The 123,825-nt window shown below is 33.4% G+C and overlaps 5 protein-coding genes and 1 long non-coding RNA gene across 9 annotated transcripts; 4 read left to right on the plus strand and 2 right to left on the minus strand.

Annotated features, from left to right (window-relative positions):
• The first annotated feature begins 14,811 nt into the window (after window positions 1-14,811).
• Window positions 14,812-26,448, plus strand: LOC105321807 (chloride channel protein C). 3 transcript variants are annotated; one of them, XM_034483466.2, is made up of 19 exons: window positions 14,812-14,972; window positions 16,685-16,959; window positions 17,201-17,343; window positions 17,662-17,791; window positions 18,117-18,197; window positions 18,307-18,482; window positions 18,999-19,091; window positions 19,232-19,475; window positions 19,742-19,936; window positions 20,192-20,280; window positions 20,491-20,621; window positions 21,166-21,337; window positions 21,496-21,673; window positions 21,979-22,145; window positions 22,252-22,428; window positions 22,707-22,815; window positions 23,000-23,026; window positions 24,067-24,162; window positions 24,701-26,448. In XM_034483466.2, the coding sequence occupies exons 2-19, from the start codon at window positions 16,708-16,710 to the stop codon at window positions 24,959-24,961; spliced, it is 2,721 nt and encodes a 906-aa protein (XP_034339357.2). In that variant the 5' UTR covers window positions 14,812-14,972; window positions 16,685-16,707; the 3' UTR covers window positions 24,962-26,448. The 3 variants fall into 3 exon arrangements, with proteins under 3 accessions (XP_034339357.2, XP_034339360.2, XP_034339358.2); XM_034483467.2 differs by having other exon boundaries at window positions 14,837-14,972; window positions 16,631-16,959; XM_034483469.2 differs by lacking the exon at window positions 23,000-23,026.
• Window positions 26,449-30,615: 4,167 nt separating this feature from the next.
• LOC105321808 (b(0,+)-type amino acid transporter 1) lies at window positions 30,616-39,886 on the plus strand. The gene is made up of 14 exons (XM_011420261.4): window positions 30,616-30,770; window positions 32,433-32,627; window positions 33,802-33,903; window positions 35,558-35,800; window positions 35,889-36,014; window positions 36,235-36,334; window positions 36,461-36,505; window positions 37,051-37,174; window positions 37,340-37,443; window positions 37,586-37,682; window positions 37,873-38,022; window positions 38,266-38,437; window positions 38,633-38,681; window positions 38,781-39,886. The coding sequence occupies exons 1-14, from the start codon at window positions 30,755-30,757 to the stop codon at window positions 39,118-39,120; spliced, it is 1,863 nt and encodes a 620-aa protein (XP_011418563.1). The 5' UTR covers window positions 30,616-30,754; the 3' UTR covers window positions 39,121-39,886.
• A 769-nt stretch (window positions 39,887-40,655) lies between these two features.
• On the minus strand, window positions 40,656-47,836 carry LOC105321809 (b(0,+)-type amino acid transporter 1). Its single transcript, XM_034483470.2, has 13 exons — window positions 47,683-47,836; window positions 47,093-47,272; window positions 46,570-46,671; window positions 46,164-46,403; window positions 45,757-45,882; window positions 45,561-45,660; window positions 45,408-45,452; window positions 44,994-45,117; window positions 43,001-43,104; window positions 42,795-42,891; window positions 41,948-42,097; window positions 41,530-41,698; window positions 40,656-41,174 (listed from the first exon to the last, which is right to left on the minus strand). Exons 1-13 carry the CDS (start codon window positions 47,702-47,704, stop codon window positions 41,107-41,109), a joined length of 1,527 nt encoding a protein of 508 aa, XP_034339361.2. The 5' UTR covers window positions 47,705-47,836; the 3' UTR covers window positions 40,656-41,106.
• A 9,451-nt stretch (window positions 47,837-57,287) lies between these two features.
• LOC136273599 (sterile alpha motif domain-containing protein 9-like) lies at window positions 57,288-87,808 on the plus strand. Its single transcript, XM_066078384.1, has 6 exons — window positions 57,288-57,406; window positions 71,262-71,578; window positions 74,829-75,057; window positions 79,773-79,846; window positions 80,983-85,889; window positions 87,426-87,808. Exons 2-6 carry the CDS (start codon window positions 71,290-71,292, stop codon window positions 87,525-87,527), a joined length of 5,601 nt encoding a protein of 1,866 aa, XP_065934456.1. The 5' UTR covers window positions 57,288-57,406; window positions 71,262-71,289; the 3' UTR covers window positions 87,528-87,808.
• A 2,761-nt stretch (window positions 87,809-90,569) lies between these two features.
• LOC105334712 (uncharacterized) lies at window positions 90,570-95,168 on the minus strand. 2 transcript variants are annotated; one of them, XR_002200317.3, is made up of 4 exons: window positions 94,824-95,168; window positions 94,302-94,366; window positions 91,578-91,639; window positions 90,570-91,442 (listed from the first exon to the last, which is right to left on the minus strand). It is a non-coding gene; the product is annotated as an uncharacterized lncRNA (long non-coding RNA). The 2 variants fall into 2 exon arrangements; XR_010711770.1 differs by lacking the exon at window positions 94,824-95,168 and adding an exon at window positions 94,510-94,624.
• Window positions 95,169-107,063: 11,895 nt separating this feature from the next.
• Window positions 107,064-113,547, plus strand: LOC105334711 (cholecystokinin receptor type A). The gene is made up of 3 exons (XM_020069906.3): window positions 107,064-107,276; window positions 107,419-107,480; window positions 112,029-113,547. The coding sequence occupies exon 3, from the start codon at window positions 112,030-112,032 to the stop codon at window positions 113,335-113,337; it is 1,308 nt and encodes a 435-aa protein (XP_019925465.3). The 5' UTR covers window positions 107,064-107,276; window positions 107,419-107,480; window position 112,029; the 3' UTR covers window positions 113,338-113,547.
• The last annotated feature ends 10,278 nt before the right edge of the window (window positions 113,548-123,825 follow it).

Raw genomic sequence — 123,825 nt, forward strand, 5'->3', positions numbered from 1 at the left:
GACACTTGTGTGAAATATTCTGAATATTCTGAATTCTGGTCAGCAACTGTACGGTTTCTTGGTTCCTCAGTATGGTGGTGATGCATATATATGGATAGTTTGTTTCCATAGTTCTTGATTACAATTTCGAATAGTTTTTCAAGAATTAAGAAAGTTGAATGCTGTCGCTCTGTATAATGTGTTGTCATCTTGATTTGAAAATGAGTTTATACAGATTTGTTTTTATACAGATTTGTTTAGACAAGCTAGCGCCGGAATTGTGCACAATGATTTACATCAGGCACGAAAGTAATACTAAAGAAACGGAAGGGGTTAGGGAGAGATATATATATATATATATATATATATATATATATATATATATATATATATATATATATATATATATATATATATATATATATATATATAATCATACTGTAACTAAAAAAAACTCGGACCAAACGGTTTGAACCCCCCCCCCCCCCAAAGAAAACCCGAACCCAACACAAATACATGCTAATGCGTTAAGAGCTGAAGAATGGACCACCAAGAAAAGTACAATTTTACAAAATTCCAGGAACGCTTTGGAGTCGAACTTCCATGGAAACCGGTCTGAAGAATACCCAGGCGATTCGTGCGATGACTAACGTCACTACAGCAAAAGCTATAGTGTGACAAAATCCGTACATCAGAAAACACAATATCTCAACCAAAGACAGTGGTTTCTCCAACTGTCTTGTCTGTTGTTCTGTCTGCACGTGTGCTGATGTTCTAGCTTCAACTGTATTTGTAAGCTCCTGAATTTCTGCTCTGTCATTCGTCGGTTTGTTCTTGGAGCGGAGGTGATGCAATCTTAATCCGTCAAAAATCCACATAGTCATGAACGGGACATAGTAAAGAAAGCAGATGAAAATGACAAAAGCGAGGATATTGTTCACATACAACACACACAGAACAACAAATGTTACCAGGGTGAATGCAGCAACCACCACCATGATGATCAGCCACTGTAGTCTGGAAAAAGTCAGTTTGTCGGTGAACCGCAAAAATCCTGTGAAGGACTTTATCAGACCCAAATTCACGGAACTAAGGGAGAAAAACCAAAAGGCAACAAAACCTGGAATGGCTTCCTGTGCTTCGGTGGTGTTGTACACATTTTTAGTAGCTTGAACTGCTATGGATACAAGCATTAAACTCTCGGCCAGTCCTCTGGCCACTTCCAAAAAACTGTGATATTTCTTGATGTTTCCTGTAATTCCAATGGCACATAGCAAAGAAACGTTGACTAAAATCGTCAGGCAGATGATAGCAAAGGCCACTTTGAGTTCGATTCCCCAGTAGAGTTGAAAATAGCTGACAATCTCATCTGCGATGTATTTTGTTTTAGCCTCAGCGCTCATCTCTCGATATGTCTTGGGGACATTTGAAAACCGATCTAAACCCATACTGAATCTACAAAAAAGACATCATTTAAAACATACAGCTGTAAATATTATAGAATTCTTAATATCCAAATTGTATGCGATGGATGTAGTTGGATTTAGATTTAGTAAGATAACTCTGTGATACACTGTCCTATATCCAATCCTTGACTTATCATCAAGTAATACATGTACATCATTCCTATAATCTAGATTTTACAATAATTACACTGATACCGAGCCCTACATTTATTTGTGATTAGCCAAGTATAAGTGTAAGTTTTTCAGTATGTAATGCCATGCAGTGTACACCGACACTTATATTTACCATTGTCAAAATTCGATACGCATCAGAACGGCGACTCGTCAAAGGTATTTCGTAATCACTATATACAGACAAATCTACGTAGTTATCATACAATTTCGCAATCAACATTAAATATAGCATCTTATGTAATCAGTTTCTTCTTTTTTGGTTTTTGCTTGATAATCATCTGGCAGTCGACGTTTAATAATGTTATAAATGTTCAGAATAATATGTTTCAAATTTATATGAATTCATAGCATGCCTATCGTTCAATGTTAAAAAACATAATAAGGGAACAACACTGAGCGTAGTTTTCTTCACATGTGAAAAGGGTCACATTTGTACAATATCCATACAAAAGTGTATTTGAATAGAACACAAATGTTGAAAATGCAATGGATCACACAATTTAAAACACTGTCGTTTAATATAAACCATTTGTAAAGGAAGGGGTCCTCTTTTTTAATGTACATGTAATTTACAGTCGGCTAGGAAGAGTTCAATGAAAATACAGTATACAAATTGAGTACGTTTTATTGTTTGTTCAGATGAGTTGTTGGAATCAAAGTTTGTCTTTTGAAAACTAAAAAAAGAAAGATTGCATTTCAATCAAAGACGTTGTTATACCGGGGTATCATCATTTACGTAATTACATGTATTTTAAATATATAAATAACTAATGTGATTAGCATTCTTCTTTGGTCGTCACGATGAAAATATTTCATCATGTTTACATTTATTCATTAACATCTCTGTCCGACAAAATCCCGTATGTTTAAAAAGTTTTTATACATTGTTGCATGACAAAAATATGGTTCAACAATCGGAGTTGTTTGTATTTTAAAAATAATCTGATCATTTTAATTTCATTAGCAAATGTAGTAAAAGATAAAGAATTCAATATATAAATATTGTTGAATGATTGCAATATAAACTATCGCTGAAATGTTGATGAAGTCGGATATAAGCTTACCTCATATAATACTTGAGTCCTTATTCTCTCCAAAATCTCCACAAATTACTCTTATAAAGGGTTCCGAATCAACAAGAATTACGATACTGTGACGACTGATGTTCACTCAACTATGAGCCGCCAAATTAACATTTTATTTCAATTCATTAAAATTATTTGAACTTCTACGTATTTAATATACAAATGCAACATGCAAGATACGATTGCAGGCCTGGAAATAAATACACGTCAAAAATCATATACGCTCTGCTCTCTATGACATATGTATTATTATTTTTAATATATATGTCATAGAGAGCAGATCGGATAAGATGTCGCGTTGGATCAGACAATTTCAGACGAAATACAGCACAATTTTAAGAAGAAAGAAGATTCAGGAGTTAATTAATCATTATTAAACGAATTGAAAACACGTGCATTGGTATGCACATCAAATCATTACTTATCATGGCTTAACAAATTAATTGTTTTTCTTGGACGTTAGTATATATATATATATATATATATATATATATATATATATATATATATATATATATATATATATATATATATAATCAACTAGGGACACACGTGTATATACCCCCCCCCCCCAATACTACAATTACACAAACGAGGTTATAAAGGCAGAAAAATCACAACAGCACGATAAAATCAATAATATCCGGATAAAACTTAGACATTCATTAAGATACATCATGATAATCTAGAAATTGTACATGATGAAATGTTTCAATTCAGTCAATTCAATTTTGTTAGTGCATTTGATTATACAAACAGATGGTGAATTTGCTATCTTCATATTAAAACACAGAAAGTACAATTTATTCATGTTATATATTTGCACCTCTTTCTATTAATTTTCACCTTCATTCATACTCACAGACATACAAATATTGAAATGAAGTTTTCATGATCAGTCTATTTGAAAAGAAAAATATTTAAAATAAGTACGAATGTTTAATAATTCAGTATATTTGAGCAGTTTATATCTAGGAAATAAAAAAACGATTAGAGACTCTGGTATAAATGTAAATATAGTGGAAAGATTGCAATAAAAATGTAGGTAAAATCAAAACTACCATAGGAAAATAAAGCCAATTTTGTTGATTAGGCATGCAAGAAAAAAAATGCATGCATGTATTTGTTTCGGATGGAGACTCAAAGCATTAGCATCTACTCTCATCAATCAATATATCCTTATATAAGTGAGCTTTTGAATTTCAATAGCTTTGGGTACATCTACGTTTTGAAGTTTGAAAGTTAATGTATCCTTATTTTTTCCGTCAAGGTTATACCATGATTTGTAATAGGAAGTCAATAAAAAATGGAAAATCTAACATGTATTGTGAAGCTAAACCATTGCTTATCGAGTTTGTGCTTAAAAAATAAATGTTCTTATTTTATACAGTAAATACATTATACTGGGTGAAAACTAAGAAGTTTTGTTTACATTTTCCCCAGTAAAGTCAACATTAACAGTTTTTTCGCATTAAAAGCAACGGCCCATGCATAGTCTAGCTAGTTTTTAAAGTGTCAAGGTCATTAGTAGTTGCTACATTTTGTTGCAATACAACATCACCAATAAAGAAGTATTATTTGCAAATAATCTGATATTATTTGAAATATTATTAGTGGGGACACTGATATACAACAGAAATAGGAAGAGACCAAGTACCGGACCATGGGGTACCCCAGCATACTATATCTTGTTTGTAGATGAAAATCCTTTCAATGTTACTTTTCGTTGCATAGGCGTCGGAACCGGGGGGGCTAGGGGGGGGCCCCCCCCCACTTTTTTTGCAAAGTTATACCTAACCATTAGAAACATAGCATGATAGAGGGTTTAGCTCCCCCACTTTTTCTCGCAGGAAAGAATATTGTTCCTAAATTTACCTTGAAAGATTGAGAAGTTGGATTCAGAAGCATACTAGCCCCCCCCCCCCCACGGATTAGGAATTTCATGATTTTGGGAAAAAAAAATTTGGGTTAGTAAGTTTTTTTTTCTTTAGGAAGTATAGGTTTACCCCCCCCCCCCCACGGATTAGGATTTCCATGATTTTGGGAATTACTTTTTTCTCAATATTTCTGAGGATTATTGAGACATTAGAAGTCGCCAATTATTAATCTGCTTACTGACAAAAAGAGCGAAATGAACGAAAAAAATCGGGGGCGAATACCCCTTATATAGTATACACTGTATTTGTTACACTGACCACAATTGACCTTGATTTTGGCTGTAGCTGTTGTCATCTTCTTGGGCGGTATCTTCTCTTGCTTTTAAATATTTCTACAGAAGAGCATCGGAATCGGGCAGTTTATACCGGTGTCATATAATATTTTGAACAACGCGATATATTGAACCCGGGTTCAAAATATCCCTGCGATATTTTGAATCCCCCCCCCCCCATAAGATATTGAACCCAGGTTCAATATTTCATGGCTGCGATATTTTAAACCCCCAGCTATTTTTCATTGCTTTTGGAGAGGGGGTTCAAAATATTATGGCTGCGATATTTTGACCCCCCCCCCCCCCCGCTATTTTTCATTGCCTTTGGAGAGGTGGATAAAAATATTATGGCCGCGATATTTTGAACCCCCTCCCCCAGCTATTTTTCATTGCTTTTGGAGAGGGGGTTCAAAATATTATGGCTGCGATATATTGAACCCCCCTCTATTTCCAAATCCCTTTGGAGAGGGGGTTCAAAATATTATGGCTGCGATATATTGAACCCTCTACCTTTTTCAAATTCCCATTGGAGAGGGGGTTCAAAATATTATGGCCGTGATATTTTGAACCCCCCCCCCCTCTATTTTTCATTGCTTTTGGAGAGGGGGTTTAAATATTATGGCTGCGATATTTTGAACTCCCCCCCCCCCCCGCTATTTTTCATTGCCTTTGGAGAGGGGGTTCAAAATATCGCAGCCATAAATAGAATCCCCTACCTATTCCCGATTCCCATTGGAGAGGGGGTTCAAAATATTATGGCCGCGATATTTTAACCCCCCCTCTATTTTTCCTTGCTTTTGGAGAGGCGGTTCAAAATATTATGGCTGCGATATATTGAACCCCATTTCCAATTCCCATTGGAGAGAGGGTTCAAAATATTATGGCCGCAATATTTTGAACCCCCCTCTTTTTTTCATTGCTTTTGGAGAGGGGGTTCAAAATATTATGGCTGCGATATATTGACCCCCCCCCTGCTATTTTCATTGCCTTTGGAGAGGTGGTTAAAAATATAATGACTGCGATATTTTGAACCCCCCCCCCCCCAGCTATTTTTCATTGCTTTTGGAGAGGGGATTCAAAATATTATGGCTGCGATATATTGAACCCCTACCTATTTCCAATTCCCTTTGGAGAGGGGGTTCAAAATATTATGGCCGCGATATTTTGAACCCCTCTCTATTTTCTGTGCTATTGGAGAGGGGGTTCAAAATATCATGGCTGCGATATATTGAACCCCTTACCTATTTCCAATTCCCATTGGGGAGGGGGTTCAAAATATTACGATCGCGATATTTTGAACCCCCCTCTTTTTTTTGCTATTGGAGAGGGGGTTCAAAATATTGAAGTGGGCGGGGGGGGGGGGGGGGTCAATGACGAAACTAAAAAATAAGGGTTTTAAATATTTCACAAATAAAATATATATCTTAAAAACCCACTTAAAAGCAATAAAAATCAAGAAGGGGACCGGTGCATTATTATTTATAATTAAATTGCACAGCCATTAAATTTTGAAACCCCTCGATCTCCAATAGCTAGTGATAAGAAGGGTTTTCAATATTTTGCAGCCATAATATTTTGAACCCCCTCATTACTGGTATAACATAATAGGAATACCATAAAGGCTGAATGGAACTGAATGTTTCCCAACCCTTTGTATACACAACACACATGTGTTAGCCCCCTTTTCCACCTGGTGACTATCATTTAGAGTAACCAAGTATACATGAAGTTGCTAATAAGATTGTTGGGGAGGGGGTGCAGTATATTGCAGACATAATATTTAAACCACATTTTCAATATGCAATGTAATTTAGATGGAAGGGGGTGAAAGAGTTAAAGTTTTGAAACTGAAACTTTTAAGTACATACATGTACAGTTAAACCGTGAAGTGCAATTAAAACTTCTGTTCAAAGCCAGTTCAAAACTCTGAAGTCGGAGTCAATTTTTAACAGGGACAATTTTCAACGTGTCGATGTCATAAGAGGTTTGAAAAATATTTTTTAAGCTGTTGAAAAATGACCCCGGGTATAAATTTCACGACTTTTGGTCTCAATTTTCAACGTTGAAAAATGTCCCACGAGTCAAATTTCAAACCGGGTCAATATTTTTCGTTACACCGGCGAATGGGTCATAAATGTCCAATACTCTCTTAACACACGTACAAAAAGTGTCAGTTTAGTGTTTGTCTCTTGATTGAACACATTATTTTTTTCTGTTGAGTCATCAGTAGCAGAGATCAGTGGCTAATTATGCATCATTTAATATAGGTAATCTGGCAAGTTTAAAAAAAGTTATTGTTAAACTGAATTAATCAAATATTCACTGATCGCGACTTGTCTAATAAAAAAATGACAACTGTTCATTAATGTGCTGTCAGTTAATTATCATGACTTCTCAAAATAATTTAAAGTTGTAGCGATTTGCCGGAAATATTACATAAACGGCCGGTATTGGCTTGACCACCTTCGCAAACCATGGCCAACATGAACATGTTGGAGAGAGTTATTTATACGGACTCCGGACCGTGGCTTGAGACGATGCTGTTTGACATATATTCTTTTTAGCTGTATCTACAGAGTAGAATAACAGGATACAGAGTTCTTAGTATTAATAACAAACTGTTGTAATCGGTAAAATAAAAGAATAAAAAAAAAATCCAAATCGGCATGAATATCGGACAATATTAGGAATTAAAAAATGGAGTTGAAAATTTTAATCAGATACATGTTAATTGCGAAGAGCAATTGCAAGTTCCATTTCAAAGACAGTTCAAAAACCTGTAGTTGGTCAATTTTTAATATCTAACGTGTGAGGTCATCAGAGATTAGAAAAAACCCCACCTTTTTAAGCTTTTGAAAAATGACCCAGGGTATAAATGTCACGACTTTTGGTCTCAGTTTTCAACGTTAGAACCCCCCCCCCCCCCCCCCGAATCAATAATCAACGTTCAAAAATAAAACCTAGGTCAATATTCTTTGTTACACCGACATGATCACTATTGTTTAAATAGTTTTAATATATTATATTAAATCATTATAATATTTTATTATATCATATTAAATATTATATTATATCACATCATTTTATATTATATCATATCATATTATTTTATATCATTAAAGGTTGCAAATTCACCCACTAATGCAATTGAAAATGTGTTCAAATGTATATCATTAGTGGTCAAGGTAATACTTATTTCACATTTTTTCCCCATATCATTAGAGGTTAAGATTTTTGATCGCTAACATTATATCATTAGTGGACGGTGTATCATTAGAGGTTGCTACACAGCCTTAATAATTTAAACCCCCTCTCCAATAGCAATTAAAAAATAGAGGGGGGTTCAAAATATCGCGGCCGTAATATTTTGAACCCCCTCTTCAAAGGGAATTGGAAACAGTAGGGGGATTAATATATCGTGGCCATAATATTTTGAACCCCCTCTCCAATAGCAATAAAAAATAGAGGGGGGTTCAAAATATCGCAGCCATAATATATTTTGAACCCCCTCTCCAAAGAGAATTGGAAACAGTAGGGGGGGGGGGGTCAATATATCGCGGCCATAATATTTTGAACCCTCTCTCCAATAGCAATAAAAAAAGAGGGGGATTCAAAATATCGCAGCCATAACATTTTGAACCCCCTCTCCAAAGGGAATTAGAAACGGTAGGGGGTTCAATATATCGCGGCCATAATATTTTGAACCCCCTCTCCAATAGCAATAAAAAATTGAGGGGGGTTCAAAATATGGCGGCCATAATATTTTAAACCCCCTCTCCATAGGGAATTGGAAACAGTAGGGGGTTCAAAATATAGCGACCATAATATTTTGAACCCCCTCTCCTAGAGCAATGAAAATTCAAGGGGGTTTCAAAATATCGCAGCCATTATATTTTGGACCCGGGGTTCAATATTTTATTGGGGGAGGGGGGGGGGGTTCAATATATCGCAGCGATATTTTGAACCCGGGTTCATAATATCGCATAATATATTGAACCCGGGTTCAATATTTCGCGGTATCAAAATATTATATGACACCGGCATACCACCTCTGACTGGTACGATCATTGGTGCGATGAAACGCATGTTTGGACGAACACCGCTGATCTTATCGTATTGACGTACGTTCAATCGTCCGATCATCTGATCTTTCGTGCAATCTTATCGCATTATCTTACAACACCCGAGTTCACTGTACAACAGTCGCATACATAGAGGCAAGATATATCGCAAGTTTCAATACGTTAACATCGCACAACGGTCGCTTTGAATCGTGCGAGTTTTCTACGAGTACTTTTTCATATGCAGTTATTTTGGCAACAGTTTACGCGAACCATATTCAATTTTTTCGGTCGCACGAATATTTTATTGCTTCTGCTCGTGCGCCAATTGTGAAAGGGGCTTTACGTCACTACAGCAAAATCTACAGTGTGACAGAATCCCTACATCAGAAATTAACACAATACCTCAACCAACGACAAGGGTTTCACCGACTCTCTTGTCTGTTGGACTTTCTGGCTGCATGTGTGTTTATGTCTTATCGTCAGCTGCTTTTGCAAGCTCCTCCATTTTTGCTCTGTCATATTTTGGTTTCTCCGACTTTGTTGTCCGTTGTACTGTCTGCACGCGTGTTGTTGTATTGTGGTCAGCAGCCATTGAAATTTAAGCTCCTGAATTTCTAGTATGTCATTCTTGCATTTCTTTTTGTAGCAGAGTTAATGAAATCGTAATCCGTCAAAAATCCACATACCAATAAATGGGATGAAGTAAAGAAAGCAGATGAAAATGACAAAAGAGTGGATATTGGTAATGTACAACACACAAAGAACCACAAATGTAATCAATGTGAATGCGGCAAACATCACCATGATGATCAGCCATTGTCTGGAAAACGTTCGTTTATCAGAGAACCGCAAAAACCCTGTAAAAGACTTTATTAGACCTAAATTCACTGATCCAGCAAAGAAAACCAAAATGCGACGAAGCATTGAATGGGGTCTGTAGTGTTGTACATATTTTTGGAAGCTTCCACTGTTATGGATAGAATGCATTAAACCCTCGGCCAGTCCTCTAATCACTTCCAAGGAACTACAAAATTTCTCGACGTTTCCAGTAATCATAATGGCAAACAGCAAAGAAATGTTGACTAAGATCGTCAGGCAGATGATAGCAAAGGTCACTGGGATTTCGATATCCCAAGAGAGTAGAAAATAGTTGATTATCTCATCTGCGAATGTCTTGTTTATACTCTGTGAACATCCCTCCATACGTCTCGGGGACATTTGGCAACCAATCTAAACCCATACTTAATCTACAAAAAGACATCAATGAAATAATCGGCTATAAAAAGAGTAATTGACTTAATGTCTATAATATTCGCTATAGATGACATTGGATTTAAATTCAGCTAGTAAGAAAACTTCCCAAATAACTCGTTTTGCTTTGAACGAATTTTTGAACTTATCTAGCCCCTGGAAATGTACTAGTGGTACACTGCCTTTATCCTATTTTTCAGTTTTTGTAATTGGTATCAATAAATCGACAACATTTCTTTAAATCATGCTTTATTCCAATAATTCAATATATTTTTGTAGAAATTGCAAGCAACACATAAACAGACAGGTAGATGCCGGAGAACAGGCAATCAGAAAAGCTCTTTCAAATCCCACATTAATTAATTGTCAGCCAAAACTAGAAGTAAATATTTCAATATTATTTTTCATGCACTGTCTTCCAAACACAGACACTAATATTAACCCTTGTCAAAAGTCGTTGCGTACATTTACGTCATTTCATCAAAAGTATTTCGAAATTCGCTCATATAAAATGTAGACATATCTTTATGTTCCATAATTATTTCTGATTATCAACATCTCTGTCCGCTAAAATACCATATATCTATAAACATTTAAATATATTATTGATAGAAAAAAAATGAAAAAGAGGCGGCAAAGAGCGGATGGTTTGTAATAAACAACTTGTTATATATATTTAAATAACAAACATAGTGAAGGATAAATAAAACATATCAATGATGTTGAATGATTTAAATATTTCAATTTGCTGAATTTTTAAGATGTTGATCAAGTTAGACATCAGCTAAACCTTATACATACCCTCGCACGAGATGTCCAGGTTACAATTATATGTAATTGTTCAGAAACAACGAGAATTTTGAATAGCTCTGACCATACTGTGACGACTGTTGTTCACTCAACAATGAACCGCCAAATTAACACTCCAATCCAAAAAATGTTCTTCCTACACGAACCTTAATGTAAAATATATACAAATGCTATATACTATTTACAATGTACGATTACAGACCTAGAAATAAACATACGTCAAGAACGGGTATACAGTGTATTTTGGAGATCAGACATGTTCACGTGACATAATTATATAGTAACATCATTATGAAACTATAAGATTGCATCAATAAAACAAAGTCAGCAGTAAGTTATCGATTATTTAATGCGTGTATAAATTGGTATGCGTATCAATTCATTTGCTGCTCTTGATGCTTATCGTTGCTACATGTATCAATTTTTGAGCTGATATATCTCCATCTCCTAGGATTTGTGTAATGTACCCCAATTAACCCCATCGATAACCTCAATGAACTCCAATGATACCCCAGTTAGTTCTGACGTCCTTAAATTACCCTAAATGATACTCCACTGAACACCTATGATGACCTTATGTGGGGCCTATATAAGTAATGAACCCAATTAATACCCATTAAACCACAATGGTACACAACTAGCTCACGCCCTAAACCAAAATGATACCCAAGTGATTCTTTAAAAATACCAAAATTAACCTCAATGGCACTTAAGGTAGTCCATCCATAACTAAGGTGAATTTAACAATTTTTATTGATATATACTACATCAAATACACATTTTAAAGCTATTTTGAGGCTGACATAAACCAAACTTGGGTGTATGTATGTAGTCAATTAAATGAACCTTTAGCACTTAAAACTTTTTTAAGAGTTGTCTGCCCTTTAGGAAAATTAAAAAACTCATTTTCTGAAAATATGTATTGTAAACTATGAATTATTTTAGCATATTCGAAAACGGAGAAAGCTTTTACAACTTTTTACCAAGAGAAATGTGAGAAAATTACTTGTACTAAAGAAATATATTTAAAAATGCATTTTTCCCATAGACTTCAATGTTAACTTTAACATATGATAAATTTACTAAAACAAATTTTTTTTTAAAGATTTCAAAGGTGAAACTTTATTGTTTGATAAACCCCTTAAAATCACTCCAAGATTTTAGTGATCAAACTTGCAATCTACTAGATATGAAATATGATAGTTATGGATCGACTACCTTAAATGAACATTACTGTACCCAAAATAACCCCAGTAATACTCCGATAAACCCCTATGATGACATTGTCATATGCAATAAAACCCATAAATGTCTTTAAAAAAACAAGTGAAACCCCAAGCAACTCACCGAACCCAAATGATACCCAAGTGAAATTGAACCTCAACCATACCCTACTTTGATACCCAGTGAAGAAGTAATGTAGTGGACAATGCACTCGCTTCTCACCGCTGCAACCCGAGTTCGATCCCCGTGATCGACAGTGGTTGTATGTGATAGGGTATGGCGGTCGCCCGCTTGGACACGTGGGTTCTCTTCGGGTACTCCGGCTTCTTCCCACACCAATGACTCCCTCGCGCTAACATCCTTGCCAACGATAGATATTAATATAAATTGTAGAACTTTTTTATCAATCGTTGTAAAATAAATAAAGTTCAGTTTTCATACATTCATATAGTTGATCATAATAACAGAAAAAGAATGTAAAACAGCCTATAGGAATATATTGAGGATATAATCAGCCCTGATATAACGAACAACTCAAAAAGATTCCGGGGCTGCATAAAGAGATAACGATGTGAAACAACAGGAGTTGCACCACTCAGAGACACAGATGGCATAACATACTCAGACGGAGAGTCCAAAGCAAACATCTTTAACAGCGATGACGATGTGAGCACCATCCCAGATAAAGGCCCAAGTCCACACCCTGTCATAGATAACATCACAGTGATAGAAAACAAGTGTGTAAGCTGCTACGTAACTTGAACATCCATAAAGCAAATGGCCCAGATGAAATACCAACTCGATTTATTATGGAACAAGCAAACAACTTGGCTCCTATGTTTACAACATTCTTCCGGGCTTCCATTACGCAAGGAAAACTACTGTCAGACTGGAAAGAGTCAAACGTAGTTCCAATCTTCAAAAAAGGAGAAAAGTGTAAATCTGCCAGCTACAGGCCGATTTCTCTTACAGTAGTTACATGCAATATCCTACTGGCTAGAGCACAGAATATGCAGTAGCATCTCAAAACATCTGGAGAAGCATGGATTACTCACTGATGCTCAACATGGATTCCGGAAAAATAGATTACGCGAGTCCCAGTTGATCTTGACAGTCCAGGAACTAGCCAAGAGTATGGATCTCGGAAAACTTAAAACTCCCCAATGCACATCCTTGGAAGAACGCCGAGCCAGGCACTTACCTACAGGATAGTGTCTGGACAGGGAGCAGTAGACAGTACCTTCCTGGATGAATCAAGACAGGAGGTCCTGGCATGCAGTCTACTTTAGAGTATCACCATCTTTTATCCAGTTTGAACCTCACCTGCACTGAAAATACATGCACTTGTTGTCACACCGAGCACAAGCTGAAGTGCGATGATACTCTACAGAGTCCTGTAGTATCGGAAGAAGAAGTTCGATTAGAGAAGACTTGCCCCGATTTGTCACGATGGGGGGGGGGGGGGGGGGGGGGGGGGTTGGACTGGGACGATACAACTTCCACTACACTAGCCTATCGATTTGATGAACTCACAGGAACTGATATTTCTTGCATGTGCGGCATGGTTAATGAGTTATATGATATCGATGTGTTCGAATAGAGTATAAAGAGTTGAAATAATTTACAGTCTCCGGGTTGTGCACTTCCTCTCCTTTGTGATTGGTAGAAAATACATGATGTGAAAACTTACATTTATTTCATTGGTTGAAATAGTGTTCGGCACAAGGGAGGTAATTTTCTGATGATCTTTTTCACGTACGACTTAACAAATTTCGTAGATTTCGATTTCAAATCTTAAAAAGTGAGAAAACGAAAAAGCAATACAAATTGCTTTGAAAGAAATTCAGTCTTTGATTTTCAGGTCCATCTAGTTGAAAGCAATATTCTATAATATCTATTAAAACTGTTTGCTCTTCTTTTATTATTTTTATCTAAATACGAGAATGTAAAAAAAAGAAAGATGCGATATGGCTAATATCGGTAAAATTGTTTGCACCTTAGATATGTAAAACTACATGTAATATTTGTTAAACAAAATGCTGAATGCAGCGATATAACTTTGATTTTATCAAAATAATACGAGTCTACGACCCTTCTTAAGACCTCTTTTACCCTACTATAGTCGATATCAACTAAGAAGCTCGGGTACGCATTTCTCAGGCTTTAAAGACACATAATGGCATAAAATGTGCCACACGCCATGGTATGAAGAGGAAGGTGGCATTTATATAAAAAAGAATTAAATTGTCTTTGATAACTAATTGCTGTTTCGGGTTCGCTCTTAAGACGGCAAGCTTTTTTGTAAAAGCTAAACTTGTATTTATAAATAGTTGAGGTATGCGGTGGCGCGACACTTGATATGCTGTTTAGTATATACTACATAATCAGCGCTCCTGCATAAAAGTTGTTGTTAATTCATTTAGCACTTTATTGTTTCATATTCACAAACGAAGTGAGGGAGACTTTAACAATGTTCATATGAGATTGAATATCTTGCGAAAGCGACCAGCAAAGGTAAAATTATCCGAATAATCAGCGTACGAATTAATAAAAAGAAATTGTGAACTTTGACCTTCTCGTCTAGTTTCACTTTGATCAACGTCGATTTGATGGGAAGCCAAAATGTCAAATGAAGGGACATACGATATCTGCCTACTGTAAAAGATAAAATTGTTGCTTTTCAAAGCAAGGTCCACTTTCTCACTTTTTAGTAAGTCATTCACGCGCAGATTTTATGATTATCGCTATAAAACGAGTGAACGGGATTTGTTGAGTATGGGTGTTCGATTTTACTTCTGTTATTTGATCAAATGCATGTAGATGTAAGGAAGCAGGAAGAATAAAACGTATTCGGAGAAAACATTGGGTACTTGTTAATGTCCTTATATTTTCTCATTATTCCAATGTTTTATTATTGCATAACTTTATCAAAGGAATTGAAAAGGACATTTTGCTCCACCCCCTGCTGTAAGGAAATGTATTTATAATATGTAATTAACTTAGGCGTGACAGGTGTTTTTTTTGTTGTTGTTGTTTACTTTGGGGTAAAGGGGTTGAGATACCCAGTAAAGGAGAAAATCATATGAAAGAAATTATTGGTGACATGAAAAAGCATACCACTATGTAAAAAAGAATGAGTATTGTATCATGCCGTCATCTGTTTCCGATAGTCACGTGTTTCCGATAGTCTATTTTTGGTCACGTGCGATTACTTACAAAATAACCTAAACGTCATTTTTAATTAATTACAACACTGAAAATACGGAATCTTCTCCTTTCACACACACACACACATATATAATTACGTCATAGTTTTAACGACTGTAAAACGTCTGAAGATTTTAACAATGAAAACACTTATGTTTTGCAGTTAGTATTGCTTTTTTATTTTATTATATTTTTACCGAACACTGAGAAAATACTATTGTGATTTGGATATATATATATATATATATATATATATATATATATATATATATATATATATATATATATATATATATATATATATATATATATATATATATATCTCACACAAGTTATATGCTGTGTGCAAAGGTTTAAATCACACAATTACTCAAAAGACTAATAAAAAGCTATGTTTTACTATAATGCTTTTGTAATAGTAATAAAAATTGCCTAATATCTTTATTATGATGTCACAATGTCTAAATTTACTAATTGTCTTGTGAAATATACCTGTGATGATGTATTTTCATGCTAAAGTTATATCATGACTTTGTACCGTGTTTCTTCGTATTGATATCGAAGCCGAAGAGTGCTTTAAAATAAGGCTCTTCTAAAAAAAAACCAAAAACTAGTAATCATACAAATACATGTAATGGAATTGTATCATGTTTAAGTCATGAAATGTAGTTATGGGGTAAATTAAATAATTGAATCATTAAGGTTGAAATAAATGCTTTAAAGACATTTCAAAATATTAATAGATATATTCGTAAGGTTATGTATCTTTTGTATGAGTATTATTGAAGAAATTTGCTGATGAATCATACTATTGGAAACACATGACGCCCATTTTCATTGTTCAAATGCATGTTCAAACTGCATAATATGATGACGTTTTCTCTTTAATTTAGTATTGGCAGTTTTTGATGCTATGTCAGGGGTTTAAAATGATATAGTTTTGAAATTGTTGACTACAGAGACAAATAAGAGGCAATGTTTATTATTAGACTATCGGAAACCCATGATGTCAGGATACATTGTGCTAGCTATTATGTGAACTGCACTACCACATTGAATTTGATAATAGACAGGAAATGAAAAGGAAATAAAACTACATGTACAGAATACAATAGCTCTGAATATATATAATTTGTAACATTAAAAATACTTTCATTGCAGGAAAAGAACTAGTTAAGCTTTTTTTTGCAATTTATCACCAATACATCTATTTAGACTGCGACTTCAGAAAAGTCAAAATGAGTGCTTTTATTGGAGACATGACTCCTGAAGCTGGGAATGAGACTCAGACGGACGAATCAGGACCGGATCAGGAAAACATAATCACAGAAACCCAGGAGGATTCGGCATCATCCAGTCAACAAACAAATGAATCACTGCGGCCAAACTTAAGACACCGCATGTTACAGAAAACAGGCCTTTCAGAGCCGCAACCGAAGGATGACACCATAGAGTACCCAGCAGATGACGAGTATGGACTTTTTGAACAGGTTAGTAACATGCGATACTTACTGACATTTTGATCAGATTATATTTGTAGTCATGATTTACAGTTAATCTGTATTGTTTATCGATTATTTTCCTTACAATGTATATAAAACTGTTCCATAAAATCACATGGCCTGCTTATAATTCTTTTTTCTTTTATTGTTGTAAAACCCACAACTGTTTGTATCCTGCATGAACAAATGGAGGTTTTGTGGGTTGAATGTATTCTGTTGTTTGTGACAGGGTAGGGACTATGAGCCGGTGTATGTGACACACAAGTACACAAAGGAGGAGCAGAGAACTCTCAGTTCCTTTGAGAGTGTGGATTACCTCCCTCCACACAGTGAAATCTACAAACAATGGCTCAAAAATCAAGGCCCTCTAGGGTAAGAAGATGCACATCCAAAAATTCATACATGAATATTGTGCTATTCATTTAAATAAACAACTACTGGTTTGAGCTTTAAGGAATTTTTGCAAATACCAGTTAGTTTTAAATATCAACTTTTAAAACCTAATCTGTAGCTTTTGACAGTTAGTGATTGTTTGATCTTTGTTTTATAAATTCTCTTGAAGCAAGATTTAATATTTTGCATTAATTGGTTGTCAATCAGTAATTTGTAGACCTAGATCTTTTTAAAAATATTTTATTAACGTTATGTGTTATTATTCTGTGTCTGATGATCGATGCCTTTATTTTCCAGGTACAATCTGGGGCGATGGGTCATCATGGGACTGATTGGGTTCTTTGTGGGAATGATTGGGTTTTTGCTCCATGACCTGATAGAAGAAATAGCTCACTTGAAATGGCATTTAACACGACAATTCATAGATGTATGTATGGACTGGATATATAAACAATTAAATCACTTAAACACATTTTCTGATGTAACAATTTTTTTATATTAAGTCTATAAAAGATAGGGCATTTAACCTGTGAGATGTCTCTTACATTATTTTTCAACATGAAATGGATTTATGATATTTTTTTCTTAACTGAACAATTTTTGGATATTTAGTTTTCAAAAAAAAGGACATTTATATTACCATCTGTCTCTGACAAAAATATTATAAATGCATTTACATGTTAAAGAAATGTTATCAAAGAGACATCTTACAGGGTTTCAAGCTTTAATTGATGACATAATTTTTATTTTAGGACAATGATTTTGGACTGGCCTGTGTTGTGGCTATTGCATACAGTCTGGTTTTCATTATATTCAGTTCATTCATTGTTGTGGTGAGTTCAGCACTATATTAATAACAAATTTGAGTTCCATCATCATAAAATGATAATAGAATGAATAACAAAGCAATGAAATATTCATGATTTGTTTTTATTTGCACAGTTTTTGAGACCAAGTGCGGCTGGCTCAGGGATACCAGAAGTGACAGGGTTTCTTAATGGGACCATGGTCCGTCATATATTTAACGTAAAGACGCTGGCAGTGAAATTCTTCTCTTGTGTGGCAGCAGTGGGGTGTGGCTTACCTGTTGGCCCAGAGGGTCCAATGATTCACATGGGGTACATCATTGATACAGTACCCGCAACATTATTTTTACAATCCTGTCCTTTCATATTGTGTATCAATCCTATCGTATTGTGCATGTTTAGTGTTCTGTTGTGCATTAATCCTCTCAGGTTCATCGTTTATTTTGATAGTTTTTCCATTTAACCTTTTGTGTTAATCGTATCATGCCTTTTCATAAGCAAGTAATTTTATTTTGAAGTCGCAAGTCAATAAATGCGCTGATTACAATAATGTATCAAATCAATCCTATCCTATCCTATCATGCATGTATCCTGTTCTATCGTCTGTTAATCCTATCCATATGTGCTTGAATTCTATCCTATCACTTATCTTATAAAAAATAACATTGTAGGTACTGAACTTTACCACACTATATATTTTCTTATCTAATTATCAATTTCAATTGATTATTTCTTAAACCTGTAGCAATTAAGGAATGATTAGATTCTGTTATATATGATCACACACTTGATACTTTAGTATATTAAATTTCTGTGATTTTTTTCCAGTGCTCTTGTTGGAGCGGGGGTGAGTCAGTTTCAGTCAGAGACCCTCAGAATCAACCTCCCAATCTTTGAGAGGTTCAGAACTTCTGAGGACAGGTAAGCTATCTGTAAACGTAAATATTGTTTGTTCTTGAAAGATTTCAGGGGCAAGCAAAAATTAGTTTTGAAAAAATAACATTTCGAATGAAATGCCTGCATATTTTTTTTTTTAATTTTTGAGTGCGATAATTTTTCAGACGTAATTTTATATCTGCGGGGGCAGCTGCAGGAGTGGCTTCGGCCTTCGGTTCTCCAGTTGGGGGCCTCCTATTTTCAATGGAGGAGGTGTCCTCGTTTTGGACCACGACTTTATCATGGCAGATATTCTTCTGTTGCATGATCTCTACCTTCACCACCGATTTATTCAACTCAGCTTTTGCTGGATTCAAATTTACAGGCGCATTTGGTCAGTTCAAGACAACCAGATACATTCTCTTTAATGTAAGCATGTTTTTCCATTATACAATTAAACAACGTTACAGCAAAAAGTGTATATCATATTCGCTTTTACAGTGAATTCAGTTTCATTCCCTTTATCTTAAAATTGTATCATAAACTTATCATACGTTATGATTAACAATTATAATAAATCAAAACTGCTAGGATCTTTCGCTTTGCTGTTAAAGTGTTTTACTGTACATTTCAAACAAAAATATCCCTGTTATCTAAAGACTGAATTCTGAGAGTTTAGTTAAATATTCACACAGATTGAGAGGGGTATAGATGTTAACATCCTGATGTTTATCCCTACCATTATTATTGGACTCATCGGGGGACTGTTGGGCGCAGTGTTTACAATCCTCCATCTTAAGATGACACGAGGCAGGAAGAGGTTTCTGGCCAACATAAAGAGTGAATGGCTCCAGAAACTTCTCAGGATATTTGAACCTGCTGTTATAATTGTAAGAAGCTTCCACATTCAAACTTTTTAAGAAACCAGTTACTAATGCTTTGCAGATCAAAGGTATGTTAAGACTGCAAAGAGTGTTCAAGGAAGTAATTTTAAACAAGCTTTATTAAAAAATATATACTACATCTGGTATTTGAATTTGGGCAAGTAAGTAAATTTGTGATATATCATATCATACTGTATCATATAAAATTGATGTCTGAAAATCAATATGCATTAACTGTCCTTGTGTGTTCTGTGTTTATAGATTATTGTGACCATTCTATCAGTGTATCTCCCCCAAGCCTTTGGTTGTACTAAGTTTACCTGCATAGAAGGAGTTAGTGGGGATGTCAGGTCTGTATGTCTCCAGTTTAGTTTTTATTTCCTATTGAAGTATTGGGTAAATTGGTATTTTGATATCATTTACCTGTTCAGTTGCTACATGCACATAAAACTTTCAAATCCTTGACAAAAATAGTTTCATTGTTAGAGGAATACAGATATTTACATATTTTTTGTGTACATGTAGATATTTATTTTTAATGGTGAGGTATTTGTTTACAGTGTGAACTGTATGAATGACACCAGGAATCCACTACATGTGGAGTCTACTGTAGAGACCTACACCTGTAAGAAAGGGATAATCACTGGATCCACCAACACTACAATTTACACTAACAGTACCTATAATGAAAGTAAGAATGCTATGGTGTACACTAACAGTACCTATAATGAAAGTAAGAATGCTATGGTGTACACTAACAGTACCTATAATGAAAGTAAGAATGCTGTGGTGTACACTAACAGTACCTATAATGAAAGTAAGAATGCTGTGGTGTACACTAACAGTACCTATAATGAAAGTAAGAATGCTATGGTGTACACTAACAGTACCTATAATGAAAGTAAGAATGCTATGGTGTACACTAACAGTACCTATAATGAAAGTAAGAATGCTATGGTGTACACTAACAGTACCTATAATGAAAGTAAGAATGCTATGGTGTACACTAACAGTATACCTATAATGAAAGTAAGAATGCTATGGTGTACACTAACAGTACCTATAATGAAAGTAAAAATGCTATGGTGTACACTAACAGTATGATGTATTTATTTAAAAAACAAAAAAATGCCTTTTTTGGTAATTAATGCAGGATTTGAAGGTGGCTACATTGCAGAAAAAAGACATAACCCACAAGATACACATTAGGAACACAGATATTTTTCTGTTTGCAGTGGCCACTCTGATGTTTGGGACCCTGGAAAATGCAGTGAAGCGGCTCTTTTCCCGCGACACACATCTCCAATTTGGCTTTGGTTCATTGCTGACGATGCTCGTCATCTACTTCCTGTTGATATGCTGGGCCACAGGAACCTCTGTAGCCAGCGGTGCCCTGGTCCCCATGTTGTGAGTAAACACTGTATATATATGGGCTTCATTTTTCAGTACAATGTTTTCCTAAGTGGCCATTTATCAGCTGTTTGATAAGGCTGTTTGCATATACAGTTCAATGTGATTCAATTTGTTTTAGCCTGTGAAAGTTGTTAACAATGTTTCTTTGACAGGTTGGTGGGGGGTTTGTATGGTCGGGCTGTGGGTCTCCTGATGACCTACATGTTTGGGGTCCACAGTGAGGATTTTGGGTACTGGGCTTGGATGGACCCAGGAGTCTTCTCATTGATTGGGGCAGCCTCATTCTTTGGAGGAGTCACCCGCTTGGCCTTAGCTGTGACTGTGATCATGGTATATATGATAGCCTTATGTGTTTAATGTTATAGGTAACTTTGTTTTTAATTTGAAACACTGGTACTTGAATTCTTTTGAAACATTCTCTATCAAAAGCAGATATAGATGATGATGTAGCACGGCTACTCCCATTTTTGTATGTGCTTTAAAAAAAAAAATTGGGGAGGGCTTAGTTTTTGAAGCTATTCTTTAGCCCTTAAGCAATGAACATTTAGTTGCATTTTGAAGTAATCAAATTCAATCATAATAAGTAAATATGAGATTTCCTGATTACTATGTGATCAGCATGGCTTTGTTTGTAGATGGAGCTGACCAATGATGTACAGATCCTTCTACCGGTGATGGTCTCGGTGATGGTGGCCAAGTGGGTGGGCGACTTCTTCACCCACCCTATCTACCACGCCCTGCTGGAGCTGAAATGTATCCCCCTCTTGGACCCCGAACCAAGAGTCAGGATAGACAAACAACAGTGAGTTTGTAACGTGGGGCACTCAATCAATGTTGTTTAGAATGAGAAAACTGAGTATTTTTATGTTTTTGCATATATGACCTTGACCTCTGTCTATTCTTCTCAGATTGAACTTGGACCTTTACAAGGCGGGTGACATCATGTCATCCCCGGTGATCACCGTCCAGACCCGCGAGTCCGTGTCCGTCCTTTCCACCCTCATTCTGAACACGACTCACGGGGGATTCCCCGTCATTAGCAAAAACACGGACGGCAGCGAGAGCTTCTTTGGCATCATCACCAGGTTGGAACACCATCCTTTTATTTTCAAATAAGACAATGGTTTATGTTCAAACCTCAGATTATTGAAATAAAGGATTGGAATGTTAATATGAAGAGGGAATTAAAAAGTAAATAAGTAACATATAATCTGTTGAATTTTTGATAAACTTGTAATTTTGTCAGTCACTGTATTGGATCTTATTATATTTCTGATATGATTTTACATGTATAATCAGAGTGATTCAGATTAGATTGATTAATATGTACAAGTAGAATGTGTTAATTTCCATAATTTTGTAGAATGGAGGTCATAGTGCTCTTGAAGAATGATGCTTTGTTTAAGCCAGAGAATGATTCAGAGGAAAGTCTTGAAGAAGATGGAGCTCCATCTTGGGTGGAATACAATCAGGTAAGATTTTAAATAGATAAGTGCGAAGTTTGGGGATTATAAACTTATGTAATGTGTTTTGTCTATTTTATAATCAATTCTTCTTAGATAAAACATCAACTTATCACTGTTCCCTCATTTCTCTATCATCTGTACTAAGCTGGATTTTTCTGATATTGGATTGATTTAATTATTTAATTTACAGAAAGATTTACCATCCTTTAAAGAATTAGTAAGACTTTCTAAAAGATTCTTTTTCCAAAAAATAAAAAATGTGAAACACACATGGTAATGCGCATTTTTACATATGAGCATATGTTATGCATGTGTTTGTATATGCAGGAATTATTAATTATAAGATATATTACTATCAAGAATTAACATGTGAAATAAGCTATGTCCTTTTTTCAAACTTAATTGATAATGAATATTCTTAATTTCATGAAATCAAATATAAATTTTATAACTATATACTATGTTACTAAATACTAATAAATTTGAACTTCGATATCTCAAACACTGATATCTCGAAAACAATGGATATGTAAGAGTAATTTGTAAATCTCAACCACATAATATACATTAAGGAGTTTACCCTTGATATCTCAAATACTCTGATATCTCAAAGATTTGAACCAGGCCCATCTAGTTCGAGATAACAAGGTTTGACTGTATGTCAATTTACCAATATACATGTAATGCTACATACATTGCGACTTTTTCCCTATACTGGGTACACATATTTTCAAATTAATTTCATAATCAGAACTAACAACTATTTATGATTGAATATAATAAAGGATAATAAAATATGTAATGCTTTTAAATATAAGGAAAAGAACTTGATAAAATTTCACAACATATTTTAAATGAAAGAGTAATACAATGTACATGTACAATATTCATTGCAGGGTTAACTTGCAAAAAGATCATTTAGTGAAAAAACCTGTTCCAATTTCCAGGTTTCAAAACACATTGTGTTAAAAAAATGTGTTTCTCAATCCAGGATATCTAAAAGAAACCACTTGGAAACTTCAAGTTTCCCAGTGGTTACCATTATACAACCATAAACTTTTAAACTGGAAGCTTACTTTTTAGAGCAAAAAAAAAATTTTTTGGGGATGAAGAAGCATCTATTTCATTGGTCAGATATTGTGATTATAACGATGATAATTCAAATAAACTCTTTGTGTTCTGTTTTGTTCTGTTTGTGTTCTAGCTGTTTTGGACATTTGATGATCATGAAATGAAACTTTTTGTTGGTTTGGACAGTTGAATGTACACAAGCTGACAGATCCCCACGATACATCAGTGATGCTACACAAGTATGCCTCAGATCCACGCTACAGTAGTCTATATATAGACCTGGTCAGTCTCAGATTATTTACTGGAGAATATTTGATTCAACTCTGTTTGAATGATTGTCATGAAATAGAATACTATGGAATCATTTAAATTCATGGGGGCCAATTTTCGTGGATGGTTGGTTTTTTGCTTGTTCATGGGGATGTTAATTTGTGGATGCGTCGGTTTTCAGTTGCAATGAAAAAACTAACCTTTCAAAATTTGTTTTCGTCGAGGATGTAAATTCGTGGGGGAGGGCTACCCACAAATACCACGAAAATTGAGCCACCACGAATTCTAGTGATTCCACATAAATATTGCTTTCTGATCAATTATTTCATAAATAAGTTAAAGAGAGTAAGGTTTTATTTGGAATCCCAATGGAATAAATGAAAAAAATTTAGTATATAATACCTATTTATAGAATAAAAAATTCTTGCTCTATCTCCATTATGATCAATTTTCTTGGCATACATGTATCTGTGTAAATTTATTCTGTAATTCATCATATACATGTACATCGAAACACTTATGAATTTTATTTTTCAATTTCGTTTTTCAGAAAATGTTTGCAAACCAGTCTGCTCTGTTCATTCCGGAGAAGTTTTCGCTCCAGAGGACATACATAATTTTCCGTACCCTGGGCCTGCGGCACTTGACGGTGGTAGACTGCCGGAACTCCGTGAAGGGAGTCATCACAAGGAAGGACCTGATGGGATTCTACATGGAAGAGAGGCTGGAGGAAAAAATGAAAAGGAGGCCAACCTTGGAGTTGGATGACCTTCAGAACCGAGGCACAGATAGTGCTAACCATGTTGTGTAGAAATAAGGGAGTTGACAATCTTTGTATCTAACAAATTTTATATACATGTTCTACATGTGAAAGCTATATCATAGAATAATCTAATATTATTTTAGTGATAAATTAAGTGGTTGGTAGTTATTGGATACTCATAAAAATGATATGTTTGTTAGAATATTTTTCCTGATTTTATTTTTTTAATGAAATATTCGATTTTTGATCATTTTCTATTTTTGAACAAGAGATAACGTACAGGGTGGTTGTGTTTTTATACATGTGCCAAACTTGAAAGTTGATTTTACATGTATATTTAAAAGTTGGGTACAATCCAAATTGTGAAATACTCATTAACACAGTGTACATATTTACTGGGGTATAACATCTTTTGAGAAGTTAGATCCTGTTTAATAATATATTTAAATCAAATTTCATTCCATGCAAACAAATTGAAGGTTTCCTCTAAATTGCATGTTTACATGTAAATTCAAGCATTTGACAATCACAAAGCAACTGGTTACTGTTGAATTGAACATTGCATTTCTTATGAACTGATATACTTAGCAAAGTATTATCCTGAATATGCTCACACTTCTATGAAATCCATCCTTACCTTTTTGTATATACACTGTATAGAGATCAAAGAAGGTTTTTTTTTAATCTTTGTTTGTTATTTTGTTCTTTGTATATGAACATTCCATGACCCCTCAACCCTTTCTAAATAATGTTCTTGGTTTCTTGTATCAAGTTGTTTGTTACTGAATTAAAATTTAAATTCAATTTTTATGTTGGATGATTTTTTTATTTTCAATTTTTTGGTTTATATTATTAAAGGTTAATACCTTTACAAAACCTATAGCATATTCAAAAGATTGATTTATATCTGAAATGATTTTTTCCTCTTTACAATTTACATTGGTATTTTTATTCAATCAATTAACATTTTCTTGTAAAGAAAAAATGTTAAAATGTAAAAAGTACACGTACATATTTGTAATCCTTTTTTCATTTTATCTATAACGTTTATAGATCCACTGATCATTCACAGATTCATGTAGTTAGTTGTTAAATAGATAGTTACATAGAGTTTTTTTTATCAAATTTCAATTTCAGGTATGCATGTGTCAATCATTCACATGTCAACCATACATCAACAAAATATTTATGTTTTCTTTTATATGTTTCTTAGTAACAAGTAATGAATTATGTAAATATAGTTAGTGATAAAATGGTGCCATGTTTTGCCAATGTTTGCTTTGATTCTCTTTAGTAGTGCTGCATCTTAAATTAATGTCAAGAAATAAAAATATATTGAAACTAAAATAAAGTTTTTTAACTGGGTGTAATTGTGGTTTATCTTTGAATTTCTATACATGTATCACTGAAATGAGAATATTTACTAATGTACAATTCCAGTAATTCGAAATGGCTGTCCAATATGGTTGGTTGTTTGTTGTTTGTTGTGCAGTATATGTATTGATATATGCCTTGCCAAATAAAGTTTTATTTTTGTAATATCTAATAAATATGGTTTTAATTTGCACAATAATGTGTCAAGAGTGGATGATTGTTTTTGCACGATTTATTGAAATTTTCAGTTGCTTAGAGTTATTAAAAATGAATGTTATATTAATGAAATGACCATTATACTATTCTAAAAAATATAGTTGCTTTTATACAACGGCAATAGATGTACAAGCCATGACCAAACTAGAAAAAGTGTTGTCTCCCACAGCTTATATCCAACAATATGAGGATTCCCCAGGAATCCTGTATCTCTCCAATATGCAAATGAAGTCGAGACTTATTGGTTGACCTTGGACTGACCTTTGGTAATAGCGAGACCGGACTGGAGACTGTGGCACAGATAGACAGATCTTTGTTGATGACAGTGGAATGTCCAAGGTTGTTCTGTTAAACATACTGTTCTGTCACACATGTGTTATATACCATTATATTTATAAATTCAAGGCTTTTGAAAATGCTTTGTGCTGTGCATGTTTGAAACACGGCAAATTTTGGCCAATAACGTTCTTTGTTCTTTTCAAATTTTGCCCTTAGTTTAGAGGTAACTAAATAAAATATTCTGGGTTATAAAGCGGCATTTTATGCATGGCGCATATTTGCAATGATAATGAAAGTAGTCTTTTTTTTTACATTTAGGTGCAAAAATGATAATGAATTTATAACGTGCAGAAAAGAGGATGGAAACACTGTGTATAGATATACCTTATTTCTAAGGGGGTTTCAATGTACTTTCGCATATTGGTCCTAAATCTAAGATATAAAATAACATGGAGTGATATCATAAGCAGATAACATGAGATGTTAAAACTTGTCCAATATACACCTAGAGGGCTATCATGGCAATCCGTTTTTACTATCAACATAACCACCGATAAAATAAAGTACTAACAGTTTGAAGAAACCGTGAATTGTTTAACTTGAATCAATTAGCCTCGGTTTGTTATCATTATGTCATCATGATGCTTTAAAGTGTACTTTATAAGATATTGGACAGTACAACCATTCAGTACGTTGTTTATCTAAAGTTGTACTAGATAGACAAAGTACACACTATTACGACGTCATAGGAGTCATTATACGATACACAAGATACATGTCTGAGTGAGTGTGCGAGAGTCCCCTTGGAGTATCAACATCAGACTTATCTTATCCGATGTTTGCGGTAAACTGACCACGAGGCCATGTCAATACGAGGGCAAATAAGTCGATGACGACTGTCTCCGTAATAGATGACATATCTGACATTGTAAGCATTTCACGGGGATTCATGGAATACCCCCATCCCCTTCACATGTTATGACGTCATTCCTTGAATTCAGTACCTGCGCACTCCAAACCTTACTCAATCACTGTGTCGGTACCTTTATACAGCTACAAGTGTATTTCGAAATCATACTACAGAAGTCATCTATGAAACATTTAAGAGCATGCCTTGATGTCAGTATCGAACTTATTATCGATATTGTTTCGATATTAGTTCAGCATTGCGGGCAACTTCATTTTCGTGTCGATGTCTTCTGTAAACATGTAATTTAGTTTGAGTGGAGTTTGATTTCCGATAATAATTTGAAATGATTTGACAATTTTTAACGATATCCTATTCAATGGTCGATATCACATTTAAACTGGGGTTTAATGGGTCATATGCATATCGATTTGTCATTACGTGCACGATATCGCCGATATCACCTCATTGGGTTGTCTTGTACATCAATGTTTTTGGTTAGAGGAATTCCAGAGAGCTGCATGGCCGTGGCTTTATTCAGATTACCTCATTTAATCGAGAGCTTTGCAAAGAAGTAGGAAAAAAGCAAAAATATTTGGATTTCTTTCATAACTAAATAATAGTTTATGGCCAAAGTATTGAATTCATAAGTTTACAGCTGATGGAGAATTTGCTGACCACCCACGCTGACCCTTGTGTGTCGTTGGTTATGACCTTACATGGAGAGAGGCATGTAGGATTTAGTATCCTCAGTTGGGATGAGATCGGAAAAAATCCCAAGTCTGCATCAGATCACGTGAAAAATGTAATACTTCAGAAACATGCATTTAGAACGTTTTTCAAATGATTGAAAAGTTCTCGACGCGACTTTGTCAGTTAGATAATCGCCCGCACGTGTCAATAGATTCTTGTGTTGTGAAATGATCATACTTCACTAGACCTATTTGAATTTCACTTGAATACCTGTTCTGTACATGTGTTTATTATGTAATCTTTATCCAACTGCTGCAGTTGTTACTAGGAAGCTCAAGTAGTGCACTCTTATGTTATCAAGAGAAAAACAGTGAACTAGATCCGTGAAAGTCGTGGTTAAAACTTTAGTGATTCAGAAATTTATTATGAAGAGCATAATATGCATTTCCATTTTAAGAAAAAGAGGTCACCTATAAACTCAAAAACTGCAATGAACCAGATTTGATCTATATTGGGAGTATCAATGGACTTATCTTTTGATCTGGTGCACAATAATATACACCTTGTGCGACATTTCACAGGCATATGGCACACTCGATAATAGAGCAATAGGACAACAATCAACATGGTTTAGCGGTTTTTTTCCTTCGATTTATGCCTTTGTTTTTCAACACATAATCCATTTCTTTTTATCTAAAGAAATGTTAACTATTCTTACGTCAAAAGAGTTTTATGGAATTCAAGTATTGACTTGATATTTGCCTTGAATATTAGTATACATGTACCTATGAAAAGGTTCATATTTTTTCGTCACAGTGACAAACGATTTAATGACGAAATTTGGAGTCAATGTTCCTTAAATCCAAGTGTCAAACAAGAAAAGATCCAGGATAACTCTAAAGATTACAAAACGAGTTCAGGATTAACATATACTGATATCATTTGAAGTTAAATCTTTATCTTTAATAGTAGATATAGTGGGTGTTTTAGGCCCAAAGACAAAGCATTCGAATCTCTGCAAGAGGTTTTCAGAAAGTGATTGTTTTTGTTCCAAAGTTTGCTTTTAGATTATGTTAAAGAGGTTGATGGACATTGGAAGCCAATCAATGTCAACATTTACTGAGACACACATTTTGTCCTCTTTTGTCGAAAACCTAATCAACAAATATACCTTAAGTCTGGGAATCTAGAGCAATAGCTGATGTAACACAAGACATGCACTTTTAGAAAAGACACAACCATTAGAGCAACAAAACAGTCCAAGAAACGCAACAATTAATTTAGAAGCAAAACAACAATAAACATAACAATTAAAGCATTATAAGAAATCATGAAAGGCAAAAGTTAAAACAACACAACAATCAAAGAAACACAAAAATAAAGCAACACAATAATTAAAACAAAGCAACAATTAAAGAAACGCAACAATTAAAGCAACCCAACAATAAAATAACGCAACAGTTACAGAAACGCAACAATTAAATTAACAAAACTACGAAAACAACGTAACAATCAAAACAACTCCAATATAAAGCAACGCAACAATTGAAACAACACAATAATCAAAAAAAGACATCAATAAAAAAAGAAAAATGAAAGCAAAACCTAAAGCAACATAACAATTAAAGCAATGCAACAGTCAAAGAAACGACAATCAAAGAAACGCAATGAACAAGCAAAATAAAACTATTAAAAAGAAAGCAAAACCTAAATCGACATAAAAATTAAAGCAATACAACAGTCAAATAAACACAATCAACGAAACGCAACGGACAAGCAACAGAAAACTATTAACACCTAAAGTGATATGAAAAGATATACATCTTATACTTGCAAAGTAGTGTTTATGCATTTTATTGCATGCATTTTGGTATTATAGAATTTATTGCATGGATTTTGGTATAATAGAATTTATTGTGCTTACTATCTACTCCAAAAGCCAGACACTTACTAGGCCCCATTACATTAAAAACACAAATTGTCAAGCTTGTTTTTTTTTTGGTGGTGTTGTTGTTATTGTAACAGAATCCAGTAAATATTCTAAGGAAAAATTAAACAGCAGTCAAAAGTATAGCCATTGCAGAAATTTCCAACTTCTTTAAAAATCCAGTACACAGAAGCAACGGTTGGACGATATGGCTAACATTAAAAAAAGTCAAGATTGTCTATTTTGGATAATAATTGATTATTTTTTAAGATAAAGAGCATGATGGTTAGAATGTGATCCGTCGGTGTTTGGTCACTGTCGATTTGGAGGGGGGATATGGCGCGTTATCTGGCGGGGGTTACTCAGGGGGACAGCAGATACAAGAAGAAAGAGATAAATAAACAAGAAAGGACATCCCAGTCATCTTTATCAGTTTACAGCAGGGATGAGGCGTAACGTAGGTAAGTCTCCATGTTATTTGGCTAGCGTTGATTACATGTATATAGTGATTTCATAGTTAATGACATTGAAGCTATTGCTTCACTGACATCATCAAAGAAAAAAAATGTATTACTTTTTTATATCATATATAAAATCAAGAGATTGGAAAACTTTTGAGCGTTGCAAAAATAATTAAATACTACTGCAGTATCATTTATTTTCATTGATTATCAAACGAAAAATAAATTAAAGATCCAATTTGTCTTTATTATTTTATGACTGTAACCAAAAATATTCTATTTGATCAGGATGATAGAGTAGTTAAAATAATGAAGATAATTACACTTACAGTATATATTAAACTAAAAAATAATATAAGAAAATGTGATCTCAAATGGCAAAGCCGACACTGCATCCTGTTTACAGGTATAATGTGTTTGGATATTTTAAGTAAATAGTTCCATTGCTGACACTTGGAGAGGAAGCAAAGATTAAAATATAAACCGACCTCTTGAGAAATGTTTGCTAAACACTTTTTCTGCAAGTCCAACAGAACCCGTGGACAAATAAAGATTTGCATGTCAATACCAGCCCATCAATAAGGCCAAACATGTTAAAAATTGAAACGGCTAATTTGAACAGTAGGCATGTTAGGTGATTTATCATGATCAATGGATAGTTATCGCGTAGATCATGTATATCTGATCATTCAGGAGTGTTTTTAATATAATATTGACAGCAAAGAACATAAAACATGCCGAAGAGACCCCCCCCCCCCAAAAAAAAAATCCAAATAAAAAACAACCCCCCTCAAAGAAAATAATAAAGTGAAAAACATTTGTATTTTACGAAGAAACGTCGTGTCAAACGAATGATTAGATTTGATATATCAGATAACTTTGATATTTATAACGATAAATTTATATCATATATCATGATATCAATATTGTAACATTATTGCCACAGATCTGCAGCTAGCATCCCATAAATATTAGTAGTTATATTGTTATACAAGCTACATGCATAACTACAATCGCTTATTCAATTCTTTGCATCATATATTTTTTGATGTATCGTTAATTGAGTCTTTTTATTTGCATAGATATGATGACATTTTGAACGAATCAGTTGAATGAAATATTCACATCAGAGAGAGAGAGAGAGAGAGAGAGAGAGAGAGAGAGAGAGAGATTAATGGGAATCATATTTCGTTGATTTTATAAAACAGGATACGGGTACATAATTTCGAAGAAAATGCACAGTCTTGTCAATAGAATACACCGTCAAATCAATTATTTCGATATACATTTCATTTTATGAATTTTTTTTTTATCTTAAACAATATTTATTGATATTTTACAATAGCAGGTACATGTATTTGACATAATGTACAACAAGATTGGGAAACAAGCCAAAAGGCTTATACAAATCCCTCTCTTAAATAAGACAATTTTTTTCTTATTTTATGAATTGAGTCAAGAACGACATCCACGAAATTTAGTATTCACGAATAATGATTTAACACTGAATTCAAATTCAGTGCAAAATGTCATGAATTATTCGAAAGCTTGTCTGAAATAAAATAAAAAATTGGTTTTTTAATAAAGATAGTCCATTTTTTTTTTACGTAGCGAAACTTTGAAATAATTATATATCTTCACACTATTGTGGTTGATTCCTAGGTGACCGGCGGAGTAGCGCCTGCACACAGACAGACTTACTGGACGTGTCGATATGGGTTACCACCCAGAGGCGGGGGTCCGCCGACATCATAGACACCGCCATCAAATCACACAACATCAAGAAGGACTGGCATGCCAGCTTAAAGGAGATTGGAATCTTCTGGGGAGGCTCCCTCATCATGCAAACCGTGATCGGTGGGTAGTCCCCCCTCCCCCACCCCCAACAACCATCCTCATCCTTTACTTCACTGTCTATGTCCGAAAGCCATATTGACATTAGATTTTGGGTATTAGGTACATTGGGAGGACTGGAGAGTTGTTGTCAATTTTAACCCATATTAATCTCCTTAAGGTGGTTTGGGATACCTGTCGATATTAATGTAGATGAAAGTACGTCATAATCAAAACACTTTCACCAATTTAGAAATTTCAAATTTTAGAATATTTTTGACTAAAAATAAGTTTAAAACTTTGTTGGAAAGTTAACATTGATATTTTATAAAAGCCCTGACGGGATTAGTACTAACGACTAACAGATTCGTATTTAACGCTCTAACTCATTGCGCTACCCTTAAAAGAAAACATTTTTAAAATCATACCTTATTGATTTTTTTTATTTCTACAAGAAGTACGTCACAATATGGATGTGTACCATATCACCTTAAGAAAAAGAGCCATGTTTAACAAATATTTAAAAAGTTATTCAAACTTTACATATTTATTGTTTTTTTTTAAATAAAAATAAATTGTTTATGGCCAATTGCACTCCATTAACAATTTTTGGTTGATATGATAGGTAATTTGTTGAATACTCAGCCAGCTGAAATCTACACAGTAGATGTAATTGTGATGGTGAATTCACTCCTTGTTAAATTTCATTTTACACAACAAAGTCCAACCAATAACCTCGTCCATCGTGTTGTTGACTGACATTGAGAGATGTAGATTAAGATTATTTACAAATGAACATATGTATTTAAAATTAAGACAGTATTGCCCGAGTAATGCAGCTGCTACTGTCGTACATGTATTATGATATCTTAGATAAAACTAACAAGTATGTGTTTATAATCTCTATCTATTTTTCGCCTTAATCCGAAAGTTCCCCCTCCCCGAAAAAAAAAATCAACTCATTATTATAATTTGATGTATCCCGTGAAAATATATACCTATACCAATGATCTTGGCCCTTCGCCGGTATTTCTAGAGGAACACGGGTGTTGATGAAACATCCTCAACCAGGATGTCAAACTCAACCAGGATGTCAAACAAGAATCAACCAATCAATCAACTGTCCTATAAGCGAAATTAATATTTTGTTTGTTATGTCCTTAAAACAGACTTAATTGAAAAAAGAGTCCATTTCCAGGTCCCGGAATTTTCACCTCCCCTAAGAACGTGGTGTCGGGAGCAGGGTCCGTGGGTCTGACCTTTGTCATCTGGGCCCTGTGTGGGGTGTTCTCTACATGTGGTGAGTTTTACATTTCTTTTATCTAGAAGAGTATCAGAATATTTAACCATATGATATATTCTTTGCCCTCAGAATTTACAATAAGAATTTTTTTTGGTTTTTATTAATTTTTAAAAGATACTGTACATTTTAAACTGTTCACGTCAAATTGGTGATATTCTATTTTATTAAAACAGTAGTGTTCTCATAGATAAGAAAATAAAACAATACAAAAAAGTACCAACTAACGAAAGTAAAAGTTTTCGAACGAAGTATTTATAATTTCATACTTCAGTACTTGACTATTTGACCAGTTAAGGGTTAACAGAATGCAGTGTTATTTTATTTCTATAACTTCTACGACAGCGCGATGTATCCAACTCGAACCTTATCACAGGCAAATAATTTTATTTTTTAGACTATTGTGACTGTACATAGGGCTTGTGTTAAGATTGTCCGTGTGCACGTTTTTACTATTTTTTTTGTAGATCACGTGCTTATTGCAACCTGGCAATAACCCAGTTATACCTTATCTGTGTTAGTTTGTTTATGAATGCAAAAGATTAAATGTGTTCCACATATAATCAAAACAATAAGCACATTCAATGAAGAATATGTCGATTTATACCTGTCTGCCTTCACGTAGTAAAAACAATAACACTCTTTAAAGTATAAAATAGATTACAATAGGTCTATAAGAAATGACAGGAAAGAAAACACAGTCAATATAAAATTTAAAAAATAAGTAAATGTTATATACCGGTACTTGTAAAAGTACAATGTTTCATTACAGTCAGGTTTAACATTTTTTTCACCAAATTGTCGTAACAATATTTATTTAGCATTAAAATTCAAATGTTTGCGTTTTATGAATGGACCCCCGCTAAATTAACCTTGGTTTTCACTACACTACACTACATTGTTTACAATTCTACACTACGGATGTCCATTAATTATATCTTATCAGCTATCTACCCCGGGGTCTTCAATAAGTACACAAGGTTTGCTTAAATGAAAAGCTTTTATTGTCCCAGATGGACTGTTTTTAGACAAGAGGACCTTAATTTTTACATCACTTGGGATGCTTTCTAGCTTTAGCAAACACAACTTGTTTGTCCAATATATGTAGGAAACCAATGGCAGATAACCTAGTTTTGAATGGAAAATGTTCCTTCCCCCAATCCTATTTGATAAGGCCTTGGTAATGTTTTCTCAAGGTGTGCAGCAGTACATTCCATCTTAATACTCTGTTTGTCTTTTTAAGTGTTTAGCCTTTTCTTATCTCGAAGACGTCCGGCAAATAAAATTTGTATGAATTACATTTGTCTTCAGATAAATTCTCCAATAGAGTTAAAAACAAAGGTCTAATGTCCCAATACAGAACACACACATCAAACGTCTCGAGGTTTTCTAAGGATAAAAGAACGAGACCCAAGGTGATCCAAAAATTCCAAAAAAATGTTATAGCTGTCTAATTTGATAGTACATTCAAATAGCTAGTTAGCTACATTTCTACCAGTACATTGTACATATACTCTTATACATTACCACATTAAAGATATTACAATGAACACAAACAGTATGCTATAGAGCAACATTTGCATCGATAGCATATAATGCAATTTCAACTATATCTATACCTAATTCATCAATATTACGTACGGAATCGTTTCAGCTGCCTTGTGTTTCTCTGAGCTCCAAATCTTTGTCCGACGGGCGGGCTGTGAGTATGGCTACCTCCACAAAGCCTTCGGTCCCCTTCCCGCCTTTATCTACACGTGGATGCGTATTGGTGCGGCCGAACCTTGCACCACTGCTGTCTTTGCCAAAGCGTTTGCCAGCTACATCGCAGATTTAATCGGCGACGATTGTGGACCGCCAGCTATCCTTCACAAGCTGCTGGCCATTTTAGCGATCAGTAAGCTATTTAAAAGCCAATATCATGTTTTAAAAACTCTATTTCACGTGATGCTTCGTTGATGCTCATAGTATTGCTTACTCTGCAGTAACACTGTCCATCGTCAATGCATACAACGTACAGTTGGCAAGACAGATGATATCTGTATCAAATCTGGCAAAAGTCATCACTATCGGTACCATTATAGCCAGCGGAATATACAATATTTCATCCGGTAAGTTTTATTATGATTGAAAATTTCTGTAGATAGTCATAGGACTCTAAATAATTCCCACCTTTATTTTGCTAATACCATGTACACTGCTTCGATTTCTATATAGTAATATTTTTTGCAGAATAAGCAATAGCAGGAATGTTCATTTCTTAAGCTTCTACACCGGACAATGAATACAATGAATTTTACATACACATTGTTATATTTATTACCAAAATAGGAAGAACGGGGTCGCTGGGGGAGGGATTTAAAAACACCGAGTCCTCCAACAACCACGTGGTCTTTGCCGTCTACAACTCCATGTGGGCCTATGGTGGATGGTAGGTTAATACATGTAAATATAAACCTTGTCTTACCCTGAAATAGGGTTGGAGGGTAGTGCGCCATTATGGCGAATACTCTGATAGGAATGCATCATAAGGTGTTCTTAATTTGTGTGCTTTCAGGTCAAATGTCCCATCTGTCACAGCTGGGGTCAAAAAACCACCCAAGTAAGTAAGCGTGGAGTCCCGCCGGATTCCGCACCATGCCTACCCTATAGCACTATGTTCCTGACTATGTACTGACTATGTACTTGTGCATGCATATTTTCTTGTTTCGTACAGATTTTTTTATCGGTTGGATTAGTCCATCGAGATGCAAAGGGAATATAGTTATTCTCTCAGACACGCAAGAATGGTATACGGGGACTGGAATCATACCAATATCTTAGTAGACCTGTTACAGTAAAACATGGTTATAGCGTACACGCTCATAACGAATTCCTGCTGAGAGCGAATTCAATTCCACTCTAACTATCAAAACGTATAATGAACCTGTCGAATGTAACAAAATACCTTTATATTTAATGGATGTCTTGTCTATGGTACTTCACTATAACCGTGTTTTACTGTTTATATTTCGGGTCTTATCTGTGAACAGACAATATGTATGATAGACTGAATCATGCAGTCATTGTATTTAAAACGCTGAAAAAGATACGCTCATTTGACTATTCGTATTCTGTTGTAATCATAATTTTTTCTGTACGTTTCAGAAATCTTCCTCGATTGGTAAAGATCGTCATTCCGACGGTGATGCTGATTTACCTGTCCACTGTGACGTCATACTTCACGGTGCTGACGCCGGAAGAAATGACGGCGCATCGCTGGTTTGGGGTTGTAAGTTTTTTTTATGCCTTTGTTACATATTGCGTAACCCCTTGTTCAAATTATGAGCTCCTGTATCACCTCTTTTCCGAAGCTTTAACTGGTGGTAACATCCAGAAAGAACCAAAAAACGCATGTATTGTTCGGGAAATTTAGACTCACTGTGGTTTTTTGCAGACGTGGGGACGAAAAATGTTAGGAGGGGCAGGCTTTCTTATCCCTGTCGGCGTTGCATTTGTTGCTTTGGGAAATGCCAACAACACAATCATAGCATCGGGGAGGTAAAATAACGAAGGCCTCACTGTTGAAGGATTGCAATCACTATTTCAATAGTTTTTTTTAAAATAACAACGTCTTTAATCATCCGTATAATGAGAAATAGACATTGGGAAGTAGAAATTTTCTTATCGGTTGTTCCTTCAGATTATCGTCAATTTCTGCGGAGGACGGATATGTCCCGGAGTTTCTAACATACAGACACGTCAGGACGAAGAGTCATATTCCGGCCATCATTATGAGGGTATCATGTTACATCAATACTATGGCAGCAGTTGTTTGTAAAATGTTTTTAAACAAATAATTGTGGAAACATATAGTTTCAATACCGAGGGGAATTATTATTATGCACATTGTTAAATAGAATTATCTGACTTTTAGTGAATTTTAAAAGTGATTACCTAAACAAGTATATGTACATGTACATATTGCAGGCAATAGCAGCAATCGTCATGGCCACGTGTCTGTCCTCCCAGCTGATGGTACGGTTCTGGATTTTCACGGTCTGGTTGTTTCACGGACTCGCCATTTTTGGTCTGATCGTCATGAGGATTCGCAAACCCCACCTCCCTAGGCCGTACAAAGTAAGCATGCGTCTGTCTTTATCGCCATAAACTACATTTTTTGTAAAGAAAATATTCAGTTATTTTTATTTTAAAATTTAATATTTTCCTTTATATTTATATACAAAGCTCTTTGTCCAAAGAATATTAAGATATTATGTCTAATAGTCGATAAATGGACACGATCCTTTTTTAAAAAAACCCCTCAAACATGTTATGTAATTATATAAAGACGACAGGTGTGGATTGTATTTTCTGTTACAGGTGAACATACTAATCCCTATCTTTGTGACCCTGGGGGCGGGCTACTTGGTGATTGCCCCCCTCACAGTCTACCCACTGAAGGGCGAGTTCATCCTGACGCTGGCCGTGGCTGGGTCCGCCGTTGTGTTCTATGTCCCGCTAGTCAGATGGAGTTGGAATAAAAAGATTACAGGTAAAGATTTATAAAGGAAGACGAAACACTCTGAGAGTATAGTTGAAATTAGCAATCTTTGAAAGGAAAAAATGTATTTACTTGGTAAAGCATTATAACTTTAAATATGGACACCTTTTTGTCTACTATAACGTAGATTCGGTCCTTTTCTTTAGAAGAAACTAAAGGCTTTCAGTGGAAAATTTTGTATTTCAGATTACTTTACGGTTTTCTTCCAACTGTTCTTTGAGATCGTTCCAGAGAAGTAAGTGTAATGCCAAAATGCATATATATCTATATTAATAGACGTTTCCAAAACAAACGAGACACCAGTTCAATTTTATGCATTTTATTTTCTTTACAGACGTTTCCAGAAGCGTCAGAGACAAAAGAAATCCCGGCGACCGGCGTCCGTAGCGCCGATGACGACACTGGAGCCCATCGAGGAAATGATAAACGAGTTTGACGACGCCTCTTCGGTAAGAAGGATGGGTCGCCAGGACTCCAACGACGCATGCTCAGTTGACTTTTCCGACGTGTTCACGGTGGCGACCTATGACACCATGGGGTCACTGGATGACCTTGAGTCGATGGACGGGACCATTGACGACTCCGTGTCAAACTTCAGTAGCTCGCCCTCTAGCGGCGAAAACTCGCCCCCGCCGAGGTACGAGGAATCCTTCGACTATGTGACCAAGCTGTGAAAGGTGTTGCATGTTACACCATTGGGTCATATTTTTTCGGACAAGAACGGGTTTTAACGATTTATCTGGTCCAAAATATAATGATAAAGGCACGGGATCGTTCTTTTAGGCATGGGAATCATTCTTTCCTGCGACCAAAAACAATAAATCACAGAGACCATTCTATTTGGCAGCTGCAAGATTTGGCTAGTTCAATTGCCAGTCACCGAGAAAATTCTGAATCTAAAGAGTTCAGAGCGATGTCATCATGCCATGCTAGTTTTATCAAATTGATCAATGGGAGGTTACAAAGTTTTGTCTGTGATAAAATGTTTAGATATATATGTTTGATTTGTTTTGTTACAAAGTATTTATTTTATTCATTGTTAATTTGTTACAACTTTGTTTTCGACATTTGATAAAATTGTTTTCTTTTTCTGTGTTTGCCTACTTCCCGTTCTCAACTACAAGAAAAATATCAGTGACACCTCAAGTCGAATTTAACTCATAGGTGCCGCGAGCAGAATTGCTGTCTGGTCATCCAAGAAATCGGGCGTAAAGATACAGTCATGTACGATTTTTGATTAAACCAATTACAGTTATTACACCAATGAACAGTCGGTGGGTCGTCGCATGATTCTCGAACTAAACCAAAATCAGGCAAGACGATAATCATCATTAGATCTCCAGATAGTCGCCCTTAAATACAAAATCGGTCTTCCAAAAACCTAACAGATTTAGGAGCGTCTGATGTATAACTTGCACATAATAAAAGAAAAACCTTCATACACGTAAGCATAATTATAATAAATGTATATATTCACATTACCAAGTATGATTTCCTCTGTTTCTTACGGAATAATTTAGTGTATTTTACTTACATTTTACAATCTTACAATATTATTTTGTAAAAAGAAAGATTTAAATATTAACAATAAAATGCTTTCCTTGATAATTCATGCAGGTAAAGATGGTAACGACCATTGCAAAAAAAAATTAAAAAAAATTAACATAACCCGCTAAGGCGGGTTATGCATTTTGTCTGCAATGTCGACACCTTCATATTCCGATTGAATCACCAAAGAGAACATTTTATTGTTTAAGTAAACATAGAGTAACCAATGATCATTTTTCTGCAGAATATTTTATTTCGATTTCATGCCCATAAATTGAAAATAATATTAGATTTCGAATTGAAGTACTTTCTTCTTGACTTCTTAATTGTTTATGAATAAACTTCTCTTTATTAATGCTTGTAAGTTACAAACAGTATTTATGAAAATATCAGCTAGAATAATAAAATACATGTAAGCCCACATACATTACACGTATTTAAAATCACGGTATCTATAAATGTTAATGAATATGTATGAATGATGGTCTGTAACGTTGACGGCCCCTTCCTTTTGTCACCAGTCAAAATAGACTTGCGACTTGCAAAAATACTTTCACTTAAAAGTCTAAAGAACAACTTGATATGAAAATAACCAACCTTGTAAAATTATAATTTTGTAGGAAGGATTGGAATTCTTCATGCACATAAAAAACAGATGAACAAAAGCGAGAACTATTTATTGTATAAAAAAGCATATCACAGGCTAAAAGACAATGCAATCACATGTAACAGCAACGAAACAACGGTTACCTCGTGTTCAAATAGCACCTATACAAAGCAAAATATAAGAATACAAGGTAAACTGACTTGTATCGACGTAAATCTGGAGATTCGAAAACAACCTTGCTTATAAATAGAATGTTATAAAAAGATTACTGAGTACAATTTCATCGAAAACAAAAGATTTCAAGAAAAAATGTTTACTTTTAAATTATATATAAAGAAATGTATTATAAAACGTGAGATTTTTAAATAAGTAAAATTTTGTGCTTTGAAGAAAATAATATACTAGTATATAAATATTGAAAATATTGGTACAAGCAGATGGGTTACATGGAGAAAAATGAATAAAACAAATATGGTATGGCAATGTTTTAGAGTTGTGAACTCTACTAGCTTTCTGGTTCGTAAGGACTAGGAACAACTTCACACAGTAGTTGCACTGATGTGGTTAACCATTCTGAAACGAAAGAAACATTCATATAATCGTTATAAAAAAGTATTGTTCACTACATCAAACCTGTCAAAGAACCCTTAATTTTAGATCTTTTAAAAAATAATTTTCACAACATCTGAAAAATCGAAACAAGGGTAATGGGAAACTTTTTTACACAATTTAAAAAAAGTCCTGTTACAGTAGTAATTGTTCTTATCTAGTATAATAGTATATTTTTGTTCCGATGGGGAAATACTTATGTTACAAATCAATATCAAATGCTCATGATCTACCGATATATATTTTATGTAAACAATTAAAGCCCCTGAGATACACCAAATATAACTTTTGGTACAAAGTACATCAATAGGAATCTTACCAAATCCTTTGATTTTTAGCTTAAAGTAGACGAATGGAAAGTAGAACAGCAGTCCTCCAATGATAAACAAGAACGCATACAAAAGTTCGATCTGTGGGCTCTCGATAATCGGACCAATCACGAGATAGATAGCAATCAACACAAACAGGATCGGTATCACAATGGGAACCTAAACAGAACACAAAACTGAGGTAAAATGACAGGTAACGCGGCACCACAGATCAAGGATAGTCCAAATAATGCTGTTAACTCAAAACCACAAAAACATTCACCTGATCCAATAAGAATGAGTTTACAGCTTCTTTTATAATAAATAGAAGAAAATTATGCTTACATATAGATTTAATACAAAGTGTACTTCATATACAATTATGTATCTTTTAGTTTAGCTATGATCATAAATAAGACAAGGTTATACTTTAATTGGTCTTTCCACGTCCTTTTTTGTGAAGCGGAAGATGATTAAACAGGAGACTGTCACCCCATAGAACAGCCACGCGGAGAAACTGAAGAAGTCCACCAGGGAGCCAATATCTCCAGGGATGATCATAATCAACGAAATCACGATCTGAAATCACGAGCCAGTTCCATGACTTGTTAGTTTGTAACCTTTTCAAATTTTCTACATTTTTAGAATACTGTAGTTTCTTCAATTTTCATTGAGTGCCAACATTCGTGGATTTCTTTGTTGGGTAGAACCAGGAAATTATTATATTCCATGAAGCGTAATTTGTAATATTGATTTCATTGATATTACTATTGGCAACGAATTTACGTATCCTTGAAAGTGCAATTTTTTACTAAAACCTCGAAAATTGATGCAAACGAATATAAAACCATAGTACTACCATTGCAATGAGGATCTGTGACCTCTAGTTAAGCTTACAGTGCAAGATTGTTGTAGATGGTAATTGTTTTCAACACTTAAAAAATGTTTTCCTTATAATTTTGCAATCTAAAATGGACAGATTACAAAATAATGATTTTGACTCACGGTAAATATTCATGATGGAAGGAAATGGTGTGTAATATTTGTAATAGTAATAATCTAAAATCGACATATAACAAAATAATGATTTTGACTCACGGTGAATATGATGGAAGGAAATAGTGTGTAATATTTGTAATATTAATAATCTAAAATCGACAGATTACAAAATAATGATTTTGACTCACGGTGAATATGATGGAAGGAAATGGTGTGTAATATTTGTAATATTAATAATCTAAAATCGACAGAAAACAAAATAATGATTTTGACTCACGGTGAATATGATGGAAGGAAATGGTGTGTAATATTTGCATTGTACGTATGATAACATTTCTGGAAGATGACCCTCTCTCGCGGCAACGTATACAACCCTACAAAAAGATGATAAAACAGCAACTACAAATAGTTTTAAGTTACTGGATAATAAAAATGTTATTAAACTTAAGAAGAACCAGCAATTCGGTTACGGTGAAGAGGTACCTTCCTCCCCCGAAGAGGGTTCCGTTTGCAGCACCAAACGTTGAGAACAGCACAGACAGGGGCATCAGAACAGCAGCCCCTCCCAGAACGCGGTCTCCCCACGTCTACAAACAGACATACATTCAATACTGACACGTAAATGAAAGGTTATGTACAATATCTTAAATTGTCATCGACTGACTGATGAATTATTGTTTACTTGCTTATTAACTTATGAATTCTATTATGACCCTAACCCAATAAACCAAAAACAAGGATTCAGATACCAAAAACGACGGTTTTATTTTGCTATGCCAAAAAAAACCCTACATATTGTCGAAAGGTCTCAGCAGCCTATATTTTGACGGACCAATAACTTGAGAGTCATTCGTATGAGTACTCATTCATTCATTACTTATAAGTGGATGGTACCGTAATTTTCTGAGTCATATCAGCGGTCCGTTTTGCAGCGCATCTATAAAATTATTTAAGACACGCAAACAATCTTATATAACAGAGTCAACTGCAGGCATGTTCACGAAGCTATCTTAGGACTATGGTATGTCCTAAGTACATCTTAGGATACGTCTTAGTCTTAAGTCTGTTTCTCGAAGCTCTCCTAAATTTAGGAACCGCCATAACTTTGTCCTAACTTTAAGACATCACCTACCTTGTCCTAAGACCATCCTAAAGCTATAAAATCACGTTTTTAGGTACTAGTATATGGGGATGTTGTGAAGCCTTTTCTTAAGACCGGTAGAATAAGGCAATATTTTGAAATTTCCACAGCTCCAGCATTTTCGACAAACACCAAATTCCTAATCCGGGAGGGGGGGGGGGCATAGTCAATTATTCTATCATGTATGTTCATTTTAACAAAATTATGTGGAGGGGGCCCCGAACTCTCACCACTTCCCCGTTGCTACATGCCTGCCTTGGAGCTGACAAATTAAGATTTTTTGTTGTTGCAAATACTACTAGTATCTCTGTTTGACGAATGAAAGTTATTCACTTATTTTTTTAATCTACATTGTACACTAAATGAGTTACACTCATTGTTTTGATTATAATAATTTTGATAACAATTATTTAAATGTCCTTTGCTATAAAAAGTAAATTTACATCGGGTTACATATACCATGCATGATCATTCCTAATTTTTATCACTTTAGTCTGAAAAAAATAATCTTTAAAACATTTGTAATGTTGAATGAACTGTATTTATATATTTTCGAAATATATTACAACTTATTTCTTATTTAACGTGTTCGGGTATTCTATATATTGCAGATTAAAGGGAAATTGGTTGTGTTTGTACGAGTACATGTGTTTCCTCATGTAACGTTTCAAATTCTATGAAAATCGCGTGTTTATGTATTACATATACTTGAATGACAAGATTCTCAAATGTTAATTATGAAATGACAATACACAAGTCTTGTTTACATAATTATCTACTTGTAAGCCAATTATGTCCTGATAAATATTTTCTTTTTTAAAAAAGAACAGTTATTTGAATTTTTGGGGGCTTGTAATATTTTTTATTTTTATTTTTATTGGGGGGGGGGGGGGGGTCATTTAAAGAAAAACAAACTAAATTGTTATTGGTAACTGATATATATTTAGGTAAATGTAAAATTATTAAAATGCATACATTAAAATTACTGGTTTTAGGCCTTTTGTGTTAACTACCAAGACGTACAATTTTCTCTGGCAAAATGTTTAATGATTCATCCCTACACAAGTCTCTCAAATTCGATCTGAATGAATAATTGTGAAAAAATAAAAATGGTTGTAGAAGATTAGGATATCCTAACTTAAGATGTTCCTAAGTAACCGTCGAGCTACATCTTAAGACGTGTCCTAAGTTGATCTTAGGATGTTCCTAACTTTTTTCCTAAGTCATATCTTAGGAACACACTTAGGTCATATCTTAGGAAAGTTTCGTGAACATGCCTGCAGGTCAGCTTTATCATTGTAAAAATCTTAAAGACATGCAATGATGTTTACATACCACGGCCACGGCCGGCGAATTGAGGAGTTCTAATGACGTCATCGCCGTCAGGTAGGAGATGTTGACCAACAGGTAGATGACCGTGGTTATCATGACACCCAGAACATTAGCGCGCGGAAGGTTTCTGCAAGAATGGGTTAGAGTCGAAGCATGTCATAATACAAACAGATACATATGTAAAAAATTTAACTTTGTAATGCATAGTATTAGATTAATAATTTGAAACAGTAATACAAATAGTTTTTACTGGTGCTAATATGTGCATAATGATTTGTGAAAATCATTGTGTTTAAGTGTGTAGGGAGATTATTGTTCAGACAACCTGTTGACCAGTCAGTCTCCTTAAACGATATTTGGTTTGTTGTTCTATAATTCTAGATCTTTCAAGTTCAGATCAAGAAGAAAAGCACTTACTTTGCAGGGTCCTTAAGTTCCTCTGTTACGTAATTGAGATTATTCCTGCCAGATAAATAAAATGCACGATAAAGTAAAGAAAAAAAATGGCCCAATGTATACGATAGCATAGCAAGGACACGACTCGACTTTGTAAATGTTTGTTGTGTTTACCAGCCGTCGTAAGCCCAGAGAGCATTGTAGAACGCCAAGGCGATGTTGGAAGGTGAAGTCGTCGTACCCTCAAAACTATTTTGAAACTGTGATACGTTCCCTGTATGCATAGAATAAACAAATTAAAAAATGACTGAATTCAGATCATAAGGTTTTACTTAACCGAATACTGTCGTTACATCACAGAATGTGGTACCTTGAATCAATTTGACGATTCCTCCGATGACGATGATGATGAGAGCGATGAGTTTTACAAACGTAAAGACGACTTGGGTTCTCCCTGCTAACGTGGTACTGTAACTGTTGATGACCCCTAAAGACACTGCAAAGAAAGAAAGAATTCTCGACATTGACATACCACCCGTACATGTACATAAGAAAGATCGACGGGGCCCTCTTGCCAAGTAGATAGAACTCTGCCTTGCATGATATATTTTTGAATGTAAATGATCACCGAACAAAAGACAAATTCTCCAAAACAAACCCAGATTTGAAAATTATGATATTATAATGTTAATTAATCTATAACTAGTGATCACACATTATTAAAATTGTCGAACCGTCTTCAATGACACGTTAATATTGTTTCAATGTGGGACATACCGATAGCAAGGGCTGCCACGAGTTTAATGGGAATGATGGGCGAGCCGCAATAAGGGAAGAAGGTGGCCATGTACTCCCCAAACGTCAGACAAATGATGCCCATCGAGGAGGTCCGAACGACAATCACTGACGTCCATGCAAACAAGAAGGCCGGGATGTCGCCTAGAGCTTCCTTGATGTAGCTGTATTCACCGCCAGACTTCCGTATCACCGTTCCCAATTCAGCATACGACAAGGAACCTGAATGTTAATACAACGTTCAGTGCTCTGAATAAAGAAGAGGCTCAGCCGATAATTTAAGATGATACCTGGCATGTGTTGATACGAGAGAGAACTGTTTTCAAAATACAGAAGATGCTAAACTGTTTATTTACGCGATATTAAAACATTCCTCTTTATCATTTACCAAGAAGGGCCAGAAATCCACTTGCAGTCCAGACAACGAGGCTTAATCCCACTGATCCAGTTCTCTCTAGAACACTTTTAGGGGAAATGAATATCCCAGAACCTAAAAACAAATTAGAAACTAGTCAGTATCTAAAACAAACTTTGCAATTTCAAACTACTTATCTTGTAATGTTTTCATGTTGTTTTTTTTTCATATTACTAGTACCTAACACATACAGCGTATAGTCTTGGTCTTTTATTACTTTAGAACAATTATTTATTACTTATTTGTAGCGCCTCTTAAGCAACAATGAAATAGTTTAAAGGGCATAACTTATGGCCCTATAAATTCATAAATCAATGGTAAAAAAGGGATTTGCAAATCATGTGGTGATGAAGACTTTGTGTCCCATTCTATAGAGCAAGAATTCCTCCGCTACTGTGACACTACTAAATTCTGTCTGCTTTACGACCCCCTGTTATCGTCAGTTTTATAATCTGTGATCTTCCAATGAAGCAGATATCGTCTGCTTGTCATATACCTATGATCGTTCCCACTATGAGAGAAGTGCCACTAATAAGGCCCACTGTTTTCTTCATACGAACTTTCTCTTGCCGGATGCTGACGTCGCTACCGGAATAGTCCGGAGACTCCGTACTTTCCGTTGTGTATCTTTTGCGGGAACCATTTTCAGAGGGTACTACTGTAGATTTTTCCGAGTCTGTTGTGAATTTGAAATATTTAATATGTAAATTTGATTAAGGTGAAAAATGCAAATACACTTACAAATGAGACTTAGCAGAGTGTTCTAAATCGAAGCAACTAAACAATAGACATTCATTATTTTTCTTCTTAATGTATACCAAAGGTCTGTTTTCAATCATAAATCCCACATTCTTGAAAAAAAGTTTATCAAAAACATATTCTGCGTTGGTATGTTGAAAAAAAATTCATTGGATGGAACTTTAATGTAAACAGACAACGATAAACACCTTGTTTTCTCTGTGGTTAAAAAAAATATTAACAAACCGTTGATATAAGTACATATACATGTTTAGTTATACAAAAGTAAACCATTGCAATACTGTTACATGGAATAACATGCATAAAATGAAAATCCCAAAGATTTACCTTCGAATGCCCGGTTGTCCATGATCACATTTATAGGTCGCCGAATACTGGGTAGATAAGACCGGGTATTTACATCGGAAAACTTCTAAACTGTCAATTTATAAGCGTTCTTATCAGAGCGGACTTGTACCAGACGTACGGATTTTCTAAATCTCTGCCACCCCTCCCCACCACTTATCTCAATAGCTAATATAATTCCGATCCCGCTTGTAAGTTTGTATATTTCATATTTTACCACATGTAAGCATTTGTTTAAAAATTTAAAAGCTGTTTGATCCAATTGTGGAGTACACATGTATTTTATAAACGCAGTAATATATTATTTCTATTTCATGCAAAACTACATGTACCATTAAGTTTTGCCTTAATTTAAAGTAAACTTTGAAAGAAAAAAAAAGCTATCATAGAGATGTAAAGTATACATTTTCGCTTAGAAATAAAATAAAGAAAGAAGAATTTCTAAACTTTATTGCAAAGCTGTATGTAGTTCTTATTTTTGGTTAGAAACCTTTAAAACTTTTCTCAACTAGTGTATAAACTTAAACATCAAGGAGTTGAAGAAGCTTAAATTGATGTGTTTTGATCACAGGCATTTGTATCTGCGATGAAGTTTACTCCATAGTATACGAGGGTCAATAAAAGATACGAAGACTTTTGCCATAGCTATGTTATTTAACGTCATATTATAATTACTAGATTTAGAAGACATAATTTAGCAATTGTTTTAAACAATTTGATATAAAAAAGTTCATATATTCCTTTATTTCTATGAATTTTTTAGAGTCTAATCCTGTAAAAATGAGGTCAAGGCGCACTGTTGTTCTGTCAAGAATAAATCATATTATGTTGAAAGTAATATCTTTATGAATTGGACATGTTAAATATTGTAATGATATTCTATGTACCAAATAATGACGGGATGTATACTGGTAGATTTGTTGAACAGATATCAGTAACAAAAGTCATCTTTAAAATTTACTAAAAACATTGATGTCGCCGGACGTCACGGTGCAACGAAATGTATAAACAGTATAAATCCAACTCGGGGAAAGGCCGATAAATACTGTGAAATGCTCAATTGTGGAAAAAATAAGTACAAAATTATTTGCATATTTGCCTTTAACACATTTTGTAGGGGGCTGTAATAGATGTATTTTGAGCATTAAACAGTACGAAAGATAGTAGAATATCTATAAATATTTGACCAAAAAATAAACCACGTCATCTGACATTCAGGGATTTCTTTACTGTAAACAAAGAGGCATGCGGTAAAAATAAAAAAAAAACTTTGAGGAACTAACATGATTTTCGAACAAATATGAACAAATTAGATGTCAGGTGAAATAGTCCCAATTTAAATTGTATGGTGAAAAACACAAAAGACTCAGGGTGATATAAAGATTGGATATTTCTATTAACTGTCCGTGCGTCATCTTGAAGTCTTGTTTTCCACGTTACCGTACGCCGTGGTGATAAAACATGTTGATTTTAAAATCGAGGAACACAAATACGTTTTCATCAAATGAAATGAAACTTCGTTTATCAATAAAATAAGAATTGTTGCAAAAATTAATATGTATGTTTTGACTTTAACGAAAAATATATGATAGACAGCCTCATTGTCTTCGTACTTTTTGACTGACCCTCGTAATGAAACGGTCACTTTAATATATATATATATATATATATATATATATATATATATATATATATATATATATATATATATATATATATATATATAATTTAGATTATAGACACATTATGAATTTACACATTTAAATACAATCACAATTAAACAGTGTAAAAACAATTGTAGAAACATAAATACTCATATCTTGCAGCCAGTGATCGATCTTAAATTAATCAATTAATCTACTTGATCATATTTATTATTTGTAACAACAAATCACATTGGATATGATCAGAACGTAGACTGAGACAAAATCCACTGCACTTTTAGAAACTCACATTCTTCTATATACTACTGATCGATCTTAAACATCTTGACCACATTCTCCAAATAAATTGGAAAAAGTTCATAAAATTAAACTTTGACCTTTAACCACCTCCACACCGCTGAAAAAAATCTGCACCTGAGCTTGACAATGCATTCTTTGCTTTGGTTGGCTGAATCATTTTGTCTAAAGATTTTCTCACGGTTCGTCGTATCGAAATTTAGCCCAGCATTTCCATCCTCCATATAATACAAGAAATCATCTTGACGCAAGCGTCAAATGGGCCGCAAAAAATATAATTGTTGTATGAGTCATTGGTTGTTTACATTAAAACACACCACAAAATAGAAAACAAGAAATCCTATTGACGCAAGCGTCAAATGGGCCGCAAAAAATATAATTGGTGTATGAATCATTGGTCGTTTACATAAAAACACACTACAAAGAAGAAAATAAAAGTTGGTTGTACTAATTTTTATGGTAATTTTTTTAATATACTTTCAGCAACTTTTTTTGAAGGCAAACATTTTACTATTATCATAAAGAATCGAGATACTGTAAGCATTTCTAACGGTAATTGTATGATAATTGCCATAGTATGAAGTAATGGAGGACACATTGATTTGTACATTACTCTAATACAAAGTTCAACTCATCATTTTTCTCTTGGAGATTAATTATTTCAATATATTATGGATTTTTGTTGTTGCATTGTATTGAATTAAAACTTAATGCAGTTAATTAAGTTTATATGATTTGAAGGGACCACATGATAAAACAAAAATGGATTAGTTCAAATTTTCCAGTCAATTCAAAATTTCATTTCTGTCATATTTTTTGCGTAAATAATTGATATGGATGTCATTTCATGAAATCTTCTACCACATTTTACATGTAAATATAATAAATACACACACAACGCCATTTTATTTGACACGGCGCATAGAAATTCAAATATATCATTAATATAAAATTTAATGACATTCAGGTCTTTAGTATTTCAGGTCTTTAGTAAGTCCCGCATACCGATCCCGATGCATTGTTTTGAAAGAATGAAAAACTCCGAAATTTTCCGAATATATTATAGTCTCGATAAAAACGCGCCAAACAGGACAGTCTACTAAGTGTGACCTATTTTTCATTTAAGAGTAAAACAAAAAATATGTGATATTTTTAAAAAGGCATTAAACATATTTCTACATGCAAATTTATTTTTAATTCATAAAAAGAAGCATAATATTAATTCTATAAAAAAAAGATCTATCCCGCAGAAACGCAGTAACAATATTTAAATGTATATCAAATAACGGACCGCCTTCCGGCGGCCCGTAATAAAATTTGGTTGTACTAATTTTTATGGTAAATTTTAATATAATTTCAGCAACTTGTTTTGAAGTTTAACTTTTTACTATTATCACAAAGAATCGAGTTCGTTACTGTAAGCATTTCTAACGGTAATTGTGTGATCATTGCCATAGTATGAAGTAATGAAAAACACATTGATTTGTACAATTCAAAGTTCAACTCATCATTTTTCTCTTGGAGATTATGTATTTCAAACCAATTTGGTTTTTTTTGTTGCATCGTATTGAATGAAAACTTAATGCATTAGTTTATATGAATTTAAGAGACCACATGATAAAATAGAAATTGATTAGTTTAAATTTTCCAATCAATTCAAATTTTCATTTCTGTCATATTTTTGCGTAAATAATTGAAATTGATGTCATTTCATGATATTTTCTACCACATTTTACATGGAAATATAATAAATACACACAAAAAGTCATTTTATTTGACACGGCACACAGAAATTCAAATATATCATTTATAAAAAATTTAATGACATTCAGGTCTTTAGTATTTTAGGTCTTTAGTATGTACCGCATACCGATCCCGATGCATTGTTTTGAAAAGAATGTAAAAACTCCGAAGTTTTCCGAATAGATTATAGTCTCGATAAAAACGCGCCAAACACGACAATCTATTAGTATGACCTACTAGTATTTTTCAATTACGAGTAAAACAAAAAATATGTGATATTTTTTAAAAGGTACATCACATATTTCTATATGCAAATTTACTTTTAATTCATAAAAAATATGCATGGTATTAATTCTATTAAAAAGAACTATCCCGCAGAAACGCAGTAACAATATTTAAATGTGTATCAAATAACGGACCGCCTTCCGGCGGCCCGTAATAACTCAGAACACTCACAGTGTCAGTATACGTGCAGTTCCTCATTTAAATCCTTTAAATTTGTGTTTTAAGAACAACAAGCTGCAATCAATGTACGCGATATGGAATTAATTTAATCTTAACCAGGATCTTTTAAATTTTGAAGTTTGGTATAAGAAATGGCTTTTAAAGCTGACATGAATTCATAAAAGCATTTGGTCGCCATATTAGTTACGATCGCTCCTCTACTGCCACTGGGGTATATATACCGGTTGAGAAAGTTACGGTCGGTTGCTTTCCGATCGAGGCATTCCGGTTGCACGGACTTCTAAATGCATGAACTACACGTAGTAGTAAAATGTTGTAATAAAGATTATAGAAAACAACAATCAATGAAGTACAAAATATATTTATTCTTTGAAAGGATTTCCGAGGTATCCGTATTATTTTGCACAGACAGTTTTGCATTACTTCGCATGCACATCGAACACGTGTGTCGTTCATACAGTGAGCGTAGCGTCTGCATCTTCTTGAAAACCCCGGCGGTACTACATCCAACACAGTAGCTAAATGATAGTAAATCGAAGAAAGTAACAACGGAACATCGTTTCCATCCGTTCCTACAAAAACGCCCGTTTCTAAAATCCATACGATAATTGACATTACTTGATCTGCCACAGTGTGTGGTTTGCGCATGTGCGATGTTATAATATACACAGGAAAACGGTCTACAATTATCAACGAATTTTTGAAGAATCTGACTGTGCCTAGCTGGATTTCTGTCCGTCTTATTTCGCCGTTTGTTGGATATGTCTTGCCAGTGCAGTGATTGTCATATTATGTTTCTTCAAAACGCGTTTCTCCTTGTCTTTTCGTCCAAGGTAACGTGTTCGGGTGTACGAAATTCCTGAATGCGGTGAAGCATGAATAGTGCTTTTGGCCTTATATAGGGGGTGTGTAGCGATGAGCAGAACAATAGAAATCGACAACTAATATGGCGGTAGTTGGAGATAAAAAGGGAAATAATGTGTATTTATGAATTCATGTCAGCTTTAAGTTTCAATTCTTCAAAAACTAAGGCTGTTTATTTTGATAATTAACCTAATACAGTAACCCCAGTTTATTCCCACTTAGCCAACATTCTGAAACTCTCAATTCCCACCTGGCCAACATTTTGATTTTCACACCTGAGTGATCAGGGGGCTAGTCTGTTTTCACATGTAAATGTATTTGTTATCAATTACCTGAGAATAGTTTAAAAACAAATTAACGGTAGGATTTTTATAAATAACAAAATAGTATGCATAAGATTATTTAGAGAAATACTAGTAATACTTAATATAATATAAATACTATACTTTTAATACCAAATGAAACATAAATCTTCTTTAAATCTGTTATGTTATTTATATAAAATCACTATTTTGCCCATATCAGAAATAATAGAAAAAAAATAACTATAGAATATTTTAAAAAATATATAAATAAGTAATTCTTTGCAAGATGATTACATTAAACCTTTTGTAATGCCATTCACAATGACAATGACAATTTCTTTATTCTCTGACCTGCATAAATAACAGTGTTGAGAAAAATCAATTGAACAATAATACATACATTGCATTCATTGGAGAGTGACAATACAAAAGTGAAAAAAAGGAAAAAAGTATGATTAGCAATTAACCTAGAGAGCTACTCTCTCAATTATAACTTTAATGAATTTTCACAGATGAATCAACAATTTTTTATTATTAGTATTAAAAAGTTGTTGAAATTTGTAAACATTTGGTTGTGTGTGGAAGTATGAAGGTATGTATAAAACTCTCTTATCCTTAATTTTTATATCTGTACAATGAAATAAATAATAAAATTCATCTCCTATCTCAATACAGATACATACGGTACATATACGGTTTTCACGAGGTATATCATACCATCTACCTCGTTCTATGGGCAATTTAGCATTACTTGTTATAAAAGTACAAAAAAATTCTGATATTTGGAAGGCAGAATGATCTAATAAGTATTTATCCAAGGATAATGTGGTTTTAAAAAATTTATAGTTAATACCTTTTGATGAATTATCATAATACATTTCCATGATTGCTTGAATTGGTCTAGAAGTATATGAAAAACAGTTTTCTTAAGCCACTGGATATTTACATTTTGTTGGTACAAAATAAAAGATAGACCACAATCATTCAATATTTTAACAATAAATTTAAACCAGGGTCTGTTCATTTTACCCATTGCATATTGTAGTTTTGACGAAACTTTATTATGTTGTGAAAAGACAAGTTTACTCCAAAATGCTATCATGCGGACTTTAACATCAATCATTAGTGGGTATCGTCCAAGTTTGCCCCCCCCCCCCCATAAACCATATTATTTGGTGTTGAAGACTTTAATTATATATGTTTAGGATATGTTTACAAAATTTCAGATGTAACTTTTCAACCAGTGCTATATTACCAAATCCCCAAACTTCACATCCATATAGTAAAATAGGTTTCACAATGTTGTCAAACATATCTAATTTACAATCAATTGACATATTGTGTTTTCTACACTTGGCTATCACACTATACATAGCTCTAGTAGCTTTTTCACAAAGTTCTTTCACATTGAGATTGACTGATCCATTTTTACAAAAATGTACTCCAATGTATTTAAAATTATATGCAATTTCTAAACTAAAACTAATGTCTCCATACTTAAATGAAGAATCTACACGTGATCTACCTTTGTTAAAAATGACAATTTTTGTTTTATCACTATTAACTTTGAGATGTCAGCTTTTACCTTCTCTTGTAAACCATGGTTTCTTAAAAGCCTTGGGATTTTTATCACATGAATACATTTTTTGAGTATCAAAGACTTCGTTTGCCCTTTGTACAAGTATATTACCAGTGTTTCCAAAGACTAAAAGATTTAACTGATCTTAAAACTACTAGTAAACCATTGTTAATTTATATATATATATATATATATATATATATATATATATATATATATATATATATATATATATATATATATATATATATATATATATATATATTTACACACACACACACACACATGTACATGTACTAATTAATTGTTCATGTCTGTCCTAGCTCTTTCAATCATCCAACTCTTTCCCTCTTGTATATGTTTATTGAATGTTTTATGTACATTGGATGTTGTATGTACAGTCTTCATGTTGCCCCTTGAGGGCCCTTAATTGGTTAATAAAGAAATTGAAATTGAAATTGAAAGTGTTAATGGCGACTCCTTTGCTGATTAGTTATGTTTTGATTTTTGTTTTTGGTTAGTAAATACATCTGCAAGTTCCAAGTTTTTTACTGTATATTGATCCAATCATATATGCATACGTTAGGTAGGTGACAAAAAATTATAAAAGAGAAAATTCTAATTATTATCAGATCTACGTGCAGCCACGTCATTTTGTAATAAATGAATAAAACAAAAATGAGAAAAAATAAACTGTTAAAATATTTAAAGGTGTTTTTTTTTTAAAGTTGCTTATGTGGCAAAATCTTTAAATAATATTGGAGACCGCGCTTATTTACACACCAAAAAAGGGGGAGGGCAAATGTCTACAATGCATATATAGCATACAAAAAATCAAGAAAATTAAAAACAAAATTGATGTTACAGAGGAAAATAAATAAAACACAGATAACAACACGGAACAAAATGAGAAATAACACAGACGCGGAATTTATTGTATACTGATTTAATGATCATTAATAAAAAGCAAAGGAATGCTAAATCAAACATAAAGCCAAAGTTTTTGGTTGGGCAAGTCCACAGGTTGCATTTAACAATGATGAGAGATATGTACATATAGTCCCTTCTGCGCTCGGCCTGGGAACGGTCACACCGTTAAACATATTATGAGGTGATAATTTCGGTCAGGGCGTGATCAAATATATCAGGCTTTATTGGATTTGATCACGGCCCGACCGAAATTATTACCTCATAATACTCAAAGAATGATTCCTTATTCCACCTCATAATACTCAAAGAATGATTCCTTATTCCTTAATTAAGAAAACGCTTCTATGCACTTCGCTGTACTTTTGATTTTACACGTTTTGTACAATTTGTAGAATTATGCGGCACGCACGGATTCCCCATGTTACACGTACTCGTACACGTACACGTTCAAATGCTTAACCTCTTTATTAACTCTTTAATAACTACATAGGCGTCGGAACCGGGGGGGGGGGACTTTTTTTGCAAAGTTATACCTAACCATTAGAAACATAGCATGATAGAGAGTTCAGCCCCCCCCCCCTACTTTTTTTTCTCGCAGGAAAGATTATTGTTCCTAAATTTACCTTGAAAGATTGAGAAGTTGGATTCAGAAGCATACCCCCCCCCCCTTCCACGGATTAGGAATTTTATGATTTGGGGAAAAAAAAGTTTGGGTAAGTAAGTTTTTTTCTTTTGGAAGTATAGGTAATCCCCCCCCCCCCCCCCACGGATTAGGATTTCCAAGATTTTGAGAATTACTTTTTTCCACAATATTTCTGAGGATTAGTCTAGCCCCCCCCCCCCTCCCCCCCCCACTTTCAATTTGCTTCCGACGCCAGTGAATGATATCTTTTCTCGTATTTACTAGATAAAAATATTTTTATGAGGCCCTATTTGTCTTTCGTAGATTTTAGTTTTCATGCAAAGTACTTTCCAGAACGGGTCGTTATGGAGGCACAGAGACATAAATAACAGAGATGGGCAACTCCGCCATTAGCGTGTTTTGTTGTTGAAAAATGGTACGGGACCAACCTTACTTTGAGAACTACATTTTAGTGAACTGAGACAATGATCTTAAACCAAAAGTTTATTGTTTTAATGAAAAGTGTGCATAGGTTTTAGACATTTTTGAAACAAAAAATTAAAAAATAAAATTAATATATAGAAAATATATTAGCCAGCTATAAAACATCGGCGAAATCTCGGACGACGGGTAGCCAGCTGCCTCCTTATCATGCTTATACTCCTCTTTTAATATTGTTTAAATGACATAAACTCATGAAAATATAATATTTTGAATGTTTTAAATTGGTAATAGGTTTGAGCTGTTTATATTTCGATATAATTGTTTATTAGAAAGATATACTGATTTTAAATGGGAACACTTTACAATAGGGACCGCGGGATTTCGCGAGATTTCGATCAGCCACCAATCTCTGTTATTTATGTCTCTGGGAAGTTCGAAAACCAGGGCTGCGTTCAAGGTCGTAGCTGCTACGTAGGGCTACGCGGTTGAACGGTAAACTAACCTAGCCACTCCGTAGATATTCGTTGCCTAAATATTTTATGCTTAGCATCAAATTCAAGATTGCCACCTTCGTTACCATTTTGTAACAAACATAAGATCTAACCGTTATTAGTATTATATAACCAGTAGTGATGTTTTGTTTATCCTATAAGTTATAAAGAAATTTATAATGTAGGCTAGCTGCTGTGATCTTGAACGCAGCCCAGCTTGTCGCTAACGGGAGATTATCAAGAAAAGGAAACGAAAGTAAAAATCTACTGAATGTATGGGCAATGAAGAGTCACCAAAGAAGGTAAGATATATTTTCCAATTATTGTATATTGTGTTTGTGCCAATAACATATCTCATTATTACGAGAAAAAATCTTGTAATTACGAGCAGAGACATAAATACATGTAACAATAATTAGGCCTATAAATTTTATGTCTCTGTTACGAGGTAATTATCTCGTAATTACGAGAAAAGAACTCATTATTACAGGAAAGATTTATATAAAATGGTGCGTTTCTGAAAAGACCTCCTAGTCGACTGGATCACCCTTTCAGTCTATCGTTTTCTTTCCAGAAAGGTTCATTTAATTTTGATTAATTTTTAGCTCACCTGAGCTGAAAGCTCACGTGAGCTATTCTGATCACATTTTGTCCGTCGTCCGTTTGTCCATCCGTCTGTCCGTCTGTAAACTTTTTACATTTTGAACTTCTTCTCTAAAACTGCTTATCCAATTTCAAACAAAGAACTATATATGATATTAGTCAAATTTGGCCCCCAAAATTCGCTATTTTTAAAATGATTCAGGTACATTAACTTCTTGTGTTATTTTATAAAAGAGTTGACATGAAATATGTTTATCACCCATTTATTTGATTTATATGCACTCACTGGCAGTATATGACATCAGAAGTGACACTATTTTTAAAATTCAATCAAAATCAACCAAAAATTTACATTTTTAACCGGGTTTTCCAACGGAAAAATCCGGTTATTAAAATGGTGAAAATGGCGGGCGGGCGGGCGGCTGCCAAAAGGGTACCCTCATTGTACGAATAACTCCTTCTACAGTTTTCAAGATAGGAAGTTGTTCTTTTGCAGATCAATTGTACATATATCAGAGGTGTGCATATTGCTAGGATTTTGATTTCTGATAATTTATCGAAAAAATACCAGCTTTTGAACTTAGTCATTTTTTGGCAAAATGTTGCATATAGGGTACCCTCATTGTACGGATAACTCCTCCTGCAGTTCTCAAGATAGGAAGTTGTTCTTTTGCAGATCAATTGTAAATATATCAGAGGTGTGCATATTGCTAGGATTTTGATTTCCGATAATTTATCGAAAAAATACCAGCTTTTGAACTTAGTCATTTTTTAACAAAATGTTGCATATAGGGTACCCTCATTGTACGGATAACTCCTCCTACAGTTCTTAAGATAGGAAGTTGTTCTTTTGCAGATTAATTGTACATATATCAGAGGTGTGCATATTGCTAGGATTTTGATTTCTGATAATTTATCGAAAAAATACCAGCTTTTGGACTTAGTCATTTTTGGGCAAAATATTGCATATAGGGTACCCTCATTGTACGGATAACTCCTCCTACAGTTCTCAAGATAGGAAGTTGTTCTTTTGCAGATCAATTGTACATATATCAGAGGTGCGCATATTGCTAGGATTTTGATTTCCGATAATTTATGAAAAAAATACTAGCTTTTGAACTTAGTCATTTTTTGGCAAAATGTTGCATAAACATGTAGGGTACTCCATTTCACTGGATAAGGGTTGACATGGATTATGGATACAGTTTACATAAAAGAAAACCCGGTTTGCTGTCACATTGACAGCTTTTCACTTGTTCTTATCTTTTTTCGAATGGGAAATATAGAGCGACTCTTTGAACAAGAACGAACTTTTTGTCACTTATAAGTATTGGAAAGATACATCTTTGGTGAAAATATTTTGTTTGTTCAAGTAGTCGCTCAATGTTTCCTTAAAGAAATACTGCCTCAAAACAAGCCGTTTTATGCTAAAAATGAGAAAATGGCGGGAAAAGGTAAACTTTATGATGTCATATTTTTAAATTGTGGGCACTAAAATCAAAATGAAAATTATGAAAAAACTTCAAATGTATATTTGTACTAATAAAACAAAGAATTGCAGTAAAATGACAATGTTCATTTTAGGGGGCCATTTTAGGCTCAAACCATATATAGTCCTTTGGCACAAAGCATCCTAATGGGAGGGCGAATATAAATTGCAGAAATAAAAGTCCGATCTGTATTAAAAGCAGAGAAAACCTTGAAACTGTAGAAAAAGGGGGGTGCATTTTTAAAAATCTTCTTCTCAAGAACTACTGAGTCCAATTCAATGTAGTTTAGCATAAATTATCCTTATGGGAAGGAAAATTTAAATTGCAAAAATTAAGGAATAATTCTGTTTCATATCTGAGTTATTACGAAAATAATAATAAAGGAAAGGCGTGTTTCAATCAGTTTAATAGCTTCGGGTTCGGCATCCGGTAAAATTGGTAGGCAAGACTTGGCCTGAGCAAAACAAAAGATTGACAGTTATTAATCTGCCAATCTTATTAAAATTTCAGGATATTTGATGGACCAGTATATTTGTATTCGCTGTAGATATTGCTGCAAAATAATGGGTATTTGGAATTGACGATTGCCGATCTGCCCCGGCTTTAATTTTGCCACGGCCTGGGTTTGCATACCCATTTTACCAAGACTCGTATTTTCTAAAATGAGGTTCTTTGTTTAAAGCAGCCATGACATTATACGAAAAAGGGTCGATCTGACTATGATGAATTTGCTTGTTGTGCAACAGTTCGCGTATGAAGGGAAATTTTTGAAACATGCAAAATATATTGGTGCCGATTTTGTGAAGTAAATTGAGGCTAAATATTTCAATGCGTTGACAGTTTTCACACATGACGTTGGTGTTAGCTTGTTCTGATTTTCGTTTCCACTATTTACGCTTTGTAACCTAGGAACTATTGTCTGTATTTCGTGATTTTTACGTATCAAATCAAACAGAGACTTCGAATAATCAAACAGTTAACTGTTTACCTGCGCAAATTAAGCAAAATCTGATGTATCAAAAAAGTACTGAAATACAATTCATTCTATCGGTAATTCGGCATTATCTTTTGCGTAATGGTAGCTAGATTAATGCAATAGGTTTTGTTAAGATGCTCGGCATTTTCTCGAGTTTATTCAGTTTAAATAGAGTTTGATACCGCTGACAGAAATATGTAGGTATATATACATGTATATATATGATTCATTTCGAAAAAATAAATTGTGTTCTTTATTTGTTATAGTGCATGTTTCTTGTGTTTAATTGTTTACAATTTCAATTTACTGTAACCATATTTGAGTGTTAAGCTTCGAATTATAAGCAAGATACAGAGATTTGCTCACAATTCTATGTTTGTACACAGATCTTAAAAACAAAAGATTAAAAAAGTAAAAAATTTGTCAATATTTTTAAAGAAAATTTTCAAAGTCTGTTCTTCCAGAAACCAACTTTAACAACTTATTGTATTGTAAACTTAACCTTTTTTCGTCATTATTACTCCTACTGTACATGTGATCCTTGACTGTGTTTGTGTACATTTGTATAAACTGATTTTGAACCTGAAATTGAAAGTCTACGGAGATTTTGCATTGCATCAGCCATTAATAGGCCTGGATGATAACATTAAAAAATTGCGCGAGGTATCCCAAGTACTTCCGAATGGAGAAAAGATGTAAACATTTCCCATTATAAATCTCAGTAAGAAAATTGTTTTCGTTCCTGTGAAATTTTATGAGTGAAAAGGGATAATTGTTCAATGAAGATATCTTGGATATATTCCCTTTCAACAATTTCAACTGTATTTCTTTCACAGGTATGTGTAATTTTATTAAACATCATCAAAAAGCGATGGAAGCAATAACTTGGGACAGACTACAGGATTTACCCGAATTGTGTTTTATATGTTTTATATGTTCATACTCAACCTACATGTATATTGAAAAATAATTGATATATTAACATTTTGGAGTCTGAAGACAAATCACATGTATCCTTCTTATTAATGAACAGTTCAATGAATTTATTAATCAATCTGCTTTGCTACTTCTGATGAAATTTCCTTAAAACTGCTTGGTCCGATTTTACATCAAATTATGTGTACGCTTTTTAAACGTTGATTATGCTAAGGATATGTATACATAATAATAGACATTGCAGTAGTTTATACACTTTACATTAAGAGAATAGGCCAATGAAACACGCCATTTTACATTGATCTTTTCTCAGACTGTAATAACGAGATAATTAACCCTTAATAACGAGATCTTTTCTCGTAATTATGAGAAAATTAACTCGTAATAACAAGACATTTAACTCCTAATAACGAGATCTTTTCTTGTAAAATTTACGAGATAAAAAAATTTTTTATGTGGCCCTATTCGCTTTTGTATCAATCCCTTATTATAATAGATAATCTTCTTTAATAGATTTATAAAATGGACCTATTGTACTATTTTCTGGATGAGAGATCTTCTGTCTAGCCTAGAGATGTTAACATTGGGTAACATTGCATTGCGGCATACACGGCGACATTGTAAAGAACTACGTGTATTTATAATATTATACTGCATATATCTGCAGCTAATTTCCAGTTTTCGTAATGGTGCCAGATCAGACATTTTTCAGGCATGTAAAATATCAAAATTGTCAAAAAAAGTAAGGAAAACGTCGAATATTTCGGACTAAGTTATTACTGTCTTAACTCCATGGATGGTGTGTCTTATGATACTTCTGCGTTTGACAGGCTTGAATGCTGAATCTGAGCCATAGGTTTCTAAATTCTAATGCTGAATGAGGTTAAGGTTTTTGGAAGTGGTCAAATTTTGGAGCAGGTGCCCATCTGATGATTATATCTTAACAATTACTGGTCCTAACTTCACCAACTTGCATCGATGGTTCCTCTTATAATACTTATGCACTTGCAGGTTTGAATGCTGAATCTATTTTTAGCCATAGGTTTTGGATGCTGGATGAAGTTAAGGTTTTTTTAAGCTGGTTAAAGCTTTTAGAGCTGGTGCCCTGTGATTGACAATTCTTAGTAATCATGGTTATTATTGGTTCAATCTTTGTCAACTTTGAATAGGTGATGCATCTTGTAATTTTGATGCAATTCACAGGCATGTATGTTAGGTTTCTGATGATGGAGGAAGTTTAGTTTTTTGGAACAGATCACATGCAGGGTTGTCTCTAAGACCCGGGAGGCGGAGAGTTTCCCCGCCTAAAGTGACGTAATTACCCGGCTATTATTGCATTTCAAACACAATCTAGCTATAAGCTAGACCTCCAGATCCCCTTCTACTTTTTTTATTTCTCCCTTCTACTTCAATTTTTAGAGACAACCCTGACATGTTAAATAGATAATAGTACTATTTCAAACTTTCATGGTTGATTATCTATATAATGAACTGCAGAGATAGCTTCAGATACAGAGCCTGATCTCCATTATCAGGAATGCTAAAAAAAACCTCCTAACTCACTCAAACTTACTTGATAGATGTGTTTGTTGTTACTTGTTAAATGATAGAACATGATTTCTTTGTTATAGTATTGTATGATATGATATACTATTGTATTATATGATACAATATTATACCATATATTCAACTGTAAAATAAATATATGATATAAATATGAAATTGTATTAAAATTTTTCCATGTTATGATAAAATATTGTTTTAATTATTTGAAAGGATAATATATTATATTTTATTATACCTCAATATGATTATTCCGTTTAACGCAACATCTGAATGGTTCTAGACAATCATGTGCCAGGGCGATAAAACTTCATATTTTCTTGTCATTGTCATATTTTCATCATAGCCCACTCCCTTGAATTTTATTTCTATGAGGCCAGCATTTTTTTATTTTTAGGTTTACAAACCCGCCGCTCGGTTTTCTGAATTTTTAGAAAAAAAATAAAATTACAAAAAAGATCTTTTTTTTCTCCCCGACAGCAAATTTTTCCTTGTAGGAAAAAAGTATCGTCATTGTTAACACAGAGGCATAAAATCTGCTCTTTTTGTGTCATGATAGCCTAAAAATTTCTTACGCATCTTTTTCTCGTGCTACATTCTTCAGAGAAGCTTCTACAAACACTCTGCTGTAAGTTTCATTCTTTGAAGTTTTACCGACAGTGTTGACCAGTGGCTAGACGAGATAGTCACACCTCACTGAACATGGCTTCGATAGTTACCTGTGCAGCTGTTTTCAAGTACATCACTGTAAAATGATTCCCTTTCTTTTTGTGTTGAATTTGGCATATGTATTCATTGGCCTTTTTAAAAAATTATTTTACAGAGAGAGAGAGAGAGATGTATTAAAGATTTTATAAATTTCTGCAGTAACTATTCTCATGAACACATTTTAAAGTGACCTGCCTAGTGAATTAAAAAAAATCATATTATTGTTTGTGCATTTTCCGTTATTTTCAATTAAAATTTACCATTACATAATTAATTGCATAGTTGTACTTTGTACATGGAAATTCAACAGGATAAAATACATGCATACATATAGTTGCAGTGATTTTATAGAGTCTGTTCACATTCACAATGTTTGAGTTTTCTCACATATAAACACCCAAACCAATTTTGTAAATAAAATGTGAGAGATCAATGAAGTTGAATATTTTTTAAATGCAGAAAACATAATAAATATTTTGTATATTAATAATTATATACTAGTATATCATACAGGAGAACACATTATGACTTTATGTACATAACATTTTGGTTTTTTTTTAAAATGAAATGTTGACATGTCCGACAATAGTCTGACTAGTAACTTTGAATCTTGGGCTAGTAAGTTTGCAGCCAAATTTTGTAATTGCACACCCCTGACATTGCTATATGTACATGTAATATCAAAGCTGTATGTCTAATATTAATGTACTATTTCAGTGATATGTTACACCAATGACATACTTTTCACATGCTACACTTGATGCAGTTACACTCCACTATCATGAAGTTGTCATTTATTATATTATTAGAATAAAGATGATGTCATAAAAGTTTTTCTTTCTCCTAATAATCTTTACAATTTTGTGGTTCGTAAACCAAAAAATAAAAAAAATTGTAGGTCAAAAGAGATTTTTAATTTTTTTTTTTATTTCCTCCTCCTACGGAACTTTATCATTTTGTTGTTTGTAAACCTAAAAATAAAAAAATGCTGGCCTGATGAAGATAAATCCTGATGATGAACATACGATTATATTAAATGATTAATTCTATTACAAAATCTTTTTAAATCCTTTATATATTAGAAAACTTTCATAGAAAGTTGCCCTCGGGAAAAATGATTTTTTTATGGGGGAATAAATCTTCATATCTCCCTCACCATCATGTAATAAATGTATAAAATTGTATCATATGATAATATATTGAATTATATTAAATGATACAATATCATACAATATCAGATCTTGATAAGATATCATATTATATGTTACTGTATACAATATCACATGATATAAATACATGTACAATATTGTATTGCAGATTGGAATGTAAGTGATTTGTTCACCGGCTCAGACTTTGTTTATGTAACATACATGTAAATGATTATGAATAACTTGAGCTAATATAAAACTCACAACAGTACTGTGACATCCCCTAAAGAAATTTGTGCATGTTAAATAATGTTGAAAATTGTTTTTTCATGTTTAATTATAGCAAGATCAGTCACTGTTTCCATTATCCAGTACCTAAAGTTTGAATTGATGACATGGGACAACTATGTAATAAAACTTCTTTAGTACAAACTCAGATATAGGGAAATCTCAGATATAGCGAAGTTTTTTTTGGAGTAATTTTGAGTCCATAGAAAATTCTTCATAAATCTTTGCAAAATCTTACGATTTTAACAAATTTGGATATAATGAATTTCGGGATATATCGAACCAATTTTGATTCCTGTAGAGGTGAATAATAGTGAAAGAACAATATATATATGATATGAGTTGAACTTGGCCCTTATAATTCGCCATTTTTTAAAATGTTTCGGGAACAATAAAAGGTTTTGTTATACTTTCATGTTAAATACTGAAATCTGATTGGTTAAGACGCAGTTAATAATATTTGCTATTACCCTCAGCGTTAGCAACGCACTTAGCAACGGGTAACATTAAAAAATGTTACATGCGCGAAAATTATGCGCGTACGGTTCGCTGTAGAATTCACGTTATTTCTATATAAAAGCAGTAAAATTTTCTTAAAAATTAAGACATTCAGTATAACAAAATAAATAGTGCCTGTTTGGGAGGATAACAGTTGAAATTGACACCCCTCGAAAACCATTGTCAACCTCCGCTTCGCGTCGGTTGATATGGTTTTCTCGGGGTGTCAATTTCAACTGTTACCCTCCCAAACAGGCACTATTTATATAATGTTATTTTTTAGAAGAGTTGATATTAAAAGAATACGGTATATTTTTCACCTATTTATTTGATTTATTTGGACTTACTTGCAGTTACTGTATATGACGTCAGAAGTGAAGCTATTTGTATAATTCAATCAAAATCAGTCAAAAATTGACATTTTTCTTATCTTTTTACGAATGGGAAATATAGAGCGCAATGCCATGCTTGAACAAGGAAATTTTTTTTGTCAGTTATTAAGTCTTGGCTAATAACATCTCTGATTAAAATATTTTGTTTGTTCAAGCATGCGCTCTATATTGTTCTCTGAAAGAAAAACTGCTTGAAAACAAGCTGTTTTATGCTAGTAAAAATGCAAAAATGGCGGGAAAAGGTTGTCTTTATGATATCATATTTCTTAAATCAAAATGAACTTAATGTAAAAACATCACATTTATATCTGTACAAGTAAAACACAGAATTACAGTAAAATGATGATGTTCATTTTAGGGGGCCATTTTAGGCCCATATCATATAGTCCTTTGACACTTTTATAGCAAATTTCTTTACAGTTTAAAAAGTTTGCACCACCATTTAACATAATAGTTTTAATGAATGTATTTTCACATAAATTCTTCAATTCACAATCCTATTTTTAAAGGCATCAAAAAAATTGATTTTCATTCTAAGCCACTATAAGTTAAAATTGTAGTCTGGTGAAAAAAAACATGTATGTAGTGAATTCGCTATAATAGATATTATTATGAATTCATGAAACGGATATAACAAATTATGGATATAACAAAGTAAAGCCATTGGTCCCTAGGACTTTGCTATAACCAAGTTGTACTGTATATTGCGTCATATGAAAGCAATTCTTCTGATCGGGGTTTATTTTGTGTCCGCTGTAGGTTTACTTTGGGTTTACTCTGGGTCCATTCTAGTAAACCCGGAATAAGCCCAAAAAGTAAGCCCAGGGTTTAGTTGGGGTTTTCTTTCTGTTAGGTTGGGTTTGATCGATACTGTAGGTTTTCTAAGAGAAGTCGTACCTTGGTTCTGGTTCTTTTAGAGATGTTGCATCATGGAGATTTAAGTTTTTATATTTTCCTGTTGATACTTAATTAATATAAATCATTATATCAATATACTTAATTAACGAAATGGGGAAAATACAGTAAAAGGTTTTGCAAGATTTAAAACCTAGATTTGATTTAAAAGTATATTTATAGATAACTTAGCAAGAATTGACATCTGCATCCTGTCAAATTTAACTAGGTTTACTGATCAAATGTGCAGATATATAGGTTTGATGATTTTCAAACTTCCATAAATTTGTTTGTTTGAAGAATTCCTAAAGATATTTTTTTAGTTGTTTAACCCATGTTTTGAGAATATTTTGAAGCTACTGATTATTGGTCATTTAGAGAGAGAGAGAGAGGGGGAGAAATGGGGAGAGAGAGAGGAAGGAGATGAGGGGCCAGTAGTGTCACTAGATGCTATTGGCTGGTATCTACACAGTGGTTATTGAGTTGTGCCTGTCTTATTGTTGAAATAACAGAATACTAGTAACCGAAGCAGGGCTACATTTATTTATAAAAGCCACAAGTAAATACTTTCATTAAGTTGTCTTGTATCTATATATTTTAACAGATAGGGGTACCAATAGGGTACCCCTATAGTACGGATAACACATCCTACAGTTTTTAAGATTTGTGGGATTTTGGTTTCTGATTAATTAAGCAAAAATACCAGCTGTTGAACCGTTACAATCAAATTTAAAGGGGTATGGACACAATTTTGGTCATATAATATTATTTTTCTGTTTTTATTATTTACACTGCTTTATGAATGCATTTCTAATGATCAAATGAAATTTAGGTGCCAATTGTTGAGTTTTAGGCAAGATACAGGGCTCGCAATTCTTCGTCATGTAAACAGGGCTCGTGCCCTGTTTTTGTTTATATAGGTTCAATATACCAGTAAAAATCTATTTTAAACTGATTTGTCTATCCTCTTATTCATTTTAAGCATGAATTAACAGTTCCTAACGATTAACACATTCATTTTGTGTTTAAAACTAGAATTTTCACTTCAAAATTCAAAATATAAACAAAAGGTTTGTTTACATAATGAAGAATTGTAAGCTCTGTAACTCGCTTATAACTCATCAAATGACACTTACATTTTGGTTGCCTTTTTAAAATGCCTTACTAAAGAATTGTAAATACTTAAATCGAAAAAATAATTTTTGACCAAAATCGTGACCATGTACCTTTAAGTTTGTGAATTAATTTTTTATTGATCGTCAGTGTCAGTTGTAGATTTCTGATGTATGCCGTATAATGCCTCATTTAATGGTTTCTGATATCGGTCAGTATAATGTACAGACTCTACCCTGGTCATTCTTCCCAATTTTTATACCCCCGCTCCAAAGGAGAGGGGGTATACTGTTTTACCCTTGTGTGTCTGTCTGTCTGTCTGTCCGTCCGTAACAACAATTTCTGTCGCATTTATCTCAGCAACTAATTATCGCAGATGCTTGAAATTTTTACACATTGTTTGTTAAGGCATGCCATATCGTGGGATATATTTTTGTACCAATCGGACGTCAACTTCCTGTTAAATGACGACTTTGATTATTTTTTATCAAAAATTTTTAAACAAATTTTCGTCAAAGATTTCTCAGCAACTATTTATCGCAGATGCTTAAAATTTACACATTATTTGTATAGACATGCCATATCGTGGGATATATTTGTGTACCAATCAGACGTCAACTTCCTGTTAAATGACGACTTTGTTTATTTTTAGCAAAAATTTTCAAACAAACTTTTGTCAAAGAATTCTCAGCAACTGTTTATTGCAGATGCTTGAAATTTTTACACAGTATATGTATAGGCATGCCATATCGTGGGATATATTTGTGTACCAATAAGACGTCTACTTCCTGTTAAATGACGACTTTGTTTATTTTTAGCAATCATTTTTAAACAAATTTTTGTCAAAAAATTCTTAGCAACTGTTTATTACCGATGCTTGAAATTTTTACACATCATTTCCAAGGTATGCTATATCGTAGGATGTATTTTTGTACCAATCGGACGTCAACTTCCCGTTTAATGAGTACTTTGTTTATTTTTAGCCAAAATTTTCAAACAAATTTCCGTCAAAGATTCCTCAGCAACTATTTATCACAGATGCTTGAAATTTTAACACAGTATTTGTTTTGGCATGCCATATTGTGGGATATATTTTTGTACCAATCAGACGTCAACTTCCTGTTAAATATTTAGATTAAAATGTGTTAAATATTTTCAATCAAATTTTCGTCAAAGATTCCTCAGCAGCTATTTATCGCAGATGCTTGAAATTTTAACACAGTATTTGTTTTGGCATGCCATATTGTGGGATATATTTTTGTACCAATCAGACGTCAACTTCCTGTTAAATATTGACTTTGTTTATTTCTAACCAAAATTTTCAATCAAATTTTCGTCAAAGATTTCTCAGCAGCTATTTATCGCAGATGCTTGAAATTTTTACACAGTGTTTGTCAAGGCATGCCATATCGTGGGATATTTTGTTGTACCAATTGGACGTCAACTTCCTGTTAAATGAGTACTTTGTTTATTTTAGCCAACATTTTGAAACAATTTTTTTCGCAGATGCTTTAAAATTTAACACCCTATTTGTTTAGGCATGCCATATTGTGGGATATATTTCTGTACCAATCGGATGCCAGCTTTCTGTCGACTTTGCTTATTTTGCATATTAACATCAGAGCGGGGGTATCACTAGTGAGCATTGGCTCACAAATATCTTGTTTAGGTCCTTCTAAAAATGATATTTTACCACTTTAGCGAACAGCGCACAATTTATTTAGAGACAAGATCTGAACCATATGGTTGCAATGTGCTTAGTAATTTCTGATATTAAGGTGGAATAATACACCTGGAAAAAGTCACTCAAATTAACAGTAAATTATGTGATTATGAAAGATATAATGATAAATAAGTTGTACATAGTCAAATAAGTAAAAAAAAATTGCAGTTTAGGGATAAAAAATGAATTTCTTAAAAATTCAAATCAGTAAGTAACAATAAAAGCCCCTGCGGGATTCGAACTCGGGTTGTACAGATCACAAGCCCGTTACTTTATCCACTCGGCTATGGTGCATGTTACATATTGACGTTGCTAAAATCTGTTTATAATTAAATGAAATGTCGTTTTGATCAGGGATCAGCCATTTTGTGATGATGTGTTATTCCACCTTAAAGTAACGGTAACCAAATCCAAATTGGGGTTGGTTTCTAAAATATCTTATCATTTTTTACTGAGTTTTCCAAAGGAAAAATCTGGTTATTGGTTTGGTGAAAATGGCAGGCAGCTATCAAAAGGGTACTCCTATATACGGATAACTACCCCTTCAGTTTTCAGGGTAGGAAGTTGTTGTTTTGCAGATAAATTGTACATATATCAAAGATGAGCATTTTACTTCAAATTTTTATTTTTATTTAATTTTTGAGAAAATATATCAGCTGTTAAACTTGTTTTTTTTGGGCAAAAAATAATTGTCAGCTAATATGTGTAGATATTTATACCCCCACCCCACCCCAAAGGTATTACTTTTTTACACTTGTGTGACTGTCGATCTGTTCGTAACCAAAATTCTTTTGCATTTTTCTCGGCAACTATTCATCACAAAAGCTTCAAATTTTAACACACTTTTTGTTAATTAAGGCATGTTATATAGTGTATTCATTTTTGTACCAATTAAATGATGACTTGTTTATTTTTAGTTTAGATTTTCAAACAAATTTTTTTCAAATATTTCTCAGCAACTTTTAATTACAAATGTCTGAAATTTGAACACACTCTTTGTTTAGGCATGATATGAAGTTGAATTCACTTTTGCATCAATTGAAGGTCAACTTCATGTTATTTGTCTACTTTGCTGTTTATTTAAGGAGGCCGATTTGGGTTTTTTTGCAGAAAAACTACAATAGCATAACTCTTTATTTTTTAATCATATGTAATTTAAACCAACTCTAGTTTATATGCGAAGGTTCATGAAAATCGACCGTCTGCTTCTTTTTAGGGACCATCTCAGAATAGAGGTACATTTACTATAGGAATATAGAGGAAACTGTCATTTTCCGCACATCAAAGCAGTTTTAAAAAATACTACAATAGCTTTTTTTTCTCAAATTGTTATATATGATAAGTAATATCATTTCCTACCTTATAATGTAAAAAACACAAAATTCTACCTTCTGGTTTTTAGTGGGGGCCTTCTCAAAATATTAAAATGCACCAAATTTTGCTATATATTTGGATCATCACGAATGGTGATTGGTATAATGGATTCATTCCAAAAATGAGGAAAATATCCTCAAGGATAGCATCATTCTGTATATAAGATTTCAACAGCGTACAATTTTTACTTTTTCTTTTATGTTATTTCTTATAACGTACTCCTACAAAGCTTCATTTTATCATAACGTCATAAAAGCGCAATGGCAATGCTCCCCTACCGCACAACGTAAAAATCGTGTTAAAAATAAAAATTTCCTTTAAAAATCTAAATATTTTTATCTGTATTTTGTTTATTGTGTTCAATTTTATAAATGATATTGAAATTTTTTTATTTAAGACAGTCTATAGCTTTTGTTGTCTATTGTTGCACAGAAATTTTATTTTCTTTCAGTTGCTTGTTATTGGAGTATTCTTGAGAAATGAATTCTGAGCAAAGGCTAAAGATTCAGTTGAATTTCACCAATCTGGTAGATGGGCTGCTTGTGGATGAAATCACAGATAACTTATTTACTGAAAGTGTGATTGAACATGATGACTTGCAGAGAGTTCATGCGGAAAAAACAGACAGAGACAAAGCAAGTTGCTTGATAAATATATTGATTACAAGTGGAAACTCTTTTGAACCTTTCTTAAAAGAAGTTGAGTCTTCTCGCCCTGATTTGGCAGAAAAACTGAAACAGACAGATGTTGAGGAAGAGCTGAGAAAAGGTACACACATATTTGATATTTAAATGTATATTTAATTATACTCATAGTTATTGCCATTATTGTATGAAATGTTTGCAATTGTTCTTACTGAAACTTAGAGACTTATTACCTAAAAGTGTTAATGTTATGTTGCATCTTAATTTATGCTCTTTAGTTTATTAAATTGAATTTGAATTTTAAACAATGCATTGTAAGCAAAATCTATAATAGATTATACATTTTGAAAGACTTAAACATCATATTATATATACAATCTTATCGATTAAAGAACCAAGTTAAATGTTAATGTTCATGTTTTCCGGCTTAGTTGAAATCAGGTAAAAGGTACACACATATTTGATATTTAAATGTATATTTAATTATACTCATAGTTATTGCCATTATTGTGTGAAATGTTTGCAATTGTTCTTACTGAAACTTAGAGACTTATTACCTAAAAGTGTTAATGTTATGTTGCATCTTAATTTATGCCCCCTTTCTTCACTGAAATAAGGTAATATGAAGTCTGTTCAATAATTGAACCAATTATTATGAAATTCTAGTAAAATTATAAATATCTGTTTTGTCAGAAGTGTTTAAATCGTTGTCTTTTTGAGTTAGAAAAGATAAACAGACATATATTTAACACTCATGAAAAGTAAATTCTTTATTTACTGAACATAAAAATCAAGGAAATTTGTCAACAATGAATTTATCTGCAGTCAATATAATTTTTATATAGGATCTCTCATGAATAGGGTAATATGAAGTCTGTACAATGACTGAACCAATTAATATGAAATTTTAAGGTATATGTGGCATATTTTTAGTGAATAACAATATAAGATCTGATTATTTGTTTCATATCTTTACTTAAAGATGAGACTTTCACATAAATTACACTTTATATGTCAATCCCATAATAACAAAGGTACAATTGAAATCAAAAAAGCATTTTTTTTATTTTACCGATGTCATATAATATTTGGAACCCCGCAATATATTGGACCCGGGTTCAAGATATCGCTACGATATATTGACCCCCCCCCCCCCTAAAATATTGAACCCTGGGTTCAAAATATTATGGCTGCAATATTTTGAACCAGCCTCCAATTTTCATTGCTGTTGGAGAGGGGGTTCAAAATATTATGGCCGCAATATATATTGAACCCCCTACCAATTTCAAACTCCCTTTGAATCATAATAATAATATTTTGAACCCCCTCTCCAAAGGGAATCAGAAATAAAAAGGGTGTTCAAAATATCGCAGCCATAATATTTTGAACCCCCTCTCCAACAGCAATGAAAATTGGAGGCCGGTTCAAAATATCATGGCCATAATATTTTGAACCCCCTCTCCAATAGAAATTAGAAATAGGAGGGCCCGGGTTCAACATATTACGGCTATAATATTTTGAACCCGGGGTTCAATATTTTATAGGGGGGTTCAATATTTCGCAGCGATATATTGAACCCGGGTTCATAATATCGCATAATATATTGAACCCAGAACCGGGTTCAATATTTTGTGGTATCAAAATATTATATGACACCGGCATGGTAAAAAAAACAAGACTTGAGTAACCCTGCCTTAAATGGGTCAAGTGACATCCATCTCGGTCTATCAACAACAATGGCGACAATGAGAAAGATAGGTATACCGTTAAGTTTGACAGATTAGGCAATGAAAGAAAAAAGAGACAGACTGACAAGGATGGCAACAAAGGGAAGATTGTCATAGGAGACCATGTAGATTGATGGAATATGAATTAAAGCCAAATTAAACTTAACTTACTTTATAAGTTATAAACCACAAGTGGATTTTCGCTTAAAGGATTTTTTGAAAAAAGAATAAATAAACACTCTCAGTACATGCATCTCTCAGGGAGAGGGGATATTTACTCCATTTTCCATGTCGATGCTAAAATCATGTTTCATCTTTATTACACATAATTAACAATTTTTATCATTCTACACTAATGAGTATCGGAATAATAATGCTTCGAGTATCATCTGATATAAGAATTATCTAATTTAAGACATGAAAAGTGTGATTCTAATTTGTAAACAAATTAGTGATGTTCCAATCATCGATTATAATAAAAAATTGTTGATTGTAACCACATTCTAAGCGCTCGATCTTGAAAGGTTTCATTATGATTAATCGGTTGAGGTTTATTTCCCTTTCCATGAGCGCATATCCGAAACAGATTATCCTAGAATATTCTAGATGCGAACTATCTAAACCCTAAAAAGGCGCACGGCTGACATGTCAGACGAGCTCCATATTCTTACTCGGGAAATATAGAAACAGATTATTCTAGAATATTCTAGATGCGAACTATCTAAACCCTAAAAAGGCGCACGGCTGACATGTCAGACGAGCTCCATATTCTTACGCGGGAAATATTAATAGCACATTCTCGAATTAGGACGCATTTTGGTTTCAAGAAAATTAACTGTTCTTGTTTTCAATGCTAGGTTTTCCCGTACTCGTAAACAGCGGCGTTATAAATGGTGGATCACATTAATATTCATCAGACGTGTAGCAAAGTTTAGACACAACTAACTAAAGACAGAGCATGTTTATTAATGGGCCTGGAGTTTGTGAAATGTCTAATTATAAGAGGCATGATGTATATTTTTACTCAAACCTATGTCAAAAAATTTTCTCCAAATACGCCACATATACCTTTAGCAAAATAATAAATATCTGTTTTGCGATGGTACTCAGTATATTATTTTTATCCAACTTGTGTGTTTTCTATCCCATTGCCAAGGTTTGGGGATAGAAAACACACAACTCGCTGGATAAAGATCATCTACCATCGCAAATCATGAGAGATTCTTTTTGTCACATGTTTACCACCTATTTTGTTACACCTCAATCTTTTCTGTAAAAGTTATGATTATGACCTGCACAACACATTTGCTACAAGACATCAACAACTTGAAAGGAGTCACTTGAGATAAACAAACAACATTTCATTTTTGAACATGTATTAATTATTTTTCATGAAAACAAACAAAACAGCATTAAGTGCTTCACGTGTACAACTCTTTACTTTTCAATTGAATTATTTTTTTACTTTTTCATCCTACGTCAATCAACCGCTTAAACCTATGTAATGTTAAATTATGACATCACATTGGGTATGAATATACAGTGTACCGGGGGGTAATATCAAAAATTTTATTACATGAGTGATATCCACCATATAATGAGCTGAACATTTGATAAACAATGATTTAAAAAATATATTCATTACAGAAAAAGAAGAGAGGATCCAGTTTATATGCAATGTTGTAAGAAAAAGATACAGATTTGTTGAGGATAAATCTGTACCAGAAGAAGATATGTTGAGGGAAATCACATTTGAATACTGGAAGACTAAGAAAAAACTTAGTGAACAAGAAATTCAGCCCAGCTTGATTGAGTGCATCCAAAAGTTGTTCCCAGAAGCAATAAGAAAAAAAGTAAAAAAGAAGAGTAAAAAAGTGTATCCTTCTCATTTAGATAGTTAACCGGGCTTTCCAAAGTAGAAAATCGGTTATTGAAATGGTAAAAATGGTGGGTGGGCGGTCGGGCGGGTGGTTGCCAAAAGGTAACCCTTATTGTACTGATAACTTCTACAGTTTTTATGATAGGAAGTTGTTCTTTTGCAGATCAATTGTACATATATCAGAGGATTAGGATGCTAGGATTTTGATTTCTGATAACTTATGAAAAAAATTTCAGCTGTTGAACTCAGTCATTTTTTGGCAAAATATTGCATATAAGGTACCCTTATTGTACAGATAACTCCTTCTACATTTTTATAGCCCTGCAAAAAAAAGTTATGGGGGTATATAGGTTTCATCCTGTCTGTCTGTCTGTCTGTCCTTCTGTCTGTAGACGCAACTTTGTGCCCCCTATAGAAATTTTTACTACTACATGGAACAGTCTGAAAATTTGTACATACATGTATGTTGGTCACCATCTGAAAATGTGCACCTGCAATTCATTTTAAGATCAGACAAGATATAATGCTTTCTATATATTGTACACTGATGTTGAAAAGTAAGGGAGGTAATCCTAACAGATTTTATTATTAATTAATAGTATTAAAACACTCTAAAATATATTTATATAAATACAACCAGATGGAGGTTTTTTGTCTTCATGTTTTAACTAAATTTATTTTTTTTATAAGAATTCTATCAACTGACAGTTAAAAATGTTTGTTTGTCAATAATAAATTTTAAGAAGCCAAATAAGATCATCAAAGACAAGTGTGGCTGAATTCATTTGTCCCAAGGTGGCCATTATCTGAGCCATGGTTTAGATGGAGCATGTGTTTTAATAGGGAAAATTGATTATCTGTAAAATGGGCAGTGGTTTTGGGGCTTTTTTAGAACTGTTTCATGTAAACGAAGAGTTTTTATCATTTTAAAGAAATAAATAATATCATTATTAATAAAGAAGTTTACTTTTTTAGAAGTTGTTTAAATTTATTTGTCAAGTAAATTGATGAAGTGACCTTATAGGACATTAATTTAAATGAAATTCAAAATTTCTGATATGATTGTAGTGTTTTGGCAATTTTAAAATTGTTTGTAATATTAAACTTTTTTTACATATTTTTACATAGTATGGTAATTATGGTGATGTTTTGTGAGTTTATTAAATAAAGAAAATCATAGTCCTATTGGATCAGTTTTCTGATACGGAGTTCCATTGTACCATAGGAGAAAGTGAGGTAAATTTGAAACAACTAATTGCATATGTCAAGCCTCTTATTAGAAAGATATTCAAAGATTATCAACAGAAGAGCATTGCTTGGCTGTCGGTATTTCCATTTACTGCAAAGGGAGGGGTTATTGTCATTTTGTTGGTTTTTCTTTAAAACAAATGAATAAAAAAAAGATATCAGATAAATATATTACTGTTACACATATGTATTTTCAGTGAAATTCAGACAATTTTGATTTTCCTTTGTTAACTAATTTTTTTTTACAATTCTAGAATTTTTTTTATTTGTATGTGTTCCAAACCTCTATTTAATTCAATTATTTGTCCCATTTGAAATTAGCCATGCGGGAGTATTAGTCCCATTAGGACAGTTCTTGTCCAAAATAGGAAGATATTTCGGTTATTGAAATAGTAAAAATGGCAGGTAGGTGGGCGGTCGGGCGGTTGCCAAAAAGTAACCCTTATTTTACAGATAACTCCTCCTGCAGTTTTTATGATAGGAAGTTGTTCTTATGCAGATAAATTGTACATATATTAGAGGTGTGCATATTGCTAGGATTTTGATTTCTTTTAAATTATGGAAAAATACCAGCTTTTGAACTTCATTATGTTTGGCAAAATATTGCATATAGAGTACCCCTTACCTCTGGATAGGTAGTGTTCATCAATTCAGGGTTGACAAATGGATTATGGATACTGTTTACACAAAAGAAAACCCAGTTTGCTGTCACATTGACAGCTTTTCTCTTTTTTTAAAATACTTCGTGTGAAATTTTGTGTTTTGATGTTATGAATAGAACTATTAAAATATGCTTATAAGAGCTAAAGTAATGTAGAAATTAAGTAATTAGGGCCCCGCAAGGATTTGCGGGTGCCCTATAGTAATCACTCTGTCCGTCCGTCCTTCTGTCCGTCCGTCTGTCACTCTTCCGTCCACAAATTTCCTGTTTTTTTCTAATAACTTTTTTTATGGTTGCCCAATCAAGTTCAAATTTGGTATTGTAGTTCAGTAGGCAGAAATACATATTTTGATGTTAATTTTGGTTCTCTATGTCTTCTGGTTTGGAGCTGGGGTGGTGGGGTAGATTCCTAACTATGCATAAGAATGAATGGGCAAAGAGAGATAACTGCTGAGAATGAATGGGCAAAGAGAGATAACTGCTGAGAATGTTACCATTGTAAACATGGAAGGCTGTGCAATATTTGTCTTTTAACAGGTAATCAGATAATAACCCCATTCTGTCATTTCTGAAAAAAAAATCTTATTGTAAATTTAGAAGAAAAGGATGAGAGAGCAGAACAATTAATCCCCTGGGATTAATTATCTTGCCTGCTGCAGAAAATTTAGAGGCTTATCTCTATCTGTCATATCGAGATTAATGAACACCTTTGTCTGCACTGATGTTTGTTTGAAAGCAAATTAAACTCTCATTCCATGAGCTGCACCCTAATATTTTTACCCCTCAGTTTAAAGGATGGTATTTGATAAAGAATATATTTCATTCTAGTCCAAATACTTATATTCTGTAAAATAAAAAAAAATATATGGATCAAGAAAAAAACACTTTAATTGTCGGATGAAAATCATATCCAACTACAAATCACGAGATCCTATATATTCCAGTTCTTTACATCTTCTGCCGGGAATTTATTTTTCATCATTGTTAATATAAAGAGGATGGAATTCAAAGGTTTTTTTCATTTCTCTATATTAATTGTCATAGCGGGGCCTTTCCTGACTGGTCAGTTTTCTAGTTTTTATAAAAACAAAGTACTAGTATCCTAGTTATGCCATGATATACATGTAACTTTATAAAATCATAGAGTTTTATAAACTGACAATGCAAATTTTTGATATTTTATCAGTTTTATTGGACAGGAAATCAAGTATCGTATATAGATGATATATAATTAAGTGAAGGAAAAATAAACATGTAAAATAAATAATGCTGAAGTTACCATGCTCATAATAATTCCCTAGGCTTAAGGGAAAAAAGACAATAGACGGAGAGCTTATGCTATACACTTTGTATCAACATCAAGTTAAATATTTAGAGTGGTACCCTCATCTAACTTCTTAATGGTCCTAACGTTACCAAACTTATTAGATAGAGCACTTGCATCTTGCAATACTTATTTTCTTGATAGTTAGGTTTAGATGAAGATTAATAATCCAAGCCATCAATATTTGATGCTGGAAGAGGTTAAAAAAAAAAAAAAACTGATTAAAGTCTTCTGAGCAGGTCAAATATCCAGGTACATGAAAATACTGGTCAGGCTTGGGGGTAATTCTAAATATTATGATAATACATTGCAATGGATTACATGTCTTCAAAGTTAAGCTTGTAATGTGTAATGCCACAAATTTAGCATTACAAGTTATAGTAATGTAATGCATTACTTCCCAAAATCTAGTGTAATGCTGGCATTTCATGGCATTACTATGCTTTTCTGTGCACGGTCATTTGTAAAATTTTGATGAAATGAATAACTGAAATTGTATTTGATTAACAGTTGTTTTAAAGAAGACAAATTCTTGAGATAAAAATATTTTGGTTGTATGATTAAAAAAAATTAAAAATCCATTCTTAATATAACTAGCTATAACAAAACAATTTCATAACATTTTTAAGAGTGTTGTTATTTAGAATTTCGTATCATTTGAAAAATGTACTCCAATTAGTTGTGCGTTCAATGAATTCTTTACGGTGAAGAATGTGTCAACAACTGTACACAGAGACCCCAGAATAATCTAAGTATGAAAACCATTGTTTTAAGAGGTGCTAAACGCCCCAATCACCACCTTTCTCTTGGCTGCGCTCTATTAGAATAGAAAACAGTCATACGCCCTTAAAAGCAAAAATGAATGCACAACTAGAATGCATTGTCCAACCATGCTCTCTTAAAACTTAAAAACTACTTCTAGTATTATATCCCATTTGAAAATAATTTCTCTCCCTCTCTCTTTCTCTTCCTATCATGGTAATGGTAATGTTTACTTTACTCATGTAATGGTAATGTAATGCATTACTTCAATAAATTAAATAATGGTTATGATAATTTTAGGCCCATATTCAGGAAGTAATGGTAATGTTATTCATCAATTTAACATGTCATTCGCCCCAAGCCTGATACTGGTAATAACCCATTCGAATTTGCATGTTTGCATATACAGTGTATATGTATATAAAAAAAGAGTCAGATATAGAGCTTGATCCTCACTATCAAGTTATTTAAAGAAGGTGAAACTGGGTTAGAGTCTTAAGCTGGTTAAATACTGGTCCAAACCTATACAGAAGGGTACTGAGCCTGACCTCGATTTCCTTTAGTGTGGGTTATTTATTTTTCAGTATTGCTTTGTACCTTCATACCTACATGAATCACCAAAAAAAGCATTTTATTGTGTTGTTAAAATAATGATAATAAGTAAGTTAATCTGTCATGATATATGATACTTTGATTAAGATTCTTAAAAGCTTCAAGCTGGAAGTACTGCAACATTGACAAAACAGAATTAGAAACATCTGAAGAGGAAGAAGAAAGCTGTACAGACACTGGTTTGTTTTTCTGAAACTGGAAAATAATTATTCAAATCATGTGTTTTGTTGTTATCCAGATAAATAAGTCTGTTATTTCGTCATACTGTCATTTAAACCCAACCTTAAATAGTAACTAGTAGCACTAGTCACACTAGCTATGATTACATACACATTCAAAATCCAAGCAACGAAGTTGCAAGGGGGTTAATGTTTTTGGTTTTTGCCAATCTATCAGTCATAAAGTCAGTCAGTCAGTCCTTTTGTAAATGCAAACCCACTTAAACGGCTGCATTAATGATTTTAGTGAAACTTTGTACGTATTCAGGATATAAAGTATACTGCAGATGTACATTTTGCCATCAAATATTGATTCCATTATTTTTCTGGGAATTTTGGCCCTTTTTAACTAGAATATTTCGGCAATATATTGAATATACATTTAGTAATAAACAGCTTCTTCTAAACCTTGTATGGAATCAATATAAATTTTGAGGTATATAGGATGTAGATGTGAATATTATCAGGAAAGTTTGATTCCATTATAATTTTGAACCTTTTGAGTTTGAATTTCAGCAATGTGTTGAATAGATAGCATATGTAGTAATGAACCTTTCGTGAGCGTAACTTCTCATACACAGCTGCTCGGAATTTCGTGAAACCCTATTGATATTTAAAAACATAATGTTTAGATATATCAGGAACTTCCGATTCCATCATTTCTTTTGGCCTTTTTTAAACATTCTATGTTGGCCAGATATTGAATAGTAATGAATAGTTTGTAACTTAACTTCTTAATAAATCACTGCATTGAATTTAGTGAAACAGTAGGTGTTTCGGACACAATGTGTAAATATTCCAATTATTTTTTCTAGAAATTTTGGCCTTCTTGAGTTGAAAATTAGTTGTTGTTAAAGTCAAAGGAATAGACATGCATTTTTGCTCACTTTTTCTTTCATTAATAAAGCTACTGATAGAATCGTCTTCTGCTAATGAAAACTGACATTATTTTCATAATCTATCATCTTATTTAGAAAATGAATATTCGCATTAAAAATATTATAATTTACAATAACATCATTAAACGTTCGTAAGTGGTTACAAACATTTTATTTTAATCAAATATATGATTATAAAGAGATTTCTTAAATCAACAGAATCAATCCATGCAAAAGATGAATTTATCGCTACAAAAGATAAACTGGAGAGCAGTGAGAAACATATTCCTCCAAAGCAATTTAAAGATTTGAAGACGCCTGATATGAAAAATGTTTTGGCACCTTATTTTGAAAAAGATGAAATAGAAAGTAGGTTTTTGGAGGTCTTTGATCGAGAAAAAATTGATGGAAAAGTATTTGCAGATTGTGATATGGATGACCTTGATAGGTTGTTTAAAGATATGCCATATGGAGACAAAAAAAGACTTTTCAATATTAAAAAATCCATCTTAGAAGAAGAGTCATCAGAAGGCCCGTTTCGTAAAATTGCAGAAGCTTCTTGTCAGGGTATCGAAGACACTAAAGTAATGAAAAGAGATTTATCTATAGGTCAGAATGAAGGAGATGAATATGACCCCGAGACAAAGTTTAAGGAAATATTTCGGACTTTTGATACTTCAGCAAAAGCAGTCGATGCTTACAGAAAACATGCGGTTTTCAGAACAAGCAATTTGTTCATATCAGATTTGATAGAACCCTTACATTGTTTTCGACATAGAATTGAGCAAGACCAAACAATACTAATGAAATGGATTGCAGAGGAGACAGTTAAATTTGCTGGTGCATGTTTTTCGGATCGCACAAATGGAACAATACACTTTGGAATATCAGAAATTTGTGATGCAGATGGTCATCTAGAGGGAAAAGTGGTTGGATTGCAAATAAACCAGTCTAGATTTCTTGATCTGTTTTATGAAGAAATTAAAGCATCCTTTTACAAGGACCAGCTAAGCATTGTGCTACAATGTTTAAGACCACCTCAGTTTGTCAAAGTACACCACAAAGAGCTTTCCAACGAACGTGATAAACAACTGTTTGTAGTTGAAGTTGATATTGTACCAAATTTCAGCTTGACAACTCATGACACTTTCTACTTGAAGTTGAAAAATGAGAAAAATGAAAGTGTTCCAAGGATTTACAAATTTGAAAAAAATGTTCCAAAGGTTTTGGTCGATGATGACTTGAAAGCTTACATGGCAGCAAAAATTAAAATTGCAAACAACAGAAAATACACAGAAATAAGCTCATTATCGTCAAACGAGTATGAAAATTTGCGAGAACAATTTCTCAATTTCTATACTGCCGGAAATGACAAACTTACAAATGATATATATCCCATTCTCTTTCTCAGTCCATTAGATAGTGCAATGAGTGAAGATTTTGTTTCTGAAAATTTTGCATTCTTGCTTAATATAGAGCCATCTGCGATATTTGATTTTCATTCAAGCTTGGATAAAAAATGTTTGTACAACTTTGTTGATGCAGATCTAGAAAGAGTAGTAAAAGTGTATACTACTGACAATTTTGACAGAAGCAGTGAAGAAAATGCTAACAGTTCTGACAAGCTAAACAATGTTCTTGAAGAGTTGAGAACAAGTCAATTGAAACCATGGATATTTTGTAATGGGTATGAACCTCTGCAGAAACCACCATTAAATAGGCTGGAATGGAAAAAGAAAAGAAGTGAAGGCTTTAAGGAAGTTACACGATTTCTTCAACAAGAAATTCCAAATGAAAGAGCTCTTGTTATATTTCTCATTTTTTCAAAAAACTATGACATCATGCTTGAAGTAGCAGAAGAAGTAATCCTTAAATTTCAAAATCAATGGATTGCAATGTCAGAGAACGAAAAACTGATAGAAAACTGGCGCGATGAGCTACTGCGAAGAGACAGTGTTGACAAGAAAACTTTGAAAGAGAGATGCATTATTGGATTACCTTGGAGGCATTTAAATAACATTGTAAAAGAAGTCAGTACATCTTTGTCCATGGCATCAAAATGTCAACTACCAACATCGGCAGGTGCATTTTGTTACTTAAAAGACAAAATTAGGAATGAATTGTGTGATCTAGAAATTCTCAGTGTAAATGAATGCGAAAATCATGACATTTGTAAGGATGATGATAAACTTGAAAAGCACCGACAGCTAGTAGAAGAAACGTTTTATCGAGGAGGAGAAGTGACTTGGTGGAACCTACACTTTGACGATGATCATGTGTTTCTGCGATCACAACAAGAAAGAATCCAAGAAAGCATTGAAAAGTTACTGAAACCCAAACAAAGAGTTGATGACACTCGTGTTCCTTGTTTTAAACTATTCCACCAACCAGGGGCCGGTGGAACCACTACAGCCCATCATACGCTGTGGCGTTTTAGAAAAAACAACAGATGTGCAATAGTAAGAAAAATTACAGATCAAACTTGTAATCAGATAGAGAGACTAAGATGCTTTGAAGATCTGGACAATCCGAAGCCTCCGGTCATTTTAATTGATAATGGTGACGAAGAAAAGATACAGGACTTATGTTCTCGGCTTGAATACAAAGCAAGAACAAGTGGCAAAAATGATTCGGGAACAATTTATTGCCTTTTATTTCTTTGTGTGAGGCGAGCAAACCTTCCTTTGTTTGCCGACACTAACACAGTTCAACTAAAGCATGAATTGTCCCAAAGAGAATTGGATTGGCTAAAAAGAAAATACCAGTCATTGAATGAAAGGTTTAAGAACAACGAAGGGGTGAATCCAAAACTCCTCATATCGTTTAACATTTTGAAAGAAAATTTTGACGCAAAGTACATTGAACGTACAGTTAAAGAATTTGTTGATAGCATTGACGTTGATCAAGAGATAAAACTCATTAAATATTTGTCTCTGATTAATTCTTATGATATTGACTTTCAATCTGTACCACTGAGTGCATTTGATCCACTGATGGCCGAAAGAAAAGACAATGTCATAATTTCGATGGGCAGTGTGACTGGGATGCGAAAGAGGACATCAAACCTGCGAAGGAATTGGGAACACACTTTACGTCAATCAACAGAGGTACTATTGAATAGAAACGCTAGAGTTTTGACTGGTGGTCAAGCACTTTCCATTATTAGTAAACTGTTTGCAAAAGCTATTTTAGACTACATTGTTGGAAAGGAAAATGTTTCAATAGGTAAAGTGATGATTGAATGTTTGTGTTGCCCAATGTTCATCGTAGAAAACGCATCAACTAGAATGTTAAAAAGAATTATACAAGACGTTTTGAAAAAACGAGAATTTACTGCAGATCAAAAGAAAGAAATGTTTTCTCCTATGATATTGGAAATTGCAGAAAAAGAGGGGAAAGACATAGCTGCCGAAGTTCTTGAAATGGGATATAATAAAACAAAAGATCCCATGCTTGCACAACAGATAGCTCGTTTTTACATCCATGTTGCAAACTGGGGAAAGGCAGAACATTACGCCAAAGAGGCAGTGAAAAGCAAACCCGAAAACTCGTATCTTTGGGATACCTATGGACAGATATACAAAAAGAGACTGACAGAAAGATATAAAAATTGTATAGCAAATGATACACCCCCAACTGACTCTGAAATGAAGGACTTTATCGAACTAGCCATGAAAGGAATGGCCAATTTTACTAAAGAACAGACAGTAAGTGAAAACAGCAATTTTGGACGGGAAAATGATGCAGGTTATTTTGGAGAAGTACGTCTTATTGTGCAACTTCTTGATTTGCTGAATCTTTGGTTTCCAGACGAAGATAAAACGGAATTGCATGCATACCTAGTAAACCTGGATAACCCTGCCATTTTCCAGCATTTTTCAGAGGAAAGCCGAAGCTTTTTGAAAAATCTTTATTCTCGATCAGAGAAGACGATGCAAGTTATAGAGGACAAACTTGCGCAGCTCAAAAATGAAAGAGAGGGAGAAATTTTTACTCAGAACGCAGGTTACAATCCGCGTCAAGAACTTGTACAGCTGAGAGAAAACTTAGATAACTATCTAGGGGAGCAAACTAGCGAAATACCTGATAATCTGTCACCTGAAGCAACAGCGTCCTTTATTAGAAGAAGAATCAAGCGCATAGGTGGTAGATCTTGTTCAAGTATATTAGACCTGAGATCGTCCCCAGACGGAGAAAATAGATTAGACGAAATGTCATCAAAACTGATGAAAAATATCGACTCCAGGTTTTCGAATGCTTATGATTATGTAACACTTATAACAGTCACGCTTGTTAAACAAATGACAAATAAAACTTTTCCAGAAGAAGACTTCAGAAATTTAGTTGAGTGGAGTAAGATTGGTTATGAAATGACTCTTCGTCTCAGAGAGGATGAACGACCACAACTAGAGGCGTTCATGTACTTTGTAATGATCCACTGGCCAACCGAAAGTAAAAGAAAGTTTAAGTTATGTCCTGTAGAGACTGTCGAAGAAGCTATCAAAAGATGGAAACAAGCATTTTACAAAATACACAGTAAACAAAAGGATGAAGCTCATTCTTTTCGTCGGAGAGTGACAACATACTATTTTCTGGGTAAAGGAAACAACTCGAAAGAGATAGTCTATTATAAAGATCTTAAATGTAAACAGCCTAATTTAGACGGAGAAGCTATGTGGCGATCAAAGCCTGTAAAAGACAAACTGCAACAATTAAGAGGAACACTTCTTAGTGATGGATGGGAAATCATGTACCCATTTGTCAGTAAGGCAGGAAATACATCTAGTATCAAAGTTATGAATTCATACCCAAGCCCAAAAAGTTTGTGGCAAAAAAGCGTCGTATTTTATCTTGGATTTAGTTGGAGTGGACCAAAAGCATATATCCAAATAGACTTGACTCCATCCGAGGGTGAGGAGCAATCTTACAAACGGCCTGTGATGTTATGTAGTAACATACAGCTAGAAGGACCTGTATTGAAACAAGGAAATTCAGGAAAGCAGAAAAAGACAGATTGGCAAGATGTAGCTACCCACGAAGCGTATTTGCAATCTCTGAGGAAAATTAATGCCGAATTGAAAGAAATTGAAAGTTTCAAAACTAAAAAAAAATATACACAAAAACAGGTAATTTCAGAGTACTGGCTCCAATTACTGTAATTTTTTAATGATCGAGCATACTAGCTAGTATGTACAAAGCCGTTCAAAAATTACGCCTACGCACTATAATCTATTCTTACAGGCGTCAAATAGCAAAAAAAAATTACAGAAACAAATTTGTATATAATTTGAGTAATTTTTATGTACACCTTTTTTTATTAATTTTTATAGGATTTTTATAGAACTTTGATTGGATTTTGAATGAACGGCGACAAACGATATTGAAAATGCTTGCAATTGCTTTTTAAATACTATTACATGTACTATTTTGACTTACGAAAATACTTAAAATGCAGCAATGTGAATCCCTAAATATTTTTTTGAAGATTATAATGTTAAAGAGACCGTACAGCTGAAATCATATGTGTGAATAACTTCAGATTTACCTATTGTATCGTTACAGAAGAAATAACGTTGGTTGTAATAGTTGAAATACATAAAATCCCGTTCACATACTTAATTAACGTAATTATGAGCTTCTGGAAATGTAAGGGTCGTACAAACCGGAATAATCTTATATCGTTTATTTGTACCACGTGGACTTTGATTGACAGTAATTGACACGTGCTGAAAGCTACAAGATATCCGTTCGACTACGGTCATCATGGTATACGAGGTTACAGGGGCTCTCCAAACGGAACACATCCTCACTTACTCGATAATTTATAAATAGTTTACCAATTTCGGTTCATTTTAAAATGAAATATGTCAAATACATGTAACCCCTCAAAGGGCCTCACTTACAAAAATGAATACAGGTTGTAGCAACTCTTATGATAAACACGAAAAATACATGCTTACAAAATAATAATTGTGATTATTTTAAAAACCTTGAACAATTGTTACCTGGGAGAAGTAGAAAAGACATGTTTTTATCAACAAGCATGTCCAGGAGAATCTTCGCGAGCCCTGCATGTATTTTGTTTACAGTAAATATGCATGCGTAATAGTATAGAAGGCTGAACCCCGTAACACGTTGCGATGTAAATAATTATGTGATAGGTTATACGTAATTATAAATTTTAGTGAAATGGTTAGATTTATTTCATGGAGAACTTTGTAATTTTTTGAAAGTTTATACATTCATGAGTAATACAAAAATACTGAACCCAATGGGAAAATTTTTTAAAGGTCGGTTTTTTATAAGATGCGCCGTACTGTCTCTCTAAGATAATCGACAAGGAGTGCATTCAGAAATGTGTGCCCAAAATTGTTTATTTGACATTTATTAAATAATTAACAAAAATCTTTCACATATACAATGTTTTGGATAAACTTTTTAGAACCAAATAAGTGAATGCTGGTTGATGATATATGTGACTTTGCTTTGCTTGTGTCTTCAGAGAGTAATCTATTTAAAAAAGTCCGCGTAAAATTTGAACGGCCCTTGTACTTACTCAGTTTGCAATATTGTAAGTCGGTTTTCACCATTTTCAATAAAGTTTTGAAACCAATGGTAATGACATCAAGGTATTTAATATGTAATAATTTCATTTATTTCAGAGAGAGCAAATCAATAAAGAGAAGCGGTTACTGGAGGAACGAAAAGACTTGGTGCTTAGACGCTGTGAATTTGTAGACCGCTCTAATGTTGAGAACTCTTAGATTAGATTCTGATCTAGTGACAGATATTTTTAATGCATGTCAAATTTGCTTCGTTTATATATAATGCAAAATGACATTGATTTTGTGTACATGTATCTGTTGAAGTGGGTTTCATTATTTAATGTACTGCTATACGTTGACCAGTATCTTGTGTTTTAACAGTAATCTAAAACAATGTTTATGGTATCTATCCTGAAACATGTAATACTGAATATCTCATGATGCCCTTTCTTAATATCAAAAATTGTGTTGGTATGCATAATAAAGCCTGAACTAAACAATGCTTTAAAATTTTCATTTATCATGCACAATTATCTTTTAGGTGTGCGATGTAATCCAACTTATTCATGACGACTTTATTTCGCGTTTTACATGGAATATATCGGTTGGCGAGGACTATTTTTCGCTACTATGCCTTATCCAGACCCTGTTGTAATTACAACTGTAATACAACGACTGGTTTGCGGTGAGAATTATTCGCGATATAGAGGTTCTCGGGATAAGTTCTTGCACTCGAATAAAATTTGGTTTAGAGAAGTTTCACTACAAGTCAGAGTTAGAACTCAGCTCTGGCTTTAATATTCATGCTGATTAGATTTAAATTTGTGCAATATGTCACTAGAAAGTATTTGGATCTCGATTTTAAATGTGCATGGTCACGATTTTGGTCAAAAATTATTTTTCCGATTTTAATGTTTACAAAGCTTAAGTAAGGCATTTTTAATATGCAACCAAATTTTGAGTGTCATTTGTTGAGTTAAAAGCGAGTAACAGAGCTCACAAATCTTAACTATGTAAAGAATGCTTTTGTTTACATTTTGAATGTGGATGAGAAAAGTCCAGTTTTAGACCTTAAATGATTGTGTTAAACGTTATGAACTGTTTATGTATGCTTAGGATGAATAAGAAGAATCAGAATTCAGCTTGAAAAAGATTTTTACTGGTATGTTTAACCTATTTAAACAAAAACAGGGCACGAGTCTTGTTTACGTAAAGAGTTGTAAGCTCTGTATCTTGCTTATAAACGAATGACTGACTCTCAAATTTCATATGATCATTAGAAATGTATACCTAAAGCATTCTAAATAATAGAAACAGAAAATTAGAATTTGACCAAAATCGTGACCATGCCTCTTTAAAGGCATGGCAGTAAAATTGTTTGCGAATTTCAATTCAACATACATTGTTCGACGTTAAATATATGGCTATGTATGTTTAAATGAAAAAAACATAATAGATATTTTTAGTGACTTCTTCCAGGGGTTACGATCTGCATTACTATACAAAGTCAATACCTCCATTTTTAACCGGGTTTTCCAACGAAAAAATCCGGTTAATAAAATGGTGAAAATGGCGGGCGGGCGGCTGCCAAAAGGGTACCTTCGTTGTACGGATAACTCCTCCTACAGTTTTCAAGATAGGAAGTTGTTCTTTTGCAGATCAATTGTACATATATCAGAGGTGTGCATATTGCTAGGATTTTGATTTCTGATAATTTATCGAAAAAATACCAGCTTTTGAACTTAGTCATTTTTTTGGCAAAATATTGCATATAGGGTACCCTCATTGTACGGATAACTCCTCCTACAGTTTTCAAGATAGGAAGTTGTTCTTTTGCAGATCAATTGTACATATATCAGAGGTGTGCATATTGCTAGGATTTTGATTTCCGATAATTTATGAAAAAAATACCAGGTTTTGAACTTAGTCATTTTTTGGCAAAATATTGCATATAGGGTACCCTCATTGTACGGATAACTCCTCCTACAGTTTTCAAGATAGGAAGTTGTTCTTTTGCAGATCAATTGTACATATATCAGAGGTGTGCATATTGCTAGGATTTTGATTTCTGATAATTTATGAAAAAAATACCAGGTTTTGAACTTAGTCATTTTTTGGAAAAATGTTGCATATAGGGTACTCCATTTCACTGGATACGGGTTGACATGGATTATGGATACAATTCACATAAAAGAAAACCCGGTTTGCTGTCACATTGACAGCTTTTCACTTGTTTCGTTCTTGTGGTCACCACACTCTTACCCAAGCGGTCCTATTAGGATAAATCGGACAGATCCTCTTACTAACTTGCTTGTGTAAACAACAAGCCAATAGGGAAGAGAAACTACTAGTAATTTGCTCTTTAAGAATCGTTATTTACACCGTAAATTCCTTATTTTACGCGAGTACTTAACTTTGCGAATCCGCTGTTTTGTATCAATTTTTTTTATAATTTCATATCATACAAAAGCAAGATATTACATGTAACTCCTCGCGTTTTACAAGGAATCTACAGTATATAAAATTATATTGGAACCGTGCAAAATCTGATACTCATCCCGGAAAATACACACCTACTCATTTACAAAGCTCAATTTCAGATTTTGTTGTTTCTTGGCCTCCTTTCCACAATATTTAAACTTCATATTAGTGTTAGTGTCACCATAGAATATACTGCTTTTCAAATAGCAATACCCAAAGATAAGAAAAATATCCTTCTATAATATTTTAGAAGAAAAATCGCTTAGTCCATCAATGAAAGACATAGAGAGTTCAAGTATAAAAGACTATTTTAATGACCCATTGAACCCGTGTATGGACTTATGTTTTTTTTATATCGAACTAAAATGTCGCAATGTCATGGGATAAAACGCGTCACTTTCCATGCTTGACACGTTCAGTGCCCATTAGTAATGTAAATTTATTTCCTACCCTGAAACTCCTTTACGGATTTTTTTTGAAAATATTTTTGATTAAAGAGTTAAATATTTTTGGAATCTCCATGGAAAAAAATATAAGTAATCTTAAGATTTGAAATAACCCATGATTTAAAAAAACGCCTAGTAAGACTCCTATCCGGGATCTTACTTTAAAGGGTAGAGTCTCTGGATCTGACTGATAATTATATAATAAATGCTTCTCAACAACAACAGTTTAGAAGTATACATTTTTAATTAGAGTTTCGTTGATTATTTCAATAAAACTTTTTATCATTCGAAAGATTACGCGTTGGATACCAGTAACCAACATTAAGATATGAAATGAAAATAACCTTTAAAATGCATTTGAACATAACACAAATTCACGAAAATAAGAAATCGCAGCCATCCAGTGAGTGCATCAGTTCAGTACAAAACTTCTCCATTGCTATTCCACATGGAATCAAAACTAGCTTCTAGAATAGAGTTCACGCGGGAAGAAATATTGGGAGGAAACTGGCAGTAGTCCAAGACATTTGGTGTTTCCTCGCTCTCAATAAGCGAAATTTTATCAGCAGTAAGTACTGAAGTCTGACTCTGAGAAAGTGGAAGAGTAAAACGAGGTACTAAAGGACTATGTTTGAAATTTCTCGAATTCATATTTCCAAACTGATGTAGAGAATTATCCTCATGAAGGTTGGAAAAAAAGTCGTCAACTCTGTCTCCTTCCAGTGCTTTCGACGCGCTGCACGTTTGAACTATTTTAGGAACATAGCCATACATGCTTTCACTGGTACGTCTGAAGGAAGTATGATCATAACAGTATATTTTTGGAGTGTACTCACTCCCAAAGTCAGCGTGCGTTCGAATAGGTGTACCGTCTCCTGTTTCAGAGTCTCGTACGTTGTTAGAACAATCAGAATGCGCTACGTTAAATATATCCTGCACGCGTCTTCTTTTATTTGGTATCGAGCTGTCTGGCTGTTTTGTCTCACTTGTGATCGTATAATTCCCTTCCCTTTCGTTAAAAGAGGCTTGTTTACGAATGTGATCTGCTGACTGCGCAAGTCTGCTCAGTTTCCGCTTCTGTTGAACGGAAGTGAATCCGCCGTCATCATTCTGGTTCCTGTCCCGTTTCGTTTTCCGCTTCGACCTCGTACGGCGATTTGGAAAACACAACCAGTTAAAGAAAGATGACATTCTTCTAGGACTTAGTCTGCAAAATACACGAACCCCTAATCAAAGTGTCAAATTTGTGATAATTTGTTTACCCTTAATTCAACGAACATTCATATAAATTATCATCTAATGAGTGTTAACGAGCAAAAACAATGCATATAATCCTGCTTACTTGCATTTGATATCTTCAAAACGTTGTCATTAGTCCAAAACTATGCAGGTGTTGTGTTCAGTCTGAAAGATATGACCATCACGTTAGCTATCTTTCAATCTGGCATTTACGAGATCGGTAAGATGTGAATAAATTAGTATTTAACTTAAGCAAAGTATTTTGCATTTATAATTGCAACTTAAACAAACCAAAGCTGACAACGAAACAAGTGACCGCCTAAGAAAGGAATTCATGTTGATACTACCTTATCATTCAAAGAAAATGTAAATGATAATTACACATGTGCATAATTTACATTTAGAATAAACCACTGACAGTCTAAACCCAATTAGATATGTACAAAAACATGTCAGGTATGCAAAAAGATGAAGCAGACGACCGAATCCTTGTGAAATGGCTGGATGATGTTGGACAGAGATGAATCGCAATGTTTATCGTGTCCTCTTTAGAAAAAATGAGATTGACACCGGTATATATCTAAATGTAATAAATAACCCTCCAACTTCTTAATAAATATAACAGATTTGAATTCCACATAGCAGAGTAAAGTAAACAATGCTAGTTGTTCGCAATGGTGTCATAAACTATTTATTTTAAAGTTTGAAACACTTCGAGTTGCATTTATTTTAGCAAATAATTTGTTGTATTAATCTAAATGTTGTACGGTCTGTTTATACTGTAAGTTATACTCACGGACAGAGTCTGATAAATTTCTTGTTATTTGGTCACGTGAGCCTTTGAACTTCTTTTATCCCCCCCCCCCCCTCCTCCCTGCACGCTCTTCAAAAGTCTTGTGTGTTAACCCAGACAGACTACTAAATGTCATCAATAAACATATAATGTGAATCATCATCGGTGATAGCGTTCTTTGTGTAACCAATTGATAAAAAAATCGGTGAAGGCATTTTTGACACGAGATATATATTTCGCAGGTGGGTTATTGCGGTATACACCGTATAGTCGTGTCGAGACAACACTGAGTTAAAACAAACAGAAATGACTGCAATATTTCAGTTTCTGCGAAGAGGGAAAAAACAGATAGCTCTTTTCATATATAACCCATATTTGTGTTTCAAAAATGACACTCGACTTGAGTGTGTCTGGTAATTTTCAAGATTTTTTTTCATGTCCATTGAGTTTTGTTAAGCCTCTTAACACGCGACAAGAGATTGCTAGACACAGCTGATAAATATTGAGTGGTGTCACGAAAGAGTCCACTTATTGTGTATTATGGTTTATCGTAAAGCCAGTAAGAAATCAAAACGAAGTGGATTTTAAAACACAATCAGATATAATCTTAAGTTTCCGTCCATAATCTACAGGATAAGAGAGATTATAGCACTTACATCCCTCTAAAAAAGAAAGCCCATACTTAACCTTCGTGGAGAATAGAGCATATTACTAGATAACGAGTTGTTATTGTTTTATCAATGCACATATTCAGGATAGAACAACTAGTTAGCGACTAGTATGCAATCTAATAATGAATGTGAAAAATATGGATCTCATTGAGAAAACTGTGTAAGAAAATATTTTTGCACCTTATGTCTGTCTGGTCAACATTGAAAAAACAGTATCGTGCAGTATCCGTAAGAAATTGAATAGTTGTACACTTTCATGAAAATCTAAAGGGAAAACATTGCCTAAATATGTGAGAACAACGTTGTAGAACACAACAATATTGTAGGAAACACCTATATCTATTATGAAATTCTGGAATCCATTATTTGTACACCATTATCTCTGCCGACAACATTGTAGAATACATTTTTACTCCGATATAATTAACGACAACATTGTAGGATACAGCATTTATACACCGCCATTAGTAGCGACAACATTGTAGGATACAGCATTTATACACCGCCATTAGTAACGACAACATTGTAGGATACAGCATTTATACACCGCCATTAGTAACGACAACATTGTAGGATACAGCATTTATACACCGCCTTTAGTAACGACAACATTGTAGGATACAGCATTTATACACCGCCATTAGTAACGACAACATAAGTAACAACAACATTGTAAGATACAGCAGTTGTACATTATTATTTGTAACCACAACATTGTACAATATGACATCTTTATACCTATTAGCATGGAGGATTTAAATAATATGATCGTGCATTTTAACATTTCGTACAATATCTGTACATCTGGTACAGCAATACCCGTAAGGATAACAGTGTACAATACAACATCCGTACACATATATCTGTATGGTCAACTGTGCAGTACCTTCTTTAAAGACCTATATGTGGACACAACTAAATGCAATATAATGTGTGTAGTACCTACATTTAATTGAAAAAAACAGAATGGATGCTGAAATACATTTGGAAGACCCGAAGTCAAACATTCAAGAGACTGAAATTACAGTCATGTAAAGCTTATGGCGAACCTTGAAGAATAAAGTCAACGTTTATCATAACACAGAAGTACAATTTTTGTACGAATTAAACCTAAAGTAAACATTGTTGAATAAACTACTAATAACTAATCGAAACAAGAAACATGTTAGTACCTGGTTGCGGATTATGTTTGTCTACACGATTTATTTTTAATTAATGAATATGACATTTTTTTTACAAACCTTTCAAATGTGAATGAATGATATCTTAACACTGCTTTTACAAAAAGAATTACATATGATGACAATGTACTAATACTATAACATACCCTGTTTATTATACTAATATACGGAAAGAGACTTACCCAATCTAATGATGTCAACAGTACTGTCCGTCTGTGTTAAGAGTATCCACCGTGTATTGAGAAATCTGAATAAAATAACAGAAAAATATAGACTTATTACAGACTTATAATTAGAACAGACCACGTCATTCTCAGTTACAGAAAACAGTTGTAAATAGAGGATTTAAATCCCCACACGACTTAAACTGCTAGAGTTAAAAACACTAACATGGACGGGACATTTGCAAGAGTTTAAATCACGCTCGTCGAGAAGCTTCTTCTCTCACAAGTTCATTACCGATTTGCACGGGCAGCGACCGGAACCAATTTAATGGACATAAAACTACCCTTTCTTTATCACCCTTATAGTGATAGCAGACTAACTGCACATACGTTCCCACGGGTCAGGGTCAATTAAAACCCCCAACCCTAAACCACCGCCCCTCTACTTTACAAACTGAGAATATCAGATAAAATCATAACATATTGAACTATATTTTCATAATATGTACAAAAGTGACTTAAGATAAGATTGTTACTTACAAATAGTGCATCAAAAATATCAAGGAAGAAACAGAAATGCTGCAAAATTGTACGTTGTTTTCATCGCAAAGTGGCAGAATCATTAGAAAAAAACAACCATCTAGTAGGACACATTCCATACACTATCAAGATCATTAATAATATTAAGCGACTCGTTGATTGATTGTGGTTTTAGTCCTCCATAAACTGCCACCAATCAGATCTCAATCATTTTTGTCTACAGCCAAAAACAATCACGCGCCAAGTTAAAGGCCTTCCAATGACACTCAATAACAAATGTCTACAACAACAAGAATTTACATGGGACACTCCAATAAACGGTTACTGCGGGATGAGTGATGAGGTTTAAGTTGATGTTTAAAGGGATGTTTACTGCAATGCTGGTGATTGCTGGAAGAAAAACAAATTTAATATTATGCTAGGCAGCTGAAAAGAGATTAAAGATCCTGTCTCTGGAAGATTGCGATTCCCTTAATGGCTGTGCATTTATACCCGTGTAATGGAATCTCCTCACGTTAAACATACTTATTCAAAATTATTTCCGTACCACAGTTTTGTTTTGATATTCTTGAATTGTGCTTTTGCACTTATTAAAGAAAATTTGTCCCACTCATGAAATAGACTCTATATCTCACAACATCGTTTTGAATCTCTACCGTGTCCTTGTGCTATTTAATAGCGGTAAAATTGAAATCTGGGCCTTCTGGTGATCATTTTAAATTCAGCAGCCAAACAAACATAACAATTAGCTACCAATACACCTTACACAAACATAACATACAGCTACCAATACACCTTACACAACCGTCTTCAGATGAGCTATGTACATTTCAATGTAGTACGTTAAACAACAAACTCTCAGGAATGTTTACTTGTATTTGGAATCAAATGAAATTTGATATTGATGCATTGATTTGTTAACTTTTTGAGGTTATCGTTGTTAATTCTTTGTTTAGTCCGTTTCTTTTAGAAATACGACTATACATGGGGTGAGTTTGAGAAAGAAAGAGAGAGAAGGGTTTGTAACTGTTCATCAGGGTTGTCTTTCGTTGTATAACGATCATGTATTAGTCTACCATCAACCACAAGTTGCTAGAACTGTCTCTGTAGTTTATACATTAATGCATTGATTTATGTTAGTTCGTTTGAGACGGTATCAAATATGCACTAACATACGTTAAATTTAAACTTTAAAGAAAAATTACCTGTTATTACAGTTTCCCGATTCAATTGTAGCAACTCAAACTGCATAAAATCAAACCAAGAAAAACCCAATCTTTCCTCCCCTCCCCCTAACGAATAAATAACATAACAATGTTAACACTCATCAGTACGATAGCTTGCTCCTTTATTAATACAAAGACAACAAAATTTTTTAGATAAATAAAACCTGCCGGATGGACAACATCCTCTATCCTATTTTTATTAATCTGTTGTATTTACAACCAGTGGCTATTTCTCTGAGGATTGTTTTAGAAGTTTTTTCCCTTAAACTTAAGTTTTGGTTGAATATTTTCATATTTCATGGCTCACTCTTTAGAAGAGTACTAAATGCGTTTAAGAAATGAAACTTTCCCCAAAACTTCCCCCAAACAGCCATCTATATGACAATCGCATCCCATGATTTATCAATATACACAGTCTACACGTTTTCTACATATCGGCTATATTCATCATTTTTCTCTTTATTCCTGTAACTAATCTATACACTACTAATTATTAATTGATTAATCAATTAATAATGCGCGTTAGGGGGTTAAGCATTGCTTTCTCTGATGAGATACACACTGTTCAAAGTACAATTGAAGTCAATGCTATCCAAAATCCACAGACACTTAAAACAAAAAGCCTACATACATATGTAACTGTAATAAATTTTATTCATTGCACCGATACAACATGAACATGAAAAAATGTCAACAGTTATATGAATACAAAGCTTAAACACGTAAAGTCAATTGATATTGATTGACATTGTTCAAATATTTCATAAAATATGTTTTTTGCAATTCCAGGGAACAGCTTCAAAGTATGGAAACACAAAAGTAGACAAAATTACTAAAATGTATAAATAATCCTCGTAATCAAAAGAAGAGACTGAGATAACATATCAGTACCTTATGGTAAAGATGACTGAACATATTACGTCATTGGTTTAACATATCCTGCAATGCCCGGATGTAGTTCTGTGACATCAGCAGTGTTTCGTATTTCGAAAGCTGTTTTGATGGCGGGGATGGGATGACGGCTCTCAGACGATCGAACGCTTCGTTAAGGCCTCTCATTCGTCTTCGTTCCCTTTCGTTGGCAGATATTCTTCTAACTTTCTTGAGATCTGAATTGGTCACACTGCGGTGTCTTTTATTCCGCTTCACCTTTTTCGTCGAATCGGGATCTGCTTCCGACGTTGCCAAAGAATTTGCGTCGTTTGCGTTATTTGCGTTGTTTGTGTCGTTTGCGCTTGGATTTGATGCGGATTCTGCGGTCAGTTCGGACGGTGGCCTCAAAGTGTCATAATGTTGATACGCCGTAGCTGAATAAATTTCTGTTAAGTCAAAAGGAACAGTATACGTTTCGAAAATGTCGTCCGTAATAAATTTGTATTCGTCGTTCCTTGCATGGTGAATTTCCATTTTCGTGTTCTTCTTGCGAAAAATAAAACAAATAGTATCCGAAACGTTTGTTACATTCGAAATCTTTGCATTATGTGTGAGATACCTAAACTTTGATACTGCTGCTCAATATTTTTTTATATCCGGCGTCTTTAACGCATGCAGTGATTGGTCAAAAAAGGGTCATAGTTAAACCTGAATATTCCGATGCTTTGAATTTGAATTCAAATTTTACAAATTTTGATTGGATTTTCTGTTACTAGGCGGATAAAGAGAGAGAGAGAGAGAGAGAGAGAGAGAGAGAGTTTTTTGGGGAATTTCTGTCTATCAAGAGGATATGTTCAACAATATGTCTCAACGACCACGCATTTGTTGAACATCACCTTTAAAATATCTCCATTTTGTTTTACACATCTTTTTGTCACAAAATCAACAGAGAAACAGAAAAGTTTCATTATTCATAATTCAGCTTCTAAACAAGTAAAAACTACTCCCTATTTAAAAAGTATAAGTGTTCTTCTGGCGAAAAAATCCTGTAAAATGCAAGTATATGAATTTTTTTTTCGAGAATATGTATATCAATGAAAGTTTTCATCTATTATGAATTTAATATCTCCTGAAAATAATAATACAATAATATTATTGGATTATCATAAATTCATAAACTATCATATTGCTAAATATCCATTCTGTGTATGGCATAAATGTTCAAAACATATATGTTTGTATAAAATGTTTGAAGCTAAACGAGATCCCTGGAAATGAAATTGAAAAAAAACGGTCACTGTTGTATTTCTGTTCTGATTTTGAAGTAGTTATGCTTTTGAAAAGCAACCAATTCCATGCAATGACTAGCCATTTATGCAAGTGCAAAGACTAGCTTTATAGGTTTCTTTTTGAAAAATTTTGAAATGTTGGTTGCTGTATAAACATCTGAACTTATAAATGATCAATGACCGAGTCAATTGTTGTATAAATGTGCTACTCGACATAATACAGTGTAAATTCAAAGCTTTTTGTGTGTAAGTATTTTGATATTTTATTGATTAAAGGTAAGCAACGAATAAAATCCCTTGCACCTCTCAGAACTTTAAAATGATAAAAAATTTCATCTCCTGCAAAGTTTTCAATGTTAGAATTAGGTTATCATATAATACCCTTTGACCTTCTCGACAGAAATCAAATTTTTGCATTTCTATCATAAACACCATGCATTTCTCGGAAGCTAACACTTCTAATTTTCCATTTACCTGTTATATAACTAAATTTCAACATTTCTACGAACAGTATACGACTCATCTATCTCAAATTTGTAACATGTAAATTTAGAAAAATCGAACCAATAAGTCCGCTGCTTAGAAACCAGGCATAATTTATGGTGTCATCTTTACACATGCCAAGTGTGCATTAACTGCCCCATCTATAACCGAAATATTTTCATTCTCTTAACGAAAGCATTCCACCATTATCCTTATTTCAGTTTTATCTTAATAGTATAAGAAATATACGCAGCTACAGCACTATGCTACAAGTCCCTAATCAAAGAAAGGAGAAAACGTGGAATTTGCAACACTTAAGGTTTTATTAATTATTATTAACTCATTTAAAAGCGATTTTACACGTATACTAATTTAGGAATATGCAGCATATCGCCCAACTGTTTGTTTCTGTAAATCGCATACATTGAACCCAATCCGAATTTTGGCACCATTAGGCTTATGATTTTTTTCTGTTTTATGTAGGTCAATTAATATCTTGCTTTAATATAAAAATCAAAGAAACTCCAAAAAATATATATCCCCCCTCCCCTTCCCACAAAAAGGGAAAAGGGAAAACTGTCTCGTTTTTGAATTGGTATCTCGAGTATAGAGGCATTTACGACACTAAAAACGCGAGCAGGCACGTTCTCGCGTTGTAACAGTGTGCCTGTCGCGTGCCGACAAAACGCGACTGGGGGTGCACCTGACATTTCGTGACTTAATCTGGAATACAACATTACTAGTTTAAAATCAGTGCAAACAAACGCCACAGCTTGATCTTATCGTCTGGTAGAGAGGTGCACGTCAATAACAATTAGACTGTACTTTTACTGTCATCCTTATGTGTACCTCTCAAGGAGGTCGAACGCAAATTGATGTTTTGTTTCCAAAACCATTTATCGCATTTGGGTGGCTCGTCACACCAGTGCATTATTTGATGGATCGATAAAGAATCATTTTTGAAAAGCGATTTTACTAAAATAAGACTGAAAACAAGAAATTTGGTATCAATTTATGCACAATAAATGCATATTAAAGACGGCCAATGAACTTATGGAAATGAAAATCGAGAATTAATTCTATCGATATGCCATATCTTTTAGTTTAAGAAGTTGAAGCTGCTTGATCCGATTTTATATCAAATTTTGTGACCGCTTTTAAACGATGGTTATTCTATGTATGTGTATAAAAAAAAAGACATTGCAGTAGTTTTCCCAGTCAATTCAGTCATATTTCAATGAAAAAAGTGATGTACATTTGTTTTAAAAACAAACGACACAAAAAGGGTACCGTCGCCACTTATTAAAATTCGCCCCTGATGTGGAGGTAGCTATGAATGTATTACAACTGTGACATCACTATAAATAAAGGTTATAATCATAATGTTTTGCCAAATCAAAAATAGTCCTGTGTTCATTTTGTTCACTAATATTTCTGCTTTGTTTACAGTCTATGCAATGTGTTCATGTATATGCTAAACAACAAATTAACTTACAATTTATCATCATATGACAAAAGTCCAGCTTATTATTTATTATCCAATTATCCTTTGTCTTGTATACAAAAAATATCAATAATATATCACTCTGTAAACTGGTAAATTATACTATATACTATATTCTATGATTATTTTATAAAAACATCACTTCTTTACTTTGTATTTTGGAGAGGGTTTATATAGGCTTTGCCTGTTGCCTAATCCATTTGATTACTCAATAAAATATGTTTAAAAGTCTATGCATAACATGCAGGTTGAATAATCCTAATCATTCGGGGGACGAAACCATATGATTTTTTCCAAACATTCCCATTATGCTAATTGGTTTGGGGATTTTTTGGATGCCCACAAGCTTATTTTTTAAAAAGATTGATGAGCTAGCGCCTTAGCCATCATAAAACACAAAAGCAGATTTCTAAAACATTGGTTTATATTTCTGAATCGATTAATTAACAATAAGAAGGATCAGTGGTGTACTGGAATTGTGCTGGAGTGGGGTCTCAATTTGTGAATCTAGAGTGGGCTTCACATCGACAATGGCATAGATTATTAACTGTGCCTTAATCATTATGTTTCTGCTTTAATTTCATTTTCGAGGTGAAAATTTTCAAGAACCATTGGTACTGTTGTGTAGCAATCGTATCTTCTCGGGCCTTTCCGGCATTTCCGGCAAGCTCGGAAAACATATCCGTGGTTGTTTTCCGAGCTTGAAGGAATTTAAGATAAAGCTAGCTATTTTTTATAATATTTAAAAAAAACTTTGCATTATAAGACCTAAGCTACTGTTTCTTTTTGACATTTTCAATAAAACACAAAACTTCGTGTGAAGATGATAAAACGAAATTCAAATGTTTATCTACAGTAGTACAGTATTCCCAGAATCCCCTACTATGGAGTCAAGCATGCGTATTCCAGTGAAAAAGACTAACGTAGTTGCTAGCGCTCGAGAGCGCTAGCAATAAAGAAATTATTTCATTTGCTTTGGATATTTCTAACTTTGAAACAAGACCGATTCTGTTGGTGTATATAAGCGAAAGTCTATAACTTTTTAAGATAATTGGTTTGTATGGAAAAATTTTTGATATGGGTCGCATGCTGACTGACTTATTCATACTAATTGTTAGACCATAATTAATCACCTAATTGTCTACAGACTTTTCCGTTTTTCCCGATGACGACAACGAGCACACGGCGGGTGTGACCGGTCAGCTGAGGATGATCACTCCTCCGAGGCACCTGATCCTACTATTAAAGTAATGGAGGTCCGTGTTTGCTCAATGTTTGTATTTTGACCATCACAAACAAACCAAATCATCTTTCCCTATTATGACATTTTCCCGATTTTTACATTTACCTCGATTATGATATGCCCAATTGTGATAAGGAGCACAAGGTGGGTGCAACCGGTCAGCAGAGGATGCTCACTCCTCCTAGGCACCTGATCCTACCTCTATCTTTTTAAAGGTCCGTGTTGCTCTGCTTTGAATTTGTATTTCGTTTTATGGATTTTTGAGATGGTTAACAGTTTGTTATTGTCATTTTTTATTGATACTCTAATAGCGAAAAAATCGGACCATGCAGCTTTAACAAGTTATAATTAAGTTCTTTCCGTTTTGAAACAAATAGTTTGAATTGAAGGGGAGAGGATGAAAAAGAAAATTTTCGTCTACATAAAACTGTAATATATTTCATTACATTAACTTCTCACATGGATCTTTGTTTTCAAAGAGGTCAACTGTCCGATGGAGCTTAACTTATCCGGATCCCAATGACCCCTTTTAGAACCACGGATGACGCGATAGCCCATGTCTTTTGAAGAAATGTATTCGGAATAAACAGTATTTACTGTTTTTATCACTCTTTAAATAAAGCTCCTGAATATGATGAAATGTCAGTATAATTCAATTAATACGATTCAGTATTTAACCTTTATATGAAAAAAAACCCCGAAATCTTTATCTAAAATAGAATAACAGGTAAACAACGAATCCTGTATATAACGGATTTAATTTTCATGTTGTAAATTTTAAATTTAGTGCATGGATGTAAATACAAAATTTACAACATGACAACTGTTTTAAATTTTGTATTTTCACCTACCCAAAATTATTGTATATTCCTTAAGCCTTGTAAATGAATAGGTCCTCATGTATATTTGATTTGTTGTTTTTTTTTTATACTGAATCCTTCTCTTGAATTTTTCTCTTAATTTTCTTTACCATTCAGTGACATGGGTGTATTATCGCCTTGTGTATTTTAAATCAAATACCGGAAAACATTATTCATATCTGTTGGTGGATACAAAAGAACTACATGTACTGTAACATTTCGTTAAAAAATAACTCCTCCAATAAAATTAATTGGTTATTGGTATTTTTTTTTTGTTATAACGTGTTAAGAGGCTGTTGACTTGCATTGGTCGCAGGATTAAAAGTGACTGAGTTTTTGCGGTTATTTTATTCAGATGCTTATACTTACTTTCCCCTATTATGACACTGTACGTCGACCATATGTCGAACCGAGAACTAGTATGTAGTCTTTATAATCAATGAACTCGATACGGGTTAGATATTTTTCTGAATATAAAACAAATATAACCCCCTATTTAGCTTCATAATCAATCTTTAAACAGAAAGATGGTGGATTTTACCTGATTCCCCCTTGGCCACATTGCACGTCATTAACATTACTATAAGCATTACAAGTACTTTTAGTACTTTGATTTTTGTTTCAACTGGAACGGCACAAATTCTGACATCCTTTAAACATAAAAATACAAGAAATAGAAATGAATAAAGTTAAATGACTTAATAAATTTAAATAAAACAAATTTCGACAGTATACAAGTATGCTATTTTCATTAAAGGTAACCCAAGAAATAGCATGTTACCATGTCATTTATCAACATAAGTCCTCAAAAGATTCACTGCCAAATTGTCAATGGACAGATTCTGTAGGATTTAGACTATGAAAAAACTCATTTTCTTAATCAAAAGATAAAAATGTGTTTACTGTTAGCTTAGATCAACGCATGTGGTAGAGGCTTGGGGTCGGTTTATCAAATTAGTCACTATAGTTTATATCCCTGATTCAAAGCTTTAGAATCTGTCTCATTTTTTTTTCAGCTTTTCCATATCTTTTATTACGATGCATCTGAACGACGTAGCTGTTTCATTCAATACAGGGGACATCGTTCCTGGTGCATCTAGACTGGTCCATGAAGTGATAAGTATCGATAACCATCCCATAGTAGGATCAAATGCAAGCTGAATGTTTGAATGGTAGAGAGGGGGATTCCACCTTTGAGCATAGACAATATATGTTTGAAAACGAGATCATTGTAATTGTATGCAAATTTATTCAGCAATGAGGCTGAGGGAACCAGTAGATAATTAAAAGTGTTTCAGATGACACGGACAAGACCTTTGCTTTGAGTATCGCCACAAACCGTCGCAGAGGACATCAAATTGATTACTTATCACTGAGTATCGCAACAAACCGTCGCAAATGACATCAAAGTGGTTACTTATCACCAGACCCATTATCTGCTATTTGCATCCTGCATTTTGCAAACGAGACGGAATTTTTATTTCAAGGATTGAAACCTTGGCGAGAAAAAGGATGTTTTAGAATAAAAGCGAAAACCATTAAAGGCTTTCTAACTGTTTGTTAGTTTATATGCCATCTGTGACTTGCACCATTTACGTAATTGATATGTTTACCAAGAAAAGGATGTCCAGTTATAGACTGTTTCAAAACAAAGATGCCTGTTGAAGGTTTATAATTTTTCCATTTACTGAAGGCACAATTGCTTTATGCAAAGATTCATATAAGCACTGAAATATCAACAATGTAATTTATATACAAAGTCATTTTACAGGTTATAAGTAGTTTTTACGAAATAATATCGAACTTGTATCTGTAGTTTTCATGAGAAAATAAGTCGTTTTCACGAGATGTTACATTGATTTTCATGAGATAATTTTTTTCTAGTGCCTTTAGTTTTAAATGCACCTCCGTTCACTAATATAGTACATACATTAAAAAATTTCCTTCGAGATAATATTTTGAACATTTGTTTACTACCTGGTGTATTTGAAGCATTTCAGCGGGAGATGACTCTTATATAACATGTGCATTACAATTCTCCGAAATAAGTCATAAAAATATACTGCTCATTTAAAAATGCTCAGAAACGCTTTTTTACCATTCTGTGGGGATAAGCTCATAAACGCTCGGCGATATTACATTTTGTAGTTACGACTTTGACATCTGACTCTGCAATATGAATGGAAGAATTATATTTATATCATAATGACCAATTCACCCAACGATATGATCATCATTAAATTCTCAAGTGAATTTATACTCTGGCGAATAAATTAAGATTAAATCAAATAGATTTATAATAAATACTGTATTCCATACATAAAAAGCTATTTATTCAAATTCATTCATACTCGGTATTTTGTGATCATTGACTATGTAGCATTATCAGTAAGTGTTAAAGTATAAGTACTTAGTTAATCATCAGAAAAATAGCAAGTTCTGGTCCAGAATTCAAGTAGAAGTCACTACGTATAATATAGGTCTACTCTGGTCAATGTCCTTACAAAGGTTGTCAAATTTGGCGGTAAAACTCATAAAGACACAGACAACCAAAAAAAACCCGAAATCACAAATATCAACTGAGCAACTCAAAATCACGCACCGCTCTTAGAATATATTTATTATTAAAAATAATTAATCTAAAGGGGTGGATCTAAGTTTACTCTGTGGATATTCATTTAGGTGTGTTTTAATTGCATGCACCTTTATTCATTCAAATCAACAATGCTCGTACTATTACAACATTTTTATCAAGAACAATGTTGATAGATGTCAATGTTATTTGGTATTTTTTTTTTATACTTTTGAATTTCTATAAATATGTCACTGTTCTTTTTTAAATGATATTTCATTCTCGTATTACAATACAGTCGAATTAAAACATATAGGGCAAACGAACCGCATTACTTTAGGGCAATTACATCGCTGCTGAATAAAAAAAAACAATGTTTGAATTTATCGTAATTTATTTGAATTAAAAAAAATAATAAACATTGCTACAACTCTGAACAAATTATTGTTATCGTTTAACCGCCAACTGTTTTGATTGTATCTTTTATGTTTACAGAAAAAAACTAGACCCCACACTGTGTACTTTTAGGACAGGAAAGTTTATAAGAGACAAGTAAAAGACACCGAGTTCTTCGTTGACAATCATCATTTAACACAAAGTGTTTTATATTGTGTTTTGAGCACTTACCTTAGGAGTCAAAGTTTTATATTTATAACTTAAATACTTGTTGATTAAAAGTAAACATATTTAAACTTTATCTGTAGGACATCACTATGAAGCTACGGAGAAAGTTTGAAATCGATTCACCAAACCATAACGAAAAGTCAAGAAAAACGAATTGGGGACAAAATAATTGTCAAACCACGATAAAAACCATAGCCCTCCCCCTTCCCTTTTTTCACAGACGGGGGACTATAATAATCGAAGGAAACTACAGATTTTTTAACGGAATTTTCAAATTTTGTATTTACAAAGTGCACATAGTAGAGCTGTAAACATATCGTTTCTGTATACCATATTGTTTGAAGATGGAAGATTCAATATTCCATAATTTCTATCACTCCTTTCTTTTGATAGCTAGGCCCACTCGTATGCATAGGAAGATTTTTTTTTTAATTTTTTAAAGAAAATGTTTGTGCAAAAGCACATACAACCTTACTCGGGTGTCTTTTGGTGGAAGAAGGCAAATAGAAACAGCAGTAATGTTGTTTAGAATTAATCATCCTACTGTTGTATTTCAAAACAAATATTGAAAAACATAGAACGCCTACGGTGAACTGGTAATCCTCGGTAGACTAGTCCAGACGAGTGACTAGGGGAGATCCTGATCAGTCCGTACAGTATACAGTCGTCACTAACCCGTGCTACAGTCAAATTACAATAAATACGTTAGAATACATTTTGAACTAGATTGCGGTACCATGCAAATTGAGTCATGAATACATGACAGAAAAAGAAGAAGAAGAAACCTATGCTTGAAATTGTGCGATTTTTTTTAATTCTTAAGTCCTACGCTCCCATTTTTACACGTGAAAATCTTCGATCAATTACAATAGGTTAACAATTATGATAGAACATTAACTACATAGATATTTAACTTTGTATACATGGTTAAGTTGCACAAAAATAATGAGGTAGAATATATTGCATAAAAATCATAATTATCTTTTTTGAGACTGAACCAAAGAAGTAAGATAATTTGGGGCCAGACTTGGGACGAGGGTGGTCCTCCGTAAGGGACAAACTTGGTCATCACCACATGATTCATATGTTCCTAAATCATGACTTCGCCAATGGAAAATTACAGCTTGTCTTTTTAAAAAAAAACCATTTATCAAATTATAATTTTAGCATATTTTACTCGGTTTTAATATATATTTTTTCTTTGCATTACTGCAAAATTTGTTAAAGTTTTTATCTGAGCGATTACTAGTATCTAATCAGTTTGCAAAACAAAAAGGATACCTTAGGTAAATTATCAATTCTATACAGATGTACATTAACATGCATAAATTACAGACAGGAATAACAAAATATGGGCGGGGGTATAAAAGATGTATTGAAAACTGTGACATTTGATTTTAGATTATTTTTCAAGGAGATCTAATAAATTGGGCAAATATGACAAACTATTTGACAAGTTTTGTTTGGATTGTTTAAATGCTATCGACAGGTATAGATTTCATATTCTTTGACTAAAACAAAAACAGAGATTTCCAGTGTGTAAAATCCCATTTGTAGATGAGAAGATTGTTCACAGTCAAACAATTTAGCGGAAAAATTGACCTTGGTCTACACTCCCTCCAGCACTGACCATAGCCTTGATCAAACATACTGAGAAAACAGTCAGATACCTATACAATATACGTATGCAAGGTTCGATATACGTTCAGAATCCTATGGACATCTATTGTGGACTGTCAGAAGGGGATGTAAATAAGCCGATGACTTTTGTACATCAAAGTGAGATCATTAAAAACAATTTCTGATTGTTGGAAAAAAAAAATTAATATGTTCATAATAGAAATAATTGTGTTGTAAAACCTGCGATCCCATTTGAATACTGCAATTAGATTAAAAAGCGGATGGCTTTTTTTTTTTGCAGTTTTCAAGAATCTACGGCCTGCCAGCGTTCTAAATTGCAACCCTGCGATTATTCCTGTGCAAGTAAGTAAAAATAAATGTTCAATTGTTGTTAGATGCGATTTTGGCAAACTATGGAGATGTCAAAAACAAAAACACTTTTCACTTTGGAGTCTTACAGAGGTGGACAGTCGTGGCCATTTTTAGAATATAGTTTTGTCATTAAGATTAAGATCTCTGTATTTGGATGAAAATATTTAAATCTAAATTTTAAAAAAGCTTAGGATTTTTTTCTTTCCTAGATTTTTTATGACCAAAAATATCAAATTCAAAATCTTAATGTACAGATCTGATGGATAATTATTTGAGTATATAACCTTATACATTTAACTTAGACACGATTTGACTTAAAATTTTCAAATTTTATTGTTCCATTTTCAACGTTTATAATGATAAATATAGAAGTTTATTATGCTATGTAAAAATTTGACAGATACAAGCTATAAGCAAGATACAGAGTTCATAATTCTTTGTTTTGTAAACAAAACTCGAATATTGTTATTGTTTAACTATATGTTGTATTGGTGTAAGTTTCATTCAAATGTAATTTTCTTTTGTTGATAATAGTATTTATGAAGATATTGAATTAGTTTAAATTGTTTTTTACAAGTCATTTTGTATAAGAAATGGTAATTATCTACTTTACAATTTTTGTAAACAACCATAAGACTCGAGCTTTGTTTACATAACAATCAATTCTTACCTCTGAATCTCGCTTGTAACTTGACTTTAACATTCAATCTTTAAGTCAATCATTACAAATGCACCAGTAAACCATTTTATACATAAAAATTAGAAATAAAATTTTTGATCTCAAATCGTGTTTAAGTCTCTTTAATAAATCAATTATGTATGATAAATAACATTGTTTTGAAACCATGCATTTTGCATGCTCCTCTTTGTAGTGTTCAAATATATCATACAGTTTCCAACTCTTTTATTAAATATAAAGGTTAATTTAAATAGGTACATGCTTTGAGAAACACATCCCTTAATGTCTTGCAAATATGCATATAAAGAAGTGTAACCAGAGATGCGCTTATTAAATATACAAGACACGGTGGTTCTTTCGTCAAACTCGCAACAAAAATTGTTCCCCGAGGAGTATTTCATTATACTAAACCTTTTTAGTAATAGTAAGATCATAGGAAGAGAAATCTTTGTCATGAAGAATGGGCGGAGCGGAGCGAAGCTGACAAATTTAAGACTGCGTGAATTGTAACGAAACAGAGTTGCCTCTTTTAATTACTCAAATCTTTACACAGTTTATAAACGTTTATGCTAAACTTTTAGAAAACTCGCAGATGAAGTGTTTATGCAAAACTGGGTGTAAAATAATTAAGCAAGTAGGAGAAAAAAAATCTTAGAACCATTTTAACAAGACCTTGGGCTTTTGGTTGGACGTAGCTGTCTATCACTTGCGTCAAAACAAGTTAAAAATGACGCAGTTTCAAGCGAAATATGCACCAATTGCGTAGTCTTAGCTCAAAAGCCAGACAAATCTTGTTGGTTGATTTCAAAGAGCCATGGCTGAGTAGCCAGCAATGAAATAGACAGGCCTACGTAACACTTGCTGTTTGATACATATACCGAAAGTCCAAGCTCTTGTTAAAATGGTTCTATTTATAACAATTCATTAGATACATGTTTGAAAACGTTAAATATATTTACATTTATTCTTAAACTTGTACGATTTATATCTCGGTTTCCTACTCTTAAAAAAAAATCAAAGTATTTCTTCGTTGTTCTACTTTTACAAGTCCTCATATATCAGAGACCAAAGACCTAAATGTATGCGCATTACAACAGTCAAATCAACTAATATTTCACATCTGGCCAATATTTGGAGGTATAAGTTATAATCCAGTTATACAACTAAGACCAGGAAGTTCAAAATCGCCTATTTTGATAGTGATATTGATGAATTGATTACATTGGGATTCATGTCGCCTAGGAAAGATTGGTTAAATGAGCTACTATTGTTTCTTTAGTTATCTACTTTACGAATGTATAGTAATTGAGCATTAAACATAAAAGGAATTTCTATAGATAATAGATTGATCAAATGTGTTCATTTGTGTTCATTTCTAAACGATAAGGGAAACACTTTTGCGATGAAAACTAAACCGCGATTAATCATTCTCTATCATGTTGGAGATGTTACAGTAATGGTATATATAGACAGAAAAATAGAATAATATGGTAAATTTTTGTTATAACTTTTCAAAAACTACTTTGTGTACAATCAGATATATAAAACACTCGATATTAAATGTCAGCGAATATCAAATACCCGGTATTGAAATCTGAGTTATACGGTATGTTTGATGTTTGTATCGTCGTTATGAATATTTATTTATTTATTTATAAGAATACTTACTGACTCCCTCTCCCGAGAAAGAAACATAAAATAATTTAAATAAAGCAATGAGTTACAATAAGAGATCCACTGCAATGTTTAATATACAGAAAATAGCATCACACAAGTACGTGTACACTGCGCCGGATAATTAATTAGGTGAGATATTTACCTTTAAAAATTAATATCCCATCGGAAAATGATAATTCCCATAGGAGAATTGACTCTCCTACAGAATGATATAGACAATCCTATAGGATTTTTTAAAAGTCCTGTAGGAATTATATTTCCTATAGGAGAATGGTAATTCCTGTAGGAATTTGATTCAGACATGTAGTTTTCCTATAGGATATTAAATTTTCCTATCGGATTTGAAATTCCTATAGGAAGTTCTTGTATTCCGATAGGAAATTTCAAAATACCTATATTGATTTTCCTATAGGAAAAATTATTTTCCTATAGGAATTTATTTTTGAAAGGTAAATATCTTACCTGACAGGTGAGATACACTGATAACAAAGGTGGTTGTTAACTCTTTAAGCAATGGTCTATCATATGGCATATTTGAATTTTTCGATATATGCAGCTTAACCGGGTGCAAAAATGCCACCTTGGCACTGGCATAATTATCCGGCACAGTGTTTGAATAAATTGTTAAAATAAATTAATATTTTTTTCTTTTTTTCTTGCCAATGTTAAGTATCAGGATCTCTTGTGGGTTTTTTTTTACAATTTAAATAAGCGTTTTACATTTGTTTACTTTTATTGCAATATGTTATGTCGACTTTTTAATTTGTCAACTTAATTAACTTTTTAAAATTTACGAGAAAGAAATTCTGACATATAGCATGTTTGTATTTGGACCATCACAAACAAACCAATTCTTCAACGTTCTGTTTGGTTGACAAATTTTTATTTGTCATTTTTCATGCAAAATGTGACAGTATTTAATGTTCAGGATATCAAGAATTCAGGTGGACTTGTCACAGGAAATTTAGTTTTTGAAATGTTCATAATTAAAAAGGTTAATTATATATATATATATATATATATATATATATATATATATATATATATATATATATATATATATATATATATATATATATATATATACTTTCAGGCTTCAAAGTAATGATAAATGATTAAAGATGCTTGTTTTATACAAAATATACAAATTGAATTATTTACACTGATTTTTGTTTGGATTGAGTTTTTAATTAGTCATATATTTTCATTATAAATAAGCCCAAAGAATATTTATATGATGATGGATAACTGGCTTCACTGAAGATTGGTCCTTTACGCTTCAAGATGTTTTCTTACATTTTGATAGTGGAGTTAGTTTTTGAATCATCACACATTGAATATAAATATGTGTGAAAAAGTAGGATACTGTAGATTACAAAATAAATAAGTTTATTAGATGATGGAGAGAGTAAATAACTTCTCGGTAAGAAATGTGTTACTTTAAAATTAAGCAACGTTGAAGGCAACGACATATTGATTTTATCAGTTTTCAGCATTTAAATTACTTTGATAGTAAAGTCTCAAGATATTGCTATTTCTTCACTTTGATATTTATTTAAAGGTTATGGTCTCGTTAATTCCCTTGAGACAAACAGATATATCACTCTTTGACCCTGTAGGTATAAATCATAATTTAATTCAACCGTAAAGGCTGTCTTACTTTATCCAGGTCATCTAATTAACTCAACGAAGTGTGTTTTGTTCGATATAAAGTATTGATATCACTATACACGGGTGATATCTGCCGTATAAATTTGTTTTCGTTATAACGAGAATTTTCTATCGTTTTTTAATATAATTAAAAGTATGTCGTAATGATAGAAAAAATGTTTCTTAAAATAAAGAAATCTAAAAATTAATATACACATGTCCTACTTTTCATGTCAATGCGAGATCTTTTCTCGTAATTAAAAGAATATTGTCAACCTGTTTTAATACAAATAATTGTGTTTGTATATGCAGATTTTATGTTTTAATTTATTGGATAGTGGGTGTTGTCTGCGGGAACTCCACCACATACACAACTTGAAACCGTATCATCTCTGATGCCAAAATTTTTTGAATATATCTTATAAATTTATATTTCTTTTAAAGTGTGAAAAATAAATATCAAAGCATATTGATTTCGTGTCATATCTGATGTAAACTCGTTTGCATTTCTCTTATTTTTATTTCTTCTTCAGGATGAAAAATTTAACTGATTTGGACACACAACAGTTTTGGGCGGAAGTGGAACATGAGGAGATCATCAAGAGAATCCCAGTCGCAGTTGTTGTCGGTTTATTCTCCGTAGTAGGAATTATGGGAAATTTTCACATCCTGATAGTTTTCTCTCGAAACCTCAACAACTTTTCGACCTATCACGTCATGGTCTCAGCTCTTGCAGTTTCGGACTTGTTCGTCTGCGCGACGTATCTTCCCGTGGAAATAACAATGGTGATGAAACCCTTCTCCTTCGATTATGACCTAACATGCCGCCTGGCTCTTCTCAACAGCTATGTTTGGGGAATATGGTCGGCTTTCCTAACAGTTCTGATAGCCGTAGAGAGATATCGACGAATTTGTTATCCTGTTCGGGAGCAGATTTCATGTTCTACAGCTCGGAAATTCTGTTTGGTTCTGTTTTTGATAGCCACGTTTAATGCTGCCCCGATCGGTTACATTGCGGGAACGCACACAGTTGCACTCTCAAACGACACCAATGGCTACGAGTGTTTCGTTAGTGACGATCTAAAAGAATCTTATATACCAACCGGCTACTTCTTTTTCCTTCTTTTCGAGGTTCTTGTCTTAGGGTTTGCTATTGTGTTACTGTATCTCCCCATTAGAAGAGCTATTCAACGGAGTAACACTTTACGAAAACACCACGCGAAAATCAGCGAAAGTGAAACCACACAGGTGTCATCGGGAAAGACCGAGGAATCCATAAGCAGATTGTCGAAATCCCTCAAATATACCGAAAATTATGACATTCCTCAAATAAACATCGAAGATGCCGACAAGGCAGACATAAACCATTCACCCGATTTTCAAAATATCATGAAAATGGCGGCAAACGAATCGACAAAAGAATTAAACTCTGCCCAATCAGAGGACAAGGGTCCAAACGCCCTGAAGATCTCGCTGAGTGTTTCGTCTGTTTGCAGCCTAGATTACAGCAAAATGCAGGCAACACGGTCCATGTCCGCTAAGCCTTTGTGTTCAACAAGAAGGTTTATGATCAACAACGCTGTTACAAAGGTCACCATTGGCCTGTTTCTTATCAGCATCATATTCTTCGTGACCCTCATCACGTTCCTTGTTTTGACGCTCCTCCGGATCCTGGCGGAAGAGACACTGAGTGGGATGTCCGTAACTGAGGCCTATATATTCCTGTTTGGTTTTGAACTCGGATATCTTAACCATGTTGTTAACTGTTTTATATATTTCTACAGTGACCGTCGCTTCAGGAAAGAGGTACAGACAATGTATTCCTGTCGTCCACGAAAATGATATCAGTGGTATTACTAAAGACATGACTGTTTACCATCCTTCAAGACATGACTGTTTACCATCCTTCAAGTATTCATAAACTGTATATATTTTCATTCATGAAATAAGATATGCATGCAAAAGTAATTAGATGTATTAAATAGTGTTATATTTTAACTGTTGTATAAAAACAACAAGTAAATCATGACAAAACTAGCACTTAGCTAGTAACTAGCATCATGTTAAAGCATAGTTGCAATATCAGAACAAACACAAGAGCGTTCAAGGCCCGACAAATCCCCCCGTACCCAGGATTTTGAAATGGCATATGAACATATGAAAAATCTTTACATTTGAAGCTATGCAGCAGTACATGTACATGTATAAGATAGAACTACATTCTCTGACAAATACATAATATACAATAATACATGTAGGCTACTTGGTACTTATCTCTTTTGTTTGATTTGATGCCTTCTAAGCATTACAGCATGATCACATATCTGTGCTAGCGCTTTTTTTTATCCGACATTGTATGTACAGAACATGAACATGACGTTTTTGTTGTATATAAATGGTATTAGATATTTCCAATAAAAAACAAAACATGTTTACGTAAAAGTAAATGAATTAAAAATAAAACGCCGTCTATAGGATTCGAACACCCTATCAATCGAGAAGGATGGACTACGAGCGACCGCCTATCACAGTGAGCTACGTTGACACATTCGATTGAAGAAATTTAACTCTTTGACAATAATCAATAAAGTAAAACGTTTTTGGTGAAAATCACAAATTTGAGCCATAATGGGTCTAGACTTCATCTTAAAAAATCAATAATAAAAATCAAAATAAACTTATTCTTTAAATAAAAGTACTTTTAGGATGGAGTCAGGACCCATTCATACCTAATTTTACAATTAAGAACAGTGAATGATCCAAGATTTAGGCAAAAAACGATGTGCACCTTAATTTGGAAACATATATCTGTCATGTTTATAGAATGAAAGCACAATATTGACTTGCATCGTGAAATCTATACTGAAAACAATTCATACAAGTCAGAAATTGATATTCTAACTTCAAATGAAATTCTATCGTCTTCATTGCTCCGAGTGGGGGATATACAACGCCTTGTACGCCCCTGTTCTTTATTGAGAAGTTTTAATCTTTAGATGATTATTAGTGGAGAAGACGAAGAAGAATTTTATTTTGACAGATAATTACGGCGTTTCCAAACTGTTCAAATATGTTGCAAAAGGTGGACTTGTAGGTGGGCTTGTAGTACTGCATATCTGATATAAAAACAATCACAAAATTAACATTAACACGTTTGAAATTGCCATGCCTTTTGAAAGATATTGTACTGCATGACTGATCGGGCTTGTATCACTGACCAGAGGCAAGATCAAGAACCTCATTTTCAATCACCATTGGTGTAATGCTTAATGAATCACATGAGAGGTAAGTCACAAAAGGAATCGGGTATATGGAACAATTCTGAGAGAGGTGTACATCCTGGCATTGACAGGCGTTAATGTACAAGTCAGTACAATCGACGATTTCAAACCATAATGTTAAAACAGAGTAGGCATAGTTTTGTGTCATGCTGACACACACACACTATATATATATATATATATATATATATATATATATATATATATATATATATATATATATATATATGTGTGACATTTATTCCGTGCGTAGCCATTTTGCCTTGAAATTGGTTAACCAAAAACAACATTCAAATGTTGTTCTCTGTTCTGCTAATGTCTTATTCAACATTTTTAAGTCCAATAAAGATTAATTTCAAATTTATTCTTGAAAGTTGGTTAACCAACGACATCACTTAAGTTTATACACAATTGGGTGTTTTTTAACAATTTTCATGGCATATTTTTTTAAAGCTCGTTCAACATTAATTTCAAAGCTTCTACAGAACTCAGCGTATACATGAATCTTTCTTTCTTTGGTTTCTTCTTTGTCATAGACAATGCAATTTCTTAACATTGCTAAGTGATGAAGATTTACGCCTACAAATCGCTTTACCTTTTGGAACGCTTAAACCTTGTTCTGAGATAATCATTGGTTTGTAAACTCGGGATTGTTTAAGTACTTTATATACTAGAATGTTTATCGTTCTCTTAGTATCACTGTACCGGTATTTGAATTTTAGAAGACTTTTTTTCTTTTTCTACAATTAAAAACATCTATCATTGGTATCCCAAGCATTGTTCTCTGTAAAATTGGTAACAAGAGAATTACAAAAATACATGATGATGTTGTTTACATACAAAGAAGGGGGACGTACAAGGCCTGAAAGATTCCCTGTATTTAGAAATTAAGAACAACAAATGCCGTTCAGAAGAAATGTTTAAATATGCAACAGTACATAATTTACTAGAAGTAGTATTTACAATATCTGTTAAAACAATCATTTATGTATACAAGATCACAATACCTTTCTACAAGTTCACAATAACTTGTTTACAAATTCACGTTATCTTCTCAACTAGTTCACAATGACGTATTCATGTCTTTTAGTTCACAAAATCGTTTAGTCTACAATGTCTGATATGTTTCATAATAAATTCTAAAATGTTCACGATATTTTCCAGTAAACCACGTAAAGTTGATATGAAATACCATATCTATTATTTTACATTTTTGTGTCTTCCTCAAGATATCTACCAGTCTACATTTTCCCCTGGCTACTTGTCTACTATATATCACATTTTTCATTGTATCTATCTATTACATGCACATAAAAAACATATAACAATTCTTTATCTTATCATTGTCAGGAAAGCTATTATCATAGCAAAATAGATAAATCTGGATATAGAAAGTGTATTTAGTGTATATAATTGACCAAGTTTTGAAAATTTTCTTCATTTCCAAGATTTAAAAAGTTCAATGTTCCGAGAAATTTTCACCCACTTTTTGTTACATCATTCTTCTTTATTGTTGTCATAACTTATATTCCGGAACAACTAATTTCAGTATGTAGTTTTAACATAATAAATAAAAGTCAATAAACATTTTATATAAAGTCACCAACTACGATGCATTAAAATTCGCCTATGTTTATTGCAATCCAATACCCAAGTTCATATTATCTATTTATTATAATAGCGTATCATAGCGTATATGTGCATGTACATATCTTTAGCCATTTTTGGGAGTTGATTTTAATCAACTCTCTTATGCTGTCACTCTGGCAAACCGAAAGTGAAACAGTGTTTGGACCTAAGCACAAATCATCATCGCTGACAAGTCTTATAGTTCTTGAATATAATAGAAAAATTCGATGTAATGTATGCTGAAGCATTGTTTTTCAAGGAAACTTATCTATAAACACTTTGAAAATAGTAAGATTTTATATAATACAAACAATTTAGATATTTATGTAGTCTCATGTATTCATACGCCAGAATTTAATATAGTCTCGTTCAACCAAAAACTCGGCTATCTCCGTAAATCTCCGACAAACAGAGAGGCTCTCTTGCTTGTCGGAGATTAACGGAGACAGCTGAGCGTCTGGTTGAACGAGACTGGAGTTCAATATCAATAGCGCATGGATCCATACAATTTTTAGAATTGTTTCGATTACTAATACATAGTTTGAAATCTATCTTTAAATATTACACAACATGATTCATATGGGGTTTCTCTAAATTCTTGTCTGAAAAGTCTAATTAAAGTTCATATTATAAAAAAAGTGCGTAATTTAAATACAGACTAGAAACTAATTGCCACGCAAGATAAGTTGATTTTAAATACGTGTAAATGATAATCGATAAAATCAACTCCCGTTAGTACTTCAGTACTTTGATTTATATTTCGTCTTAAACAGCTAAATCATATCGCTAAAACCTATGTTTTTATCTTTATTTTGTAATTATTGGTGATGGTCCTTTTCATATATTTGGTAACATTTTATCTTAATAGACAAAATTCCCTAGGAAAATAGGAAAATGATCCAAAAAAGATTAAAACGCTACACAGATACACGTACGATATAAATAACGGCTCCAACAGTTAGTTCAGTTTTGGAAGCAGAAAAGAAACATTTTCTTGTTTTTTGAAAAATACGCATGAGTTCATAAGGCCAGATATTAGTCACGTGGCCGTTTTGCTCTTCGTGCTTTTCTGGGGGAAAAAGGCATCTCCTCCCCCAAATAAAAACAGGAGAAAATATCACTAAAAAAACACCACACATACACACAAAAGTTTGACTTAATTAATATTAAATAGTATCGCTCGTTTGAATTTGAAAAGCTGACGGTCAAAGCAAATGATATCGATATTCTTTCATCGGTTCGCAAATTACATGAATTAGACTTTCTAAACATTTTAAATGCATAGAGAAATTGTCACACTGCGATTCTAGTAAACGAAGTCTAGTGAAACATTTTCATACAGATATTCTATTTCAGTCTCTATAGATTTGGATTGGTCAAGAAACAGTCCAGAATAGACCCCCCCCCCCCCCGTAAACCCTCGCCCGTATCCTCCCGGCATGTTTTTTTTTTCTCTCTTTCAATGGAAGGAGACAGTGCGGTTTGCAAATACACGCTGAAACGTATGGTGTCCGGATAGGGCCATTTGAGTTAGCGCGACATAGCCTTTAAATAAACGCGCCGTCGCGTTAACGCAACTATGCACAACGCACCGTCACGCTAACATACAACACGCCGTCGCGCTAACCTGGCACAATTTTGCACAACACACCATCGCGCCAACACAACTTTGCACAACACGCCGTCGCGCCAACACAACTTTGCACAACACGCCGTCGCGCTATCGCAGCTTTGCAAGTTTCACAGTCTATAATACGAAGTCGTGTCAGGAAATATCAGTAACATATTATATGTACAGTGTATTTTTGGAATTAAGAATTTGATTAACACGTGAATTTCAATCAACATGGGTAGTTGACACGAGTTCCTGCTAGACTGAGGAACTTGCACAGTTGCGTTAGCGCGACGTCGTGTTGTTCAAAGTTGTGTTAGCGGGATGACGCGATGTGTGTATGCGGTATGGCGTGTTGTTCAAAGTTTCCTTAGCGCGACGGCGCGTTGTATGTAAGCGCGACGAGGTGTGTTGAAAAGTTGCGTTAGCGCGACGGCACGTTGTGTGCTAGTGCGACGACGCTTTTATCTGAACGTGATGTCGCGCTAACGCAAATGTTCTAACCTGACACCTTGGTAACATAAACCACATGTCATTTTCAGTTTACCTCCAAGTAGAATTTCAGTTAAATCATACGATTAATAAAACAACTCTTTCTTTCTGCACTTGGTTCTACGAAAGAAGAAAAGGGCCACATAAACAATATTTTTATCTCGTTATAACGAGTAAAAATCTCGTTATTAGGAGTTAATTTTATCGTTATTACGAGAAAGGTCCCATTATTACGAGTTAATTTTCTCGTAATTACGAGAAAATATCTCGTTATTACAGGAAATGTTCTCGTTATTACGAGAAAAGATTTCGTTATTACGAGTTTATTATCTCGTATTTACGAGAAAAGATCTCGTTATAACGAGTTAATTATCTCGTTATTACGAGAAAAGATCTCGTTATAACGAGAAAAGATCATGCTATTACGAGAAAAGGTTCATATAAAATGGTGCGTTTCCAAGTGGATGGTTCACACTTTCAGTCTATCTTTTTCTTTCCAGAAACGTTTATTCAATTTTGATTTAAGAAATGAAGATAATAATTTTTCTATTGATCGACGTATCAAAGAAAAAATTGACCGGAAAACTTCATCAATGCGCGTAGCGCATTGATGAAAAAGTTTTCCGGTCAATTTTTTCTTTGATACGTCGATCAATAGAAAAATTATTATCTTCATTTCTTATCATTTAATAAAACATTTTCAAATGAAAAAATGTGAAGTGTCATTGATCAAAAATGTAAATAATGTAAATGAAGCGGCGCGTATGAATACAAAACAACAACAGCAACAATATTCAAAATGGATTCGCCTTCAGCTGATGCAGAGCTACTGGGCTGAATTTAATGGATTAAACACAAATAGTGAGTTAAAATCTGAACCAGCTGAATTGAAAACGAAAGGAAAATACATGCGGTAGCTTGTGATATCATTCACTGTGCAGAAAAACTCGTATTAAAACTAGTTTTCATGTGAGATCGCTGGAATATGCAACTGGACATAACCATCCAAGGAAAAGCGATCGTGGACGAAAATAACTGATATGCCGACAGAGAATAGTATGTATAAGCGACTTTCGTAAACTTTGTGGTAACTAGATAGCCAGTGATGCACTTAAATGGTATATCAGCCGCTTGGAATGCGCAGAAGGAGTTGATGCATCACTCATAGCTTTTCTTTACGACGCTTATTCTGATGACCGATCATCTACGTGTGTTAATGTAAAAATTATCGTTACCAAATTTGAACAGCAGTGTTACCGTGAAAGTTTATAGGCCTATATGTTCGTTATAATATTCCTGGAAAAGGAACAGCCAGCCTCGCTGTAAATGTTGATTGATCTCAAGCAGACGAAATCGTGAGAAGACGCTTAATTTTCTATTTCGTGAATCAAACAAAGTGTTTTGTTTATTTTTGAAGGTTAAACTTTCAAGTTTTTATATTCACAAGTTTGCATTTTGTTTGCTGACAATAAAACAGACACAACTTTACATTTTGTTGACAGTGTTTATCTTTGAAATTCCCGTTCTATAAATAGTGTTAGATCAGAGCAGTTGAGAAAAGTAGATCCGGCAAAAATTTTATTGATGCAGGTATCAAAGAAATTTTTCAACCAATCAGAAGCGCCGATATCTCATCAAACGAATAAATATTAAATGATTAATTAATCATTTAATATTTATTCATTTGATGAGATATCGGCGCTTCTGATTGGTCGAAAAATTTCTTTGATACCTGCATCAATAAAATTTTTGCCGGATCTACTTTTCTCAACTGTTCTGATCTAACACTATTTATAGAACGGGAATTTCCAAGATAAACACTGTCAAGAAAATGTAAAATTGTGTCTGTTTTATTGTCAGCAAACAAAATGCAACCTTGTGAATATAAAAAATTGAAAGTTCAACCTTCAAAAATAAACAAAACACATTATTTGATTCACGAAATAGAAAATTAAGCGTCTTCTCACGATTTCGTCTGCTTGAGATCAATCAACGTTTACAGCGAGGCTGGCTGTTCCTTTTCCAGGAATATTATAACGAACATATAGGCCTATAAACTTTCATGGTAACACTGCTGTTCAAATTTGGTAACGATAATTTTTGAATTTACACACGTACAAGATCGGTCATCAGAATAAGCGTCGTAAAGAAAAGCTATGAGTGATGCATCAACTCCTTCTGCGCATTCCAAGCGGCTGATATACCATTTAAGTACATCACTGGCTATCTAGTAACCACAACGTTTACAAAAGTCGCTTATACATACTATTCTCTGTCAACATATCAGCTATTTTCATCCACGATCGCCTTTCCTTAGATGATTATGTCCAGTTGCATATTCCAGCGATCTCGCGTGAAAACTAGTTTTATTACGAGTTTTTCTGCACAGTGAATAATATCACAAGCTATCGCATGTATTTTCCTTTCGTTTTCAATTCAGCCGGTTCAGATTTTAACTCACTATTTGTGTTTAATCCTTTAATTCAGCCCAATAGCTCTGCATCAGCTGAAGGTGCATCCATTTTGAATATTGTTGCTGTTGTTGTTTTGTATTCATACGCGCCGCTTCATTTACATTATTTACATTTTTGATCAATGACACATCACATTATTTTATTTGAAAATGTTTTATTAAATGATAAGAAATGAAGATAATAATTTTTCTATTGATCGACGTATCAAAGAAAAAATTGACCGGAAAACTTTTTCATCAATGCGCTACGCGCATTGATGAAGTTTTCCGGTCAATTTTTTCTTTGATACGTCGATCAATAGAAAAATTATTATCTTCATTTCTTAAATCTTCAATATTATAATTCCACTCCGATGTAAATACCAGGTATTCCTAGTCGTAAAAAATCACAATTTTATTTGTTATATATGACTTATATGACAATATAGTTTCAATCATAGATAAACAGGATTTACTCGAATTGTGTGTTATATGTTCATATACAACCTATATGTATATCTAAAATAATTGATTTTGTATGTTAACATTTTAGAGTCTTAAAACAAATAACGTGTATCCTTATTCTCAATAAATAATTCAATGAAATTTCTTTAAAACTGCTTGGTCCGATTTTATATTAAATTTGGTGTATGCTTTTAAACGATAATTATATGCTAAGTATATGTATAATAAAAGACATCGCAATAGTTCAAACACTTTCCATAAAGAGAAATTATGAAACGCGCCATTTCAAATAGATCTTTTCTCGTAAAAACGAGATAATTAAGTCGTAAAAAACGAGATAATTAACTCGTAATAACGAGATCCTTTCTCGTAATAACGAGATAATTAACTCTTTATTACGATAAAAGATCTCGTAATTACAAGATTATTAACTTGTAATAACGAGATCTTTTCTCGTAATAACGAGTTAATTATTTCGTTTTTACGAGAAAAGATCTCGTTATAACGAGATAATTAACTCGTTATTACGAGATCTTTTCTCGAATTACGAGATAGTTAACTCATAATGACGAGATCTTTTCTAGTACATACGAGATAAAAATATTTTTTCTGTGGCCCTATTCGTCTTTCGTATGGTACTTATTCAGACTTAGGTTTTTTTCATCACATGGTACATTTGTCTGTATTTTTTTCTCAACTTCTCCAGATTGCAGTCATTTTCGAAAGTCTGAAATAAAGGCCAATGAGCAAAGTTCCGCGCTCACGTTATCTACTGTAATGTTTGACAACCTTCACGTTACTGTAATGTTTGACAACCTTCGACCCCTGTCTCATGCTCTAGACTAATTTGTAAAATCAAACATATATACATTTACTTAAAAACAGAACGGAAATCATTTCATAAGCCACAAGTTTTATATGTATTTTTCATATCTATTTTCTTTTAAATATACAATTAGATATTTTTTCTTTCCTTCCTCTGTTGGTTATAACTTTTTTAAAACTCTTATGTACGTGTAGAATTTAACATAATAATAAAATGTTGCGGCAGGGGTCGCGTTGACCCATGATGGTCTTCTGGTGGGAAAAGGCGGGCTGAAAAGGGCATTTACCAGTGCAGCTTTGCATTATTGAAGTGTTGTTGAAGAGTTAACTCTCTTTGTTTCTTAAATAAATCAAGCCTATTCAGGTTTGCACTCCGATGCATAAATTGTTCGTCTACGGAAAAATAGACAACAATCTTAATATCGCTACAATATATCTCCTCCTTATGTCATTTACAATGTTTTAAAGATTTTAGTCCCTCTCTCTCTCTCTCTCTTTATATATATATATATATATATATATATATATATATATATATATATATATATATATATATATATATATATACTTTTAAAATGGTGATTAAAATGGTTACATTTTCAAATAAGATACGTTCATTCTTTAATTTTGCATAATTTGAGGGAAATGAGCTCCTTGAAAACTGTACGTAACAATATATCGGTATAGATGACGTTTTGTGTAAACTACTTGTCGTTGATGTTTTTTTTTTCTTCATATTTCACATTTTTATTCATTTCATGTTAAAAAATAAGCTGCAAAATTGAAAAAGTCACTTGGATATATATATATAACTTTGCCCGATGGTCAGGATATCTTATCCCGAGAAGCCCGAAGGACTGTTATTGTTTATCTAGAAGAAGTTATCATATACCAGCCAATTTCATTTAGAGAGGGGGGGATGTTATGTAAAGAATGGCTTCGTATATCTCTAGTGGTAAATTTTCTTTAACATACACGTTATATTGTTATAACATGTGCTTAGTCTTTTTTTATACAATCGGTATGTCCTCAGTTTACCATTTGGTTTATCCCAATCATTGTAAGCAATTCAAGGCATTCTCTTTCATTTAATTCAAACAATATTTTCTAAATATGTACCATTTTTTATTCAGATATGACTCAACAATATTACTCAAATTGCTTTTCTATACATCTTTTTATAACCTTATACTCCCACGAACGTTTAATTGTGATTGACCAAATATGAATGTTCTTAATCAACCTATTATCATTTGCATCTTGTATGTGAAAAAAGTACTACAAGGCTTTTTTGTGTGTGTATGCTGGGCATCATCCTAGGTCACCGCGGGTTCCGATATTGGAAGCGTTCTTTTAGGCACCCAAAGATAGGCCCTATAGCGAAGCGGCCCGGCTTATTGGCAGTCTGGGTCTGGAGCTTACGGCGGATTTTTGTCCCCAGATCCTGCACCCTTATACATTACGGGTGGCACAGGGAACTAGAGAATAAAAATAGATGCATTAACTATAGGAATGAATAAGTTCCATAGCTGCTGAATTGTACTGAGCTCAATTGTAAATTCCGGCTCCGTCAG

The sequence above is a fragment of the Magallana gigas genome, chromosome 3 (genome assembly GCF_963853765.1).
Source record: "Magallana gigas chromosome 3, xbMagGiga1.1, whole genome shotgun sequence".
NCBI classification, from domain to species: Eukaryota; Metazoa; Mollusca; class Bivalvia; order Ostreida; family Ostreidae; genus Magallana; species Magallana gigas.

What these genes read in the sequence shown, in the direction of transcription:
- LOC105321807 (XM_034483466.2), top strand. Translation starts at nt 16,708, where the DNA reads ATGAGTGCTTTTATTGGAGACATGACTCCTGAAGCTGGGAATGAGACT. An exon ending in GTCAGGATAGACAAACAACA is followed by an intron (nt 22,146 to 22,251) that starts GTGAGTTTGTAA and finishes TATTCTTCTCAG; the next exon opens with ATTGAACTTGGACCTTTACA. An exon ending in TACCATCCTTTAAAGAATTA is followed by an intron (nt 23,027 to 24,066) that starts GTAAGACTTTCT and finishes TGGTTTGGACAG; the next exon opens with TTGAATGTACACAAGCTGAC.
- LOC105321808 (XM_011420261.4), top strand. An exon ending in TGGGGTGTTCTCTACATGTG is followed by an intron (nt 33,904 to 35,557) that starts GTGAGTTTTACA and finishes GAATCGTTTCAG; the next exon opens with CTGCCTTGTGTTTCTCTGAG. An exon ending in ATGTGGGCCTATGGTGGATG is followed by an intron (nt 36,335 to 36,460) that starts GTAGGTTAATAC and finishes GTGTGCTTTCAG; the next exon opens with GTCAAATGTCCCATCTGTCA.
- LOC105321809 (XM_034483470.2), bottom strand. Translation starts at nt 47,704, where the DNA reads ATGGACAACCGGGCATTCGAAG. An exon ending in TGGATTTCTGGCCCTTCTTG is followed by an intron (nt 46,404 to 46,569) that starts GTAAATGATAAA and finishes ATTAACATTCAG; the next exon opens with GTTCCTTGTCGTATGCTGAA. An exon ending in ACCCTCTTCGGGGGAGGAAG is followed by an intron (nt 42,892 to 43,000) that starts GTACCTCTTCAC and finishes ATCTTTTTGTAG; the next exon opens with GGTTGTATACGTTGCCGCGA.
- LOC136273599 (XM_066078384.1), top strand. Translation starts at nt 71,290, where the DNA reads ATGAATTCTGAGCAAAGGCTAAAGATTCAGTTGAATTTCACCAATCTG. An exon ending in AAAAAGAAGAGTAAAAAAGT is followed by an intron (nt 75,058 to 79,772) that starts GTATCCTTCTCA and finishes AAAAGCTTCAAG; the next exon opens with CTGGAAGTACTGCAACATTG. An exon ending in AGAAAGCTGTACAGACACTG is followed by an intron (nt 79,847 to 80,982) that starts GTTTGTTTTTCT and finishes TTAAATCAACAG; the next exon opens with AATCAATCCATGCAAAAGAT.
- LOC105334711 (XM_020069906.3), top strand. Translation starts at nt 112,030, where the DNA reads ATGAAAAATTTAACTGATTTGGACACACAACAGTTTTGGGCGGAAGTG.